At 42.5% G+C, this 132,408-nt stretch overlaps 3 protein-coding genes and 2 long non-coding RNA genes across 6 annotated transcripts; all 5 read right to left on the reverse strand.

The window, feature by feature from the left end:
- Positions 1-23,855: 23,855 nt before the first annotated feature.
- Positions 23,856-56,215, reverse strand: dbpa (D site albumin promoter binding protein a). The gene is made up of 5 exons (XM_030120446.1): positions 55,475-56,215; positions 50,345-50,616; positions 47,736-47,946; positions 30,075-30,328; positions 23,856-27,981 (listed from the first exon to the last, which is right to left on the reverse strand). Exons 1-5 carry the CDS (start codon positions 55,668-55,670, stop codon positions 27,766-27,768), a joined length of 1,149 nt encoding a protein of 382 aa, XP_029976306.1. The 5' UTR covers positions 55,671-56,215; the 3' UTR covers positions 23,856-27,765.
- A 5,935-nt stretch (positions 56,216-62,150) lies between these two features.
- On the reverse strand, positions 62,151-74,856 carry LOC115409460 (uncharacterized). 2 transcript variants are annotated; one of them, XM_030120663.1, is made up of 3 exons: positions 74,414-74,856; positions 73,845-73,946; positions 62,151-67,794 (listed from the first exon to the last, which is right to left on the reverse strand). In XM_030120663.1, the coding sequence occupies exon 3, from the start codon at positions 67,392-67,394 to the stop codon at positions 63,291-63,293; it is 4,104 nt and encodes a 1,367-aa protein (XP_029976523.1). In that variant the 5' UTR covers positions 67,395-67,794; positions 73,845-73,946; positions 74,414-74,856; the 3' UTR covers positions 62,151-63,290. The 2 variants fall into 2 exon arrangements, with proteins under 2 accessions (XP_029976523.1, XP_029976522.1); XM_030120662.1 differs by having other exon boundaries at positions 74,310-74,856.
- Positions 74,857-79,976: 5,120 nt separating this feature from the next.
- On the reverse strand, positions 79,977-80,740 carry LOC115409479 (uncharacterized). Its single transcript, XR_003933952.1, has 2 exons — positions 80,272-80,740; positions 79,977-80,233 (listed from the first exon to the last, which is right to left on the reverse strand). It is a non-coding gene; the product is annotated as an uncharacterized LOC115409479 (long non-coding RNA).
- Positions 80,741-82,817: 2,077 nt separating this feature from the next.
- On the reverse strand, positions 82,818-102,280 carry LOC115409754 (protein shisa-7-like). Its single transcript, XM_030121029.1, is given in 13 exon segments — positions 82,818-83,113; positions 83,115-83,360; positions 84,335-84,624; positions 84,626-84,693; positions 84,696-84,716; positions 90,284-90,371; positions 90,373-90,527; positions 94,225-94,260; positions 96,599-96,750; positions 97,669-97,785; positions 98,167-98,494; positions 100,461-100,773; positions 102,215-102,280. Coding segments are annotated over 13 exon segments (2,085 nt in total). The 3' UTR covers positions 82,818-82,908.
- Positions 102,281-103,346: 1,066 nt separating this feature from the next.
- Positions 103,347-121,516, reverse strand: LOC115409480 (uncharacterized). Its single transcript, XR_003933953.1, has 3 exons — positions 121,501-121,516; positions 121,041-121,125; positions 103,347-103,487 (listed from the first exon to the last, which is right to left on the reverse strand). It is a non-coding gene; the product is annotated as an uncharacterized LOC115409480 (long non-coding RNA).
- Positions 121,517-132,408: the final 10,892 nt, after the last annotated feature.

A 132,408-nucleotide genomic window follows, 5' to 3' on the forward strand; every position in this document is an offset into this window, starting at 1 on the left:
TTTTCTATTGTCTGGATTCTTGAAATTATTATTATTAATTAACTGCATATGTTGACAAAAAGTAGGCGAATGGTTTCTGGGTTAATATACTTACTTTGCGATGTCATTTCACAGTGTAAAGATATTTAATGCAATTAACAGAAAAAGGACAGCACTGCACGCCTCGCTTCTGCACAGCTGACCACCCAAGAGCATGAGGAAAAGTTCACTTATTGTTCTGCAGGTATGTGTGAGCATGCGGGGCATGTTAATCCGCCATGAGCTGAGGTGAAAGTGTCATTCTCTACTCTGTGAAATTAAAGCTGATTTGCATGCCTTGTTAGAAAGACTTTCCAGACACTCCAAAGTGTTGGAAGGCAGCAGGGCAGTCAGGTCCAGATTCAGTTAGCGGCTGCCTGAGGCGACATGGCTCAACGCCTCTGATTTTGTATGCAAAATACTCTGATATGGAAATAAGGTTGACAACAGCAGAATAAATAAACAGCCTTTCCCTGAAGAGTGAAATCTTTGACCCCAGGTGTGTTTGGTTGGTTGGAAAATAAGAACAGAAACACCTGTCACAACTGTCACTTCAGTTCCAGAAGTACAGTGAGCAGGAAAATCAGCTCACACAAGCCACACAATCAGAATTTATAAGATCTACGTAGGATGTTCTCAAGAGTAACTCAAGGAAGAGCTTTTTGTTGTTCTTTTCTGTACTGCTGAGTTGCTTTTTTTTTTTTTAGTTTTTCTGGTCATGTCACTTATATTGAAAAGTGGTTTACCACTAAATGACACAGAACACTGCCGCAATACCACAAAAAACCTCCATTACTGCCGGATGCAACGGATGGTGCAAATAAAATTTTCCCAAACAGAAAAATGCAAACTGAGAAGGCTAAATGTGCAATAAACTGGAGTTGGTCAGTTCCGAGGGACAAATTCACAGATGGTTCTGGAACGACAGCTGATGATTGAGGATTATTTATGAGACAGTTCTGTCTGGAAATTGGAAAATAAATGCATCTTATTCACCAGTGTGTAATATTCTATGTCTTTTTTCTCTTCATGGTATATTTGTTAACAGACACGAGCAGCTCGTAATCTCAAAAGTAAGGACTTTATTGTTGTTTCGTCCTCGTTGCTCAGATTTCCAATTCTTATTGAACAAACAAGCATGTCTTTAAAGTGTGAGCAGAAACAGAAGAACTGAGAGAAAACAAACCCACATTCAGCATGCAGGATTCCCACAAAGCCCAGTATGGAACCAGAGTGCTCACCTCTACACCTCTGTAGCTACAGAAACAATGTGAGGAAGGGTCCAGAAGCTTTCTCTGTTTTCTGTTTCATGACTAAAAGGAGCGTCTGAGTACCTCTCAGCTCTGCTCTAACAGAGGAAACCCTGACAGGTTGAAGGCAGCAGAGTGGTCACTGGATCCCCAAGACGAGCTGGAAAAAGAGATCTGCTCACTTGATCCAACATTTCATAAAGTGCCAGAGTAGCTTTTTTTTTTCTTTTCGCTGAGCTCAGCTAAACACACAAACTAAAGCCCTGTATTGAATGCACAGACATGAGAATGATCATCTTGTCCTAACGTCATGGTTGAAAATAAAGCAAAGTTCCCCAAATGTTCTCATGCAGCATCACGGATGAGAAGAGGCTGACCAAATATGTGCCTGAAAGTAATTTCTAAGGTCATTTGTAAGAGACACGCAGCATGTGAACTCAGCTCGGATGGACTTCTTGTGGTTTGCTTTCCTGAAGATAGAAGAAGAAACTCAGTCTGAAGGATTTGAAGGATCACTTTCTATTTTTAGTACTGTGTTTAATCTCCATGGCACAGTTGCTTGGGCCAAGTGGCCCCTCAGGGGGGCAATAAAGTTAATCTAAATATTTCAGTATTTGGAGGATGGGTTCACTCTTCCACCTGCAGGGTCTTTCTGTGCTTTTCTTCACAATGCAGTCACTTCAACTGCCATTTTACTCCGTAATATTTCCACTTTGTTTTTGTTTGTTTTTCTTTTTTCTCTTTTTGCATCATTAATATTTCAATGTACACTCTGATAACTTTGGAAGGTTCTTTTTTCATGTTTTGCTGGGTTTATTCTGCATAGACGAGTCCTCACTTTAAGGATTAAGGGCTGTTTTTGTTGTGCTTCTCTTAAATTGTTGCTTTTAGCGGGGAGCAGGAGAAGCTCATGCTCTCTTTAATTTTTCACAAGCTATTCTCTCCAGATTTACAATTTATGTTTGTTCATGCTTGTTTTTTGTTTTCCTCAGATCATCACCTCGTTCTCTCACTGGCCTTCTTTTGACAGCGAAGGACGCGCTTTCACACACAGCTCCAGCCGAGAGCGTTTGAGTGTGTGCGTACGGGCATGTGTGCGTGCGTGCATGTGCGTATGTCCGCCCCGTACCTACTGCTACCCACACATCCCCAAATACAAACGTGCACATATAGGCATGCAGAGAAAGTGACTGAGGAAAATTCAACAGCACCGTTTCTGACATGCATGAATATTGATGTGAGAACAAGCTGGGTCTCACACACACACACACACACACACACACACACACACACACACATACACACACACACACACACAGATGTGGCCCAAAAAAAGACTGTGTAACGTGCACATGGGCTCACGCTGGAACAGAATACGAATGTAAAGGGATGACTGTCGAATGTGACACACACACGTGCCTGCACACACCCACACACACTTTCACACAGCTTAGCATCCTGAGGTGTACTGAAGGCCCACTCAGTAGTCAAGCAAGGTGATTGAAAATGAAATCCTCTCTCCATCGTTCTCACTCTAATTATCTTGACTTCACACACAAATACAGACAGATTTGTGGCGCTGTCTTTGTACGGCCTTCCCACTGACGTAATTCATTTTTCTAGCTCCTTGCTGTGATTATAACCGTCATTACTAACCATAACCCTGAGTCTGCAAGCTGACTTTAGTCGAAAACAACACCTTAACTGTCTACTCTGTATAGTCTGATTCTGCTATCTGCTGTTCAAGGGCCCACCAAGGGTGCTGTACTACCTCGCTAGAAACTCCGTTTCTCTCGCTTTCTCTCCCACAAACACACACACACACACACACACACACACACACACACACACACACACACACACACACACACACACACAGCATCAGCTCATCCACCTCTGTGGGATGAGAGCCGTAACCCCCCTCGTAGCCCCCTTGAAGCTACTTCCCACTCACTACCCCTTCAAAACCAACTCTCCAGCAGCCGTTTCCATGGCGACGTGTGGTCCACCAACGGACCTTTCAGAGCAAAGTGAACAACGAACAGAAATGAAGAAATTAAGAAAGGCGAGAAGGGTAGTTAGGAAATGCGAGGAAGAGAAAAAGGAGAGGTGACACAGAAACAGTGAGTGGAAACTGAGAAATGACACGACGTTTTCAAAACAAAAACACAAATCTTGATTTGTGTTTTGGGTGTCCGTTTACACGACCACTTAAAACCCAAATTTCTTGAAAACCGCTTCCAAGGTGAATACAGAGAAACTGTTAGCACGATGAAGAAAAGAAACTTATCCACAGGTGGTGAGCGAGGTTTATTGACAGTGTAAATAAGTCTGTTCAAACATGCATCTTTTACACTACTCTGACTTATTGTGTTGAAATAAGAAAAAGATTACATCTCCTTTTTCAAATTTGCAAACATTCCAGAAGAAAGAAGAAGAAATATTAAAGCTGAGTGTGGTTTGCACGTCCTGAAAAGAGGAGAAAGAAATTATATTGGAACATTTCAGAATAAAGAATGAGAATGGAGATTAGTGAAGGTGAGCTGTGAGAGGGAGGAGGGGGAGCTAATGAAGGGTGAAGCATGTGGCGTTAGCATACCAGAGCTCAGGGGGCCTCTGTGTGTCCCACAGTGTGACATAACACACGAAGTATTTACAGGGGGGCCCCTTTTCCTGGAAAACCCTCTGCTCATCTGAGCTGAAAGAAAAAAGGCTTTTCAGGAAATTTAGTCAACAGTCTCCGGCTCCAACACCGAAGGACGTTTCTCCTTTGATACTGAAGCAGTTTATGCAGCACATCAAAGTGTGATAACAGAGCGATGCATTAAAAAAAGCTATACAGGTTTTTTTTCAAGGTGGTTTAGTGACTCTTATTAAATGTAAAAAAAAAATCTGTCAAATGGTGGCCATTGTTTGTGAATATTCAATTTCAGTCAATAGTTTGATATCGCTAATTATAACAGACATCTCCTGGAAATTTAAGTAAAATATAGGGTGAAGCCTTAAAATTGAAATTAAAAACGCTTTGAGGAAGAAGAAGAAGATGGAGATCCAGACTCTTCAGACAGCGAGACGATCAACGAGACGGGACTAGAAAATACAGACCATGAACTTCCAGATGCTAAAGTTATATCAAGAGAGGACTCGAGGGAAAGAGCACAGAATGAATGGAAAGTGAAGGAAGAGCTCTGCGCTTTCAGACTGTCAGTTGTTGTGGTTGTTGACGCGACTTTTATGATCCGTCTCGCAAAGTTGGGGAGTATTTATGACTTCGATGAAAGGTGCACCTGTAGTCAGCTTGTAAAGATTCCTACATCCATCAACAGGTGTGTGTGCGTCTGTGTGTGGTTCTCAGTCTCTCTGCCCGTCGTGAGTGTTTCATTTTATGAGTTTCCGAACATGAAATAACTGCTTTCTGACACTTTTCTATCAGAACCAGCATCAGCTGTTGCAGACCTGCAGAATATTAGACAGGGGGTCATAATGTTTAATGCTAATCTGCAGATTTTATAGCAGGTTTTGTTTACGTGAACATAAAAGCTAAATTTTAGCTTATTTTTGGGTTTGGACCAGCTAACCCCACTACAATTATGAACACTACCTGAACCCTCTCGTGACTAGATTGAAACATTTTTTTTTGTATTTAATTATACATTTTACAAAAAAGAACAAACAGTGAGTGCTTCTGCTGGTTTTCCTCGATCATTTCAATTTCAAATATCTGCCAGATTGCGACGGTTCTGATAAGCTTATGTTCCAGAGTTTGACCTGCTGGTGAACCTTGAATGTTCATACTGTGGAAGATGTGAATCGGTCACCGTAATGACCTTATTTATGGAGAATAGCTCCGTTTTTCATTTTTTCTAGTAGCTTTTTACATGTTTTGACGTCATAAACAGTCACGTGGTTCTGAGAATAGCTTCTTTCTTTGCCTTTCAAGGTGCACAATTTTGCACAGTTTTGCAAACGGTGCTCCTTGAGCCTCAGGAGAAATCCAGTTTTTCCATGCAGATTTGAAGAGACTCTGACAAATAGAGATAAACCAGCCAGATAAAAAAAAAAATACCTTCATCTATAAGATTAAACAAATGATGCAGAGTAAATTATTCATACAGTACAGAAGTCTCTATTCAGCTGATCCCATTTTAACAGTCATTATATTTATACATTTCCCTTCACATGCAGGTTTTGAACCCTGGTCTCCCACACTCAGAATAAAGATTCATCTCAGCGTGCCATCGGTACTTCAATAAACAACTCATCTACTGTAAATCAGGCATGCAAATAAACACGGCCTAACTGTTATTGAATCACTATTGGAGTTTGTTGCCTTGGTAGTCCCTTGAAGACTTGCGTGCCCCTTTCCAATAAACCCTTTTTAAACCTATTAAAACAAAGAACTCCAGAGAGAGAAACTCTTCGCCTTTATTCTCCATCTGCGGATGCGACTTCCCCTTCCTCTCAAAGGTTTCTTTAACCCTCCCGACAGCAGCGATGTGCAAATTAGATTCAGAGATCTTTTTTAACAACAAAGCCTTGACCTGCATCACTCCTCATTTATATCGCTGTTCCATGACAGCGCTGTAATTAGCCACAGAGCGCACAGTGGTGATGTAGAGGCAAACGACTTTCTCAGAGGCAACACAACATTAATTAGAGTTGGTGGTGGTGGAGGGGAAACTCTAACACAATACACAAAGAGATATGGTTCAGTGGGTAAATGAGAAGGCAAATGGGGCATATCGAACTGGATGAAGAATAATCTGCATGTGTGTGTGTGTGTGTGTGTATATATATATATGTGAGTTTGTGTGTGTGTGTGTGTGTGTATGTATATATATGTGTGTGCGTGTGTGCGTGCGTGTGTGCGTGTCAGGTTTCCTGCATGCATGTATATGAATATTCGTCATGTCATCTGCTCGTATGAGCGAATGTCGAGGTGTTAAACTGCAGACATACTGTGTGTGTGTGTGTGTGTGTGTGTGTGTGTGTGTGTGTGTGTGTGTGTGTGTGTGTGTGTGTGTGTGTGTGTGTGTGTGTGTGTGTGTGTGTGGCAGAAGGCAAGCTGCTCTCTTGTGTGAGAGCCCTCATGTTTGTAGGAGGCGACAGCTTCTTCAAAAAGCTTTTCCCAGAAAGTCATTAACATTCATTCACAGAGGCAGCCTTCCATAAACAGTCATTAGAGGAGGAACACTTACTGTAACCCCAGATCACCGAGCGTCTCCGCAGCGCAGCCTTATTCCTTAATTTGAAAAATCTTTGAAACCCTGCGTGATATAAATACCTCCAGTCAGTGGTGGAGGCCGAGTTTGCAAACTTTTTTTGTCCCAGGATCGAGACACTGTGAGCCGCAATCACAAGGTTTTGTTTCTCTTTGTTTTTCCAGACAGGAAGCATTTCCGTCGGGTTTTTTTCTGTCTCTCACTTCACTATCATTTAAAATGAATCGAGGCTTGAAGACGGAGTTTTGATGATCTCATTGTGTGATATTTGATCTGAACCCTGAAGTCAGCTGTGAATGATGAGTCTTTGTCCTGTCGTTGTTCATATTCAGTCAAAGAGAACAAATTGTGTGAAAAATCCAAGCAGGCAATTAAAGGTTAATTGTGTTTGAGGGGATTTTAGTGCAAAAGTTTCTAAATTTGTGGCTTTTTTTTTCAATCAGAATGTAATCATCTGAGCATGTCTTTATCATCACTTTGCAGACAGTTGCAGTCTGAACACCACGGGTGTAAAACATATGGCCAGCGGGACAGAGTCCACCTGCCAGCGGGTCCAATCATCTCCAGCAAGATTCTTACACTGAAATATGATAAAGAACATTTTGAATCAAATATGACAGGTGAGGGTGGATTTGTGAAAATGTGGATGCATATAGAGAAACGCCTCAACAGAGAGGAAGGATCTCTATAAATTGCGATTTCACATGATGTATTTGTTATTGTGCATTTGATCCATATAATTTTTCTTCATCTCCTTTCTTTTACTCTATCTATACCAAGGGGTGTGAAACGTAAGGCCCGTGGCCTGAACCAGCCTGCGAGGTGCTCCAATGGGCACCAAACAAATTGTAAAGATTTTGAAAATTTTGGGGGGGGATTTTTTAGCAAATGTTAAAAGAGTATAGTAAACACAACACAACAGAAACTTGAGCTGACATGAAGGCTGGACTCCTCACTACAAAATACAAATAGCCTCAAAGCCATGCTGTCAGGGTGAGTTTGTAAAAAAAAGTGCACAATGCAACAGGTGCAGGACAAGTTTTTTTTTTTTTTTTTTTTGACATTTCACTGTGTTTTGTACCAGTGTTTTTCATTAGATTGGCTTTATGTTGAGACTGAAGTAAGTTTGATCGTAATTCTTTGACTTAATTCTTTGAAAATGTAGACATTAAAGGTGTAATATAGGATGTTCCATTTGCTTTGAGTTCCGGGTGGATCATCAAAATAACTGGTGGGTCTGTTTGTCAATCATTCTGACGAGCTGCTTTCGTCAAGCCGTTGTGTGCTTGCTCCGGGGTCTACTTATTGCACATGCGCATTCAGAGTGTTTATTTAGCCGGTGAGCTTCCGTTTCAGCTAGTACTTACTGATGGCGAGTCTCGCATAATGAAACTGTAACTGTTTCGGAAAATAAGCTTTATGAGCGAGAAAATCCTATATTACACCTTTAAATTTAAAGGATGTTTCCAGTCCGACTCACTCAAGGTGAAATTTGGCAGAATGTGGATCCTGAACACCTTTCATGGAAACTGAACCCCCTATAATGATGCTCCCTTTTCCGTACTTCACTGTAAGCATGATGTTCTCATGATTTTTTTCAATCATGTAACTCATGTAGAAAAAAGTGAAATTTCACTTCTGCTGTCACACATTTGCTTTGCACAAACAAACTGCACAAAAACTCTGTCCAAGTCACCAAGTTCAGTTCACTGAGTGTTCCAGCTGCTCATCAAAATTAGAGAACGCATGCCAGGCGCAACCTCAAGGCTCAACAACCGAGGTCTGTTCTCTTTCAGAAACTTCTGATGAGTTTATTGAAGCTTCCAGCCTGCAGCAGCTCTGTATCTATACTATTCCTGCATTATGTGTGAACCTTTTACTTTTAAGTAACAAACTCCCTCTGTGGCTTTGAGTAAAAAAAACACTGAATTATTACTATTTCAGAAGTTCTGCAAGCAAACCATGATGTTGAACACAGTCCTTAAAAAAGTCTGCTTGTTCTCCTCCCTTTGTTTGATTACTTTAACGATTTCTTCAAAAATTATGTTTATTCTAGCAGGAACAATGAAAACATGGTTTAACTCTAAGTGCAGCTGAAGCACTGTAAACGTGTCGTCTAGTCATTAAAAAAGTAAAGTGGCGGCACTGCAGAAGGCCCCCCGGTGACACCGCAGCAAAAGACAGTTCTATTTTTTCCTGTCTCGTTTCTCCTTGTTAGTCTCCATTTAAGATACGCAGCATGACGTCTTGTTGTTGCCTCGACTATTAATTTCAATAATTATTTGTTTTTGAGGAGAGCACACAAACATAAATCAATGCAAAGCGGCTCCGTTTATCTGCCAGAATATACACGCTGGAGTTAATCTGCGGCTCCAAAATAGATGTAATTCATTTCATAAGAGTTTATAACAAGCAGAAAATGCCTTTACACAGTGAATAAACCTCAACTCATATGACTCAATGTGGCTAAAAAGATGTAAGATTTCAACTCAGAGCACTTCTTTTTAACTCCCCCCCCCCCCCCCCCCCAATTTTTTTCAGGTTGACAGTGCAGATTTGCTGATCAGAAAAACAGAAAACAGACTGGAATGCTTTCTTTGTCAGATGAATCGCCAACCACACCTGTCGTCGTCGATTCTTGCTCACACTGAAGCCTCATGAGATCGCTGGATGTGTGAATGGCTTTGTGGCATTAAACGGCTCTCACGCAACGGCTCTGAAACTGAACACCACAGTTTCCAGATCCTGAATCCAGCCTCACACTGGGGCTGAGCGTCAACACTAAAACCAACTGAAAGTCCCTTTTTGGCATCACCAATACACTGGAGTATTAAAAAAAGAGACAAGATGTTTAAAGGGGCCTCGGTTTCTGAGCGAAGTGCCCTCGTCCGCTCCCTGCAGACCAATTAGGACGACCACAGGGAGTATCCTAACTTCTCCCTCAGAGCGCTCCCTCCGGACCCATGTCCTTTCAGCTGTATGTGGCCGCAGGATCATCCACTCACAGCTGTATTGTTTCCCAGAGAACTGGACTCTGAAACTGGTCAGCCTGAACTGAAAACCTACAGATGTGTTAATATTGATGAGGGGATGTTAAACTTCTCGGTAACATTTTACTTTAAGCACCTGGTATAACACATTATAAGTAGTTATAAACACTCATAAATGATCACAATGCTTTATAACTCACTATACAGCACCATACAGCATAGGATTAGGGTTAGGGTTAGGATTAGGGTTAGGGTTATGGTTAGGTCCTGGCATTGTGATCATCTATGAATGTTTATTACTATAGCTACACGTGTTATAAAGGCATTATAATGCTTTATAAATCACTTATAATGTGTTATACAGGGGGGCGTCAAATGAAGTGTTACCAACTTCTCTTTTCTGAAGTTCATCAGCTTGTGGAGGGAGGAGTTTTAACTTTCCTGGGTCGTTTTATTTAAATATGGAAGGCACATAAACAGTCCAGTATTGATTCCGCCTAAGTATATTGATCAAAGAACAAATGTATAAATCTTGGGGTCATCTGAGGGAACCAGCTGATTCTGGGTTAAATAGACGGCAGTACACACCTTACAGACCATATCCTGATTCTACTGGGAATAGAGAACTGGAGCTGATCCATACAATGGAGGAACAGGTTTGCTTTGAGAGGAAAAACTGAGCTGAAGAGGCTAAATATCCAGCAAAGAAAGGTCCAGAATTACTTCTTGGATCCATAATCTAAAAGTTAATTATCCTTGAAGGATGTACAGAGATAGACAGAGAGCTTTAACTCATTTATTAACCTGTTAATTGGATACTTATTGAAGTATGCCCTCAGAGGGAAGAAAAAGTCCAACTCAAGCTAATCTTTATGAAACTAAATAAATTCTGAGTGATCTTGTAAATATGCTCACATTAACAAACAGATGTACCCTTCACACTGCTGTTATTTTTCCAACGATTCAGATCATTTAAGAAATCAATCAGGACTCAATCATAAGTTTTCATATTAACTTTGATCACTCATTCATCCGCGTTGAGGGCCGACTTTCAGAGCAGCCAACGATTTGGGCGCCTAAAAACATGAAACAGGTTTGAGAATTGACTTCATCAAATGCCTTCAAAAGCCCGACATCAATAAAACTAATGGCAGATTTGTTTGAGCACACTTTGACTTTTGAACACATACTGCTGCAATAACACTAAATTAAACATGTCACATTATAAAAAGCAGGACGAGTCATCAATTCAGAATAACAAAGGTTTGCCATCTGTAGTGAGTCCCACCAACTGTTCCTGAGGTGGATTGATTTCGCTCACAGACTCTCTGCTGCATCGCTAATGTCATGGAAGATGGATCGCAGTTACTGGTGGCTCTCGACTTTAAAAACTACCGAGCTCCAGGAGAATATGATCCGGGAGTCGTGACACTCTGGAGGCAAACATTGTTCTTATTGTCCATCGTCTCGTCCATGAGCAGAAGAACTATTGACGACGCCCGCGGTGCGAGTCAGAGCACTCTGAAAAAGTTCCACCTTGGCAATCATTTTCAAAAAGTTGTGCTTTCAGTGGCTCCAAAAAAAACATCATTAAGTATAGAGACACCCAAAACGCAACGGAAGATTTCTATTTTCGCTTGATAAACATCGTGTAATTGGGGCTTTAACCATATTCAGCTTTATTGCTGTGGAATAAGAGGTAGATTTATCATTGGTACTTAAAGCTCACAGTTGCTTTTGTTTTGCATTGGGGTTTCAACACACAGCAGTTTATTTAATTAAAGAGTATATAGCCTGAATTCAACTTAATGTGTTTTATTCAGAGAACACAAACTAATTAAAGAAGTCTCTCTGCTGGTTATTTGTTCACATGCACTTAGCCACGCTCGACTCGCCCGTATTCCGGTGTAGAATAATTCCTGTTGACAAGCAGTATTGGCACTTTTCACTGTATATTTGGAACAAGCTCAGCCGCCACATTTCAGCAATGTGCCTAATGAGGATAAATCAGGCAGAATGTGGCCTCCCACAGACGCAGGGACACACATACGAGCGCTCCATCACATCGTTAGCAGCCTCCGAGTCAAAGCCAGTCAGCGTCGCTATGAGGCTCGGGGGTAAAAGTTAGAGAGCAGCCGAGAGGGAGAGACACTTGATTCATCCTCGGTCACGGGGTGGGATGGTATAGGGGCCGCTGAATGTGGGAGACAGTATCCATGGGTGAGTTAGGCTGACTGTATGTGAGTTCAGACCCAGCTAAAGCCCTAATGAGGAGTTGATTTTTCTGTCCGTTTGTCAGAGTAACCGCCACGGGAAAAAAATCCATCTCCTCCTGAGCCTCCGAGCAGAGACCGATAAGGAGTTTCCAATCGATACCTGAAGCTTGACATGGCCTTTCAGAGGGTAAGACAAGAGAGAAAGAAGGCTACGTTTTCAGCTTAACCTCGTCTCGTTCTGGAGCGGCGGTTGGAAACCTGTGCTGCTGTGAAGCTGACCTGCGTCAGGTTGGAGGACAGACTCCTGCAGGGATCCACGGAGGCCCGGGACTGAACAAGAGTGTGCTGAACTTGGAAAAACACATTGCATGCTGGGTTTTTGTTGCAGTCTTCAAAAGCATCAAACAGAAAGGTTGACACAAACTGTACAGGTCATGTTCCAGACAGTCACTCTAAAAGCAATATTTATGGTAAATGTGCACCAATTTGTCAAATTCTGATTTTTTAAAATTTATAAAATTCATTGAATTCCCAGTTGGACAACTGTGGAGTAATGTTGCATCCAGATGATCTGATTTGATACAAGAAACAATACCTGTTCATATTTGTGTGTTACTCTTGAATAAAGTGTCAACTCTTCACATTTCCAAGCTCAAAAAGTGTGTATTTTTTGCCAGACTGACAGCAGCCAAGAAATTGACTGCTACTGACTGGAAGCCACCTCACTGTCTTACTATAAAACATTGGGATCTTTCTTCTCTTGATGTCATATTACCTTTCAATAGTGAGAATTAATGGTGCTTATGAGAGCAATCTAAATGAAAAGGGTTAGATCTTTATTTATGATTTATTTTTCTATCTCTTGATCTCTCCGTCTTCTGTAGAAACTGAGAATGTGTTCAATACCTAAAATCTTGACATGCACCTTTTTTTTACTTTGTGTTAAATTTTAATAAAAATTTGACCGTTGTAAAACATAATTCATTGAATTCTCTTCTTGAATTCTTCGTATTGATATTTCCTCCATCAACTTAAAATTAAACCTGTCTTGCTTGTAGACCTTTAAAAATAACAGCTTGGCATCACTTACAGCTCTACTCGGGCCCAGTGAAGACATATTGTCATGTGAAAGAAAAGCGAAAATGGGACTTTTATTTCCATTTTTCCCATGTTTACTTCCCTGGGTTTTATTGTGAAAGGATTTTCCTGTGTGTGTGTGTGTGTGTGTGTTTTGCAAGAGGTGTGGCTGAAACAGGAAGTGGGTGCAGGTGTAGAGGAAGTAGCCCTGTAACTTGTATTTGTGCCTCTGAGTAAATATTAAAGTGCTGAAATAAACTGCTGGTTTCCTGTCATTTCTCTTCAGATCGACTGTTCCACTGGGTTCTCTCTTAGAACCTAAAGTTAAATATGGAGTTCCACAGGGTTCTGTCTTAGTGTTGCAACCTTTCTCTGTGTGAATACACACTGATAAATACACACATACACACACTTCAAAATGAAGTAACACACTTCAAAATACACACACACACACACACACACACACACACACACACACACACACACACACACACACACACACACACACACACACACACACACACACACACACACACACACACACACACACACTGGTTTTAAATGGCAGAAATGTGTCACCAAACAGACTGAGCTCAGCAGGCAGAATTTTGAGGAGCAGTGGTGAGGGGCGAGCTGAAGAGGTCAGAGGTCAGGGGGGAAAGCCGAGTTATCCGTCTGTTTAGATCTTTATTTATGCTCCTGAGGGATGAACCTGAACCACAGAGCCCTCACACCCCGTGACTGTTTCCAATTTTGAAAGAGTTTCCAAGTCAGAGAGTTGTGGGTGAATCTGTCTTTCGTAATTACAAAAAAATGATTGATTTAAATCTCTCTTTCATAAATCTATTGTTACAGCCAATTGATTTAAGTTTACATCCATCGATACACAGCTCAGGCAATGCAGGAACCACGTTGGAATATTGTAAGGTGTTTAGAATCAGTAGTATTATACGTTGGCAAATTCAGTTCACATTAAACTTATTGGTGAAAGTTTGAAAATCAATAAAATGTCCTCTTTCATCCAGTAAATCGGTCACAAAGCATAAACCCCTCTCATACCATTTTTCTTCAAATATATATTTTTCATTTATTCCAGAAAGTTGAGCTATGAGGTGACAAACTGTGGGAAAATGTCATTTTCCAGAAAAGCAAAATTTGCTTGTAGAAATTAGACAACTTGATAGGAATCTTGTTCACATCAAAATCACATTTTAAGAGAAATTCAAGCCTTCTGATTCTTTTAAAAAGAGATCTTGGGATATGGTACCACATGGAGTCAGGATGTGGAAATATAGCTTTAACCACTTAATCTTTAACGTTCCAACCAGTGACTCAAAATTTAGAGCTTTTATGCCACCGTTTCTAAAGTCTTTCACCAATTGGGATTTTTAAATTTCTGTGTTATTTTAGTTTGGTATTGCCGGTGGATGAGGGCGCTTGTCTCGGGCGCATGACAAGCCTGGGCCAGGACTGCCTCCTGCCCTCCTGCCCTCCTGCCCAGGAAGGGTGTCTCTGGTCCTTAACATCTGCTCTGGAGGAACCAAACTCTCAGCTCCTTGGACTAAGTTCTTCATTTGTTGGGTCTAAGACTTTATCTTCATTGAAACGCTATTCGAACTTTACTTCCCTGCCTTGCAGTAGCAAAGCAAACAAACTGAAGCTCAGGTTTGAGAGAGACGCAGTGTTTCTTGTTTTTGTTTTTTTTCTTTTCTTTTTCTAATTAAATTTGACTCTGGCAATACAGTGTTTATTGCAAATATCAAAACAGTAAGTATGTCTTTATTGTCTCAGACAGATCCGAGTTTTGAGGCTGCAGAAACATTCCCCAAGTGGAGAACCAAAATCTTAAAAATCACTATAAAAAGTTGACAGACATACAGACACCAAACCAAGATGAGGAATCCGTTCACTTTATTATTTCACTTCCCACACATTTCGGTCTTTGTGGGCCTGCACCTGTACCTTGTACAAACTGAAGGTTTTCAGAGTACTTGTTCTCCCAAGTTACTCCCTCAGTCAAACGGCAGATTTGTTCAGGCCATTGTTAGAGCGCGCGTGTTAGAAGGTACATGACTGCATGCAAAACAGCATATCAGATGCCTCATGTGTGGAATTTTCTAATCTTTTCACCGATTACAAGCACTTACTGTTGGACTGATGGATCCCTCACAATAATACCTGAACCTGATCACTGCGATCAGCTGAAACATCACGTCCTTCTCCTCAGAGACTTGAGCTGCTTTAGATCCAGCCCTGCTCCGCCGCCCTCCCCTCCACCTCCTCCCCTCCGCCGTCCTCCGTCAGCTGTCTTCTGCCATCCATCTTCTCATTAATCACGCTTCACCTTTCTGTTAACTCTCGCTCCTCCTGAGGAACCAGGAAATGTCAGCAGTTCCTGACCGGGACACACCATCGGGGCGGAGAGGAAGAGGAAGCGGGGGTGAGATCTGTTGTTGGAAATGCAGGATCATTTATTAACTTTTAAAAGCTGTGGAGGTAACTTTAAAGTAGCAGTCTGATATGTGCATTCAAAAGTTTAGAGATTAGGTTCACAAACTCAGTTGACTTAGTTGAATGAATATGCAAATTGATGCACTACAGTAGCCTACAGTTTACTTTAATTTCAACAATTTTGTGTTTGTTTGTTTTTTTAAGTAGGGAAATATTAATGTATGGGACGAATGTGAGAGTGTTGAACAAATCAAGGAAAATTCCAGGTGTCATTAATGTTGTGGAGAATCGACATTACAACCTTTCGATTCCGCTCCAAGAGGTTGCAGCGTAAACTGCCATCGTCTCAGTAACTTGCCATGTGGCCTTGAAACAAACTGAGGATAACATGAGTGCCAGCAGTGACCAGAGGTGGGCGGTTTGAATCCTTCCCAAGTGTAAATCTGACTGATCATGTAAAGTGCTCTGAGCCTGCTGAAGCTGTAAAGACAAGACTTATGAGTTAAGTCCATTTGCTAAATCAGTCTCATCGTGGAGGAAACATCCATCAGATGCTCGCTGGTGTGAAAGCCTCTCTCTAAGATCTTTGGTGGTGGAGGTCCAACGATAGATTTCTGTCTGATTGAGCCCCACAGGAGCTGGACGGCAGCAGCCTGGAGACAATTAGATCAGGCGGCCTGATTCCCTCATCAGTATGCTGCCGCTGACATTTCGCCGCCCGTCTCATCATCGCCCAAACACAGCGGAGCTGGCAGGCGCAGCGCCGGGCCAGAGGAGGAGTTTAGACATTAGCTGATCCAGGTTAACTGCAATTTATTGCCTGTGATATTAGGTTGGAATTATAATACGTGAAGATTTATTTTTCAATATTTAGCATATGCATGAGAGATCATGGGACGACTGCGGCTCATTTCACCCTGTCACCTGCGGTTAAAGCCCCTGCTATCTCCTGCGTCACTAAACGAAACAAAGTATTTATGGACATTAAGGTAACTGCATGAATTTAGAGTGGAGCAAAGCCTCTACACTGAAGCAGAGTTTACTTAAACTCAGTTGACATTCTGCAAAGTGCATTGGTCAGTCAGCAGTTTTGAATATGGGCATGTTATGGAGTGAAGAGAGTCTTTGAGGTCACTTTCAGCAGACGTGAGATCGTAACTGATTTAACTGATTACTGTGATGAAATTCGACCCGTTTACACAACATTTTCAACTGGGAACATACAAATTTGGGTCACACTTTACTTGAAGCCCCCCGTATAACACATTATAAGTAGTTATAAACACTCATACATGATCACAATGCTTTATAACGCACTATACAGCACTATAAAGCATATAGGGTTAGGGTTAGGGTAAGGGTTAGGGTTAGGGTTAGATCCTGGCATTGTGATCATCTATGAATGTTTATAACTATAGCTACACATGTTATAACAGCATTATAATACTTTATAAATGTACTTATAATGTGTTATACAGGGGGGGTTCAAGTAAAGTGTTACCCAAATTTCACTATGTTTTGGGTGTCTGTGTACACAACAATGGTGCTCAGAGCCTCTAGAAATGCAACTTTTTGAAAATGCTCCGACTCGGTCTCTGTGGAAAGAGGGTAGAACACAACTTTTCTGAAATATTGCAACTGCTCATGCACACCACGGCCGTATTACACAATACTTCTGCACATGTGCGAATGGATGGACAATAACGATGGACATCCTGATATCACAGTTACAATTTATTGGAAGGAACTAATGATGCAGACGGTCTACGATAGTTTGAAAACAAAAGAAAAAAGCGGAAACCAACTCCATTAATTGCTGCACTGGCAGCTTGTAAAGGTTGCTGGTGCTTGTTGAATCTATTTCAGTTGCGTCCGACAGTCAACAGTCTGTTTGAGAGCTGCTGCAGCGATGAAGAATTTGAGGGGAACTGATTTCTCAAAACAAAACGCTCTCTGTGTAGCAAGTAGAACAAGGGACCATATTGGAAACACATGAGCACTGGAGCCAAATGCAATTTGCTCTCCTAAAATTAAGCAAGAGCCGCTTTAATCTGGATGTTTCAAAGCCCCTCTCATCTGAGACGAGCTCAAACAACAGACGAACGAGAGGCAGACGGCGTTAGGATTCAAGGGAAATGTGGGATAAATGTATCTCTGTCACTGAAACACTTCAAGGGTTCACAAAAACTCAGCCAGACGCTTTTATAACCATTAGCAAGCAGAAATTCAAGCAAATAAGCCTAAAATCAGCAACTTCAAACCTTAACATGAGAATCAGCCTGGAAGCCTTCAGCATCTTGATCTGCCACACCTGTGAGGTGGAGGGATTAAAGGACAAGTTCTCACAAACACAGATTTAGATAGATCGTGATCAATACTGGAGAGAAATCAGCCTTTTGTGTAAAAAGTCTTTACTCTTTGAGTTCAGCTCATACAAATTGAGACAAATGCGTTTAGAGTTCTGTTGAGTAGCCTGGAGTCTTCACAGCTCATCAGTTCTGCATCTTATATCACTTCTATCAAAAATATGTTATCCCACAAATTATAAATCCACAACAGTAGGCATATTTTTGGCTACAGTCAAATGTTAAAGCAGCCTGTTTTTCAGCCGAGTGTGTTTCCTCTTCACTGTGTTTCATTCATTCGCTCCATTTCCTTCAGCTGGAGGAACAATGGTCATCATCCTCACTATTTCCTTTTGTTCTCCTGCACCCGGATTACATCTAAATATGTATGAGTTTCAAATGAATAACACACAAAAAAAAAAAAAATCAGTGAAACCTTTTCAACATCTCATTCTTGTTGTAGTCATTTCCCGCTCCCCGCAGTCTCAGTCAGGATAATGCTGCTGCTGCTGGAGGATTCGGCCCAGATCCTGGATGAACAGTCCCAGACGGTGCACCAAGGTTATACATTTATGTATCATAATCAGAGCAGATGTACTTTCCAAGTTTCGTGGTGTGAAATTCAAATAAGCAGCAGGCTCAAGCTCCCCGAGTGCACATGGTCTGTGAACGTCTTTGTCTCTACTACAGTCTGACAGGGGCTTTCACATTTAACTGCTCAGCACTACATTCTGGACTACGAGCTTTTTTTTTTTTTCAAAACAGTTACAATTTCACTGAACTTCTGTTTACATTCGTCCTCGAATGGTCATTAACGTATTTCTTCCAGTCATATTGAAGAGCATCTTTCTCAAAACTGATACAAATTCAACATGCAGAGTGAAAATAATATTTTCATGATCAGACAGATGTGGACACTACTGACAGCTTACGCTATAATAATACATGTGAATTATTGATATTAAAACAGGTTTAACTGAAGGAGATATTTATAAAGTAATGCTGTAATTATTTTACCAAGTAACTAGTAAAACCTTTCCAACACGTTTCATGAAGTGACGTTAAAAGGGAGGTTTTTCTTTTGGTTTGTTTGTTTGGGGGTGGCTTATACAACACAACTAATTTTCACTCCTGGAGGAAATATCTTAAAAATAGATTCAAGATTTCCTTTTGGTGAAAATTGTACATGTTTGAAAAAACTTGAGACTAAAGTTTGGCATAAACTGTCGAGCAGGTTGTTGTGTTTCCTAATGAAATGTGAAGTATAAAGTCTATTGCTGGGACCAAATATAAAAGCAGGTTTCTCTGTCAAGTGCACAAATTTGAGAAAGCAGCAAACCTTTATTACACAATAACAGCTGCTGGAAGTGAAACTCCACATGGGCAGAAAAAAGAGTTGGCTTAAAAAAAAATCAATGTGCACAAATAAGTTTAAATTTCAATAAAGTTGAGCAAAATAAATATTTTCATCATCTGTCCAGGCTCCTTATTTAATAAGCAGGCCTTGGAGAGTGTTGTTTCAAGTCAAAACAAAACAAATTATTATGAATCCTGCGGATGAACCTGCTCCACACGATATATTTTATTTAGTGAGACGTGAATACGGAGAGAAAAGATGGGAATGTGTGGAGGTCAGTTTGAGATTTCTCAAGCTTCTCTGGTCCCCTTTTATTTCTCACTGCAGCAAAATACTGTTGTTTTTAAGTCACAAACACACCTGGCCGTGTGTGTGGAGCTCTCAGGGCTGAGAGGAGGCGGCTGTGATTGACGGCTGGCTGGGATCAGGTGGAGCCGGCGCTGAAGGTTTTCGAGGGCAAACGGAGCCTCGGAGAGACATTTAGAGTGACGCTCTCGCAGTGAGACGAAGAGCAACGCAGCAACAGATGTGACAGTCAGACCCCGAACTGACCTGACACACACACACACACACACACACACACACGATTACAGTATCTTTCATTTTTTTCTGTGTGACTCGGATTTTTCTTCTCTTCATCTCCCTTTTGATTGTGAAAGCACCACACACACACACACACACACACACACACACACACACACACACACACACACACACACACACACACACACACACACTGCTGAAGGCTGAACACGGCTCAGATGGCAGCCTTGCAACATTTGTGTGAGCTTTGGAGAAAAGAAAAATCATTGGAGGCCTTGGAAGTTTCATTGTAATGAAAAGTGAATGTGCTGTTTGCGCACGTCGCTCGCTTCACCTCAACTCAGTGTCCTCAGAAAGAAAAATGTCTGAATGTGACTCATTACTGCCACCTAAAAACGTGCTGATTCACTCTGTCGGGCTTCACAAACGAAGTCCTTCCTCATCAGCAGAAGTCCTTCACATTCTTTCTCCGTGTCGCAGTCACTAGACAGACATTTATTTTCAAGTGTAAAAATTTTAGTGAAAGAATACAAATTTTGCTTCTTACTTAATACTTCGATTTCTCTACAAAAATTGCAAGTTATGAAAAGGAAGACATGCTATTAAAGGATACAGAGCGTTAAACAGCTTTCACGTTGTTTATAGAATGAAGTACAACAATATACTCACCCCGAATGCTTTTCTGATCTGAACCGTGCTTCGGGAGAAATTAAGATCCAAAATCGAGTGGCGGACATCCGTATACATCTAGCAGACGGGGCATCGGTAATGCCGCTCCTAAAACTGCTTTAATCATCCAAAAACTCATTAGTTTCACCAATATCTCATCATGGTCGGCTCACCCCTCTCCTCCACAACAGATATTCGTCTATTTTGCACTAAACTGGAAGAACAAAGTTGTTGTGTAGCCTCCGGTAGCCCCTGAAACAATGAGCCGTACTGCGCGGCAGCCGTAAACAAAGATTTCATTTCAGGGGTCAGCAAAACCACAACAACATGTATCTTGTAAAATGTTCAAATGAAGTCCAGGGGCGTTAGGCAGCGTGAGGATGTTTATTCCCGAGAGCAGGTATCAGACACATACATTAGTAGCAGCGGCAGTCAAACACACACGACAACAATGCGGCTCCCGTAGCTCCAGCTTACCTAGACATAGATATCTAGACATGGATACCCAGACACGTGCACACTTCTTACTGAACATATATCTGCATATATGACATATCTGGCGACACCTGGCTGTCATGGCGGAGTGGCGTGAGCAGACCATGATGAAATATTTGTGAAACTAATGAGTTTTTGGACGATTAAAGCCGTTTTAGGAGCGGCGTGACTGATGCCCCGTCTGCTAGACGTATACGGATGTGCGCCGCTTGATTTTGGATCTAAATTTCTGTCGAAGCACTGTTCGGATTAGAAAAGCATTTGGGGTGAGTATATTGTTCTATTTCATTCTTTGAACAACGTTTAAACCGTACTTATCCTTTAAAGTCTCGATCAAGTCAACCTGAAGATGCTCAGAGTAGAAACAAACGTTTTGGAATTTATAACTTATTTCCAACTGTCTAAAATTTCCAAATGTCTAAAAATAAAAGTCAAATGATGTCTCTTTCAATGTCTTCACAAAAGGTTCATTCAACCAAAACAATCCACAGTCTGCCTGCAGATTTTTGCTGATTCTGTGGCCGCCACAGGTTCTCAACGAGAGAGAGATTTACTTATTTGCAATCCCCATCTTCACACAGCATTTTATAAAAGGTTATAAAGCACTTTAAAAAAAAAACAAAACAATGAATTTTAAAAGCCATAAATGAGACAATAAAACTGATACAATACATGAAGAGATGCTGTCGAGTTATGGCAGAATTATTGTATCAAACTGTTCTGAGTGTCTGACAACACTTCTAAATGTAACATTCAGTGAGACTGACAACATGCAAATTTCCGGGATGTTCCTCATGAGTAGAATCTGCAGAGACATAAAGGTTAAACCTCAAGCAGCAGAGGAGCCAAAACACAAATAGTGGGACCAGATCAGCATCAAAACGAAGATGCAGCTGAATGTTATGAAATCGGAAGGTCTTCAGGTTTGTTGGGACTCCCCATGTTGGCTGTCAATGCATGCCGCAGCGGGGGGTTGGAGGCCTGGTGCAGTTTGGCGCAGCGTGGCGACAGAGCGCCGACGCGGCACGTCGTGGCTCCGGGTATCGGCACCAGCATGGGGCAGATGGTCTGTGGTGTGATGAGGGGGAGCTGCTGACGCAAACATCGACGAACAGCTGAAGCAGCCCACCATATACAGGTGGTGAGGCCATCCACTCCCACACACACACACACACACACACACACGTATGACATATACACGCACACACACGTGCTCATACACACACACACACACACACGACACATAGCATGCATAAGCACGGACATGTTTGCATCTGCATGCACACAGATATGTATATCACATACTAGCAGAAATACACACACACACACACACACACACACACACACACACACACACACACACACACACGGCTGGTGTGTTACATCACTGAAGTTAAGGGGCTTCGCTGTGTAATCAGCAGGACTCCTTCAGTTCATAGCTGTCGTCATAGAAACACATATTAGGACACATTTCCTCTGCAGACACACGTGTTCAGAGAAGAGCAACACACATTACTGTGCACGCTGCACGCCATCAAGCCAAATTACACACATCTCGCCTCATCTGTGGAGCTGAGGTCTGAACAGAGAAGTTGTCAGAAGGGTCTGAGTGCCTCCCAATGGTCTGCCGATGCACTTTCTTTGTGAAAGGCTCTTTTGCTTTTAGATTTACACACAACAGGCAGATGGAGCCACAGTAATATGACAAAGTAACACGTGGACCTGTGTGTGGGACTTGCAGCTATACTGTTGGCAAGAATCAACCCTGTAAAACTCTTTCGCCTTTGATTGGAATTGGAAAGTGATTTATTGTGGCTGGTAACCACCTCAGACTGGAGGACGAGGGGAATGTAGATTAACAGCCATGTCGCAGTGACGTCGCCTGTTTTTTGATTCCTGGGGGATTTACGGTAGGATTTATCGTACCCAAATACCCACGGCCATTTGGAGCCAAGAGATTTAGATTTGGCAACAAGTGAGAGGCAGGGCTGGAGATTGACTTAAAGGAAGTTACATTCATTCACTTAAAAAGGGTTGACGTTTCCTGTAATTGGTTTCTTCTTTTGACGACAACTTTGGACACATTTGTTTCCATTTTTTTTTTTTTTAATTTTAAGCTGTTGGACCTGTCTGGACTAAATTTCCTACGAGGAAAACAGGAGAAAAGCAAGGATGTCAAGATGCTGGTGGTGCAAAGGTGAAGTGAGCTCAGCCGCCTGCTAGCTGGTGGCCTTTAATCCCGCTGTCCTGCAGTGATCAGCCAATCAGATGTCTCCTGATAGACCCAGCAGCTCTCCTCACCTGCACTGCATCAATCGGCCAATCAACCAATCAAACATGGACACACGCTCAAGCGGAGAGAGGCCACCTGTGGATCATAACACTGATGACCTGAGTCAGAAAGAGTCTTTTTTTTTTTTTTAACTTTATCATAAATAAACAGAAAAACATTTGATAAAATGTGGAGCACAAATTGTCCCACAGACTAAATAAAATATGTTGGATTGCAACTTGGCTGTGTTGGAGCTTCAGCTCATGAACCAACAGAGGAACTTTGCTCCTTTGTCCTGTTTACTTTCACTTTGTGTGGTTTGAATTTAATTGTTGCTACCTTCAGTTAATTTTTTTGCCAACCTGTCTGACACTTTGAGACATGAGGTGAGAATAAAGCATCATTTCGACGAACAAAAACACACTACATTCATCGGAAAAGATTCAAATAAAACATTTACTGTTACACATGTGGAAGAACAAGGTTCGAAAATGTATGTGTGGCTTTTTTTGTTAAATATCAGCTGGATTAAAGATTTGTTTCCTTTTTGATGTTTCTAAAGAGTTTTTCTGGGGGGATAAAAATGAAACTCTGTGGCTCTCAAAAATAATATGCGCAAAGTAGCTGTTGGTAAAATCATTTAGTGGCTTTTTTGAAATTCTCCCTTGGAAAAGAAATAACACAATAAATCAGAATGTTTCTAACATGACATTTTTCTGAATAATTACATTTTCTAATGAATAGATGGAAGGACTGTTATGCAGTAAATGGATGGATGGATGATGGATGGATGTTACTTCTGTCTTTCCATTGAATTCATTAGTTCGTTGTATGTAAAGCACCATTAACAGACATGCAGATGGGACCATTTTAAACATTATCTTCCATCGCGGGTGCGTGGGCTGCTGAAACATTTTCAGATGACAAAGCAAGACGCCAGAAAAGCTCTGTCGGTGAATAAGGATTAGCCTTTATTGGTGTTTGGAGGGAAAAAAGACCACATATGCCATCATCCCCGTGGACAGCACACAATACTGGTGAGGAGTCGGGGTAATGTTGCGCTCATGGGACTTGTTCATAACAGTCAGTCACAACAAGGAGAAGTTAGCTGAGAATCCACAAAGTTGAAGAAGAAATAACAAGGCTGTGTACATTATTGTTATCATCATCATTATTATTATTACTGTTGTCATGACTACCCGCAATGCCGTTTTATCGCACAGCAGCGAAACTGTCACTGCCACCACATGACGAGCGGGCCTCGAATGCTCGCCGGAGAGAAAAGTCGTAACACGCTCAACAACACAGTTACATAGAAAAATAGCACTGTCAAAAAGTTTCTGAAACGTCTGTGAAGAAATCCCCAACGAAATCCCTGGTATCAAAAAGAAAAAACAAAAAAACCCACAGCTTCAGCCTTCTATCAACGGACTGAAGCGTGAGGAGCTCTGAGACTTCTCTTCCAGGGATTTCAATTCAAAAGTGTCTCAACATATTTCCCAAAAAAAGTGGACAGGAAAAAATGCATACATATACATATGTATATACACTGTATATTTTATATATATATGTATATATAAAAATGGATAGATCTAAAATACCCATGATACACCTTGGGGGTTGGTTTAGTCTCTGTGGGCGGTGCAAACAGTGCACGGGCTGATGGGAAATCAAGTGAAAACTGGTCTAGGAACTCAAAAAGAGCTTTATTTCTTCCCCTAAAGAGGACAACTGAAAAAAGCAGAATCATATTAGGTTTGATTGTGACTATCGAACAGGTAACAAGACCGAGGGCTTCACTGCCATCTGTGAACACAACAGTTCTACACAACCGTCCACGAGGCCCCTTCCTCCTTCACCGGGCGTCCAATCACAGCTCAGCAGCTGCAACGACAGAAGACCCATCGAGCTTTGGATTCGTCTTTATCACACTAAAAAAGTCTTTCTAATAACAAAAAGGCAAATTCAAGGTCGTCTTTACAATATTAAAAACCACCAAACTAGATCACTTACAGCTAACGGGGAGTTACCATACAAGTTTATTTTCTAATTTTCTAGAAGTGTTTCTAATATAGAAAATCATTGGTGTGTCATCAACAGTCCATGACTGCAACGTGAGGGATTGATTTGTTAGTTTTTTTTATTAAATCCAAAAGATATTTTTCATGTCTGTGCAAAGCTAGCAGATCTCCTTGACATGTGACATCCTTGTCAATGGTGAATATTTCTTGTAAGTATTCTTTATTTCTTGATATAAGTTGTCCAAAATGCAGACTTTCTGTATTTTTCTCAAACTAAGATTCTGTTTTTTTTTTAATGATTTTTTTTTCAGATTCCGGAGGTTCTGTGATCTAATAAGACACAGCAAGATAAACTGGACTCCTAGCCTGAAGTGAATGTGACATTAGATCGTGAACACCTGCAATTCACCACGACTGTTAGCTAAAAATATACTCAAAAGGTAATAAGGCATGATTTCAATATGTGATACACAGGATGTAAATTTGGTACAATTCCAATGGAATCTCAGAATTTCCACAGTTGCCATGGTGAACTGAATTGGGGAGCCATAGCAACAGTGACCAGAGGAGGCGGGGCTTAGTGGACGGTCAGTAGCTGGTCTTCGTAGGACGTTTTCCCATGCTGGTGAGTTAGTAGCAAACTGGGCAAAAAATAGAGAATAATAACAATAAAAGCTCGACAGGAGAATCTAAATATAAGTCCATCTCCTCCCACAAAGTCAATCAAACCATAAATTCTGTGATCAGATTAAAAATCTTTTTTGTTGTTTTGTTTGTTTGTTTTTTCAATATGCGCATTTATTACTCAGACAGAAAAAAAAAAAAACACCTGAGAAAAAACTGACAAAATGATTCAAATGGGTTCTTCTGTAATGTATTCAATTATGTATATTACAACTATAATCACATAATTCAAGCATATATCATATACACATATATATATTTATATATCTAGTGAGAGAATACTTTAATATTCAATAGTACAGTTGTATGGTACAGTAGCAGTAGGGTGCATTTCTCTTTCTCATTGGGTAAAGTTTGAAGGAGAGGTATAGACAAGTGTTTGTGTGTAAATCTATATACGATTTATCAATACAATACGCAACAAAAGAAAGAATAAAATTAACTAAAAAGAAGGAATAAAAGACAAAGAAAGGGTATAGGCAGTTCAGTACTGTGTTTGAGATGGTGAAAGTGTTTTTTTATGTGTGTTTGCATATGTGTTACTATGATTTTTGTCTGTGTGTGTGTGTGTGTGTGTGTGTGTGTGTCGGATGGAGGATCAGATCAGATCAGCACCATAAAAGTCCATAACAACATCAACAACAACAATAAAGGTTAAAACCTGGGTGAGGACTGTGCGTGTCTGTTGGTTTGTTTGTGTGTTTTTGTGTGTGTGTGTCTGTGTGTGTCTGTGTGTCTGCATGCTGAAGTTTTTCAGTCACTGTTCGATCCCCCAAACCAGTTGGTGTAATGTTTTTGCACTTCTTGGACATGTTCAAGGAATAAGAAGAAAGACTTCAATCAAGTTGTGTGAGAGTTAAGAGTTTGTGTGTAGCAAGACATCTTCATCTCAATTCCACCTGCAGGCGAAAGTCTGCACTCACAAACATCTGCTCACATCCAGCTGTTCTGATGGCTAATTACCTCTTTCTTTTGCTCCTTCACCTTCAAAAATGAAAAGCCCTGTGATTATTTTCAAACTCAGACACGGAATCAAATAGAAGATAACAACTCAAGTGCTCCGACGAGCTCACAAGGTAAACAAACAAACACAAAAAGAATTTCTTAAAACTATACAGTTTTTGTTTTCACCGTTCCGCCTCCTCCCGCCACCTCTCGCGCAACCTTCCACCCCGAAAAAACAATCCTTACTAAGAAACCTCGCCTCGTCTCGCACCGTGTGAAATACCTGATTCAACCGTGATACATTCTCTGTTACACCTCTGCCTTCTGGCTAACCAGCTCTGTGAAGTTGAAAATAGATTATTTGTTGTTTAGCAATACACAGCTGGGAGGAAAAGCGCTTTATGTGGCCCCGTGACCGTCCAGCTAACAGCCCCTCCCCCGCCCCATATAGAAAATATACAAAAGATTATCTCCAAAATCCTCCTTCTCCTCCTGAATACATCTGCTAATAGAAAAATATACATTAATCCTATGTCAAAATCTCTTGGACGAAAACCCTGCGCCTCACGCCCCGCCCTGCCCCGTTTGCCTCCTCTTTGCTGGACTAGTCTTGCCTTCCTGCCCAGTTCAAAAATATACATGTTTTTTTTTTTTTTTTTGTTCTATTCATAGAAAAAAAAATTACACGTCTGACCTCTCCTGGCTTGTGTCCATGCCTTGAGCTTAAAAAGTGAGATTTCACTGGCATATTGTGAATTCAACACCCTGTTTGAACTGGCCAGAGCAGCGGCCGCGGCGCACTACCTGCACAAACGTGGCGCGACACCGGGCGTAAGCACCACAGCACCGAGGGGCGTCGTCAAGCTGCCGGGGTGGAGATACAGTACGTGGTGTGGATTCAGCCGAGCAGCCGGAGAGTCAAACCGGGGGGAACAACAAAAAAAAACAAACAACAACAACAGAAAGAAAGATGGCGTCGCTGTGCTCGCCTGTCGTGACATCCTGAGGCACAGCGCACCCATTAAAAACACTCTGGTGGTGTTTGCGCCCGGTGTCGAACGGCGCTTACTGCAGGTCTACGCCCGCCTTCCCCCCTCGCCACTTCAACTAAAGTGCTGCTGTTGTTGGGTTGCCGTGTACCCTTTCCTCGTCTCCTCGTCCCCTCCCCCCTGCCCCCTCCGCCTCCGTCTCCTTCCGTCGTCTCGGGCCTTCACAAGTCTCCGTGCCGGCTCTCGTACTTGTTGATGATGTTCCTGCAGCGGCCCAGCTCTTTCCTCATGTCGGCCACCTCCTGGCGCAGCGCGGCGTTCTCCCGCTCCAGGAAGGCGGCGCGCACCGAGATCTGGTTCTCCTTCAGGCGCCGGGCGTCCCGCGAGCGCTTGGCCGCCTCGTTGTTCTTGACGCGCCGGTTCCAGTACTTCTCGTCCTGTCGGCGGCGGCGTGTGGTATGTTGGGGTGTGTGGGGAGGAAGGTTGGGGGAGGCGAGAAAAAACACAAGGAGAGGAGAGCGCGGGATGAGAAGGGTCAGTTATGTGGTGAGAGAGAGAGACGATGGCCGACATGGAGAGAGAAGGAGGAAAGGAAGGAAGCCACAGCTGAATACCCACAACTACAGAACACGGAAAGCATTTCCAGGAAGCATTTACACCACGGCCGCGAAAACACTCATGTTAGCAGCCTCGCCTCGCAGCGGGACGACTGGAGATGACTGGAGTCTGCATGTTCTCACTGAGGACTCACTCTGGATGCTTCTTTTTACATCTCGGTGCAGTAAGCATCAATAACCTGAGACTGTGATATTTTTTAAAGGGTTTCTGCTCATGCTTATGTGGAATTTACCAATCTTGATGAGACGTCTTAACCCTCAATCTGAATGTCACTGTTGCTGTATGTGAGTGACAGAAGTTGGAAAATGTGAATGTTTGTTAATCATGACTGCATGTGAAGCTTGTGAACCTGTAAGAAACGGCATCTGATTTAAAGCCTCCAGCGCTTTCTGCAGCCAAACTGAACTGAAGTATCGAAGCAAAGAAAGCAGTTTGTCAAGCGCAGGACTAAATTTGAAAGAGAACATAAGAACAAATGTGTATATTGCAGACAGTAATGAGATTAACTGAAATATTTCGCCAACTTAAAACAATTGCGGTGTTGAAACATTAAGAACGTGACATGAGTGTCTATGGCCTTGGCACAGGAGCAGTATTCCACTGAAATGTCTTCTAATATAAAGGGAAATCACCTCTTGCTTTATTGCTAAATACATATAGGCTAACACAAATATTAACACACACAGACACACACTTGAAGCTCAAATTCAAACACAAATAGACACATTAAGCAGGGAGGACTTATGGCAAAATGAAAATTGCTACTTGTGATATTATACGTATTGCAAAGAGTCACAGTGAGCCATGTGGAAGTATCAATGGTGTGTAAAGAAAGGTTCATCCCTGATGTCGCTACATTAGGAGCTCAGCTGAATGAATAAAAAGAGAGCAAACATGTTCGGCCACCCCACAAAACGCTGCAACCAAAGAAGTTTGCTGGCCTGAAAGTCCCGGGCGGAGATTGGAAATAACTGAGATGTTGTGCTAAACTTTCCGACTCACAGAGCAAAATCTGAGGTCAAATTGAAAGTAAGACCTTGCAGAGATATCCATCTGAAAGATGTATGCTGGGAGAATTTGTGCACACCCAGAATGTTTGCAGAGCTCTTCTTCAGGGTCTGCCTACATCTGGTGGAATCAGCCCACACCCTGAGACGACTTCTGAAACTTATCTGCAGATCAGAGGCAGATTGTCCCGTGGTGGCGTCCAGCCTGTATGTGGCCGCTCCAGAAGGCGGGGGGAACTTCTGAACTGCGTCTCTAACTCTTGCTGGGGATCATTTTTCTCAACCTGGATGCAGACGATTTATAGAATCCAGGAGCGCTGGAGCGCAGCAAGGTGAGCGCCTTCATCTCGCCATAAATTACAATCGCCCGAGGAGCTACAGCTGCTCCACGCTGAACTATGAAAGCACGAGCCATTGATCAGAGCGCCTCGCTCTGTGCGATGAGCGCGGCGCTCAAATATTTTAGGACTCTAGTCGGGAGGCATCGATATCAGTGGGCGTCTCGCTCATTCCAGTTTTTTTCCAGGTGTCAGAGAGCCCCGGCTTTTGTTATGATGAAGCTCAGGGTTTATAAGAGAATAAATTCAACTGGATGTGGAAGAAAAATGTGACCTGTGAGGGGCTGGGAGGAGAGTTCAGACACTCCAGGGTCGTTCAGTCAACTGACTATTTTAGGAAGCTCGAACATTCAATGTCTTCATCTTTCTAAAACCTCCAGCCAGTTTTCAATAATAAGAATAACTGTTAAAGATGTATGTGAGTGGCAGAAGGGGATTGTGGGAAATGTAAGCCCTATATTAATCACACTAGTTGATGAAAATCCAAAAAACTACGACTACTTTTTCACATGATTCCGACTGGAGATGAAGGTGGAGGACAGAAAAGGATTGTGGGAGATGTAGTACCTTCTGCTCGTCGGGAACCAGCATCTTCCGAGCCTTCTTGATCATGGGCTGAGGTTTCAGCTCCTCCTCGCTGAAGCGGTGCCGCCGCGGGTCGAACGCCTCCTGGCCCGGCACGCTGGACAGCGCCAGGTCCGCGGGGTCGGGGTCAAAGTTCACCATGATGTCACTGTTGCCGTTGGCGCCCGCCGCAGGTCCGGGAGGACCCGGGGGGCAGGTGGAGGAGGGTGAGGGGTCCTGAGGCACAGCCTGGCCACCTGGGAGGGCGGAGCAGAGAAAATAAAGCGTGTTTGATGTTGTTGATGATGGCCTGAGTCGCTTTCACTGCTCATAAACCAGCAAACAGACAGAAATAAACATATCGGGTTCATTTGTCCTTGTGTTCCAGTGATGTATAATCTGCCCTGACGGTCCATTCAGATGTAATAAACACAAAATCAGCAGTTTAATTACTCATTTAACCGTCCAGTGGTCATCACTATTATCATCATGTGGTTTTATCTGTAGATTAGAGCCCATCTGCGCTCACTGAGGATGCTCACATGTCACGGCTCAACACAGCACTCTGAACTCACCGAGGAGGACAAGGCATGATGGTAATGCTGTTCACTGCTGTGTTTCTGATGAGATAACATTTTAGCTCTGCAAAGCTTTCACATAAATTCAGATTTCACTTGCTGCCTCACAGATTTTACTCAATAAGTGTCCGTCTGTCAGCGATGCATCTTCAGTCTCCAGCTAAATGCTCCACAGCAAGCAAGTGTTCGTTGGTTTCTGGATGTTTCAACATTGATAATGAATGAATTAAAGAAAGATTAAGTAGGTAACTACTGACTTCACCATAAAGCAATGTTGGATATGTCATTTTAATCAGATTCGATGACCATCTTATTGAATCTCACGTTTTTCTCCTGTTTCAAAACCTTTCATTGCTCTGGTTTTGATCAGCTCAGTCACAATAAAGTTTAAAACCACTATATCATCCTACATGACAACAAAGGCGGTCACATGATCAATTATAATGTACAATCCCATGTACTTGAGGAAACAACAGCTGAAACATTGCGGTCGCTTAAGGACATAGATTTAGGAAAGACCACCATAAATGAAAACTGTAGAGGAGTAAACAGCAAACAACAGACACAAAGCAGATTCTCTCAGCTGGAGTCATGCGGATTCATCATTTAACTCGTCTCCAGGTCACATGTACCATACACTCGGTTTCTGTGGTTTTATCCGCAGAGCGGCGAGCCACGAATGAGGCCCTCTGAGACGAGTTGACCATAAAGAGGATTAACCAACAGGCTGTGGACAATATGTTCACATTTAATTCTAAACTGCAGGGTGGCAGAAGGGAACATGCAAGCTTTTTATTCATTTATTTATTTATTAAATTTACTTTAAATCCACACATCCCTGCTGTATTAACTGTTCTTTTGGCACAATTGAAGTTGAATATTTTCCATTCTGCTCTTAAATGTTTACATCTTCACTCAGGACCTCCTCTTCCTCTCGCATGGCTGCAGTAACAGTGATCTACCACCAGGTGTCAGCAGTGAGCCAGAAACACTCAGCAGGGTTCACAAGGGGAAAAGACTCAGGCTTTTCTTTAACCCATTGTGGTGTGAAATAGCATCCAATCTCTCTGTGCTGCAGGATGCAGCGCTACAATGACTGTATTTCAGCTGAAGTGAGCGTATTTTGAGGAATCAGGTCAGGAATCACATTTCTTGTGCCTTTTTGCATTGATTACAGCAGATATTAACAGAGGTGGATTCTTCTTCTGTGAGTTGTACTGTGATAAAATCAACACTTGTGTTGCCAGAGCACAATCATGGGTGTTAAAATCAAAGCTGGAATGATGCCGGGACTCAAAAGCTTCTTGACACTGAATGTAAAACTCTTGAAGTTTTATACCCACAAGGTTTTCTGCTTTATCTTCCTCTCCAAAGTGTTATAATAACTAGATATATCTATATTTTTTTACAGCTGAATTTCTACAAAAATCAATTATTGTGACATTTCTTTCACTTTTTAATGTTAAAAATGGCACATTTCTGGTCCCCCTTGGAAAAGAGGTATGAAAGTATGAGTTGAGCAATCATCCAGCACCACTCAGGCCTCCATTGTGGCAGCATTTGTAAGACGCTTTCTGCAGCTCCGGGCGCCGAGCCACAGATTATAAATAACTACAAAGCTGGTGACCATTATCAACCAAAACAGTGGAAGAAAGATTTCACTTCTTTGAGAGAATTAAATAAGAGAAACCAGTTTTCCGTAAGCAATTTGATCTGGGAGTTCTTTTACCCGTTTGTGGAAATGCCTTTTATTTAAAGAGCAATTTGTATCAACAAGGTTAATTTAGTTTCGCTGAATCTTGAAAACGTTTTATCCATATCCTTTGTGCATCCTTTGTGCATTCAAAGCACTTTTTTCCAGTCTGGAAACATCAGTCAGAGCAGCAGGACTGACACTGATTTGCTACCCGGCCGCTGCTGCGAGCCGTCAGTCATTTTATTTTATGCACATCAGCCACAACGGCACAAGCGACTCCTCCACAGCGCTGCGGGAAATCAGTCTGACACTGCACGGCAGGCTGGGGGCCAAGAAGGCTGTGGTCAGAGGAGGGGGGTGGGGGCCAACGTGGCCTCCCGAAATCCAGCTGAAAATACTGGAGACACTGAGCGAGGAAGACGTGCAAACCTTGTGAATGGCGGTTTTCAGGTTTAAACTTGCGCTGAACTCTGAGATGAAATCTTCTTAAGTGCATTTGATCGTTTGACCACTTGTTGCTCCTCCGTGATTTTGGCTCTGATTACCAAAAAACCCCTCAAGGCGTGAAGGAAACTGACATTTGCACACACTTTTACACAATCCACTGAACCAAATACGAGTCACGACCAAGCGAAGCCGTCTCCCAGAACCACTACGGTGCAGGTTAATGAACTTTAGTACCTGACTCACGCACGGTGTTATGAGAGACGTTAGCTCCGAGGCACTGTTGGCCCAGTAAACAGGAGTTTAGTGAATAGTAACTGAATGCACAGGGGTTCTGTGTGTTAAAAGTAACATGCTTCCTAGTTTGTGATGGTTTAAAGGTAATGGAGGAGCAGTGGAGGCTTCCTTCGCTTTGCAGATGAGAGTCGGGACTTATGTAACTCTCAGTGTGACTCGGCTGCATCCCACTGCTGGTTTTCCTCAGTCTAAGCTTGAGTGGAAAAGTTGACGTTCTTGTATATTTGGTTATTTCTGTCCTCCCGCTGGCCAGTTGCAATCAAACCACCGCTTGTAAACAGAAGTCACGTGGGCTGACAGATACAGAGGTCTGTTTACAGGACGGTGTTGTGGCGACCTGTCATCTTTCAGAGTTTGACATTTTGGCACACGTGGACCAAACCAGATTAGAAATTCCTCTTTCGCTGAAAGAGGCTTCAGTATCCAGGCGACTCGGTGTTATCATCTGATGCGATCACGGTTTAAACTGTGAAGACTGCAGGCGAAGGTGCTGTTCCTCAACAACTCGCATAAATAAACATGCTGAAGAGATTCTTTACTCGTCAAACAATGATAGTAGAAGTCTGAAAAGTTAAACTTTCCCCAGTAATGTTTATAAAGGTGGACGGGGGAACAAGTCTGCTGACCAGCTGGCTTAAGTTTTACAGCCGTGTGAGTCCACGAGTTGTATGTGCTGCACCGATCATCAACCGCTGTATTTACCAGAATGACTCAAAGCCATGACATTACATGTGATGTAGCTTATTTTCACTGGCTTCAATCCAACAATCCGGACTCTGTAAAAAACTCTGTTAAGGCTGTTGAAAAGTGGAACTACACTATGGCGTTTATGATCACTTTTTGGAATTTTATAAATGACTTTAAAACAATCCATAAATGGTTTCACAGCTGAGAAGAACAAAGTCAGTCATTTTAACCAAATGTCAGTGGTAAATGCTCCATGATTACAGTGCAAAATCAAAATGTTCATAATAAGAGTCATCAGAATTCCAGTATGTCATTGTGGTATAAGTGCTTGGTCATAATTTGACCCTCTAGCAGAGACAATGACTTGCTTGTGGCCTTCAGGATTCAAACCAAGGTCCCCCACACTTATAGGAACAATCATTTGGGACAGAAATGAAATGATGAAAAGTAGCATGAATCGTGTTCCAATGCGCAACATTACCAAGTATCTTTGACCTGTGTGAGGATGCAGGACTACCTGAGACATAGAAAGAACGTGCAAACTTCAAAAGAGAGACTCAAATCAGGAAGCAGGTTAGATGTCACCTAGAGGAGGCAGCACCAACCACGATGTGTGTGTATTTTTGGACCCTGCATCCATCAATCTCATGATTCGGTCACCGTGAGGCTCTTTTCACGTGTCGTGCTCCATACATTCCCCTCTTTATCCCGTCTATACGTCCTCCATCTGTTTGCCCGCCACGCAGCCGCTCCGTCAGATGAGCGGCTGCTGGCCTGATCTGCATCTCTGGCAGCTGGACGCACTGATCCTGGATAAGTCTGTCCAAAGCCTCGTCCTAATAACAACCATTTTGGGCAAAAAGTTGAAACTGATCCAAAAACACGGCTCTCACTGCTGCTGCTGGGTAAACATCCACCAAGCGAGGCTTCGCCTGGCTTCATTTCCTGTCTGAGAGCAGAAGACATTTGGAGGAAGCAGCCACCGGCTCGCACATTCTCCCTCCACGCTTTCATTAATTTCACTCAGATTATGTGTTTCTCTCTCATCCTGTCACTCATTTTCAGCTGAGAGGCTGGAAACACTGAACTGAAGCTCTTACTCAACAAATCTGAGGCAGAAATCTGCAGATTGCAGAGCTGAAGCTGCCACACGAACGTCTGACGAAGTCGATGTGCGTGAAGGTCACACACAGCGAAAATCACGGATCACAATCAGAGCCTTCATTTCTGATTCATGTTCTCCTGGAGTGAAGGCGTCCCGGGCGAAATCCTTCTTTTTAAAATAGCGAAAAGTCTCCAACAGAGGAATCGCCACAGGATGCAGTGTTGATCCTCCGAGGAGACGCGCTGATGCATTCAGATGATTCATTGAAAGTTTGATCACTTTCTACTGACAGACACACTTTGATGCTTTAATCATCAATAAAAATTCATACTCTACTGTTAAAAAGCATTGGGGAGATTTGAATAGTTACATAAAATTAGAACTTGATTACATTTTATGGTTAAAAACAAGTGGAAATGCGTCACTGTGCTGAAAACGTATATTTGACTGCAGTTCTTGTGTTTAATATAGTTAATATACGCACTGAGATACTTTTTGTCTGTTTTCAAGACACTGTTTTCAAATACGAACGGAAACCTTCGTAGCGTTCTGTGAGCAGCTGACACTCAGAGCCACTAGAGTGGCTACCAAGGTGGAACTTTTTGAAACGCGTCCACTTCGCATAACAATTCCACAAGAGTTTCTAGTGTGTTGCTGCAACAAGCAGTGAGGTTATAAAGTGTTGTTTCCGACACTGGAGGGCAGATCTAAAGGAAAATCGTGAGCTATATGTCCAGTTTTGGACGGTGTCCAGCACTTGTTTTGCTCCGGCGCTCACGGCACGCAGGTAGTTTTGGGCTGTCGTGGGCTGAGACGCCCACAGAGGCAGAAAATAGACAGGTTGAGGTTTGAGAGTCAGGTGAGCAACTCTTCCTCTTGACTAATCTCCTGTTTGATCTGACTATACTTCCACTCGGTCCACCTACACAGAGAAACCTGAATGCATCAAACTCGCTGCGGCTCTCACGGGGTCACGGAAGAGGCATTTTGGGAAATGTAGGAAACCGAAAACTCAAGTGCAAGTAGGCGAAACAAAACATTATGGCAGATGGATGTGTGCAGACTGAGCAGCTCCTGAAGCTGAAGTTTGCTCCCTCCAGTCAGCGTAAGCCGGCTCCTGTTTCAGCAGGTTCTTATGTAATAAAAGGGAAACAATACAATTACCAGGAAGATTGTAATTATGCTAATTATGCAAGGATGGAGGTAACAATTAACATCTGCTGAGATGACTGTAATTCAGCAGTTTTGTGGACTTTTTCAGTGGTTTTTCTTTCACGGTGAGTTTCCATTACAGTTAAGCAATTTAGTGAAGTTCAACCGTAATTACTTGCAGTGGTAACTTGGTATACACAGTCTGCCAGCAAATATGTTTTTTTATATGTATTCATATAGAGTTGAGACTTATTGAATAATCTTAAGTCAGAGTTGATGGTTTTGTTCCACTACTTCTCATACTTTGATTTACTTGTAATTGATGACCGTTGTGACATGAATAAAGCTTCTCTCAATCTTTTAAAAATTGGATCAACTTAAGAGACGCTTCATGAAACTATCAACTATAGTCTCTGTCAACACTACTGTATTTTCCAATCGATAAATCACAGTTGATATCTTTTTATATGTTCATGCTTTTAATATAGCAACTTGTTCATCAAAATATAGAGATAGAGAAAAACGCTCCGTTTCTGTCTACAAGGAGACGATGGGAACACTGCGACTGTGCATGTGCACCACAGTCGGAGTGAGAGTTGTTCTCCACATGTGCAAGTAGATGTTCAATAACAACGTCTGCCTCCAGAGAGTCAGGACTCCTGGTCCGTATCCTCCGGGGATTTGGTAGTTTTACAGTTGCTAAAGAGTTTTTTGAGTCACCAATGATAGCAATCTAACTTCACTGACTGTCCTTCTACTCGCCATTGTCAATGTCTGTAGCATTTACTTCTTTGCACGTGTGTGGTTTCATTACAAAAAAAATAACCAGCAGCACCCACTAGTGGCCTTGTATGAAAACTACATAATTCTCAGCATTACTGCTGTTTCATGTAAATGGATTTTGGATTTTGTTTTCAAAACATTTCTTAAGCAAAAATACACTTGAAACACAAGAATGGGGCCTCGGTCTTCCTAAAAACAACTCAGCAGAGCAGCAGCAGTGGAGAACTAAAAATAGTATTAAAGGATTACTTGTCAGACAAGTATCAGAAGCAGTACTTTTATCATTTCTCGTCAACGCCACAGGAGTACAAGTGGCCTGACTGTACTGTAGCTCCACTATATGCACCTATATCAGCTCGAGTAGCAGAAACAGACGCTGCAGTATCGTTAGCTTTAGGAGAAGCCTCAGTAGTGGTCGCTTATATAATAGCAATAGCAGAAGTTTGAACCGTATCTGTAGTAAAAGTGGGTGTAGCAGCAGTGTTTACGGTCCTCACTGCAGCGGCGTGACAAGCAGTGTGTCAGTTATTCTGAATTTCGAAACGGTCAAAGCAGCAGCAGAGTGAGAGCACGTGGAAATCTGGCCAGCCACGGTATCAACCAGTCACAGCGCTGCGTGAGGCGTCGTCACAGCAGTAGTACTGATAGCAGTGATATGAGCTTTACTACTAGCAGCAGCACTCATGCCAGCCGTCACAATGTCAACACGGCTCTGACAGGGATAGTCGTAGTAATAAATAGTTCCAGCGGTGACATTAAGATTGCGATCAGCAGCGAGCAATCAGATAAAGGCTCAGTGACTCATTTCCTGCTCCATGGAGGACGACACGGACTTGAACTGTGCGCCCTGCCAGAAGCTGTTCTTTTAATTCACAAACATGAGCCGGAAACACAATACAGACGTGGAATGCGATATAGGAAGTGTGTTACGTAACGACGGCTCCCCTCCCTGTAACATAAACACCGAGACGGCTCCTCGGACTCCTTCACACCGAGATTAACCGCAGGCTCAGACTCGAATCCATCAAACACGCCGATGACAAGATTTTCATACTCTGGAACTGCACAGTTGGCTTTTTTTTTTTTTATCTGTTGATTTATTTGTTTGATTGCTGAAATTTCAAAATATCCCAATCCTAAAGCAGGACTTTCAGCCATTCGGTTCAAAACAAACAGAAAAGGCAGTACGATAATCACTCAAATGTCATATATCATAAAAATCATTATTTTTCAAAATCATTTTCCTTATTATTTATGATAACCCGACATGTATGCTGCAATTAATTTAAAAATTACTGCAATAATGTTTTGAAAAATCAAATATTTGGTCCTTCTAGTATATTACGTGTAATTTAATCTATTTTATTACAATTTAATGATTCATTAAACTGTTCATTGTGTACATAGTGTGCAGCACACTGGATCTTTATTTCAGTGTATCGAATGCTAAACTGTCTAAACTGCTTCTTTGTTTTCATTTTACTATTTGATTATTTTCCAAGTTTGAAGTATTACATGATCAGACCATTTAACACAGCTAAAATTAGCCCGTTCAGCTAATGATTTTTTTTTTTAAAAAGCTACCCTAAAGTTGCTTTAAACATAATTTCCAGTATTGAATGTGTTGTTTTCGTGGCGCTGTATTTTCAGTCTACTGGTAGAGACGCTGGTGTACACACCCAGGCGGGCTCGGACCTGCTGCTGCACACATAAACAAACAGCCAGACACGTGCACCATCACATGAGAGTGCAAAAAGCTGCAGAACATACACACACGCGCGCACACACACACACACACACACACACACACACACACACACACACACACACACACACACACACACACAGAAACAATTTAGTCCAGGTGACACACCCCAGGAGTGTTGTTCCTAATGTCAACACACTGACTGGGAGTTATGTCACAGCGGTGTGGAGACAGTACTGGACACCCCCCCCCCCCCCCCTCCCCTCCCCACCCCACCCTACCCCACCCTCCTCCTCCTCCTCCTCCTCCTCCTCCTTCCAAATCGCTGCACAGGCTCTGCCAATGGTCAGATCACATTATGACACACTGACTGGGCCCCTGAGCACATGACGGGGGGCTGGACAAGCACAACACCCCCACCCTCTCCCTCCAACACACACACACACACCTCGGGATTTTGCAGATTCCCCCGTACTGATTGAGAACAGCATCTGCACGTCTGTTGCTTCACGTTTTCCACCCGAGAGCTTCCTCTCGTAGCAGATGCCCACCGACAAAGCTCTCTCCGCAAACGTAGCAGCAAACACAATCCCAGAGAGGAGGCATTAAAGGAGACCTGCTGTACTGTCTGACGGTCCTCCAGGCAGAGCCACTTCTCCAGAGCTGTACTTATTCAAATATGGACAGAAACAGGCAAAGTGCCGCTGTGTAATGAAAGAAATAATTCAGCATGTGATAATATAATCAGATATCACTCAGGGTCAGGGGAACAGAAAATGATTGTCGACTGAGCCAGAAGTTCCATATTCCTTCATTATTACGGGACTCATATCACACTTTTGGATGATATTCCTTGTGTTGGGTCTTTGGAAACTGCTGCTTGTGACAGCACAAATCTGATCGTTTACCTTCAAGTGACTCAGATCAGATGTTTATCGGAGAGTGGAAACACAACAAATCAAAGTCTTTCTCAGATACATCTCAGCAGAAGCTGGTCAGACTGTCGGCTGGATGTATTGATGGCTTATTTATAGCAGGTCAGACTGAATTCCAGGTGGTTTCATGATGTTCTTGTCTGTGGTATTTTACATCCAGTCAGTTTAAGAACTGAAATTTTGGAACCTTAGTGCATTTTTGCACCAAGCGTCAACTTGCTACTTTATGAACCATGGTGAGACAGGTTAGTTTTACTCTGCTTATGATGTGTTGTTGCAATCGTAAGTAAATCACTGACCTCTTTGAAAAATTATGGAATTAACAGTGAACATATGAAGTGTCTGGTGTCTCCTGTGTAATATATTTAATTTAATAATGATAATATGAATAAAAAATATTTGCATGTTCCTGTGCAGTGACTTCAGATCAACACCACCATCAGCTGGTTGGAGTAAGATGCTCTGGCGGCTGGATGTTAAACTGATTAATGAGAGAACAAATGAGCTGAGCTCCACCAGCAGCATGCAGACAGCTTGAATGTGAAGGAAATATTAATTATTCATTTTTATAATGCGAATGTTGCTTCCAGTGTGACGTGTTTCATGTTGCTCATGGATTAATGAGGACTTCTTCCTGACGTAATCTGGAGTTTAAGTGGAAAAGTTTGGTTAATACAGCAGCTCTGGATCAGACTGTAACCGTGAACGTTTGCAGGACAGAGAGACAGCAGCTCTGCAGCTTTTTCATGAAATTTCAGTTATTGCGACTGAGTTAAGAATTTTTTTTTAATCGTAATCAACAAGTGGCTACGGTGACATTTTATAACCAGTTCTTCTCAACATTGGCCACAGACGCAAAAATATCAGAGAGCATAATTACAGCCGGGCTACACCAAACCGAACCAGTCCTTCACAGGCGGACCAGACTGACGATGACTGTCGCCTCTGATCTGAGGGTGTGTTGAGGCTGAATTTTCTAGTTGTAAATGCAACACTAATCCTGAATCATCTCGAAGATCATGAGGCAGAGACAAAACAAAGGAGAGGATTTTTCTGAATGTGAGTCTTCCTGGTCTGATGTTTTCCTGGTTCTCACAGAGAGGAGGCGTACAGTTTGTGTCATAGAAAGGTCACGGAAAGGTCATCTGAATTGTTTTTTTTTTCATGCTTTTTGAAGATTCTAACTCATGATGGAGCAGCAGGATGATGGATTGGGTTCGGGCTTGGGTTGGTTTTGGGAAAAACAGCAGCAGATAATTCTTGGAAATTCTCATGCAGGGGGATCTGTTTTGTTCCTCATAATTCCGTTTCAAATTTCAATTAGGAGCCATCTCTTCTAATCACTAAAGTCTCCCTCTGTCACCCTCTCACTTCTTCCTCTGTGTTTATTCGCTCTGTAATCTCCACTGTTTCCTCCTCCCGCCTCTCCCTTCCCCTCTCTCTCGCTCTTCTGTTCTCTCTTGCATGCTGCCTCTCTCGCTCGCTCCAATGCTTTCTGCAGCGGCACGTGACGTGGCGGCCGCACATGGCCCGAGCGTGTGAGAGACAGAAAGAGAGCGAGAGAGGGATTTCAAAACATGCAAAGCGAACACTCTTGACTGGGCTCCTGCTCTGCCCCTCCAGCACTGCTCTCTCCCTCCCTCCCTCCCTCTCTCCCTCTCTCTCTCTCTCTCTCTCTCTCTCTCTCTCTCTCTCTCTCTCTCTAGCTCTGTGCAGTGTTACAGAGTGCAGAGTCAGTGTCTTGTTTAACTCTTCACTCGCCAGGATTAATCACAGCCGTGAATGTTAAATCACCGGCTGTGGCATTATCCTGCGCTCCCCTCTCTTAAAGGGACAGCAGACCGGCTCCCTTCATCCAACACTCGCCTCATATTCAAAACAGAGCTCATCTTTAACAGCCACACGCTACATCTACACTCTTTATCCATCTGAGGCGACTTGCTGATTACTCTGGGAGGACTTATCTCCGATCGGTGTTGTTTTCCGCTCTCTGTTGGAGACAAGTCATATTTGTGGCTCAAGGCAGAATAAATCACAAATTCATGTTTGATATCGATCAGGATGGGACCCGCAAGGTGGAAGGAATTGAACAGATAAATGATATTTAGAGTGCTAAAAGATGGGAACATTAACAAGGGCTGCAGAATAATTCACAGGCAGGAATTATATTTATTGTAGGAGACACACCCAGCTGGAGGGAATTTACACCAAATCTAGGCTAATACAGAAAAATATCGACAAATATCTTTGTCTTTTTGCCTCAAAACTAAAATGAGAATGCTGGGAAAAGGCATCCCTCAGATCTCTGGATTTTTCCTGCAGCTGTGCTCCTCATATAGCTCAGCGCCAACATGGCTACACACGTTAGAGTACACATGTTACCCAACATTTTAACACCTTTATACCAGGATCAGCATCGACCTCTGCAGCAGTTTGAGTTACAGCCGCCGTGCGTAGATTCAGCTGCCTCCGCCTTTGGCTCTTCTCTTCCTCTAAACCACTGCACACCACAGCGTCACCCCTGAAACTACGCGCTCGTCTCTTTCTACTTGTAAAACATCAAATTTGAGGTTAAAAGAAACATCTAGATTACTGCCGAATAGATGACACCCACTTAAGAGGAGCCATCACAAACAGGAAACCAAGAGTTGGTGTGAAACAGAAGAGAAAGTAATCCAGTCAACATTCCCGCTGAAAATCCAATTTTAGAATATTTAAATATTACATCCTGCCAATAAAGAAGAAAAACCAGATTAAACCTTGGTTGAATAGATTTACTAAAACTCAAGGTTTGGTTTCAATAAAGCCATGTTGTTGCATTACGGTTTGGTTGGTTCTCTCTACTTTGATTTCACCAGCAGTCTGTCCGTCTGTCAGAGGGGTGAAAGACACAAAGACAGATTCTGTTGAAGTCGGTCGGACAGATCAGCCTCGGGGAAGAAGAGATGATAACATGTGGGACCTTATTCAGATTTCGACGTTCAGATTTCTTTCCAGGTGCCTTATTTCATCTTTTCCACATGTCAAACTGTCTCATTAGAGAGTCCAATTCCATGTTTCTTTTTATCCAAACTCTCAAACGTGGTGTAATCTCCACTGCGGTCTGACAGTCCACCGTCATTACAGAACAACTTCATAAAAGCAGGGGGGAAAAAAATAGTGCAGCAGATGCTTTCGCATTGCAGTTCATTGAGTTCATGCATCCTCCAGCAGGCGCGGGCTCGTGGGAATCCGAGATTAAAAGTCTGTTTTTTATTAGGAAGGTTTGGACATGAGTGGAATGACCTGGAAGTGTTGTCTGGAGCCGCAGCCTGATCTGAACTACGAGCTGAGGTGAGTCAGGATTGTTTTCTTGGAAACAAAGCGACACCGCACCTCCACACAGTCTGCTGTCCACGTTTTAAAGACCATGTTGGTGTTTCTCTGACTTGTCACCTACTTTTCCATCCTCACAGCATTTATCTTGGATACAAAACTATTTTATATTTAAATGAAGACAGATGCATTTTAAAACCGACAACGCTACTTTCTACTGTCACACTGAATGATTGCTATCAAGAAATCAGTAACTCAGTTACAGTTACTGAAGTTCCGTTAGGCTTGTTTCCTGATGCTTTTCTTCTTACAACAGAGCTGCTGTGTTTCTCAGTTCTGTTCTGAAGCTTTATATCCAGTCTACACGACAACGTTTCAAGTGAAAACACCTGATCTAGTTTTCATGTGGTGCCACTAGTGGATGTTGCTGTTTGTTTTTGTAATAAAACAGCACAAACATGAACACAGAGAACAGTAAACAATGGGAGAGCACGGACGTTCATTGAACAGATGAGGAAGTTGGATTGCTATTACCAGAGACTCTCAGCTCTAAAACTACCAAGTCCCAGGAGAATATGGACTGGCAGTCATGACACTCTGGAGGAACATATTGTTATCATTGTCCATCTAATTTCACAGATGAAGAGGTATTAACTACGGCATGCAGAGTGGCAGCATGTTGGAAAAGTTGTAATTTCCTCCGTTTCCACAATGTGTTTTTAATGGCTCCAAAGTAATGTTGTCATGTAAACTAACATCCAAAACACAACAAAAGTTTTCCGTTTACACTTGAAAACATTGCTGTTGTATGATTGGGCATTAGCACCAAAAACCATTTACAGTACGTTACAGTACGGTAGTATCTACAGCCACCTTACAGCCATCAATTAACCTCAGAAGTGTCTTAAGATTCTATCATAAATTATACTCATGTTGCCACTTTTTTGACACTAACCTGCTTCTCAGTAGAGCTCAACACTGGGCAAAAACAAGGAATTCCTTTGAGTTATTAAGTGAATAAATTCAACAATAATCTAGGTGAAAGTCTTTGCTGAAATTCACTCTGCAGCACACACACACACACACACACACACACACACACACACACACACACACACACACACACATTAAAGACACGAGAGGCACCATCAAAGGCTTCTTGGTGTATTTTTTTTTTTTTTAGCAGCCGAAGTATTCGTGGCTGCCCCAAGAGGTTTACATTAGCTGTAAAATGTGGTGAAACTGTGGTGACCGGGGTTTGTTGTAGTCGTAAAAATTGAGAGGGTGTCAGTTAAAAGCAAAAAGTGAGGGTTGTAATCACATGGGGGGAGTCTGGAGGGATATAAAAGCTTCAATGAAGGTTTTTCGGAGTGAGACCTTGCAGCAAAAACGGAGACTCAATCTGTTTTTTTATTGGGAAAGGTGAATCTTTGTGTACGCCTCCTGCTGTTTTACACATGAAGTTTTTATCTGCTTTAACTGCTGCAACTCGGAAGCTTAATTTCCGTCTTCACAAATGTGAATATTCATGATTTGCACCATTTTAAAGAACAGTTGGAAATAAATAGAACCACAGCTGCCTCCCTATTTTTTATTTTATTTTCCCTCCCTCTGAGCTGTTCTCTCTTTTTTTTTTTTATCCAGAATGAATTAAAATCAAAGTAAAACATGTGCATGTGGATGAGATTATTATTTCCAGTCTATTTTCCATCTATTTCTCTGCCTCTCTCTCTCTGCAGCTCTGTAGTAACACTTCAGCTCCACAACGACCTGAGGGATTTCTGGCTGGATGCATCATGCTCAACCCAGTCACGTGTTTATAATTCAGAATAAAGAGCGCACACACACACACACACACACACACACACACACACACACACACACACACACACACACACACACACACACACACACACACACACACGCACGCACGCACGCACACAGAGTCAGATGAAAGCATGTTCACATTAAAGCCTACATACTTGCATGCAAATGCCGAAACAAAGAGGACACTCTCATATGCACGTTGGAAGTTCAGCACACTGCACGCGCACATATAAAGGCGCACATGCATGCATGCATGCACACACAGACACACACACACACACCCTGATGAGGTGTATTCATAGGCACTCGTGGAAGCACTCAGGGCAGATCTGAAGAGTCACAGCAGAGGTATTCTCTCCTCTGTTCGCAGCAGCAGCAGCAGCAGCTTTATCCCTCTATCCTGGCTCAACCTCTGCTGCTTTCCTCTCTCTGTGTCTCATTTTTCCGATAGCTCTTCTCCACACTCCTCTGCAGCTCATTTTCGCTGCAAAGCATCTCCTCTCTTATTGCTTGTGACTCAGAACGAGAAAACAAACACAATGTCCCGGGAACATCTCTCAGGATGGGATCCTGCTGGGCTCTCCATCTCTCCCCATATCAAAACCCTCATACAGAACATTCAATTATCCAACAAGCCTGGGAAGCAGGCTCCTCTCAAAGTGACCAGCAAGAAAACGCGACAACAGGAAAAGGAGCAGATGATGTGAGAAATTAAAAAAAAAAAAAAAAAAAAACACCTCACAGTTCTGAGTCAGTCTTTACCAGTTTTGTATGAATCCCTGAGGAATATTATTTTAAAATCTCACGGGACTGAATGTGCCAGGCTTCCAATAGAAAACACAAAACATATACAGTACATATATGCGGTGTTGTTATAGTGCCATTGACAGCAATTACTTTTTATAAAAAAAATATGGCATGTACCTACCACATGCACATGTTTATACAGCTAACGTGGACAATCAAATCATAACAACACTGTGTCTAATCTTTCTGAATTACATAACGTTCTGTCATATCATATCAGTATTATTACATTATGCTGAACTGAACAGTATTGGATGATATCAAATTGCATCATGTCAAAGTGTACGGCAGCCAGAAGTTGCAGTGTATTTGAACTTTGTTATGAGTCAGTAGAGTAGATTGTTGCAGGTATCTGTATTACATGCACTCCCTACATCCCACAAAGACACCTAAGATACTTTCTAATCCTTAAGATATTCAAACCTGTTAGGTCCTGTCAGAGTCACAGTGAAATGACCAAAACAGATCAAAGTTTTCCTCACTGAAGCTTCATAAGATTTTCGAGATCAAACTGCACAACATTCCTGCCAGGTTGTTTACTATTTTTCAAAATGTAATTCTCTCTCAAATTTCCAATAGCTTTGCACATGCATTATGAAATGAAGGCAAGGTGTACTAAATCACATTTCTGGATCAGCAAATGATTTACTGACTTGTTGAATGTTAAAAAGGTGAACAAAGACGACTCCACTGCATTGACTCAGCTGCCTTCAGCTCTAAAAACTCTTTGTGTGTTGACAATAACAAGTTTTGGGTAAAAAGATGGAGGATGAAAAAAAAAAAACAACTTATAGACAAACTAACAGCTTGCTTGTCTGCCTCCAAATGGTTTGAACTTCAGCCATTGCTGGTTCTGCTGCATTATGAACCAAACTGAAGAGAACAGACTTGTTTCATATGCAGAAACACTGAATTTAAGCCAAAGCTCTCCAGTCAACATTTAACAGCACAGATGCATCCAGGCTAGCAGCAACGTCTGCGGATATATTTAGACACACGGAGTGGTATACACTGCAAACACCCAGACTGGCTTTTATTTAAATATGATTACACACGCATCTATCTTCCATATCTGCTATTTCTCACTTAGGTTTGCAAGAAGCTGGAGCGGCTCCCAGCTCACAAAGGGCGGTTGGCAGGATACACCGTAGAGGGTTCAAAAGTCCATCACATGGCAAATAATCACAAACACATACACACACACTCACACTCTCACCTGCTGGCAATTTAAAGTCACCAATTGAGGAGCTAAAGTAACTGGGGAAACCACTCAAACAGAAAGAGCCCAGTCCCAGAATCAAAGCACAGTTCGAAAGGTTTGCTCTCTTCCTCATCTATTCTACACACTTCCTTTAAATGTCAGTATAATGGCTGAACATCCGCGGAGACATGTGGCCGTCTGTCGTCAATAAATCAACACAAAATTAGCTGCAATGATTCACCAGATCGCTCCAAGGACAAAAAAAAAAAAACATGGCCGTCAGCAATATAAAGAACGGCTTTGTGGTTTCAATTAGTCCGATTTTGAAGTTGTCAGGCTTGTAAAATCTCCAAAGGACAATAAATAAATAAATGAATGAAAGAAAAGACAGACAGAAAGGCTCGTCTGATGTCCTGGCACTTCTGGTTCACATCAAAACGCTGCTCAGAGGAAACAATAAATTATGAATATACAACGGGAGAAAACAGGCTCTTGGAGCGAGCTGAGGAGGGCCGGGAAACAGGCGGTGTCAGCCAGTTATCGCAGCGAGACGTAATTAGAAAAACTTCTAGTCTGGTTATTGTTGGAGGCACAGAATGGTTGAACCGTGTTAGTTAATGAAATGGACTGTGGGTCTCAGTCCTCATTAGTGCCACATTGCATCAGAGCCTTTGTACGCGCAGCTTCGTATAGAAGTTTCAGGCGGTGCAGAAATGTCGCCGCTCTCATGTGAGGACGTCTGTTTGAATCTGGCTGGAGACTTTTCACGAGCTGAAGTACAAAACTCTTTCTGCAGCTTTGTTTCCAGCATGTCCAATACATTACAATTATGAAAAAATATCCTCCAACAGTAGAATCCTGCTGGCCCAGGAACTTTTTTTTTTCTTAATATTTTTTTAACTTCTCAATTATTTTGCCAGTAAAATATTTTAAAACTAAACTTGTATTTTCCTGGAGCTACATTGGCATCATTTGCTACACTTTAATTGTTTGACAGTTTAAAACCCTAAGCTATTGAGTGTAAATTGAAAACAAGACAGAAAACAGAAAATCATCACTTCCAGGAAGTTGGAACCAGCCATATAAATGTGTTCACTGAGATTTAAAGTTATCTGCTGGTGTGGTCACTCACCATGTAGACACTCTGGTCCTCCCATCATGCCTTGCTGCTGCTGCTGCTGCTGCTGAGGGGGCAGCGGCGGCGGCTGCGGCTGCACAGTCTCCAGTCCCAGCAGTGAGGATGAGGAGGATGAAGACGACATGGAGGAGGAAGAGGAGGAGCAGGGTGGAGGAGAGGTCGGAGGGCACTGGGAGCTCTGGTTGGGCACGGCAGACTGGGAGCTCTGAGGAAGACGACAGAAACATCAAGACTCATTTCAACCAAATAAACAAACCAAATGTGTTCGTCTCATTTTATTTAATGAATCTTTAAAATGGGACATTTGCTATGTTTAACTTCAGCACACTGGAGAAGGTCATAATGGCATCGGAAGGGGATTTTTTTCCAAAGAGCAGAGTAGGATATCATTACAAACAGAAGAGTGTGTGTGAGACAGTAACTCAGGCGTCATGTCATCACTGTTGTGTTTATTTTTAGACAGTCGTGAACTTTCTGCTCCCGCCGATTACATTTAGGCTTGAAAAACTCACGTTGCAATGTTTCACTAAAGAAGATTATGTCATTTGACGCTGAGTAAAATACACAAGAAACAAGAATTTATTTTGGAGGTCTTTCCACTGGTTTCCATTGATTCTGACTGATGTGTGTATGGGGTCTTTGCTGCATTTTGCCTGTTTGCCACACTGGTTCCCTGTGGTCCCTCAATGGGTATTTTGGTCCCCATTGGCTCCTATCCTTTTCTCTCCTTCTATCCCCTAACCCCAACACTAGTTTTTTTAATGTCCAGAGTAGTTGGGTTTTTCTCTGTGCATGTACCTTGAGATGACCGATTGGTATTTGTTGCTACATATATAAAATGGAGTTAAATTAAATGAGTGCATTGGTTTCCTTTGAACACCCTGGTTACCCTTTCATCCCCATTGGCCCCTCATCAAAGATAATCGCCTTCTTTATCCCACTGGTCATATTAGTTCAGATTAAATTAATACAGAGGCTTTGCTTGGCGCTACATTCTTTATGAGGGAATTAGTTCATATTGGTTTCAAACTGTGGGTTTGCCCTCCTGATCCTGTTGGCTCCAAAAGACCCTGGAAAGAAGATGATCTTAAATATGATTGTGTTCCCACAAAACCGAGAAGAGTGGTTTCTATTCACTACTATAGGAAAATATTGATTTCAATGAGAATCAAGAGTTCTCATCGGTCCACTGGCCTCAGAGAGTCTAGCTGGTTACCACTGGTGACTATTTGCTCCCTCTGTGTGCTAGAAAAAACTGAAATTTGGCCTAAATGTGGATTTTATATGTTTTTATGTGCTTTGATAATTTTCTATGCCACACATTAAAAATCTAAACCTTTTTCTCATTGCATTTCTCTAAACTCTACTGGAGTCCTCGGTCCATCTTTAATGCATCGCCAGTTTTTGGAAATACTGTGCAGACGCTACGAAAAGAAGGGCTGATGCGATGTAATCCGTGATGTATTTATGGTTCAGTCCTCCCGTTAAAACAGGCAGAGTCGGGGCCGCATGCAGCCGCTGGCACCGAGCAGCTGCAGCTACAGCTGCTCCTTCTGGATGTGCCGGCTGAAGCTGTGGCTGTGATATGGCTGCATTAGCCAAGGAAGCGCTGTCATGCCACGTGGGATTTGAACTTGCAACACTTTAGAGATAGCAGATGTGCTACCAAAACATCGCATGAACTGGATTCGGCCAACACAATATCGAGATTTTTTTAACACAAATTGCTGTGGTTTTAAGAAAAAATCTGCAAAAGTAGTGGTTTTGAGTGAAACCTGGACGTGGGTTTGTGAAGGCAGTGGTGCAAATCTTTCTGTCATGTGCCACAAAAGAGGATTTAACAAGGAAATGTGTCAGTTATGTTTGTTCAGTGGTACACTGATTTGTTTCTTTAATCTACAGCAATACTTCACCTATTTAGCAGTGGCTGCAGCCACCGTTTCTTGCATTTTGATTTATATTTCATTCAAAACACTACTTTTGGATCTTATTAAAATATTTTGTCAATTTCTAAAAAAAATATTATCTTGAATATTCAGTTTATACACTGACAGCATTACTTTTAAGCAAAAAGAAGAAGCACAAAACCTTGCTTAAAAAACACTATACTTTTTACATCCATTAAAAATATACACAACACATAATAAATGATTATAAGGAAACAACAAATTAGCAAGCAATAAAATAAAAGTCAAAAAGCAACCCTCCAGAAACCACACAATCTAAAACATTGATCCCAGTATTTTATATGACTTCATAAAAATTGTTAGATGAAAAAAAAAAGAGTAAAACTCCAGCTTGTGTGTTTATATTGATGCTCTGGTCGATGGTTTCTTTATAAATTAGCCTTTTCAGAATCTTGACATATTTAAAGATATTGTTGCAAACAGACACTTAGATCTACGGTATATTAAATAAATAGCATTAAGTGATCAATTTCACTTTTTTTAACTTAAAGATTCGTGAATAGTAAATACACTGTAATGAAGTTTTGGTACTCTGCACACAGGAGTCCTGAACCTTGAAATGACTGTAAAGTGTGTATCTCGTTCTGATGTGGCGTTCCGGTTCCTGAGCGGGCGTGTCTCTGCTCTGGGTCTGACCTGCGAGGGGATCTGGGCGCTGGCGGAGCTGGGCCCATTGCTGTGCATCCCCATCCCGTTCTCGGTCAGGAACTCCTCCAGGTCCATGTACTGCAGCTGGAACAGGCCTCCGTCACACGGCAGGGTCCTCTCCCACAGCAGCGGGCCCAGGAAGGCCGACTGGGAGTTGGGCCGCAGCGCGCCAGAGCCGGGGGTGCCTCCTCCCACGCCGCCGGGACCCCCACCGCCGACGCCCAACGAGTCCTCATCAGAGTCCAGCGGCTTGTCTTTGTCTGGTGAGGAAAACAAGCAGAGACCCGTTTATCTCCCTTTCTCAGTATGAACAGATCCAACTTCCACTTTGTGTGCATTTTTCAGATGGTCAGCTATGAGTAATACAATCACACATCATCCAAAGCAAAGCCAAAAGAGACCCAGGAAGTGGTGCAATACAGAAACATAAAATCAGCAAACAAAAGTCGTGGGGAGCCAACTGGAAAAATGTCTCTCGCTACAATAAAACTGCAGTACCTCTGCTGAAGGGCCGAGCTGATTTACACCCACTTTTTCAACATGTTCAAAGTGTTAACTCTTCCCGCTACACGAGGAATCTGAAACACATGCTGGATATTCCACGTTAATGAAGGCAAAGACACTGAACCCCGTGTGTGTCTGTCAGAAATGAGTGTCCTGTTAGGAAATCAATTCCCAACATCAGGTTTGCACGCGTTTTTATACGAGCAAACTTTTATTTAATGAGACTCTGAGAGTGAAACTCTAAACTCACACTCCTGCCACACTTGGTTTGTCTCACACTTCCTAATAAAATACGCGACCGACAGCTGACCTGAGAGTGATAAGTGGCATTTGTCGACGGTTGCTGGCGCGAAGCTTTTTCTTAACAGCCGTGGTAAGTCTATATGCAGCCTGTTACTGTCACATCATGTGATAATTATTGTCTGGCATCAATGCACATCGGGGTAAGTCTAGATCTTGAGACCCTTGATCTTGCAGCTGACAGATATTATGTTCATTTGTCTTTATTAAATTTAAAACAAAAATTAAAAGTGTTTATTTTTATAAAATAAATACCTTTGTTCACTGCCTATTGCTTTTTTAAGTCCTAACATACGAAAAATAAAGGAAGGCTCCTTTCATGAGTTATCCCACCAAAAACACTTCAATAATAGGCTGAATTTCCCCCTGAAAGCCCTTCAGCAAGGCATCAAATGCACACTTGGCTTCCTTGGCTCTTCCCCTTTATTCTTACATTATCTTAAGCTTCTAATTTGTCTGTTTCCGACAAGTCCCCCAGAAGGAAACTTATTCGTGGAAATATCTGATGGAAGTGAAGCCCCACAATTGTTTCCAGGTGTGATCTGCTGATCTGAGAGGCGCACAAACCATCGGACCGATAACAGTTTAGTTTTACAACCGTTTCATTCAGAACATACAACCCAGAAAGGAGCGAATGTTCTCCCTTTTGGATGCATCCTGAGTCTGCTGCATAAAGCACTTAATGACAATCATTGAAAGGCATCTATAAATAAAGTTAAGTTGAATGACCCCGCGCTCCGTGTTCACAGGGAGGGAGGAGGGGGGGCGGGGAGTCCGATGGAAAGATAGATGTGGACCTCAGGCATCAATAAACCATCACGAGGAAAAACAAAAAATAAAAAAAGAAATTGTGCAAATTAAACAGGGACCTCATTTAAGTGAAGCCGGAACAAGAGTGAATGTTTTGTACTCAGATCCTCAGGAAATATTATTCTAAGAAATTACTCTGCCAAAAGTGCATATTAAATAAGTGGCACACTGAATAATAAAACCCAATGAAATAGTAATAAAAGAGCATATTAAAGTGAGCTGGGAAGACAGGGGAGTGATGAGGATTGGTGGCTAAGCTACGGGAACGGAGGGAGGGCTGGAAACTCAATTTTAAAGAGATTTTGAAAAATGTAAAGGCAGAGAGATTACAGCAGGAAACCACACAGCGGATGTAATCTCTGTGCTATCATCATCTGCTGCGTCGTCCTCGCCGGTCTGATGCTTTTCTTTGAATTTCTGAGAATGCGCTGAAACAATCTGACCTCCAAAATACTTTAACTAGGAGAAAACACGTGAGGGACGTTAACAGATTATCAAAGAACAAAAGAAATGCTCTTTTGTTCCGAGCTAACATCCAGGTTGGAGTGATGAGTGAAATCTCCAGAGAGAACATTTTTTTTCTTTGCATTTTCAACTGCAGATATAGATGAGATTAAATAAAATGAAGTTAAATGGTTGAACCAAACACACAAGATTTCTGAGATAATCAGAACTTTAAAATAATGTCAAACTATTAGTTGTACATTCTAATTATTCTTAATAATCTGAGTTATTCCAACTCCTTATCTTTTGCTTTACCAGATTGTAAGTTTGACAGAACTGCAAAGAACCAAATTAGTCGTGCAAACTTGTAATTTCATCAGGGATCAATCATCTCTCACATTGTCATCTTCTTCCACAGGTTACTTTCTGGTTGTAAGTTTAGACAGAAAGAGAGACAGCAGCTCTGCAACACTTTTAATGTTTCACATCAGTCACAGTATAACTGCAACTCTGTTTAAATCCTAAGACCAAAGCTGGGAAACACTGAGTCTAAAATCTGATTTGTGTTTTTATAAATGTGCTTTTAAGTTTTTATTATCTAGATTTCTTCTTTATCTGGTAAAAGTTTGTTTTTCTTGTTGCATTTATTGCATTTTCTTCATCGTCAGTTTTGAATTTGCATTTTTTTCATCTTTACTTGCAACATTTTACCTTTTTTTTAATTTATTATCAACAAATTTTCCAAATTCAGTCTATCAACTTCAATCTTGGCATTGTTAATTAGTGTTTCTTCCATTTTATCTTCATTCTAAAAATAGGAAATAAATGAATCGTCTTCTAATTTTTCATGAATCATGCATTAACTTCATGGGCATAGTGGCAGAGATTCAAGAGCGCAAATTCAAAAGGAAACGGGAAAAAATGGGGGGAAAAAAAGGCAACCTGGAAACAGCAGAAGGCAAAGCTATCATGAGGGATGAGGAAATCCCAGGAGCAGAAAGAGGAGAACATGCAGGATGGATGGGAGGAATGAGTGGAAGTGACACAGTTTAATCAAAGTGATGATGACAATTTGTGGACAAGCCATTAAAGTGTGACAGAGAAAAGGCGCACAGCAGCAAAGACACAGAGAGGGAAGGGGAAGCTGCTGTGGGAAAGCAGGAGAAGGACAGATGATCCATGCAAATTCTGAGAGAGATGCACAAGAGGCGAGAGAGATGAATGCAAATAAACGGCTTTGGGAAAGGAGCCCGAGAGATGAGAGTGTTACTGTAAAAGATGAGACAGAGAGGAGGAAGACGAGGCCTGAGAAAATGTAAATCAGCAGAGGGACCGAGGTGGCAGAGGGTGGAAGACGGAGTGATTTGACGGGAGGAGAGCAAGACAGGGAAGTGTGAGAGGAGAAACTCAAAGACGTGTGAGAGATAAAGGCAGAGAGAGAGAGAGAGAGAGACGTGCGAGAGAGGAGTGGGTGTTTTTGAAGGCGTCAAACAAAGCTAGCCAGGAGAGAGAGAGAGAGGGGGGTTTTTTTGCCTTCTTTTTGCATAGAAAGGAGAGCTGCTGTTTCCCTTGTGCAGCGAGAGCCAGGGGGCGAAATCCAGAAAACATCCCATGCACAATTGTCGCCTTCACGCCCCTGAACGCATCACCTATCATTAGGAGAATACTGCATGTGCTGTACGGACGCTGACAGCGAGGCTAGTCCAGGCCTGTGAGCTGATTTCTCACTCTGTGGAGAGCCTGTCAGCTGGGCTCACCATCATCATCTCCTCTTCCTCCTCCTCCTCATGCACATAAAAACCCTCCAGAGTAAAAAAAAAAAAAAAAAAAAAAAAAAAAAAGAGGCTGCAGTTCCACCAGCATGCCACCAGGGGCCGCCAACCTGCAGGGAGGAGCTGGACACTGCTTGTTCTTTGTTTTTCTCCCACTGTGATTAGCTGGACTTGTGAGGACCGACTTGTGGCCACCTATTCTTGTGGGGACATTTTGGGGGCCTCACATCAAACAACACAAAGATTTTAGCAGTCTGCTTCAGATAAAACTGGAATAATGAGCGCGTGAGGTGAAAGCTACCTTAAAGGGCGTCCGTGCAGCGTGTGTGTGTGCGTGTGCGTGTGTGTGTGTGAGTGTGTGTGTGGCGTTTATGACATCCTCTCAGCCAGTGAGGAAGGAGAGGCAGCCTGGTTAATATTTGCCATGGCAGCTGGTGCATGGGAAACAATTGAAGCCCACTCAGAAACCTTCATTTCAGCAGAGCTCGTCACAAACTGCTGCTGCTGCTGCTTGCATGGGTTTTAAGGAGAAACCACTCCATGCAGTGTTTTATTTTATTTTATTATTCTTAAAATTATTTTAGATATTTCGTCTTCCATCACTTAATTTCACCACCAGATTTAAAAGTAACATGCAGACATCCAGAAGCAGGAGGGCTGGAGTGAAAACACTGTGCATGTGAGTGCGTTGGATAAGCAGGGTCTATGTCTTTTACAATCACACCTACCCACTCAGTCACATGCACACACACACACACACACACACACACACACACACACACACACACACACACACACAAACACACACGAATAATAGTAATATTGCCGCAATTTCTGCAAATATCACCTGAACAATTATTTTTTTCATTGCTAGAAAACTGAAGCTCCATAAAAAAACAACATAAAGGCTTCAAGATAACAAATATGAACCATTTACAACTTTAGGGACAAGCTATGTCAAGGATATTTAAAAGTAATAGCCTCTGTTGTGTCATAATTCATGAAAAAGGAAGTGTTAATTCACCATATTTATACTGACTGTTATGATCCTGTTAATCATATCGGATTACACATAAAAACAACGTAAATGAAGACGTGTTACTGCACACGAGACTACAGAGGGTTCAGAGGTGTGTTTGGATGAATTTGATCTTTGAGGAATTTCCCTTTAAGAAGTTGCAGACCTATTGGACCCCCCCACCCCCCCCCCCTACTCCTCTCTCTCCACCTCTTCCTCGCTGTCACAACACACGCGCACACTTGCACATGCACACGTGCACACACTCACCTTTCATCTCGCAGCAGTCCTTGGGGCCCCTCTGGTCGGCCTTGATTGGCAGCTGGAGGAGGGACTTCAGGTTGGTCATGGAGGTCAGGTGTCCTCCTTGGGGGGCGCTTCCGGCCGGGTTGGTGGCCCCGAACTGGGGGCTGGTGGCCCCGGCAGGCAGTTCCGGCGGCAGGAGCTGAGTGAGGGGCCTTGACATAACTTCCAGGGGGCTGGCGGGGGGGAGCGGGATGAGGGGGCGGGAGGTGAGGAGAGGAGGAACCTGCAGACTCGAAATTCAAGATCAAAATAATCCACTTAGCCGCGCTAATTGACAGGCGCGCCGTCAAAAGGTGCGCGGACAGGTGACGGCGGGGTGCGCGTGCTGTGCGCGCTCACGACCTCCACCTGATGTGCCGCTTGTCCGCGCGTCCCATGAAAAAAAGAAAGAAAAAAAATAGAAAGGAAATTAAAAAAAAGAGGGGGGGGGGGGGTTTATCTCCAAAATGGCACCATGTCTGATGGAGTGCAGTTCATCTTCTGAGCTTCAGGAGTTCCTCTTTAAACAAACTCACACCGTTTCACTCCTGATCACTCCTCTCTGGGATGAAGCCCCCGGTCCGGTCCGGTGCGGGCTGGGCTGAGGGTCGGTTCGGTCGTCTGATTGATCGACAGCGGGGATTATAATCCGAAGGCAGGCAGAAATAATATCAAAAGCAGAAATAAAAGCGGCCGTGTGTTCGTCCCATGCAGTGAGTGGAGAGAGAGAGAGAGAGGATTAGAAATAGATTGTTAACGCGGCGATGTGGGAAGTCTCCAAGACAAGACGGGGAAGGGAAAAAAATCAAGTGAAAAGAAAAACTTGAGGTTGAATATGAGAAGATGAAGGAAATAAAGAGATCCCCCTGGAAAAAATAATAATATCCAATAGTATGAGAGTCAGATAGATGGGACTGATGGCGCCCTCCCTCCCTCCTTTTCTCAGCCTCTCTCTCGCTCGCGCTCTCTCTCTTTCGCTCGCTCTCTCGCTCTCTCTCAGTCAGCTGGAACCAACACGGGCCGCACGTGTGACGTCACCGCTCACGGGGGAAAGGCGCTTGGGGGCGTGGGTCATTTGCATATTGGCGCCCCGCCCACGACACGCGTCCCTCCCTTTTCTGAGTGCCGCTGATTTTGCCTTCACGGCACAAGAGAAAACGTCGGAGATGAGAGCTTCCAAAAGTTTCACACGCTCACACGCACCTACCGTGTGTAATTAAAAAAAAAATCACACTATTAAACGATGAGCTTCGGGACACTGACGTGGCACATATTTTCTGCCTTTATTGTATTTAAGTTAATAACAAATTTGTTCTTAGTTTTCTCGAGTTGTTATTGATCCTTTCTTCTTGCAACTTTTACACTTCAGTACATGTGTTGATTTTTTTTATGTTTGAATTCATATCATTCGGTGAATATGTATGGTTGAATGGAGCTTTTATTCTCTATTTTAGTAAAAAATGTTTTATGTATTTGATTTAAGGTTTGAGAGCAGATGAGATGTGAATTTCATCCCAGACTGAAAAAGTATTTTTCTACTGGTTCTGAATCAAGATTGTTAAACACAGGGCATCCCAAATTCCATATTAATAGAGTTATTACAGGAATTACCTGAACATATTAAGTTGATCAGATGCACCGAAAATGATTTTTATATCCTAAATATGTGCTTTGTCTAAGGTATCTTAAACTGGAGACTCTCCCAAATAAGAATAGATCACACTCAGAAAATACTATGAAAATAAATTATTGCAAATAAATGCAATAAAAAGAGGTATCTGAAAATGTAGCTGTGGTTTTGCTGAATATGGCATGTTTTATTACTTCTGCTACTACTATTACTACTACTACTTCTACTAATACTACTACTACTGCTACTACTACTACTACTACTACTACTACTACTACTATAATAATAATAATAATAATTATTATTATTATTATTATTATTATTATTATTATTATTATTATTATTATTGTATTTTTCTAACTATCCTGAAGGTGGTGTGGTTAAAAACTAAAAAATGTTATAAAAACGTGCAAACAAAAATGCTGCAAACCCAGTTGGAGAACATATCTAAAATTAATGGTGAAATCTTTCAAACGAAGCATCCAATTCCAATACCTATTTCTATTTACAAATACAACTGTCCATGAATGCACCATATATTTACATGAAACACTCCGCCTCCTTACAATCTGTAGCCAATGTGGAGAGCAGCTGTCACTATTTGTTCCTGGATGGACGCGAACGCACCACGCCCCCTCCTCTTCTCACGCTGTCATCTGAAAAGAGACAAACATCAGAGTGGATTTATAATGAGATACACAACCCCTCTGCTGCCTGCTCTCTTCTAATGTATGTGGGAAATGTTTAATATTTTACCCACGAAGCAAAGTGGACATCATGTGGTCTTCACAGTCACGCGCACAGATAAAATATAAGAACACGGTTTTCATCTTGCCAGGACAATAAAACAGAATTTTATCAACGTTTCTGTCTGTATTTGCGTGGTTTTTGACCGGAGTGTCTAAATGAAGCTATTTAAAGGCGCTAAATGATGTTTAATCCTGCTCAAAGCGCAGCTTCATGTGTGTTTGTCCCTGTCTGCCTCTCGCGCGTTCAAACGCCACAGAAGCACATGGACCCGGCACGCGCCGACTGCTGCCTACCGGCAAGTCTGCCGCGCGCTGATTGGCTGAATCTAGGTCACTCTACGCTGTTCTCGGTTCTCCATTGGTGGAAAATAGGTCACAGTCTCCGCCCACAGGTTTCCCCATGCTAGGGCCACGTGACGCGGTGAAGAGAAGGAGGTTCACTTCAGACGAATCAAACTCAACTATTCATAGTAAAAACACAGATTCATAGTGGAAGATTCAGCCGTGATGGAGCAAAGTAAAACATTTCAGCTGAAACTACAAAACATTCTGTTGTAATGCATGTCATTAAGAGTGAAATCTAACTTTAATAAAAAAAAATAAAAACATTTTTAAATTTCCCTTTGAACGTCACATTCAATTTATCTTGTGTTCGTTTTTTTTATTCCTTAATTTGAACTTTTCAGCAGGTCTTTTTTTTTTCTTTTAATGTTACTATGCTTTAGTCCTCAGGATGACTTATGAAAGATCAAGCTTGTTGACAAATGAGGGTTTGCTGTTCCTTGATTGTATATTTCTTCTGCAGGTATTACTTTATTTACATTTTGCGCTCTCTTCTCTTTTAATAAAAAGTAGTGTTGTTGATACACAACACTAAACAGAAGCTTCACGTTTCAAGGTTTATCTGGCAGTTTGCTCAAGAGAACAGAATGAACTGATAAAGCCATTTAATTGAGGTCCAAAATGTTTTCCAAGAAATAAAGTGCAGTGACCTGACTTAGTTGTTTTTTGAGATGCCTCTTGCCTGGATAAAGGGGAAAATCAAGAATTATCAGATCTAATAATGAAATAGAGGCTGAATAAGCAACTTTTCATGGAAGTACCATTGTTATTTTTGCTGAGAAAACTTACATTTAATAAAATGAATTCATCTATTTCCTCTACTTTGGGCAGATTTACAACTCGCATTAACATGCATTAGGGGTGATCAGATTACATGTGGCAAAGTATGGAAAGGACGACTGACATTCATGCCTGCGGTCTGCAGAGACACAGTGCCTTCTAGCAGCACAGGATGAAGACATCGTCCAGTGCAACCGTCCTGCAGCGTTACAGATTCACATCATAACAGTCCATTTAGCAGAAGTGATGTAGAGGTAGTAATACAATGAGAACTCCAGTGGTTAGCCAGAAACACATGATACTGACAAGTGTAAACAGTCAGCTTGAGGGCTCGCCACATGTGATGTGATCACCTGAAATGCACGTTAATGTCAGGGAGAAACAGGCCTTCTGATGTTCATGCACATCATTAACATCATTATATTTCAGAGTATTTCTATTTGTTGCATTATTACAGTTTCATTTCCTTTAGAAGAGTTCACTGTGTTTGATTTCTGTGGGTCAGCTGACCTGATGCACTGTGTGGCTCTTCAGCTGTACAGTGGAACAAAAGGAAGGACCACAACTTCGAGATGTTCACACTGGAAGACTATAAAAGAGCTATTGTAAAGGATCCTATCAGCTGTTCTGCCCACTGCCTCCACAAGGAGATTCAGATTATTAAAAATAGATTTTTACTCCCCATCAGCAATATTGTATACTCAAAACCTGAGGTGCAAAGAGGACTACAATGGTATAAATAAATACACTAAAAAAATTAGAAAAGGTAAAAAAAATTGGGAGTAAAGTAAATCACTCATTTGCGCAAACTGTGTTCGGAATTCTAACCAAAGATGTCTGTTTCTACATTTGGTTGCCTGCTCCTTTTCTCCTCTCACGCAGTTAAATCACCTCTCCAGGGGAAAGTTGAAAACAAATCTTACTCCAGAACTAATATTAATCCTATGAATGAGCCACCTCACATAAAAATAACACACTGCGGGTTTCCTGCTGCTCCTCAGTTGCAGAGTGAGAGCAGCTTTTCCTAGAAAGACTTCCAGTTCCATTCTGGTAGTATGGTGCTGTCAGATATACATGACAGGAATGTGTGAGTAGTAAAGAGGCCAAAATATTCAGCCTCACATAACTATGTGTGTGTGTGTACACCGGACAACTGGACATTTCCAAAAGTTTATGAATTTTTTAATTGAAGAGCTTGTTTTAATCACATTTTCACTTAATATCATCTTCCCTCCTTAATTGCTGTACCATCCTTCAAACTGACCTTTACTATTTGCCATAAATCCAGGTTTCACATAAAATACTAAGTTAATAAACACATATAAGGTGAAAAATATCAAACACTTGCATGTTGAGATAATACATTGTTTTCTTTTGTATTTTAATATACTAGTGACCGCAGGTTGAATAAATGTTGCTCCCAATTTGACGTTGATGGTTCAAAGTGTTTAAATGACTCCACCTTGTGGTCATTTATGGGTAATGCAGCGTGATCTGTTTCAACAACTACAAAATGGGATGGATGGATGGATGGAAACTTGCTGTTGACACAACTTTTCCTGCTCTCATGTGTCAGTGCACATGGAGGCAGCTGTGTGAGGGCCATTAACAGCTCACCTGACCACGTGCACGCTTCAGGTGCCCGACACCTGCTCCTCGTGCACTGACGCGTCTCGGAACGCCGCTCTGAGAGCTCACTGTGTGGGAAGAGGCCACTTCACGGGCCCTGTGGGGAGAAAGTGTGGACAAAAATACCCTCAGTGGATTGACTGAAATGGGCTTTGAGGGGATGGAAGCCAGAGACGAGATGCAGGTTTTGCATCACTCAGAGAAAAAAAATCACTTGATGGAGGGTGAGATGTTGATAGTTCAGAGAGCTGAATCCAAACAGGGTCGATGCTTCATGGAGAAAAGCCGGGCAGCTGAATACAAATGATTTGGCTGGACTAATAAAAACAAAACACTGTTTTACTCTTTTAACCCTCCATCTTCTTCAAACGTTTTTCCATTTTTACACTTGCAAAACTTTAAGTTAACATTAATGAATCCCTGGGTTTGCATTAAAAAGTGCTGATACTTGAAGAAATGAGTAAAATTCACCTTGAAGTCAAAACAGAGTACTGAATAGTTTTTCATGAGGAAATAAAATGCTGCAGGCAGCACAGTGGTGCAGTGGTTGGTAGTTAAGAGTCTGAGCCGAGTGTGTCCCTGGGTGTACCTGATCGTCTGAGGTCAAAATGACTCTCAAGTGTAGTAAATGTGTGAGTGCGGTCGTCTGTGAAATACTGCTTTCCTCCTCTCTCAAGTACAGTCGGCCATAGAAGTATTATCACCAACAACATTCATCTTGTTTTTCATTGGTTATTTGTGATATTTCCATCTCTCTTGATTTACATACATTAAAAAAAATACCTTTTCAGCATTTAATCTCCATAAAGCATGACAGATTTCAATTTGTTTATATGAGTATTTACATATAAATGAAGATATTGAAGAAACTCCAAAAGTCTGTAGATGCGCCCAAACCAATCTCCAGCATGTGTAAAATGTGTTAGTTTTCAGCACCCTGGATTAGTTTATTTGCTGCCCGTCCACATCAAAATTAACTTGATTACAATAATTTTCAGAATTTAATTGAAGAAAAATCTTTGAAGAAAGTTGCTGCTGCAGGAGAAACTTTAGAAAAAAGTGTCAAATCTGAGCAAATTAAAACAAAAGCAGCTCTAAATGGTAGATTTTTGGTCAAAAAGAACTGACTGCATTTAGCAATAACTTTACTTAATGAAAAAATCCTTTTCAAAATGCCTTCTCTAGTTTCACTCTATTATGGCTTTTTAATCAATCCTTTAGATGCTTCATTTATATTCATCACGCATTGTGAAAGGCAAGCCAACCTCTCAGTGATAATCTGGGTAAAAACCAACCTGGGTTTATTATGCGGCCTTTCATTCAGATGACAGCATTTCGATTCATCATTAAGAAAAGCTGCTATGTGGTAGTTCACTTTAATGTGAAAAAATATGCTTCATAGAAAAGACAAGATAACATACAACAGAATTTGAACACATGCAACTCCCAAGAACAGTTTCCTTTTCTTTGACAAGTGATGAGCTAAAGCTTTCTCACTCATGACCTTGAATGAAACTTTAGGCAGTGTGTCCGTAACATTTCAGATTTTTCTTTATTTGATTTGAGGGTTTTCAACAACTCACTTTTAGGCAAAGAAAAGGATAGTAATTTAGTAGTAATATTACATGTTTTAGTTTTACAAAAAAATAAAAGAAAAAACACGTCTGGACAGGACCTAAGTAATGAACTATGTGTACACGCTTCTGTTACAAAAACAGGGGCATAAGAGTGGTGATGAGGGAAAATAAAATCACATCGATACATATACTCATCCCGCCGTTTTACAAAGATACTCCCCTACTTGTTCCCTCCCACCCATACGATACCATCAATGATAAAAGAAATGATACTTGGAGTAAAAAACAGCAAATAATCAATATATAATAAAATATAATACGAATTGTACAGTACACTCGGTTATTTCTGTCGTCCTTTTCAACTCCTGAACACATTAACAGTTAGAGTCGTGTTTTCCCCTCCCGTCACGCCTCTTTTTTTTTTTTTTTTAAATGACAACAAGTAGTGTACATTAAAGACATCCCCTGCGCGCTCTCCTTGTTCAGTCAGGACTATATAGCTTCCTTTAATGTGTGCTAAAAGTCACTTTCACGAGCTTCTCAGAGCATCTGATCTGGTCTTCTGATTTAATTTCAGTGGAGGGATCATTCATCTGAGTGTACGTTTCTTCAACGGCAACGGATAAACACACAGAGCAAGAGACGAAGACTGAAGTGTTCAACTGTAACGTGAAAAACAAAGTGACAAACTGGTACGAGAGGGCCTGGCCTCTGCTGTCCCATCATGTTAGTGGGAAGACGATGCAAAAGAAGAAGATGAATTTATCTCAACTAAAACACTTCCTAACGTTTCTTCATCTCTGGGGAAAGAGGAGACAGAAGGTGAATGATGGTTGTGATTTGGGCCTTTTGAAGTCCGCATTAATCTAATTAAGCAACCACCTTTGCTGTCGTCAGGACAAGATACAGTTATCAGGGAGGAGGGCGGGGATATGACTGTAGTTATACTAAACCCTCCTCGTTCTCACGCCCCTTTTTTTTGTTTTGTTAAAAACTTGCTAGCTCTTGCTCGCTTCTTGGATTATTTAAAAAAAATAAACATCAAAAAACAATCTAGTCTAAAAAAAAAAAAAAAAAAAAAAACAGCTTCCATTTTACTGGCTGTACTCAGTGAGGACTGTTGATCTCTCAGGTTGGCCCAGAACTGGGACCGGAGAGTGGTCACTGTCCGACAGCTCGTGAGACACGGGAGATTTCGTCTTCATCAGTTCCCAGTTGACGGCGCTGTTGACGGCTGACCCCCGACAGGAAAACTTGTGGCGGGCCAGAAGCGAGGCATTCCAGAAACGGTGTCGGCATTTGTGGCACTGAAACGCAGCTTGTTTGAGATGCCGGCCGCGGTGCTTCAAGGCTTTGTGTAAGGAGCTGCAGCGCCGCCCGCACACCTGGCAGCGGAGGCGGGCCAGGCGGCCCGAGTTCCTGGGGGGGTGCCTGATGGCGTGGTGGATCAGCAGGGAGCCCTGCTTGGCGTACGTGGTGGTGGGACAGATGGGGCAGGGGAAGCGCTTGAGGGGAATGTCCATGGAAGTGAGCCCCGTGACCTTAACGACGCCCCCGCTCCACGACTTGACCCTCATCAGGCCGCCTTTCACCCTCAGTTGGGCCAGGAGCTTTTTCTTATTGATGGCGGCCTGCAGTCGGCCCCTCCTCTTCCTCAGGATCAGCAGCTTCCTGCGAGTATCTTTGCTCAGCGGCACTCCCACCAGCTTCCCGTCTCTCATGATGCTGTGAATCACCACGCGCCTTTTTTTTTTGCGGTGCTTTCTCATCTGTCCGTGTCGCTTTTGGAAGTTTTTTGAGCGGTACTGAAAAGGGTGCTGCAGCTGCGCATGTTGCGGTTGCTGTGGCTGCTGTGGCTGCTGCGGCGGCGGCGGTGGTGGCGGCTGCTGCTGCCCGGGGGCGCCCTGCTGCATGTGGGCCGCCCCTGCGTAGGTGGGCCCTGTAGCATCGAAGAAGAGCGGCGAAAACCCAGAAGGCTGCGACTGGTTGACACGCTGGCCCGTGCGGTCAATACCGTGCTGGGACAACTTGTGTCGCACTAAACTGTTGGAGTAGGCGAAGGCTTTGCCGCACACTTCACACCGAAAGGACTTCTCCAGCCCCACGCCACCGCCATGGACAGTTTGTTGATGTGCCGTCAGGTGGAAGTAGTGGCGGAAGGACTTCCAGCACACTGTGCAGGTATACAGCCTCTGCGACGGCGTGCCGGATGTTGGAGACTTTTCTCCTTGAGAGCAGGATGAGAAGTAATCGGCGTTTGCTGAGTTGGCGACTTGGCTGATGGCAGCAGCAGCACCTTTTATCCTGCGCCCCTGGTTGTCGATCTCCCCCTTCCTGTGCAGCTTCCCGTGCCGAACCAGACTCTGTGCATAGGCGAACATCTTCCCGCACAGGTTGCACTTGTAGTTCTTTTGCCCAGAGTGCACGGTCAGATGCTTGGTGAGGTGGAACGGTTCCCGGAACATCTTGCCGCACACCTCACAGGCGTGAGGCTTCTCTCCGGTGTGAACTCGGTTGTGGCGCCGGAGGGTCTCTGCTCTCCTGAATCGTTTCCCACAAATGTGACATCCGTACGGCCTCTCCGAGCCATCTCCGGGAGGTGCCGGGCTTCTCCTCCTCCTCACGATAGTGTTTGGGTCCCTTTTATCTCGGGGTTTCCTGGGCCTCCTGGGCTTTGCGTGGGGTTGGCTGGGGTGCGTTAGAGGCATCGTGGACCCATTGAGGCTGGACGTGGATGATGGTCCCCCCAAGTTACCAAACCCCAACCCCCCGAGCAGGCCTCCGATGATATCTCTCCTCTCCCCCTCCCGGCCCTCAGTGTTTATGTCGCAGGAGGCCGCGGCTGCAGCGGCTATGGCCGACATTGCACTGCTGGTGACCTCGTCCTCTGAATCATCCAACAGGGAGGAGAGGGGGAGGTGGGGGTGCTGAGGCTGCGGCTGCTGTGGCTGATGGTGATGGTGCTGACTTTGAGGGTGAGGATGGAGAGTTGGGGCTAAAGGGGCCTTACGGAGAGTCTGGCTGGTCATTTCGCTGGCTAACGCACTGTCTGAAGAGTACAGAGACGAGGACTGGGATCGTCTGTAGTCCTCCACGCTGCTGTTGTATGACGACTGGTTCTGGTAACGACTTCTGGAATAATCCGTTGCATACTTGTTGTTTGCCATTCCTGCTGAATTATTTGACATGGCCACTCTGTCTCCGCTGTTGGTCATTTTACTGCTGCTCTGATTGGAGGAGGCGCCGCCCCCGCTGCTGGCTCGGTTTTTTGAGCTGCGAGGAGGTTTGCCGCAGGCACCTGAGGCAGCATGGTTCAGGAGGGAGGTGCTCTCCCGGAAACATCGGCCACACGCCGGGCAGCGGAATGGCTTCTCGTCGTGGATTTTCTCGTGTCTCGTCAACGACTCTCTGCGGTTGAAGGACTTTTGGCAGATGCTGCAGACAAAAGGCCGGTTTTGTGAGTGGGTGACGCTGTGCTGGATGAGGTGGCCTCTCTTTTTAAACCTCTTCCCGCACTCGCCACAGCAGAATATCCTCTCCGGGCTGGGAGAGTTGCAGTCCGACTTCCTGCCTGCGCTCTCTGGTGTCAAGCCGTGGCTGCGAAGATGTCTCCGTAGACTGGAGAGGTGAGTAAAGGTTTTACCGCATTCACCACAGTGGTAAAGGGGCTCGGGTTCAGGCTGTCCTGACGAGCTATTATTGTGACTTTCTTGGGATTTTGGTAATTGTTGGTTACCATTGGCTACAAGCACAGACGTAGAGTTTGACGAGGAGGGGGCCGATGAAGAGGAGGAGACCGTGGAGGACGACTGCTGTTGCTGTGAAGATGATGACAGGAGAGAGGAATGCTGCGGCTCGCTTCCTATGCCACTCAGCCCAACACCCCCAGATCCTCCTCCCACGAGGCCTGAAGAGGAGCTCTGACTGTGCCCACTCGAGCTGCTGCTGTGGCTGCTGTGACTGCTACTGTCCGTTTTTCTCTGTGGCAGGTAGCCGGCCATCGCCTTCTTTCTCCTGCTCCCTCCACCAGACGCTGATGTGCTGGAGCTGTCTCCCGACTTGGACGTGTCGTCTTTAGACAGGGACAGGTGCAGGGGGAGGGGGAGGGGAAGGCCTGCCTCCTGCTGCATTAGTGATGCTATCTGGTTGGAGGAGAGGACTGGAATGCCCTGGAAATCAAAACTGGCCAATGGAGCGGGCTGGGGAGCTGGGTGGAGGGGGTGTGGGTGGTGTGTGTGGCTGTGTGGGTGAGATAAGGCATGGGGGGTGAGCTGCTGCTGTTGGTGCTGAGGTTGTGTTGCTGTGTGGCTGTGGCTGTGGGAGGAATGGAGGGCGGGAGGAGGGGCCAGGGCCGAGTTTGACTCTGTTGAACCTTGGCTAAGGCCCAGGCCCAAGTGGTTGTGAGTGCCTTGCTGGACCAGGAACTGCTCCAGGCTGCTGTTGGTGGGGACGCCAGACAAAAAGTACTGGTTCGCAGCAAGCATGCAGCTGAACTGCTGGTGGAGGCTGCGGGGGTCCGACTGGCCGACTAAGGGGACCGCAGTGCTGCCGGAGGGGTTGTTGGAGGAGGAGGCAGACGTGGAGGGAGAGGGCGACGATGTGGAGGGACCGGAGGTGGGCTGGGGGACAGACAGACCCGGATGCAGCGGTGGAGGAGGGGGCGCGGGTGTGACGACGCCCCCGATCACCCCAGCACTTCCTCCACTGCTGCTTCCGCCAAAGTCAAAGCGTCCCATCCCAGAATGGAGCTGCTCCTGAGCCAGTGCAGCCTCGGCCGGGTGAAAGGGCCGCAGGAACTGAGGGCACCCCGACGAAGTGGTCCCGCTCCCGCTGCTGCTACTGCTGCTGCTGCTGCTGCTCATCTTACTGGACTTCCTGGAACTGTGGGACGAGGAGGACGACTGACTCTGGTGGGAGATGGAAGGAGGAGGGGCGCTCATTTTGGCAAAGAGAGACGAGGAGTCTGCAAAGGCATTGCTCCGGGTGCTCTGGAGGGAGCCGAGGCCGAGGCCGGAAAGAAGGCTTCCGGAGGAGTCCGCAGACGGCTGGTGCTGCTGCTGGAGCTGCTGTTGATGCTGTAGCTGGACTTGCTGTTGGTGACTGAGCTGTCGTTCTAAACCAAGGCCTTTGAACTGGTGGGCTTGGTGTCCACTTAGCATCTCTAAAATGTCCATGGGGTACTTGCTGAACTGAAACATCTCCCAATGCAGCTGTGACAAAGTGTCCAGGGGTAGAAATTACCCTGTGCACTTAGTCCGCAGTTACTGGAACGGCCTGTGAGCCCTTAATCAAACTACTTTGAGTTTGAGGTTTGTAACTATAATCCACCACGAGCCGATGCTCAGTTTCTTCACATGTGTTTGTCACCGGCACTTTTAGCTTCCATTGACAAAAAAAAAGCCTCCAGGAGCTTCTCTGTGATTGTTAAACAGTTCATAAATAGGCAATATACTAAACCGTAATAAAAAACTGAGTCTGTAGTGTTCCTTTAAAGGTTTCCATGAGCAGCGGCTGATGTTTCCCAGGAAGTGGAGTGTGTTTGCAGTGTCAGTGGTGGATGAACCACTGCTTCAACGCCCTCCTGTCTGGTCATGGAGCCTGTGGAGACACAGAAAAGACACATAAGGATTAACAGTGCACTGCTTTCCTTGGCTTCAGTGTTTCAGCACACAAACATTACATGAAACGCCGCCGCCAAATAAACCCTTTGATAGTGCATGTTTGATTCAGCTGAATTAGACTCAGCCAGGACAAACAAATATTTGCAGTTGTGAATATTTTGCTGTGGTTCTGATTATTTACCCTGCTGTCAGATTTTCGGTTGCTCAGTTAAGGAGGAGATCACTTCTAATCCTCTCTTCCTGTTGAGAATCGGCCTGTGTTTGCAGGAGTCTTCATGGTGTACGAGACTCCAAGACCCTCCACTGTGCCTCAGCATTAGGAATTTTATCTTATGCGAAGTAGTAACACCATCACAGTAAATATGTGAGATGTTCTCTACCACAGTGAGACTAATTTCTGTTAAACAGAATAAGTATGACAGAGAAATAAAGTTTTCCTGATCTTTATATGTGTAAAAATGTCTTTAAATACAGCGACAACTGTTTATCACAGATTGCTTAAAGTCCTCATGAAATTAAAAATACTACCACTCATTCTTATATCTGCCTGTGGGGCAACTTCTTTCATTAACTTTAGATTTGTGCCAAATTGTCAGAAAAAAAGCATTACTGGAGTATTTTCACTGATGAAATGTTATCAAGTGTTTGATAACTAATTCTGTACTTCCTTGTGCTTCAAGTCCTACACTTGAAAATTTAATCCACAGACATCATTTCGTATTAAGAAGATCATTAATGTATATAAATGAGCCAGAAGGTTTTCATCTGATGTCCCTGCTCAGTTCCTAAAATAGTCGCCTGAAAAATATTTATTGTGCAAAACGACCAGGCAACAAAAAAATAACACACATACAAAACAACAAAAATAACAAAAATATAATCTACCACAACAATACAATAATCCACCACATCACAGTAAAAATGCCTGATTTGATGATGCACTTCAACTATCAGAACTCAAAATAGTTAAGTTTTGGAAAATTTAAACAAATATATGGGGGGGAGTTTACATCAAAAAAGATAAATCAAATAAAAATAGCAAAAAATAAAATGTGACAAAACTATAATCAGAATTTTTAGTGGCTGACTCCTTTCTTTGGTCACACCACTTTTACTCTAAATCCCCAGAGAAGAATAGTGTAAAGTGTAAACACAGCTCCCACATCTAATTTAACAGTTTTCTTGGCTAAAAATATCAGTGTGTTGACAAAGTCCAACTCGGTGAGTGAAAGTGGGTCACTGCCTTCCTGCCGGAGCCACTCAGAGCAGCTGTTGTGGAATTATTTCTTCACGACTCCAGAAATCTTGGAAAGCGCATCAGATCGTTTGTTCAAACAGGTAAACTCCAGCCGGCCTTCTGCTATCAGGCTGGTGAACCCGCTGAACCCGGTGAACCTGAGGCCTCCGCTGCTTCCCTCAGCATTTCCTCGAGAGCTCAGCTGATTTTATTACCACCTCTGGCTGAATTTGAGGAAGCAGGTTTGATCACATCAGTTACCTATTGCACTACATTGCTCAAGTGAAACTGAACAAAGCCATGAATTAGTTTCTTACTCAACAGTGAACTCAGGAGTCAAACGGGAGTCAGCTGAAACTACTAGTTGTGAAACTTTTTTTTTAAATTAATACTTTTTGTGTGATGAACTGCTTCTATGTACCGTACATTCATTCATTCAAAGTCAGAGTGACTGAATTTCAAATACGAAAGAAAAGCGTGATTAATTCACAGATATTGAGTGAATACTTAAAAGCTTTTTAACTAACCGACAGCCTAGATCTCGGTAATTTATATTTTACTGTCGACAGACAGCAACAACCTTTGTATGTTTGTAAGTCTGCAGGAGGAGGAAACTAAACAATACTTATTTCTTGCATTCCTACTGTTAACAGAATTTGTATTTTCGTACTAGCCATAAGTTACCTCAAAATAAAACATTTCACTTTTATACTTTGAAGTGGACAATTGAATGGAATGGTGAAATGTTTGTGCACATAGTTAAGAGACTGAACAACAAAAAGGTCTTACCTTGAACCAAATGTATAAAAGCACTACTTGAAAAGTTTTTATGACGTCGTCATTTATGTTTAAGAAATAGTAATAAAGAATAAATAGTGATATTGGTAAATTTAACATCACATTTCATTCCGTCTTTACTTGTAGATTACACTGTCCAATTTTTGCTGTCAAGCTGCTTTTCAAATTCGTGATCTTGTTCCATTTTTGTTTCATAACGTTTCATGAGTTTATTATTTTATTACACCTGAATTCATAACTAGAAGCCACAGGCCGCAGGTCAGAAGCACATAACTCAAGGAGAGAGAAAAAAAGGCATACTGCTTCACATCTGAGATGTTGTGAGAGAAAATGTGACACTAAAGACTGTTATTTGTTTGTATTTATCACAATACTCTATTATTTCTCTCTGTGGAGCCATCACAGTGTAAAGTGATGGGAAAGCTTTGCTGTGCTTCCTGGTTTTACCTCTTTAAATCTTTATTATGATAAACTGCAGCTGGGTTGACAAACTGTTGAACGAAGGAAAAAAAACTTCATTCTTTAACCATTTTCTTTCCTTTTAGAAGGAAATCACTCTGTAATCCATGAAAATTATTCACCTTATCTGTTCAAACTACAGACCTCTAGAAAATACTAGAACTTAAGACAAAGACACTTTTCTCTCTTTCACTGGAGGTAACATTCTGCAGCATCTTCATTCTCACTTAACAAAACAAAAGAAATTTTTCATTCTTCCTGTCATTTCAGAAACTCCTCTCAGAACCGGATCTGAGTCTTCTGGCTTTGTGGAGACACGACCCCTCAGAGACAGAAACCGGAGAAGCCGAACATCCTCGAGTGTGCCGTAACATCTGTGTCCAGTCTGAAGCTCGGCAGAGGGACGAGAGAGGCGGACCACCACTCCAACCTCAGATATCAAACAGCCACTTACAAGTTCTAGTTCCTATCATTTATGGAGGGGCTTACATTTGTACAGCATCAATGTTTTTAGCTGCTTGCTTCGAAGTCTTTAAAGAGCAGATACAAATCCTGACACTATCATTTATAAAAAAAAATGCACAAATCCAACTAAAATTATGCTATGGGGAAAATAATACAGTTTACCTTTAAGCATCAATTTCCTGCTTCACACACACGAGGACACGGTGGCAATACGAAGCCCAAGCATCACTGCTGCTTGATGGTCAAACAGGACGGTCCTTGTCAGATGTGCCAACAGACCCCACGATAACTGAGCTCCACCTGGGACGGGTTCTCCCTCTGGAACCACAGACCGATCTGTACACCAAACACTTTACACTCCCAGAAAGAGCTGAAACCTCTACGAATCTGAGTTTGGGCTCCAACTCGCAGCAGTGACCCAAATCAACAAAACATGAATATGAGCACTAACTGTCTCCAGTTTGTTTCGTTCATGCTTGGGGGCATTATCAATCAATCAATCAATCAATTTATTTTTGTATAGCCCAGTATCACAACAACAGTTGCCTCAGAGGGCTTCAAGATGTTACATTGGTCGGTAAAAGTAAAAACAGTGAATAAGAATAATGGTAATATGTCAATATTTACAGTAACGAGACAAAACGAAGCAACCACCGCCTTAGACCCTCACATCCGGCAAGAAAAAACTCTAAAAACCCAGTGGGAAAAGAAGAAATCTTGGGGAGAACCACAGTATGGAGGGATCCCTCTCCCAGGGACGGACAGCTTTGGCAACAGCTAGCATGAGACAATAAGAAGTAAAGCCTAGGACTTATGAGGCTTTGAGAACCTGAAAGTTTCAGTCTATGGGTTTTCTGTCCAATTGATCAGCACGAAGCTCATCTCACTGAACACTGATCTTTCAACTGGAGAAAAGTGACAAATAATGCATTGAGTGAATGACGTTTCTAAAACCTGCCAGCACTCAGCAGCACATCCCCGCCTCGGCATGTTACGTACAGGGGAATTTCCTCCAACAACCCGACCCAGGACATGATCGCAGTAAACATTTTGCAGTAGTTTTGTTGGTGAGTGACACATTTCCTCCCTGAGGTGCTCAGCTTTCAGCAGATGTCTCTGAGCTCTGTCTGCTGCCTTTTCACTGGCAACAAACAAACAAATATCCAAGATGAAAACATACGTGTACAACACAAACTACTTGATACACTTGTACTACTCTGAGGACTACAGTAGGGTCAAATAGCGTGGGGTCAATCATGCTCTGGTAAAGTATAAGAAAGAACTGACAAATCCACTTTAAAATGTCAAAAAGGACAAAACATCATCACTAAAATGTCTTGTTCTCTGGTTAATCATCCACAGCCCCACAAAATAAGCAAGTCACACGGTTGTTAAAAAAAAAAAAAAAGCATTAGATTGAATATATTTCCAACAGAAAGATACATTTTTGGAGTTTGAAAGAACAATATTATTGCCTTTAAATTGAGCGTTTTTCATAGATTCGAACCTTGTCCACACTATTACTTCCACATGTATTCATATTCCATTTTATATTGGAAGATGTGACTAAAGTGAGCAATCATACATTTTGAACAAACTTGTAAATTTTAATCCAGTGTGTGACAGCTAATACTTCAGAGCCAGCTACAGATCATAAGGGTGAGGGAGAAGCTGAAGCCGAAGGTGTCACTGTTAGATTGAGGCCTGATGACTTTAATCCCAAACTCAGTTCAGCTTCTCTGGCAGCTCCTGATGGCTTTGTCATCAATCTGTCTCCAAGAGGGATTAATTAGAAACACACACACACTGATTAAACCTGCAAGACTACCGCCACACAGCAAAGAACACTTCCTTTAGCCAGCATATAAAAAAATGCATCACTTGTCAACTGGTAGCAGCACTGTGCAAACTGGAGCTTCCCCGCCTTTCTTAACCTCTGATACTGTCTTGAGGTCCACAAAATCTCCAGACAAAAGCAATTTCAGACACACTTTGTTCCAGTGCTTTCGATTTAGAAGTGTCTAAAAACTAAAAAGTATGAATGAATACAGGAATTTAAGCCAACTTCACTACATCTGATCTATTTTAAAATACCTGAAATACTGACAACGTGACAAACTGTATAATTAATTCCTCTTGGCACTGTTAGCTGTGGAACAACATGACAACATGAATCTATTCTAATAAAATACCACTGTACATATTTTCCATTACTTATTTTGTGATATCGTTGTTGCTTTAGCTGTTAGTTTATGGGCCAATTAACATTTTAAAGTTGAATATCAGTTTTAGTCCTGTTTTTTGATGTAGGATAGTAAGTTAGCCGTCATTTTACATAATCAGAAACTGAAATAAGGACATAAGATGCAATCTGTCAGGGTTTTTTTCACCTGAGCATGCAGCTTTGACACTTTAAAAATAAGATTTTGCAGCTTGATGCTGTAATACAAGTTGTACTACTGTCATTAAAGCTTATCAGACTCTATAAATTAGTTTTAATGAACTATAGTCATGAATGGCACCACTGAAACATGACTGTGCATCAGTTATTAATAGAAACCCTCTCAAACCTATTAAAGTATACTTTCAAGGATTAAATATGTGAAGTAATCTGTCAGAAAACGAGATGCTGAAATTGAACAGATTTAGGAACATTTAATTTCGCTGAGCAGCTTTAAGCGGTAAGAAGAACAAATTGAGTGAATATAAATACGGATGCCTTATTTGCGTGTTAATATATATCATGAAAATGGGACTTTTCCTTCTTGTGAAAACTGAGGGCAAAAGTTGAAAAAAAACCCTTGTGTATATTCGTTTATGACACTTGACAATACACGTGAGGAATTTCCTGCAGCATTTACAAAACTTTTGCAAGTGATGATGCTAATTCACTAGTTATGCAGCAGCAGAGGCGTGTTGTGCTGCAATCCTACACTGTCAGTCTGAAACCTGCAGATTCAGTTTTGACACACAGCACGCTCAGTTCAGATAAAACGTATCTTATTTCATCATTAATCAGACTGAGAAGAAACCCAAACAGACTCTGGAGCAATGTGGATGTATCTTACCAGCTCATCCACAGGTCTGGAGTTCCCTGCTGGACCGCAGCCTCTGAGGGGAGTGAACAGCCCGCTTTCGCCACCGACTAATTCCGACTTCAGGTTGACAATCTGGAAATAAAAGGACACACTGATGATGGAGCAGCTCGGACACCACGAACACTTTCTAGTTTCTGCTAGCTCCCGTCAATCAGCCTGCTAGCTAGCGACAACCAACTGTCAAGGTGCTCCTCTAGCGACTCAAAAACCTTACAAAAACGCGTAATTTGAACTTAACACAGTTATACACATAAGGAATGTGAGCAAAAATTATGCACAAAAGCTATAAAGTAGTAGTAACAAGAAACAACGGTAAACGAGACATGGCTAGCTGATAGCTAACAGTGCTAGCAGCTTAGCCCTAACGAGTTAGCCTGGCAGCTAACTCGTTAGCCTCCACTCTCCCGCTGGAAGCGGCTTTGTTTTGATTTTTACCTCGCAGCTTCTGACGTCCGTCCGCAGGAAAAAAACTCAGAAACGCGGCAGTAAAAGTACGAAAACATGGAGGTGGCGGTGCGCCGTGAGAGCGGGGTCCCTACCGCCCAACGGCGGGGCCTCTTTCTTCATCCATGGAGAAACAGTGAGAGAGGCCTGGCTGTCCATCGGCCCGGGAGGGCTGCTGCTTTCCGAACAAAAACTCTCCCCGCTGGCCTGCTCACACACGCCCGCTGTCTGCCTCCGGAACGGCGCGGCTCCCCCGGATCACTCCTCGTCCTCTCCCACACGGCGCCTTTGTTTTGTTTCCGTCGTGTTTTTCCCCTTTTTCTCCCCTGGCGGCCGCTTTCCGCCCCGTGTTGGGTCTCGGTGTCCCCCTCCGCAGACGGATCCTCGGATGCTGCTGGCGTTAAAATGGTAGTTTCCTGTCTGCATAATGGTTCCGGGTAGAGCCGAGCTCCGGTTCAGTCCGTCCGGCCGCCGCCGTGCTCGCTGCACCTCTGCCCCCTCAGAACCCGCCGCGTCCCATCCAGCGTGACGCTCATGAATAAATGAGCCCTGTGTGTGTGTGTACGGGTGCGCGCGTGCGCGTACGTGTACCTCCGTTTGTACTCCATTAAGGGCAGACAGAAGCGCTCGTGACACTGCGCGTCATTGAAGCTCCCGGCGTGCCTCCGCGTGCGCGTGTGAATGTGTGCGTTTTCACACCGTGTGTGTGAAATGTTAATTAGTCAATTAAAGATATCATTACAGCGCGTGCTGCATAACATCACAGGCCGGTCATGTGTGTGTTTGTGTGTGTGTGTGTAATTTGCATTCAATTAAAGTTGCTATAATAGTACAGTATCCCTGCTTACTGTTGGGTGTGATTAACTGTGAGTGTGTGTGCATGTGTGTGTGTGTGTGTGTGTGTGTGTGTGTGTGTGTGTGTGTGTGTGTGTGTGCATGTGCATGTGTGTTACACACCCATCTTGTGGGGACATAAATAGTGTTTTCCCGCCTTTCAGTGTCCTTGATGCAAATTATAAACTACTCAATGAACACTGGGACACAGTGGTGCAGTGGTCTGCAGTTTTTACCTCACCTGAAGTGGAAATGCCTCTGTAGTGTTTGCATGTTCTCCCTATGGAGACCCCCCCCCCCCCCCAACACCCTGGGTGACCCCATACCTGAACCCACCCTGGAGACACACCAGGGCTGTGCAGAGGCCTTTGGAGCAATCTATATTCATAAAGAATGTAATGTGTGGAATCACGAAATACCATATAGTTGTCTACTCCTCTAATCTTTGGGGGGGGGGGGGGTCAGTCTGTGTTTGACCTGATGGGTACATTGAACAGCTTCTGTTGGGGGAGCTGGTGAGGAGTTGGGCTCTATTGATCAGAGTGGAGACACGAAAAAAGCATGGCTGAGATAGTGGCTGATTGAGTGTTATGTGATTATGATAAGATGCAAAGATAGCTAACATTGAAAACGTGTGACTGTGAGCTTCCAGACTGCTGATTGTTTGAGACTCGTTGCTGAGAGGCTGCAGCCGATTCGAACTGTTTGGTAAACTGTAAGAGGAACATTAATGGAGGACAAGAATAAAGGAGAGGTGGAGGCTTGGCCTTTATCCACAAAGACATAATTCAAGCTGTTCATTTAGAACTTAGGAAGACACTTTTTTTTGGACAGTGGGGGTTGTTTTGTTTTGTTTTTTTATATACTTAAAAAACTAATAATCAAAATGATGAAAAAGCATATGTTGGGCAGGTCCTCCAGCATTTGAGTGGGAGTACTGAGTTCCTGTTTCTCAGAGTTTTAGCAATTTTGATGTCCTCTGTTAACAAATGCATCAGTTCTTTACTTGAATGAAGAAACAGGAAACATTACTCACTGCACCATCTTGTTGCACAAAGTGGTATTACAAGAACAACCATGTTAGCAGCAGATTTCAATACAGTTCACTTTTTTTAGGTAGGTTTTTTTTTTTAACAAAAATTATTAGTTTCTGCACTTATAATGTTAATTACATATTTGTTGACTGCGGTTAGAAAAAAAAATAAGATGATCTCATGTGGACAGTTCTGCAAATTCAACAAGCTCACACAGAAAATCTTTTCAACCAAAACAAGGTAGATCTGAGAGGTTATTCAACACTTTTATCATGAGGGGAGCAGACACTAAGTGTTTTCCCCTTACAGTAAATCATATCTTCAAGAGAAGACAATGCTCAAGTTAAGTCTGCTGTGAATTCAGTCCAGTGCACATAACATCTGCCTCTCTTCGCCCTCTCTGCGTGTGGTCACAGGAAAAAACAGTAAAAAGGGGGATATTGATGCCAACTAACCAGAGTACTATCTATTCACCCGGAGAGTTTGGAAATGTCCCGTCACACTGCTGCCATAAAAGTATGGATTATTCTGCAGTAGATCTGGTGTTGGGTGTCCCTCTGGCTCAGGACGGCTTTAATTGGTGTTTTTCACTCCAGTACTCCATTTATCACGTCAGGCCATTCAATAACCTAAAATAATCAGTTGACACCAGACTAGAGGTCAACCGGACAACAGATGGAAGTCATTGTGTTGGTGGTTTGAACGCTCTAATGGAGGTAATGAGGGTGATTATTGGAGATAAATTGAGAGGAGTGGTGGGATCATGGAGGCATGTTGTTCCCTTGACTCATGTTTATTCCCTCTGTTGTAGAAATATGGGAGGTGAACACTATTCTGATGAATACACTCAATTTTATGCAATTCATTCATGAGATTCATAGAAAAACTACAGCAACAATGGCTGTGCGGTAATGGGAGCACATCACAATACCGGAACAAAAGAGCAGAGCAATTACCATGACAGGATACCGAAGCTGTTTGAATTTAGCTGCTTGTGGTTTTCCTCTCAGAGACGTAATTAGCCGGGATCAGATAACTGATTTAATTGCAAATATTTTCCTCCCATTCATTTCACAGAGAAAAGGCTCAAACCTTTCCTCTCCATGAAGTCAAAAACTTAGAATATCATTATCCATTGTTATTGTCATTATCATTATCCAACAATGTTCTACCCTCAATAATCACTACAGAGGCGATAGAGGTATTTCAGAGGACCTAGTTGATATTGTTAAGAACATATAAGATATAAGCTTTATATGTTCAGTCTGTTTTCAACTCTAGGTGGCACTGATGCAGCAAATTCTGAGCCATGATCTCAGACAGCTTCCCTCCAGAACATAACCGCTTACTCTGTTACTTTGAAGTCAGCATTAATACCGCTGATAGTGGAGGATGTACGTGTTAAAACTAAAGCTTTAAGAAGCAGGAAATAGTGTGGTAGGTGAATAATCTCCTCCTGTGCTGTCCTTACCTGTCAGTACAGAGCAGTCTGGGATTAGCACAGACTAAAACAAGCTGTATACATAAGAAGGTGGCAGTAAATGTAGATTATAACAGAAAATCCCATCAAAAATTATCTATGTATGACATTGTATACTCTTGATATTTTCTCCATGTTGACCTGAAAGTAAAGCTATTATGTAACAAGAATTGTTGATGTAGTACACAGAAAAGTAACAGATATCCTCTGGAAGTAAACAAGGGTCTGCTTAAAAAAAATGGATTTTTAAAATAGTATATTTTGTAAGCTGAGGAAAAGGAATTTATATTAAGCCCAACATGTTACTGGATCAGGGTGATTTATAATAGCTTATCTATCTCAGCAAAAATGATTAAACAATCAGTTTTTAAAGCACATAGAGAAAAGGGTTATTTAATAAGTCTCCCACACAAATTTGTAAGACTAAACTTATGTATTTCTGTAGTAGTTCACAAAATTGAAAAAAAAAAATAGTGCACGTGCAGAAAGTCAACTTGGAAATCGAGCTTTTAAGTCTTCGACTGACCAAATAGCTCCTATAATGAATCCCTACTCGAAGTGACAATAGAACAATTGCCCCCTGGTGGCTCAGTACAGTACTAATTCTGGTATTGCACTCAATGATGAACAAATTTGGGTTTTTAGTATAAGCACTGACCCCTGGTGGCAAAACAAGGTAATGTTCATAAGTTCTTTTTCGAGATGGGTCACGAGGCTAGCTAACAAAAAACAGAAACTCAAATAAATCTGTTTTTGCAGATTCTAAACAATTGTTTAAGTGTGTCTTTTAGATAAGTTTGCTTTCAAAGAGTGACTGATGACTGCTATTCACAAAGTGAGTCCAGGACATCCATGAGGAAATTTTATATGGTCACAGGAAAAAAAAACAACAAAAAACGATTATTTCCAAAAAAATAAGTCATTTAAGGAAAAGATAGAGGTTGAACAATCAGATCATCTGCAAAAAGGCAAACTCCCATAGAAAACATGAAACAAACTGGTTTAATAATGCATGTCGTGTCATGGAAAAAAATACCAACAATAAAAGAAATGAAATAAAACAACCCGTGAGCAAGACGTAGTGGGATTTTTTTATTGTTGTTATTAATTAAACAGTATGATTTCTACAAACGCAAGAATTGATCACCAATAACAAAAGGGTTGCACATCTTGTGAGACCTTCGTTTGGATATTCTTGGAAATAGACATATAAGGGGGATGTAATAAATAAATGTATCATACATTTTGAGGTATGCAGAGTAGCTTTGAGAATACAAATATGCCCATGCCTCCCTCCCCTCCCCTACCCTTAGTGGTTAACACACACATACACACTCATTCACACCAACACACACACACAACCGCGCACATACAAGTACACAGTTTCACCAGGGGAGCAATTAACTAAACATGGATCACAACATCTGTATAAGACCTTTGAAGGTATGAGGAGAAATGAGCGAGACATTAAAAATACAAGTGAAACTCACATGTTCTTTTACATGACCCCCCACCCCACCCCCCATCCCCGCCCCTTTTTTGCCTTGTTCTCTTTAAAAGTTAATGAGATGTTTTCATTGTAAAAATCACAAAGCTTTTCCAGTCCTGTCAGCCAAAGGCAAGTAAGTCGCTGTACATTCTCCTCCACTTCAGCAGCAGCTCCGTAAAAACACCGCAATGTAACACGCCCGCTTTCTTCTCACGCCTCTTAAACTCGAGTACCCTTAAAAACTGTTTTAAAACGAGCACGCACGAGAGTTTCCTCGAAAACAGAAAAGGAAAAATAGTCATTAAAATCAGCGACACAAATGCGCGGTAAATCGTCGCACTCGGCTGTTTCACTTTTATTTAAATACCAAGCACAATATAAGCTCTCGTTAATTTACATTTTCAAACGTTTGAAAAGTTCTCACTTTGGTGAACGCAGCTCGACGAGTAAAAGCTCAATGTCCCTTTTTGTCCTCGAAAGGCCTTAAATTTTATTTCGGGTTGATATGAACGTGTAATGATTGGGTCGTAAAATCGTCTGGCCGAAGACGCAACCTGTGATTGGTCGAAATGAGAAAAAAAAAAAAAGAAAAGAAAAAAGAAGGTTCAGCATTCCTAAGAAGAAGAAGAAGACACAGAGTTACGCACACGGGCACACAAATAAAACGGACACGTGTTTGTTTACAAACATACACGCCGTGACATCATCGGTCAGCACTATGACATCACCGACACGGGCGTCTGACATCGTCATGCGGTTCGTCTTTTCTCATCGATTGCATCGGCTCTTTTTGTTCTTCAGAATACAAAGGTGTTTCTCTCTTTTTTTTTTAAATTCCACTAGAAAGTTTTAATATTGAAAAATCCAGGATTATACATTAAATTTCACAGAGATTTAAAAAAATAAATACATGTTTAGGTAAGAGACGGAAATGATAATATGAGTGTTCAGTCTCAGGGTGTAGGGGACTCTTTTTTTGTTGTTGTTGTTTTTATTACATAAATCATTAACACGTGAGCACATGTATTAAAAGACTAAAAATGGCTGGCAGGAAGCTTCACGCAGTCATCAATCATGTCTGTCTTCATAATACCGCTCATATGGGAAGATGATAACCTCAAACAAGGCCTCACGAGTCCCTAAGCCCCGTAAAGGGGGTCGATTCGGCCAGCGTGGCCAGAAGGTCCATCTCACAGCCAGAAAACAAAAAAAAAAAAAAGTTTTTTTTACAAAATATGACATCGTTATGGTCGCCTCTCCTCACGACTTTTATGTTTTTGCTTTGCTTTACAGAGTTTCCTTGCATGGTTGTGTTTTCACAGGAAGCAAATGAAAGAATCCACACCAGCATGCCTCCCGACACACATGGAAGAAAAGAAAATGAGAAGCAGACACTGTACAGAGCTCAGACACACAAAGATAATTCGGTTTTAGCCCTTGGTGTGAAGTGTCCATTGTCCCCCGCCTCAAACCCGTGTGCCCCTCCTCCCCTCCGTGCGAGGTGAGCAGCTGAACCAGCCGGCGACGTGCAGGAAAACAAACCCTCAACTCTGACTGAGACTGCGGTGCAAAGTTGCTCAGGGATGCTCGATCAGTCGACAATAAAAATGTTTGTGCACCCACGATGCTCTGATTTTTTCATGGGGGGGGGGGGGTGGAATTAAAAAATGTTCTCGCTAATTCTGATGCAAAGTGTCGGAGCACAGCGATTCAAACACGGTATGCTGGAGCTGACTGTACACAGGCTTCTGAAAACACGAGCTTGAGGCCCAGTCACACCAGAAACTGCAAAACGCATCAACACAGCTCAGAGAGAAAGATTCAAAAGAACTCCATTTACTCCAGGAGCAGTAGTTCCTTCACTGCCTGAGATAAAGTTTCTCAAAACATGTTAGGGAACATGTGCACTTTTGGGTATTTAATTTTCAATCTTTGTTGTTATGTTTGACATGAATTTTTAACCTCTGTATGTAGGAACTGAATTTGTCACATTTCTATACTTTATTTTTATAATCCTGAATGTCGATTTAGTTCAGAAATTTGATGTTTCTAAACAGTTAGAACACCTTAAAGACAAGATTTCACTTTCTTCAGGCATAAACCACAATGAACGGTTTGTTCATTTGAGCTGTGTCAAACTGGGAGTCACTCACACTCTGTAGCTGTTGAGGTCAAATTCATTATTTTTTGGACAATCTGACCACATCCAGAGGCAGAGGATCGAAACATATTGACTTTTTTTTTAAACTAACAAGTAGTTCATTTGACCCCAACGCCTCCACTAAATCAGGAGACTTCGAGCTAAATTTTCCAGCTTTGACGTTGTAAAAACAATATAACCAAGGGGAAAACAGCAATTTTAAAACATTTTACTGGTGAATTTGCTTAAGCAGTTCATGGAAACTCATCTGGTAGCCATGTTTCTCCCCAAAAATACAAACCTTTTAGGATGAACAGGTGGGTAACATCTACAGTGTGTGTGTGTGCATGTGTGTGTTTAATTAACCTCATGCTTCCAAAGGCATTGCTGCAGACGTAGCTACAGATGTTGTCGTTGTCAGTGGAGGCGGCATCAGGCGGATCCTCCTGGGTGGGATTTGAGTCGGGCTACATCCGTTTTAGTTCTGATCAGAGATTTTTTCTAAAAGGTGGGAGGGTTAAAGCATGCTCAGGGTGTCACCGGATGAGCATTAGCCGGGGAAGAAGCCCTGCGGGATGAAGTGAAGATGGACACTAGCTACATCAGGTTTGCTCCATGTTGGAGCGTGAAGACATGGAAAGTGGCCAAGGGAATTTCCTGCGATTTCATTCCTAATAAACGGTGAAACAACTGGTGTGACCGGGCCTCTGTGTTGAGCGTTTGAGTCTTGTTTTCAACCCCAAATGGCTCATTTTTTAATTCTTTATCGAGGATCACGTCTTGAAGGAAGATGACGGTTCCTTGCTGGATCATACCAGCGGCTTTTCTTTGAGTCTGATCACAGCTGGAGGAACGAGATGAGGGGCTGATCACACGTTCAGCCTTGAAGTTACAACCCGGCTGCCTAAAGGATTAATATGCTTTCAACTAAGTATACACAAACTCCTACAGGGCTCAGTAATATTCATATTATTATTATTATTATTATAGTCATCATTATCATGATAATCAGGTTAATTGCATACAAAAGCATCTGGTTTGGCTTTAAATACTTTTACAAATACAAACACAAGCAGACCAGTCTGCCTCGGCCTCGGCGCTCCCGTCATCCACAGCGGATTCAAAGACAGATGAATCTCTGTCAGAGCACACGAGGACCTGGAGGACAGCGCAATAAAACTCAAGGACAACTCAACAAATTTGACTCAGCGGATATCCTTCAATAAAAGTCACAGCGAATACCCGGCAGCCTTTAAACTGACTGACTTTTTTTTTACTGTCTTTTTTTTTGCTTTTATACGGGGGTTTGTCTTCCCTTTTCAAAGAATGGCTGAATATTCTCTTTTTTCAATACACAGAGTGACAGGGAGAGAATCAATTGGCTATACTCACTATGAGATTATGTGCTCACCCACCTCTTTGTGTTTTATGACAGGGTGTGGGTGGTGGGGGGGGCGCTGTCTGCTGCTCGCTGTCAGCCCCTGCCAGGGAGCCAGCTGGGATCAAACCTCTTTCTTCCGCTCCATCGTCCCGCAAACACCTCGCCGCCTCCCTCTCAAGCCGTCGGCTTCTGTACAACTTCACCTCTTCCTCTTCCTCTTGCTCTTCCTCGCTCACACGGTCACCTCGTTCTTGCTCCCAGTCCGCAGTCCCTGCCCTCCTCCGGGGAGGAAGTGCAGCTGTTCGATGGTGTTCTGCCTCTTGCTGGCGAACGCCATGCGCCGGGCGTTGGGGTGTCCTCCGCCCGTCCCCCCTCCTCCGCCGCCGCCGTGGGGGTCCCAGCCGCCGTGCATGCTCATCCCGGGCATGGGGGCCGCGGTCGTGCTCGTGGCCGGACGTGGGGTGGGAGTTCATCTTGATCATGTGGTGGCGGTCCATGGACGGCGTGACGCAGATGTTCTGCTGCGACTGGGCCTTCTGGTGGTGGCTGAGGCGGCCCATGGTGGGAACCATGCCGCTGCCTCCTCTGTCCACTCCTCTGTCTCCTCCTCCTCCGATCACCAGGCCCATGGCCAGCAGCCGGTCCTCCAGGCGGTCCGGGGAGACCAGGAGCCGCTCGTGTGACCTGAAACCACAGATCGGATTATCTTCACAGCTGCAAGGCGAAAATGAGCGGAGAGCGTTCTTTATTCAACATGTCGGGTTGGATGAGCTTTTCATTTTATCAAGAAAAGACCTAATCATTGTTTTCAGAATCTATCTAATTATGTTGAAAACATTCAAGATGGAAGGAGTAACTAGGCATCAGTATAAAATCAACATGTAATAATATGTTAATACCACTATAATACTTTAGAAAAGTAGCCTTGTTGTCCTGACGCCAAGTTTCTCTCATCAAACTGTTGATCACTGCAATGCACTATAAATTGTAGATAAAAATAAACATTAAAAAGCTGAAGGAAAAGATGGATTAATTCATTGTCAAATAAAGATCCCAACCCCAGAAAATGAATAACCAACTCCCAAGTGTGCGACACTGCCACCAGCTTGTGCATGAATCAACTTCAAACCACCTGATGAACTGAGAAAAGCATCATTTGTAGGAAGGTAATGGAATAAAAGTGAAAGTCTGAGCCAGAAAATCAGCTTTCGATGTGAAATTGCCCTAAGAAAAGAAAGTAAACATTGTCCAGTGTTGCTGCGTCACTTTGACCCGTTTCAGAAATCAGCTTTTCGGGTCAGTTTCAGGGTAAAAATAGGAGAAGAACACCCAGAAAAAAAATTGCCTCCCCCCCTTTCTGTACTTAAACTTACTTCTCTGCTTTCAATATTTAATGCAGAGGACCTTCACCTTGTCAGACTTTTAAAACTTTGATGAAACTGTCCCACACTTGGTATTTCTAACCTTTTTTTCATGGAGTTTGTCTCATCTCACCTCCATTCGTGTCAAGTCGTCTCATATCATCACAATCTCTGCGTTTCTCTCATCTTCGCCTCCTCTGATCTCACTTTTCTCTCTCTTTTAGTATTTCAGGCGCTACGGCTGCCTGCCTCATCGGATCACGGCCCGTCTCTCATCTCCCTCGTCTCCCGCCTCACCTGCGGAGCGTCTGCGACGTGGAGCTCCTGCTGGTGCTCATCATGGCTTTGTAGTACTGGTGTTGCTGGTTCTTGGACAGGCGGGACAGCGTGTTGCCCTCGCCCAGCGCCAGCAGCTGGTCCTGGGAGCGGACGCGGCGCGGCGGCCGGTCGAAGCTGGAGTTGGTGTACTGCGACTAGGCGGGCAGCGGGTACGGGTTGGGAGTGGAGGCCGGGATGTGGAGGTGGGGGCGGGAGCCGTGGAGGGGCCGCGTGCCCCTGGACCCCAGCGTGTAGTCCCCTCCCCATGGGCAGGTGGTGCTGCGACGAGTGGAAGGAGGGCGGGGCGTTGTTGGAGCGCGAGTTTGGAGGAGTGGTAGTTTGTACTCGTCAAGCTCTTTCTCTGATTCAACAAATGAAGAGGAAGAAATGCACAACATGTCAGCACCTAATCCATAGCATTCAGGTGTGAGGCAGGAATGGAAGCCACCTACAGATACAGAAACTCTGACATTAAAACAACGTAAAGACAATTCTAATAAAACCTTCTGATGCAAATACAGGTGAAATATCCAAAATCATCAACAATAACTGCTGCATTATGGGTGTTTTTATAAACTGACCCTGACAGCATGGCTCTGAGGCTAATGTCAGTTGACAGCAATGAGGCATCATTAGCAGCAGCATCACTGACATCTTAGCTTCAGTCTCGGTGTTGTGCTGTGTCTGCTACTACGTTGCTTCTACTCTGCTAAAACATTGTTTTCTTTGGAACTGTTAAATTTGCTGGGTGATTTGGCCGGAATGGAGCCTCTTACAGGCCAGTTTGGCCCATGGGCCCTATTTTTGACAAACCTGTTGCAGAGGAAACTATTCAACTGTAGCTTGGTTTATTTCCTGCCCGTGGATCAGCAGAAGTGTGTCAGCAGATCTCGAGTAAGATCTGTCTCTAAGGTGTGATTTACTTCTGTTCTTCTGGACGGGGTTTGACTTTTTTTTATTTTAGGTGTTCGTCAGAGTTTAATGGAAAAACTCTTTGATAATGGAAAAAGCAAGAGGTTATATTTGAGGCTAAAATTAATTACATCGCATATGCTCTAGCAGTGAATGTGATAAAACGATCGGACACCATCAGGGGCAACCTGGAGTTCAGTGTTCTGCCTCAGAACTCTTCAACACAGATGGACAATACGAACAAATGAAACAGAGATGGGAGAGAGAGAGATGGACTTCGAAATAACACGGGACATGTGGCTGAGTGCCTGGAAAACACAAAAATCCTCCAGAAAAACTCAAAGACTTGGAGGGACTTCTGCTGAAAGAAACCTAATCTAATATTTTATCACCATTAAACAGAAATCAAAAGAAATTGGATCCCAACACAATGTCTGAAGGGAATGTGGAGAAGTCATGGCTGATCACAGAGTTTTTTTTTTAATATTCTCATTTGGTGTTTTTAATGTTGTGTGTGATGGGAATGTGATTTCCTGCTCATTGTGATGTAAATGCTTCTTTGAAAAAGCTATTGAAAAGTTTTTGGAAAAAAAAAAGGAACTCTTCAACACATGGTTAATTCCAGAATCACAAGATTATTCATTGTGATCAAATGACCTCAAACTGGCCTTTTTTGATATTTACCTCAATTGGACTCAAGAAGAAGAAACACTGATCCTCAAAAGCAAAATGTGGAATGGAGAAAAGAAAAAGGGCTGCAAAAACGCAAAAGAAATGAAGCATAAAGGAAAAGGAATGAAACCAGCAGCTGGAAAGAATGAGTGAAAAGAGGAGGACAATGTGAAGGAGAGCAAATAAACATAATAATAATAGAGGCAGAACGAGAGGCTCTGAAATGACGGGAGAAAATAAGCCATGGAGGGGAAGAGCGACAGAAACAGTTAGCCAGTTTCATTATTAGTGCTTTTGGTGCTTTCTGCTCAGAAGCCCGAGAGCGCTTTAATCTTCAAAGCATTTCCATGGAAGCAGCTCCCCAAGAGCCAATTTAAACCTGACCTTTAACCAGCCACCTCTCTCGCGCTCTTCTCCCCTCTCGCCCTTTCTCTGCGCTCCCTCTCAGCTCTCTTTGCCTCCTGTTTGCTCCTTTGTCTCCACCCTTCTTCTCCTCCTCGTCCTCCCTGCTACCTTCTGCCGCTCTTGAGGCGTTTCACGTGTTCTTCTTGCCGTTTGTCTCATGTCCTCACCCTCTCTCTCCCTCTCGCTCTGTGTTTACTCCCCTCCGGTAAGGCCAAATTATCTGGAGGTTTCTCTCTGGCTGCTGACTGCAGACAAAGAAGCCTTTATCAGTGTCCTTTTCTGCAGCGCTGTGTGGGGAACTACATCAAAAGGACCAGGTTTCTACAGAGGCAGGCGAGAGGCCGAATTCCCTCTTTATATGCTACAATGACGACATTTTAGTCTCTTATGCAGGGTGTTCCACCAAAAACATTATGCAAAGGCTTTTATTATTTATACAGAAGAACGGCTATAATTCAACACCGATTCAGTCTGTATCGGCTTATCGGGGGATTTTTACAGGCTATTAGCACAAAGTAGGTGATCTCTTATTATATATTTGGCTTTTTTGAAGGAAAAAAAGTGAAAGTGAAAATATGGACAAATGACCACCTGCCTAAGTGTGGAAATTACTCACTGTCTACAGACATGTTGAGCCAGAAGGAAAAAAAAGTGCTATAGAGAAACTCTTGACCTCAGTCATGAGCACAGATCTTTACACTCGCACTTCAGCCGACACATAAACAACAATATGACTCAATTCATGCATTTATGTTTCCACCGGCCATTTGTTTCGTTGACTCAAAGCTTAATTTGAACCAACCTCCACATCCTGCTGAGGTGGGCGTGTTTGAATAACCTGTCAACAAACCCAACATGATGCAAACAAGAAAAGCGACTACTGCTTTATTTTCATTACCAAGAGACCTGCAAACAGGATGCAGCTTTTGTCAAGTTCAGATATTACTTTGCACTGTATGAATTCTTATGTTCATGAAACAGAAGACTTTGACCACCATCAGATGCTGTATAATGGTATATATTGCATTTTGCAAATAGTAAAACCGTGCAGTAAAATGTATTATCTTATTTAGACAAGTTATCTGTCAACCTGCATTTTCATTACCAAATTTTAACATTGAGTGGTAGTGAAATGCCAGAGCAACTATTAAAATGCTCAAAGATTCACACATGTAACAAGAGAAAATCATCAAGAACATTGTGAAAATTAACTGTGGGAGGTCCATTGGGAGTACCTGAACATTTCTGATGACCTGAAAGTCATTTAGGTTCAAAGAACAAATAAATTGCAGAAGTCCCAAAGAACAATAGGCACAAAAATATATACATATTTTTTTTTTGCCATTATATTGGAAGGCTTGTGAGTTTGGTCTTTATATAATTTTGATACCACTATTATATAGAGACGGTGATGCAAAGTGTTGTTTCATACCATTCAATTCAAGATACAAATATTATCAGTAAACCATAGAACCGTTTTTGTTTTTTCTGTCCAAGAAAAGCTACAACCTCACGTTGGTGTTTTTCTTTGCAGTGTGGTGGATTTGTAGGGTTTTTTGCAGTAAAACTTCAGTTTCTGCATACTGCATCTGATTGTGTTGTGCATGTAGTAACTCTATGTAAAAAAAACAAAACCAAATATTACTCCAAAATCTTGAGTAGTTAACTAAAGCAGAGAAAGAAAACGGGGCCTTTCCCAGGAAACACAGGACAAAACGGTGCAGTCGCTGACTCACAGGTGTGGGAAAACTCAATATGAGATATAAATATAACTATCGTTTCTTTATCTAAAGTCTGTTTTTATCTTATATTTTATTTTTATTCTGTGTTCACATGTAATTACAATTATTTCACTACATTGTGCAGCTTATGTTAAATCCAAATTCCTGCTTTCCTATTTTTTTTTTTTTTTTGTCTTGCAGTTGATTTTGCCAAAAACATTTTGTTAATGTTACTTTTTCAAATATTGATGGAAACGCAGGTTTCATCTGGAACCCACAAACACATCCTGGCACTTCGTCCAGGGTATACAAGAGAATTTTTATCACAAAGGGAAAGGTAGTGTGCATTCAGGCTGCCTGTAAATTCATATCTCAGTCATTTGAAAAAGTGCAATTATGAGCAGGAGAGACAAAGGAGAGAAATCACGGTGACGACTGCAGAGAAAAAATAAATAAATAAAATGACAGCAAAAACAAAGAGGTGAATTATGGGAATGGAGTATTTTCTTACAGCTCAATTTGCCGCTCAAAAACGTAAAAGTCATCTGATCCCGCACCACACAAGAAGGCTGCGGTTAATCTGAGCGCGATGCTGTTCGAGTGAGAGAATGAAAAGGAAGAAGGGGTGAAGGTCTCCGAGTGTCTGGTGTGTGACGACAGAAAACCTCCAAAACGCCGCACAGCGCCGTCTGCTCAAGTGTTTTCTCCCTTGATAAAAATCGAAATAATAAAGAGACTCATCTGGACTCTGCTTTCATCTCATTATTGCTTCCGCATCCACTACGTGCAGCCCGCCACACACACACACACACACACGCACACACACACACGTAGTAACCATCATCACTCAGCCTGCGGAGGCGACTCCCTCCCCCCTCCTGCAGTCTTCACAGAGGTAAAGACAGGCGGGGAGAGAGAGTCTGCCAGCCGCCGCTTCTCAAATGTCTTTTCTCCCCCCGTCGAAGGCAGCCAGGCCCCTGCGGACCAGGCGGCCAACGCCCCACCCCCTCCTCCCTCCTCCCATTCCCAGATCTCTCCTCCTTTCCGTCCCCCCCCCTCTTTTCTCTCCCTCCTTCCTTCACTCTTTTCGCTTATCTGCCTATCTCTATCTTCCCCAACATCTCTTTTCTCCCTCTACAGGCTGTATCTGCTCACTCAGCTCTTTCTCGGCCTCGTCTTCCTCCTCATTCATACAAATGGCTTGCGTCTTTTTCCTCCTCTTTGCTCACATCTCCTTCAACTTTCCCTCTGTCCTTTTCAGTTCTTTTTTCCTCTTCGTTTGTTTGCGTGCATCCATCTAGCGATCATCCAAAAAGTTATGACCCCCTGCACAATACCAGCCCCCTCTTTCTGATGCCAAAACAACCCTGATCCAGCAGGGTGTTACTTTGTCGCAGCACCATATCGTCCTGCGAATGAGCCAAAAATGATGCGCATGGCGCATGGTCCTGCAACAATCTTACAAAGGATATTGCAACGTAAAAGCCAATGTCAAGACCCGAGGCTTCCAGCAGCAGAAGACCGCCCAAAGCATCGCACTGCCTTATTCTCACACTGCATCAAGGTGATTGTGATTTTTCCAGGTAAGCCAATCAGGCTATCCCAGTCATGTTTAGATCACCCGTTTAGACACCTGTTGTCCAGTTCTGGTACTCGCATTTCCATTCTTAAAGCTCTGGGTGTTGAGCGAAGGGATGCGAAACCGAAGAGTTTGGATACCTCCATATAGCAAACAATGAAATGCTATTAACAAATTAAAATGACATAAAAAAAATATCCAAAAAAAACACAGCTTGAACCAGCACCTGTCTCAAGTTGAAGACTTTCAGATCAACTGTGTCTTTTAGTGTGATAAACCAGAAAGTCACACCATCAACCCAACGTCAGTTTGAAGAAATTGTGCTTGAGTTTAGATTTAATGTTTTACTCTCCACATATGAGAGATGTCAGCACTACTTTACATTTTGAAATAGATATGGAATGAGTTTTTTGACCTGAAGATGTAACATCATTGATTATTAAGGGTGATTACAGTTTAGCCCTCTCTTTGCATTACAAGATGATTCCATTTAAATTTTAGACCAGGCAGTACATCTTGTACCCACAGTCCTCCGCACGCTCCTCAGGCTGGAGGGTCACCTCAGCTGAATTTAGTCCCATCTCCTCCCCGTCATCTCTGCCTCCACTTGCTTCACTTCCGCCATGTTTCTGGACTCACCCAGCCTCTTCAGGGAGCTGTAGCGGCTGATCTCGGGCTTCATGGCGGCCTCGTAGGACGGCGGCAGCTGGGCCAGGTTGTGGAAGGAGGTGCGAGAACGACGGTTGGCTGCTGTTGTGTCTCATGCCCCCTCCCATGATGCCGCCGCCTCCACGCCGACCCCTCCAGGACCTTTGCTGCTGCTGGAAATCAGTTTGGGACCGGAGGAGAGCTGCGGGGTGTTGTTCATGCGGGGTCCCACGCTCTGGAGAGAAGGATATGAAGACAGATGAACAGGAGATAGTGAAGAAGGAAGGCAGAAGGGCATGGAAATAAAATACAAAGGAAGGAGTTCCAACAGAAAAAATAAAGAGATGAAGGAAAACATAAGAGGTGATGAGGATGGAAAAATTATTGGTTTGTCATGTATTTCAAGAGTAAATATGTAAATAAAGATAAATGAATAATTAAAGAGAATAAGCAGGAGGAAAAGACCGGAGAACAACAGAAGAATATGCGAGTTGGTTAATTATCTGTAAAGACAGTTAATGTCTCTGAGCTCCATGGCTACCGGCTATAAATACCACTGTGTGCTGTTTGGTCGAGGCTCTCACACAAACACATCAGCCACATGTAAATACATAGAAACACACTGATAGCTTCCTCCATACACACATTCACGTTTATGCTAAGTGCAAAAAAGCAGCACATCGATCGATACACATAAAAATGATTTGCCTTATGTAAGATTAGCGGTGGGGGGAGGGGCAGGGGCGTCTGTTTTGCAACAAGTATACTCCTAACAGTTGCATATCACAAGGTACATCATATTGGCCGAACATCACACAGACGGCACTCTGAACGATCCGGGCATGTAGGTGCACACGGAGCGGTCACCTGACATGTGCCGGTTCGGAACATGGGAACAGGCACAAGAACGTGGAGTCAACAAACACATGCTGCCATTGCTGGATCACTGTTGTCGCCCCGAGAAGGAGAGGGGTGGATGTCAGCAGAGGGATGCAAGAAAATGTTAAAATAAATAAATAGATAACCTAAAGCTGCCATACAGTTTGCATAACTGTGGCCGTTTGCGGTTGCTTCCTTTATCTGAGTGACACGGTCAGTGGCTGCGTCCGCTCTGGGTGGTCATGGTTATGGGCTGGGATCTTGTTAAGATAACTGCTGGACATATACTGGTCACTGACCGCTGACATTAATGGGGCAATAATGGCCAATGACGTCCCTGTTTAAGTGCCACCCAGGGAACACACATCACATTGACTTCTGTACCGTGAAAAAGCAATGCTAGCTCTGAGATCATACGCTTTTCAGAGCAGGAAGTGAGCACGATTAAGGCTTGGGGGAGGGGGGTTGAAATACACTCAAAAAAAATGCACAGGTCTTTTGTCTTTTTGTTTGCCAGCATGCAGATTTAGCCTGGTGATTTCCATGAGTGAGAGGTCATTGATTTTTTTTTGTTTTTTTTCTTTAGGAACACCTACGGTGGCTGACAGAGAGGTTTGGTAATGGTGTCCTGGAAAAAAGTGAACTTTGCTCAGTGCGTGCTGAGTGTGTGACTCAGAGAGATGGAGTGTTCTGTTCTTGTATCCTCGCAGGAAGCGGTTGACTTTATCTAATGCAGAAAGAGTCAGGACGGGGGAAAAAAAAAAAAAAAAAAAAAACCTCCGCACACAAGGGCACGATAAAAGGCTAAAATCTTACCATCATAACCTAAAATGTCAAGAATGACTCTCTCTCCCTTGCTCTCTCTGTGTAAGTGTATTTATGACTGTTGTGGGGACTTGAACCTGTTTACACACTCACATCATGGACATTTGGCGTTGTGAGCTCAACAGTCGGGAGTCCCCCATCAGGAAAATCGTTACATTTTTGAGTGAAAACATGTTACAAGGTCAGACTGAGCTGAGTTTAGAGAACATCTGCAGGTAACGAATACAAGGCAATGCTGTTTCCCCACAAGGGCACAAAAACAAAGCATGTGCGTGTGTATGGCCACTTCTATTCATACAGATGTGTAACTGTGTATTAACATGCACAAGGACATCCATTTCTGCTTTCATTAGTCTTTTTTCCGTATAAATGAACATAATTGCAAATAAAGCACCTGATGATAAATGATAGTACAAAAACAACTTAATTTAATAAAGAAGTTATTTGAGAGAAGCAAATTAGCTATTTAATACTGTATTACAAGAGAAGCAGTCTGGAGAACAAATGAGCTAATACAGCCGTTTGGCCTGGTTGTATATCTTTAAGGTTTGTGGGTGAAAAATTGATCAAAAAAAGTTCTTCATCACTTCAGATTAGGAATGTGAAAACTTTCGTCAGTGAGCTTTAGATGTGATCATGTGGTTAACATTCCTCTCTCCATAATATATTAACCTTCACTGTAAATTAACCTGATAACACTGTATGAGCTGTATTTACTCTTTACAACAAAATGAAGCAAATACACAGTTGAGCTTGAAAATCTGTATAATTTTGCTTCTAAAGATGACAGTATTTTGCCTACACATAACTTGTGCTTTATCGTGACCTGGATTTATCTGTACAGCTGCCTTCTTGTGTAATTCATTCCAGCGAGGGACACGTGTAGGTGTAATGGCTCGGAATAACAGGCACTGAAACAGCCTAAAATGTTCAATGGAATCATGCTCATCTCTTATCATCATCACCATCCTCATCATCATCATCATCATCATCATCTCTTCATGGCAACTGATCCAGAATCCTGTTTCAGGCATGTTAGATGCACCTCAACAAGAATGTACAGACTGAGAATTCCTGGACCTGCAGCATTGATGGGCTTGTTCTCAGTGAAATAATCACTCGTGCTAGCATTGCTTTTTGTTTCCTTGGTGTGAAGCCCGGGAAAACAGACTCAGGGAGGAGCAGTGATCTCGACCTGCTTTGTGTGTTGAGTGTCAGCTGGAAGCACACTTACACATCACTGGCTTACATATAGAGAGAAGAAGGACGACGAGCACAACTGGCAGCAGGCTTGTGGTGGGAGAAGGAGAGGAGGGGCAGACTAGCATTAGGCAAAGGGCAGGCCAGACAACTGGAAGCTCTTTATGAAAGATGTGTATTGGGGCTAATATGGCAGCGGACGGACTCGTGCATATGGAGAGTTGTGTGTCACAATTTGTGTGTGTACACTCTGAAAATGCATGCCTACAAAGACCTATAAATGTCTTCGATCAATGAGTTTTTCGACGGTGCATTGCGGGCTGAGCTACATCTGATTTTTTTTTTTTTTAAGTTTGAAAAGTTGTAATTAGAAGGCTGCATAGCAAAGAGACACAATGCAGACTGAACGACGTGCAGAGTGAGCCTGCCAGCCCAGACTGTGTGTAGTTACACACAGATCTCCACTGGGACTTCAGAAAACTAGGCCTGTGAGTCTCGAATCATGAGAATTACCACTCCAGTTAAGCACCAGTCTCCGAGTCGCAGAAGGAGGTGAAGACAGAGACATTTACAGGTCCTATAGGCACGCACAAATCTAATCACACACACACACACCATTATTCCGCACACATAAAAATCTGTGCTTGCAGAGATGTTTAATTGACACACAAATATCATTACAGACACACACAGAAATAGAAATACACAAATATATATAAATATACAACTCTGCACACACACAAGTCCTTCTGCTGCTATGTTATCCTCATAGATTGTGTCGAGTTCAAACACGACCACGTGACAAGGAGAGTGTGTCTGATAAAGGTGTGACGTGCACTCAAAGCACAAACGAAGTGTGCGCCACAAGGAAGTGTTGACATTCAGCACAGCTTGGTGAAGAGCACAAGAGGCCGTCATACTGACATCAAGACAGACAGACAGTGCGGTGTTCGAGCCGGGAGACCGGCCGGCGCCCGCCGTCACCACCGCCGCCGCCGCGCCACCGTGCTGCTGACCATGAGGCTTACCGATGGTAGCAGAGTGTTTGGGGCTGGAGCAGACCCCTGCTGGTTAAAATGGTGGTGCAAGTTCCCAGCCTGGAAGAGAGCAGAGCCGACAAACTGATGGACAACCACTCGAGAGACACAGGAGGCGTGTGCCGAGTCAGCATTTGTGTCAATAAAGAGAAGGGAGAGGGAGGAGAGACAGTGGAAGAGACAGGACAGTCGAGAGAAAAGACAGTCCCTCCAGGAATTAGATCTAGGAATTTCTCTAATACTTCATCTAATGTCAACTTTTAATCAAATCAAACAGATAATGACAACAAATACTTGTTCACCTGCTTGAAAAGAGTCAATGCTCTAAAGAGGATGGACATTACAAGCTAACTGGTTTCATTTTTGGAATATTGAGGCATGTTAAACCCCGTTCATCACGTAAAGAATTTCATAAACAGGTAAAAACTTCAATCAACATCAAATTTAGTTTTCATTTCATGATGGTAATTAAATGGAAAACCAACATGAGGCTCAGACAGTGTGGAGTAACGCCGCTACAGTTTAAAATAATGAGAATGACTATTAGATTAGCGTTACTGTAAGTAGGAATGTCTCTGTTGTTATTTTACTAAACTCCTATTAACTAGAGGAAAAGGAAACCTCATTAATCCGATACATTCTCAACTCGCTCAGTCTTCCTGGCAGCATCCTGAAGATGTTTGACTGCGAGTTGCCGTATCATTAGTCAGATTTTAGACTCGCTGTGATCAGCATCAGCAGCCCAAACAAACACTGGCTTCCCCTGTTATCAGACCTGTGTGTATGAATACATAAAAGATTTTTATTCATATACATGTGCATGAAATGAAAGCCGCAGATCTCACTCTTGGCACACTATAAAGAGATAACCCATCTAAAGAAATACAGATGCAGGTTTTGTTCCTGAACTCTGACAGAAAATAAAAAGGACAATATGACTCCTTTTGCATTTAAAGTGGCATTACTCCTAATGCAATGCATGAGTCATAAAAAGCACTAAAGTACAAAGAAGAATCATAAAAAGCTCAATTAAATTTGAGAAAAATGTCCACGCGGTGAAATCCTGGAGAGACTGAGGGAAAACAGCTTGTTAGAGACAGAGCGACAGGGAGACGAAGCACAGGGCAAAGAGAGAAATGCAGTATTTATGTGTTTTCACTGCAAACATGTGAACGGGAATCAGAACAAGAAAAGCAAAAACATTCACCTCCTCTCTGATCTCCACTGAGACGACGAAACGTGAGTGATGCTTCATTTTCATTGTAATTTAATGTTGTCAGAGAAAGATGTGCTAAGTTTTTCATGAGCACATCCCACTTCTTCAGCTCTGCTGCTCAACCTACAAACGCATGTTCCTCACAAATATGGCACCATTTAAAAAAGAAAATGAACCATTTTCCCAATCATATATGAATGTTACAAAGAAATAATCCATCAAACACAAATGTTCTTGCTTTCTGTGCTCAGTTGATTTACTTATTAGCTTTTACAACTCAAGTTATGTTTTATTGAGGTGATGAGACATTTAAGTATCCCAGTATTCATGTCTGGTTCTTGTTAAATAAATAAACACGAGAACTCTTTTAACTACAGCTTCCTGCCAACTCAATTCATGACATTGTATCATCAAACAAAATCCACAGCTTCAAAACTTGAAACAAATTTTCTATTTACTTCAATACTTATTTTTCTCATTTTAAAATATGTAAACAGTAAAAGTTTGTCAATGGGATAAATTCGGGATGCAAAATTGAAACCAGTGGATGTTTCCACCAGGGGATGATAGCTGTTTTCCCAGCATGCTCTCATTTCTATAAGAGCATCACGGTAAAAAATGAATAAGAGGAGTTTAGAAACGGAATGTAACGTAAACGTTACGAAGAAGATTTCATTGTGAAATTCTGGATTTGGGAGATTTTCTGATTGGAAATTCATGTCTGCTCATGTATGTGGTATGTAATGTATACCACTCTTCAATCCTTGGCAGCAAATCGCACCCTGAATAAACTGCAGAAGTAAATCATTTGTCTTAAGCTGCAGTGCTGCTAAACCCAGAACAGCTGAATTAAAAACATTGTTAGACGCAGGCTCCTGTGAATGACTGAACGCACATTGTATCATTTTAAAACAAAAGCCCGCAGAGATTATGATGTGCTTTCTGTAAAGCTTCTGCCAACAGTTCAGTCACAACAAATATTCTACCTGAAGTGTGAAGTGCATTACTGATACTGAGATTAGAGTGTGATTTGAATAAAAGCACAGACAATTACCACTGTGTCACCGGGGAAGCCGCGAGCCGGCCTGATCCAAATGCTCTTTTCACCTGAATGCAGCACGCAGAGAGGTAGAGCTGTGAGTCTGGCTCACTTACTGCGGTTGTCTTTGCTCTGCAGGATGGGGGTGTAGAGGTTTTTAGATGTGCGTCCGTCCGAGGTGGTGGTGGTCAGCACCGTGGTGTTGTTCCTCTCGCCCTGCTGCACAGGGCTCGACTGGTGGCGCAAGATATCCACCAGAGACCTGACCCAGCGGAGGGCGGGTGGAGGCCATTCAGGGAGAAGAGGTAATAAATAGAAGGATGAAACAGGAACATTTGAGAATGGTGGCAATAAATACTTCTGTCATAGGCCATCTTGGGTTTCAATTTCATAACTAATTTAACTTTTGAAAAAAGATAAGTCAGCATGTAATTGTGACCTCATATTGTCAGTATACATACCGAGCACGCAAATCGAATTTTTGATTTTACATGTTCAGCTACAGACTGTTCTTAAGCTGCTGCAACATGTGTTTTCTAAGTTAAACAGCATGAACCTCTTTCTGATGGCAGATTCAGACTTTGCTTTTACCAATATATGATACACAGAAAGCCACTGAAAAGCAGAAAATTTGAAATTTGCTTCCAACAGAGAGGCTGGCATTTCTGCAGTTGAAAATAAATGTTGAAAATAAATACATTAAAAATGCATAGAATGACAGTTTTGATAGCATCAAAACTTTCACTGATATTGACAAGACAAGTCTTGTATTTCTTATAACACACCCATGTTTTTATCCTGACTGCTTTCAAGGTGCAGAACTGAATCTTTTAATTAAAAGACGTGTTTAAGGTCCGTTAGTTTGATAGCAATAGTCTATTTAAATGAGGGTTAGTTGTATCTCAGTAATACCTCACAAACCACTCTTAACACATCCTGATGAATAAAAGGTAAAGAGTGTGAGCCACAAGCTGTAGAATGACTAAACAGTCACACATTTAGTGTTGTTTTTCGGAAATACTCCAACTATACCACAGTTAACAGCAATGAACTGATGCCTCACACTCAAAAGTTGGAGAAATTCATAGTTAATCTGCAAAGGTTGCTGCCAATCATCTCCCTGCGTGAATTTCACATCCCAGCCTCTGCAGACAGCCAAACGGCCCTGCCGCGGTCTCACCTGGGCATGTTGATGTCTCTGTTGCGGGGTCGACGCGCCACCTTGCTGAAGGCGATCCTGACGCCCACCGCCACCACCAGCGTGAAGGAGATCACCCCTCCGATCACGTAAGCCGTGCTGCTTTCACAAGAGTACCACATCAGCTCCTCAACACAACGGTAAAGAAAAACAAGCGGCGACGCGTCCGGGCCCGTTTACATTCTGTTAAATTGTGCCCTTCAGTCACTTCTGTGTACAAGACAGACATTTAGTTTCAAAGCATTTTCTCTGCATCTATTATAGCAAAAGATAAACACATGTAGAGTTAAATCAGATCTGAATATGTGCAGTGTAACCATTAAATGATACTGAAGCTATATGATTCATTCGAAAAGCTCTTTAGAAACAAATTCTATTTCACTTCAGGATAAGCAGCATTATTGCAGAACACAGCGTACATCCAAGTATGACCTTAAAGGTAGAGAGCAATGGCAGGATTTCGCTCAGTCACTCTCTCACCTGTTGTTCTGCTGCTCCAGTGTCTCGAAATCGGGGACGTGCTTCTTGCCGGCGGGCACGGTCACGGGCACCTGGGGGTCGGCCCACACGGGGGAGTTGTAGTTGTTGCAGGCGTCCTGGTCCAGTCGGTTCCTCTGGTGCTCGCAGCAGAACCGGTAGTGGCAGGTGCCGCAGCAGTAGATGTAGCTGCCCTGGGAGCAGTTGAACGTGCTGTCGAAGTGACCCATCACGTCAAAGTAACCCCTGAGGAGCAAAGGTGGGGAGGTTTGAAGTCTGGGCACGACAACCCAAGCCTGGGTTCCACAGGAACCAATTTCATTTTCTAGATCTTGATGCAAAGAACCAATATAACACCCTTCTTAATCAAAAGCATCACTTCAAGAAACAATTAAACATAACAGAAAACACAAAACAACATGAATCACTGGCACATTGGGACAAAATGAATAGAAGAAATAGCTTTCAAAAAGAAAATGGAAAAACAGTGGCTAAAGAAAAGAAAACTGTAAAAAGATCAAAAACATCAAGAAGACTTTTGGTCACTGTAGTATTATCTCTGCAGGCTGCAGGGTTCGGCCTGATCCACCTAATAATGCACAGCCAAGCTGAGGAAAATGTGATGTTTGTACACAGAAATAGATCAGTCAAAAAGAGGCAAGTTTCAGGGAACACTCGTTAGAAATGTTCAAGTTTCTGTGCCGTTGGTCACAGTTAATGCTATTTTCCACTGCTAAGAGTTGTGGTGCGTGTGTGTGTGCGTGCGTAGTTCGCCAACACACAACTGATTTAGAGCTGATTGTATGTTGCCTAGCAACAGCAAGACGCCTCTCAGTGCAAAACACGAGCCTCAGTGAGCTGGAGATCAGAGCTGCAGGGAGAATCATGATGTGCCTCATTTTTATGGCATCCAGTGTGATTAAGACGTTACATGGACACACATAAATCGGTGATATGAAACAGCCACAGCTCCTGATCCAGGAATCTGGCATCTATGTCCACCTATTATATATACATATATATAGCAGAAGGATAGTTTTTTCTTTAAACTTGCAGCTTTACCTGAAAGCTGCTCCAGTATCGGCAGGCTTTGTGATTTTTACCTTTCGTTGAAGGCTAAATGGAACATTCCAATTTCAAAGATTACATCCCTGTTGAAACCGTTTCTGTCTTGTACGCTGAAAATATAAATAAAAATGTTTCCTTATTCCATTTCTCTTCTTCTAAAGGTTGTATCACTGACAACCATCAATCTTTCTGTCTCTTCTTGATGCAAAGTGATCAATCTTCTTGATGAATCTCCTAATATCCTGTCCAAACCTGTTATTGACGGTTAGTTCGCTGAGCAGTGTAATAGCAGGAGTCATATGGCTTCTTTACACTTTAAAGAACGTATTCAAGCCTCATTTATTAATTTAAAACACATCCTCCTGCGCCTGGTGCAGCGATGCATGAGGTAGGTGTGTGTGGAGGCGAGCAGTCCTACAGCTTCATGCTGCGTCTTCATACTGTGTGCTAGAATCACTCAGCTTCTCCCACTTTCTCACAATCCAATTAAATTCCATAAACATCATTTAAATGCCTCACATAAACAAACCTGCCCACGTATTCCATATTAAACTCAGGAGCATGTCGCATTACTTTGATTGACTTCAAGACTCAAAATAATCAGTGGGGAATTCAAAAGAGGAGAAAACATGGGGCATAATCATGTGCAGAATGTAAATTATGTGTCTGCAGTGTCATTTTGTGGACTGCTGCTGCTTTTCTCAGGCTTTACTCTTGACTGGCAGGTTAACTCTCTGGGTTGTGGTCAGCAGTTTGAAACGTGACGTTGAAAGAGTGTGAACGAAAATCGAGAATGATCAAAATGCAGGTCGTGCAATGTTTATCTTTAAATCACGGGGCACTACTGCAGTGTTGCTATGAGGCCAGCACAGTAAGACAATGCAGAGAGAGAGAGAGAGAGAGAGAGAGAGAGAGAGAGAGAGAGAGAGAGAGAGAGAGAGAGAGAGAGAGAGAGAGATGCTTCAGGTGGGGTGAAGACGGAGACGTTCAAGGTCTTTAAAGGCACAGGAGTCTTAGTGCGTACAAGCAAACATGTTCGACGTTCACAAATTAGATCTTGCACACATTTGTTTCACATAATCCAAATTAAATGTGCACAAACAGATCATTTTTCACGCATCTAAGTACACACACATTTATATTGGCACTAAGACACAGAAATGTCACACACATGCACAAATGATGTTTCTATGAAAGCCTCTTCAAAGTAGTAAATGTTCTGCTGGTACCTGCACGTCCACGTCCACCAGCTGGGGGGGGCGGAGCCACCTGGGCGGCGCCGAGCGGGGGCTTCAGGGCGTCGGCCGTCATGTTTCTTGGCAACATGGTCTGGGGAAGGGGCTTCGGGGGCAGTTCGGCCATTTCCGGGTGATCGTCTCCATCTTCTACCTCGGCTGCTTTCGGTGCCACTTTGGGCCCAGCAGGCACCGGCGCCGACTTGTAGCCAGTCAGGAGGAGCAGAGTGGCGCTGGCTTTACCGGCTGCAGCAGAGCCTCTGCCACTGCTCAGAGTCCCTGACGTCGCCGTCCACGGCACGCCGCTCTGTGGTGATGGTTACAGTGGAAACCGCCAGGCAGGAGAAAAGCAAGAGAACCAGGGACAAAGAAAGCATCCCCACTGAAATCCAACGTGCCATAGTGTTATCACAGAGTTCTCAAGATGTATATATAAAAAAGGAGTTCCCAAAGCAGCTGTAAATGTTCAGCTTCCTTCTGTTTGGAATTATAAAAACCTTCGGTAGGAAAAGTTTGATGAGTTCTTCCCTTTTTGTTCCGTAGATGTTGCACAGGCGCAGAGGGGTCGTCTTCCAGTTCAGTTCAGGCGATGTATCAACGCGTTTGGCATTTCACTCCTTCATCTGAATGTAAACATGTCTTTCTCTCTGTGCACAAATCTTTCCCATAAGCAGCTTTTGTAAACATTGAGGTCTTTCGAGTTTTTAGGCCCTATACAAACTGCCTGCACAATGGCTGTAGGTCTGGAATAATCGATTCAAAATGAAAACAGCAACCAGTAATGATAGCAGAGCAATATGGACTTGCTTTATGGCAGCAGGTATTGGATATTGATTTTGGTCAGGCTAAATTTTACAGTCCACTGGCCAAAATGTGTTGAAAGAGGCAGTATTTAAAAAGTTCATGTAAACAAAATGCATGAGGAAACTGTAAACTCCTAATTCCAAAAAGAGTGGTCTAAGAGCTGTGTATGGCACAAGAGTCAGGTAAGAAACTGCAATGAAACTGGAGTCTGTAAACACTGAGCGCTGTATGTAAACTTCGTATTTCACGGTTGATGAGCTTCAAACAGATGCTGGATGAAATCTCCAAATCTGGCACTTCTGTTGTGAGCCCATGTGGAGGAAATCGTACAGGGAAACTAAATGTTTCTTTAAGTCAAAAATACGGAGCAGCGTGGATCTAGTGTGTGTAAACAACAGTGTTGGCAGCTTCAGAGGTCTCAGCTTTGTTTGGTGAGCAAACTGAGAGGAAGTCGGTTTAAATTTTGGCACAAGCTGTGACTATTACAACGTCATGCTCACAATTTGCCCAATAAACAAATTCTAGAGAATTTTAGGGAATCAGTAAAGGTCAATATGCGTGAAATTTTGGTGTAAACAATAGTTTAGCAGAGAATCTGAAAATCACAGGCTGTGAGTAAAGTTGCTGCTGAATGACAAACTAAAGCAGCATCAGAAATCAACGAGGATGTCAAGGCATTCATAAAAGAGTGATCAACGGCAATGGGCAGTCGGCAAATTTACAGGAAGAGACTATTATTTTAGAAAAAGGATCTAAGTGCGTCCGGTACCCTTTTGTGAGTGTCTTTGCTCTGAATTTAGCTTAGCCCAGCAGAAGAGAACGAAGGAGGGCTTGGGCCCGGTGCGAGCAGGGCAGCGAGGTTCTGCCCACAGAACAGACATGAAAATGTCCGGATTCATCCGTCAACACAGTGTAGGACGGGGCGACGACGGCCAACTCCTCACAGTCAAGGCCACGCTGGCACCGCGGCCGGCCGGACATAAATCTGACAGAAAAAGCCGGTCGGTCATCCGAATGTGTGAAATCTAGGAGGAGGGGTTTGTCACGAGTGGTTAACTCCCTGAATGCGAGTGAAGATCACTTTGTTGGAGGAATCTGTGAGGAGCGAGGAGTGTCTGTATGGCTGGTGTTCAGTATGGCTTCAGGCGATGTTCAGAGAGCTCCTTCCACAAAGAATGTACCAATAGCGAAAAGTTTTAACTTGCATGTTTTCAGTAGATTAAAAGGAAGAGGTCACTGGGGGGAAATAAAGGAGGGGTGGGGGAGGGGGGGACTGTCGGGATGATGGGAGCGGGAGAATCCAGTGCCACGTACGGAAGAAAACAGAGGACGACACAGAGTGAGAGGCCTCTCTCACATGAGCGACTGGAAGAAGGAGATAGGCAAAGTGTCAACAGTGTTTCACAGCGCAGACTGAGACGACGGAATATCTCCGAGCCTTACAGATAGCGCAGCGGCAGCAGCAGCGGTGGTGTGTGGTGGGGGGGGGGGACGTAGGGAGGATATTTATCAGGTTAGACGTGGCTTGTGTTGCCTGTCAGTCAAACGGCGTCCTGCTGAAGCCTCAAAAACGTTGGAAGCGCGAAGGAGTTATCGCTTCTCGCCACACGCCTCCTCTGTTACTCACAAGCGAGCCACGAGCTGCAAGATGTGGTTATAAAGCACTTTGAACCAATAATGCACTGATAATCGTCTCCAGGATGAAAAATTATGCAGTTTTAGTGCAGACAGCAGCATACACTGAGAAGTAATAGAACATTGTTTTGATGAGCTTAAATGTGGCTTTGATGGGATGTTTTGATGTATTTGAGGGTTTCAGAGGCGAAAAAAAAAATAACCTTGACGATAAATCAGATATTAAAAGCAAGTTAATGACATGAAGGTTAGAAGATGTGTGGTTTCATTGTTGGGTTGCTTTTTTGCTTCTTCTCTTGACACAGTCGGTTTGGCACCAGGTTCTGGTCTTGCTTGGAACTGATCAGCAGACGAGATAGAAAGAGGTTCGAAACCTCGATCGCACCCTCGTCAAAGAGGACAAAAAAAAAGAAGAAGAAGAAAAAAAGAAAAGAGGAGCAGGAGGAGTTCGCGAGAAGCCTCAGCTGGTAAATATTTCCCAGGAAACCTCCACTTGGCAGAGGGACAGTCTGGATCAGACTCCACTCTCTGGTTCTTCAGGTCCTTCACAGGTTGGCATCCACTTGTTCATCAGTTTTCACACTGCCAGAGAAAAACACACATGCAGAGTGTGAGAGCAGATTCAGATACTTTAGGCTGTATATTTATTATGACTGGGTTTTAGATTTGAGCTGAATTCACGGCATTGTTGTCCAAAAAGACAATGTAGACAAAATGCGTATAAAAAATAAGGAAATGTGGGACTGGTATGTTTTCTTGGTTGAAACAATGTTTCTAGCCAATGAATGCTATACCAATGGAAAGCTGCTGCCACACCTCTAAAGAATGTGCACTGATGAGCAGCAAAGCTGCTTGACTTGACTTCCATCTTCAGACAAATTGGCAATTTAACAGTTCATTGATGAACAAACAGGAGTTTCAGTGGTATGCTGAATAAAAGCCGCCTGCTCACAATTCTACTCTTCAAACAGTGTTTGTCAAAAGACAGTCAAGGTGGCTGAATGTGCTGCAGCACCAGAAGCTCAAAATGAGAGTGAAGAAAACTGCTGGACGTCGACAGAGAAGATTTGGAGATGCAGCTCCCACAAATGTTCGACCATTAGATGTGCGGTACAGTTCAAATGAGAATACTCCAGCTTTGGTATTAGAGTTAAAGCACGTGATGAGACCTCCACATGGGCAAAAAACACTTCTAGCTTCTTAATAACAAAAATAAAATTAAATTAAAAAAACATTGTTGTTACCTAAATCAGCAGCATTTGTCCAAATTGTATTTAAAAAGGAATCTGTAGCAGTTGCATTATGTGAGAAAACGTGCTTACAAATTAAATAAACTACAAACTGGAGTCATGTTTTCCTTTCTGATTCACAGTAACACACTGCATTAATCGCTTCTATCAAAATATTAATGATCACAATACTCAGGTTGTGTCTGACAATTAGAGCATCGTTTATCAGTGAAAGGAAACCTTTGCATTAATTCTTAAATTTCATCAGTCAATTATTCAAGGTACACATGTATTTGTGTTGTTAAAGGTTCACATTTTTGTCTTGCTGTATTTTCTGAGGCAGTTTTTTTCTGTCAGATGATAAAACAAGAGCAAAAACACGTCACAGCCCGAGACAGATGTCAACAACTTATATTTGACGTGACACACAGGCTCGTAGCAAACTGACTGCACTAATACTTCATCAAATACCAAAGCATGTGTGCAAAGAGGCACATTTGTAGCTCGGAATGGCAACGACAAGCAAGTGTTTGCAAAGACAAGTGAAAAAAAAAAGACATAAATCTTCTCATTTGATCGGCTCATTCGTGTTTGTGGCTGTAGCTATTCTGCAGCATTTTGAATGATTTGACGCTGGCACCCTGTGCTATTTACTCTGAGACAGTTAAGCTTTTACTCATAAGGTTGGCTTTGTTGCCTCCTGTGAGAAGAAATGCACAAACAGCACCAGAAGTTAATCTGAGCCGAGGGGAAATTTCTCCAGGAAGTCTCCCGTTAGGGTTATGGGGACAAGCAGGGACAGTTGGGGTCATTTTATTAAACACTTTGGCCTCGAGCAGCTTCTGAAAACACTAGTTGTACTGAACAGAGGGCACTACTGCCATTATATATCAACATTATACAGAAAAATAGATGCAGCACTTCCTACAACCACAGTTAAATATAAACATCAGCTGACAGAGGAGATGGGAGCAGCCGTGATCCGACTTTGATAAATGAGAGCAGGCGACGTGACAGATGCCATATGGAGTCATCCGACAGAAGGACAGAGGAAAGAGAGACCACAGATGTGTGTGAGTGTGTTCTGCTTACAGAATGAAGCCTGCAGCATCACAGAGTAGGAAAACACTGCTGTCAGGAAAAATCAAACAAAGTCTTTTTTTTGTTGTTGTTGTTGAATGTTTAATTGCTCCTTACAGCCTACATCCTCATGAAGTGGACGTAGTGATCAAGTCTGACAACATTCAGTCTTCTGTTCAAGTGCTGCTGATGTTAGTGCAAGCTCGAGCGTTATTTAGTTTGATTCATCTGACAAAAACTCTGATAAAACAGGACCGAGGGCAAAAACAGACTTTAACCCGGCCGCCAAACCACCAAAACCCAAATTGTTAAAACTTGAAGAAAACATTGATTTTTCTTTAGCAAATTTCCTGAGAGTATAACACTGAGACCTGGGCTGAGATATTGGGAATGTCGAAATGAAATGCAAGTCAGCATTAGCCTTTAACTCATGCTGTCAGGGCGAGTTTGTAAAAACATGCATATTTCAACAGTTATTGGAGAAGCTTTTTGGACATTTCATTGTATTTCATTAAACTTATTAGTATTTATCTTTGGAAGTAATTGTCTGAATTTGCAAAAAAGCATTACAATATTATTCCGTATTGTGAGCCACAACAAATTAAAACTTAAAAGATTAAACTGAAAGGTTATTATGCCATTATCTCACAGCTCTGGCCCATTCAAGATAAAACGTCTGTGGCCCTGAACTCTAGATATAGGAAAATGCTCTTGTTTCTTACAGTAGAAACATGTTGATATGAGGACTGAGTTAGTTCTGGATTAAATAAACAAGAGCTCAGTGAAACATGACATTGACAATGCTCACATGCAGTTCAGTTAACAGGACAAAGAGAGACAGCAGCTCTATGAATGTTTCCATATAAGACAAGAGTAAGTATACAATGGAAATCACATGAAGTGCAGAAATGAGAAAATGCAGTTTTAGATTTTAGAAGCTCAGTCCGATTTCTGCTATTTTTGGAGAGCAACAAAAGAGATATGACCAGCAGGACAAGATTCACAGCCCGGGAGCAGCAGCGCAGCCTCAGAAGTCAGGGCTGCAGCCACAAAAGCAAAGACATGGAGGAAGACAGCAGAAAACAAAAACAAGTACAAGGTCAGGAATTAATTATGAAATAGAAAAAAAATACAGTAGGTTGAGGGGGAAAATATGTGAGGACAGGATGTTCCTGGGTTCGAGTTAGAGCTGCCGGGGACTGTTTCCTGAATCACAGTAACCTAAATAGCCGCGGTCGTCTCTGCTGGAGCGTTGAGGGCACTCTGCTGCCCTGACAGCCTGGCTTCACATCAGTGTGTCTCCACCCTCCGGGGGCTTTTCCAACCCGCTTCCTCAGATGTCGTAATTAAGAAGCCCCTGCTGACAAATAGCTCCACTTCCAGTGGCTTTCGAGGCAACATGTGCATTCAATTCAATAATAACTGTGAGCGTGTGCGTGCAGATACAAAGTTTAAGGTTTACCAAGGTGAGGTTATCACTGCACTGTCTGCAGGAAGTGGAAGTGACAGGATTTTCCTTTCAACGTGTCTGTGGTTATTACAAGATGTTCTGCTTGTTACTCTGCATTAATCTACGAGTCTGAGCATGTGGGTCAAACTAAGCGGAAGACGGTGCAGTCATGTGGTCACAAATACAACACAATAAAACATCCATCCATCCATCCATTCTGGTCTGCTTCATGCAGCTGAAGGTCACGGGGGGCTGCAGCCAATCCCAGCTGAATACAGGCGGCGGACAGGTCACCACCAGTCCATCACGGGACACACACTAATCACCGTTGGCCTCTTTGTATCACAGTATTTCAGGATTTTTTTTAAGAAATAAGAGCATTTTAGTGAATAATATTTACTGAAATTAAGACTCTGTTGAAGATTCCAGCCCATACTGAGAACTGCTGGTATGTCATGATGTCCACAAACTGGCAACTTGACATGGTTATTTTATTGATAAGAGTATGATTCAAATATTTATGTTCAGTCTAATCCTTTTACAGAAATTCTTATTTGCTGAACCAACATGGTAAATGTCAAAAATATTTCCAAACTATTTTTTTACCACTGGCTTCACATTTTCACAGAAGCTTTCTAAAACTCAGGGCTAAAATCATTTCAATCATACTAAGAAATGCTCATTTGTCGGTGTGTGACACTGACATTCCTCGGCTGAATGTTTGGTATCAAATTATAAGATCCAATTTCAAAGTAAAGCACAGAATTTCATTCATTCATTCACTGAGGGAGTCATGGTTTATAGTAATAAGTGTAGGTAGAATGAACTGACGACACTAAGAAAACGTTAGTCCTGCCAGGCCTCCTCTCTCTAAATGAACCGTTCCTTATGTGACGTTTGCTGCTAGTTTGCGTGCTCTTACCAAATTGTGAGATTACGATTGAAAGAGGGCTCTGTAAATCCCAGCGGGGGAACCGAGATGTGAAAGCAGCCAAGCCCACATGCCAAGAAAGAGTTAAGACCTTTATTATGTCTTCCAGCAGGCACTGCAGCCTTCCCATGTTTCCGTAGATGCCTGAATAGTTTCTGCTTTGCATGCCCGTGTGCCTGCGTCTTCAGCCCGTCTGTCTGCATGAGAGCACCCTGCTGCTCTCGCTCCGTCTCCCTGCCTTTTTCCTGTCTTCCTGCTGATCTCGGCCATTCGTCTTGCTGCGCGCCTCCGCAAATGTATGGATTGGTCCTGCTGCCTATAGCCTGCTGCGCCGCCTCCCTGCCAAGAGTGTGTGCCAGAGCCGTGGCACATGCAGCAACAAGATGGTGTACTGAAGCCATGTCCTATTTACTGTACACTCCAATAACAATCGGCGTTTAATAAAAGTGCACTCACAACATAGGTTTAATCTGTTAAGTCAGTTTTCTGTACAAAACTGCAGATAAATGAGTAGTTTGATTTGTAATCATAAACTTTCATGCATTATTCCTATAACTCTGACAGACATTAAACAATGATGATTCTAAGTCCAATACTCAGAATTTCAGGAGTTGATTCAGCCATTAGGATACAATAAAGATAATCATCCCTACATAGTTGCAGCACTTTAAAGATCCTAAAAACACAAAACATATGGACTGAAAAATCTAAGTAAATCAGGGCTGCCAACTTCAAATTCTTACTCTTCACACCATTTGTCTCAAGCTGAGCAATGAATTAAAGAGACTTGTCTTAAAAAAGCTCGGAAACAGTCAACATTCGGCTTCATGTTTCCACTAAACATATTCAATTCTACTAAGGAGGCGGAAAGGATCTCTTCAGGTCCCGGTGTGACATGCGCGGAAGGTGTTTTAATATTAAAAATATCAGTTTCGAACTTGGTCTATTCTGCTTCTCACCATATGACTGTACTTCTCAAAAATCGCACCCTGGATAACAATTCCATCTCGGTCCAATCCACAGTAAATAATTGAAATTGCAGTAACGTCATGATAATCGACTTCAATTCGCAGTTATTTTTAACACTGTGTTACAAAACCTAAATGCGTGAGTAATGCTTGGCTGATGAGTCAAACATTCAGAAATGTGGTGTCAGTCTGTCAGCCCGCTGCCATACTGTGTTGTTCACGAGGAACCGGACAACCTATAGTTCAGGAACAACATACGTTCACCTCCTGAACTTAACCGTATAGAGTAGAACAACAAACATTTCTATCTGTAGTCAGAATCACTTTATCCGTCAGTGAAAATGAGGCTGAAGAAGGTGAAACGTTGAGGAAAGACATTTTATTTCATGATACAAGGATTAGCACATCTCTCAGGTAATTAACTGAGGTTGACAGCCAGGCTGACTGATCGTTCTGAACTTTGCTTGGTTATAATTATATAACGTCATCTGCAAAAGACGGATCCTAATTTTCTTTGTACACATGTACAATGAACTGAATCCAAAACAGGAATATGAAGGAAACATTTCTTTTAAAACCTACAACAGATTTACGCCTCAGTTCCCAAACTCCCTGTGAGAAAAGAGGTGATGCAACCCAGTGGCAAACAGCAGCTGTCACAACCTCTCTGGAAAGATCATTTAGCTTTTTCTATTGTAAAGAGAGAAAAAGAAAAACAAAAAGCGTGAAGACTTAACATCTGATATGTTGTCGTTGTGCTACCAGCTAAACGTATGCTTCACCATTTTATTATTTATGATTTTTTTTACTTCTATTGAAAAAAAAACAACCTAAACTGTTTCAATTACAGCTAATATCAGGTCAGTGGCTTTCAAAGTGTAAAGCTCACTGACTCTGGAGGACCTTAAAGAGCTTCTTCTTTTAAGTGGAAGTGGGGTTTTTTCCATGTAAGTGCAATAGAGACAATTTATTACAATTTTATCTTGAGAGTAAAAGCAGAAACATAACAGTTATAGCTGCTGCAGACTCTCTGTGAAAACCATATATTTCAAAATAAACAATCTAACGAGCAAAACAACAGTTGTGCATTACAACATGTTGATTTTTCACCTGGAGTAAATCATACTCGGCTACTTTGTCAAAATAACCACAATATTGCAGCACTGTAATACTTGATTTATTATTGTAAATCCAAGATAATTTTTTTTTAATTTAGGGAAATTTTTAAAGGAGAAATGCTGAAATTCATGTGATGTTGGTCTGACACTTCAAAACATTGTGTTATACTTAAGTTGAAAACGGAAAGAAGGTATGATTCAACAACATGTTGAATCCCAACATCCCAACAAGTGGGAGGATTAAATCGCTGTGAAACGCCAAAAGCTCCTACAGTTGACAGAGCTTGATACTTTCCTCCTTATATGAGCTTTGAACAGCGAGAAGAAACCTGAGTACCCAGAAAAAAAAACCACCGCGAACCACTACACCACCAACGATCAGGCTTAAAGCAGCCTTTATAAAGATCCATTACCAGAACTGCCACAGGAATCGCTCCTTCTCGTGGAAAGATACGTAATTTCTTGTTAAGGGCAAGTACATTTTCACACAATATTTAGATACCATATCGACCAAACAGTTCATCTATTATTAATATGTGACAGGTCAATAAATAATGGAAAGGCTGTTAGTTGCAGCCCTGGAGGGTGTCTGCTGGAAGGCTTCACACCACAGTGAACATCTCCTTTCTCCCCTTACAGGGGTGTGTTTATGTGTGTCATTCCACATTATCCAGGCACACTGGGGAGATTGTTGTTGTTTTCTGGCGTTGCTGCAGATTGTGCATGCCTCTACGTGCACGTACTGTATATGTGCGTCGCTGCTGCTGCTGCTGCCTGAGTTCTCCTGGCAGGAATGAATGAGCTTTAAAGACGCAGAAGCTCCCTGACAGGCGGTGAGTTAGTGCAGCGGACCCCTCCCCGCTGCGACCCCCCCAATAACACGTCCACACCACCCCTCCATCCCTCCACTCATCCATTCACTCCCTCCATTCCTTCCTTCTTCACTGCCGGTGCGTGGGCTCAAGCGTCTCTCTGAGAATAGCACTGCAGCATTGAAAAGACAGAAAGCAAGAAAAAAAAGATGTTTGTTCCTCTTGTTATTATCTGGATTTTGTTTTTTTTTTGTTTTTTTTTCCTATAATGCGTCTCTTTCTGTAACAACACAAACAGTGTCAGTCAATCCCGCTGGCTGGCATCCATATTTGCACTGTCGGTAGTCTGTCATCTCACAGCGGTTTGTTTCTGTATGAATTTACTCCTTTTTCTCATTCACAACCTTCCTCCTCCTCCTCCTCCTCCTCCTCCTTCCTCCTCCTCCTCCTCCTTCTCTCTCTGCATTGTCATTTTATTCACCGCACTCGTCTTTTTCCCTTTCCTCCTCTTATTCACCCCATCCTCACCTCATCCCTCCTTCACCTCGCCGCCTTCTCCTCCTCTGTGAAGCATGCTGGGAAAAGTGCCAGTGGACGGGGGCATGCACCAGCAGCGGCGGCAGCCAGTACAGTGTGGCGCCGTATTCTAATGTGGACCGAGGCGAAGCTGGCAGAGCCGTCGCTGCGGTGAACTCTGTCCATAAAGGTCAGTGCACTGCCCTTGGTCCTGAAACTCCATAAAAACTGCGTTAAAAATAAAAATCTATTAATGCAGCCTAGTTTTTGGATCATAATGCAGAGTGAGGAATATTACAGGAGGCCCCAGCTTCCATTAACTCTCGTGAATCCGACACTACATCATGTCGTAATGATTTATCTCAGACGGAAGTTGAGTAATCTGGTCCGTGCTGGAGTCAACTATCACTACACTCGTTAACACGTATAAAATGCTGACAAGCAAAAAAATTGTACAGGGCTGCTTTTAGTGACATGTTTATGTTTTCAGTCTTTACAACATATTCCTCTCAATGTGTAAGAAAATGTGTAAAGGATTTTAAAAAAAAAATACATGGGATGGCTGATAATTCACACGATGATATCAGAAAAAAAACATTTCACAGATGATGACAATTTGTGCCAGTAAGTAGAGCCCATTATAACAAAACAGCGTTGCTTTCAGACGACTTTGCTATTTAGTGAATATTCTTATTAGTTGTCTTATTTTTTGTCGTGAATCAGCCACAGTCAGAGGCAAAACTCCAAGTTTAAATTCCTTTCCCTCTACATCGTGGCCTGTCTTACCCTCAGGTGTGTACTGTACATCAACTATTGAGAAAATATCAGTTTGTAACAGTCCTGAGAAGCAGGAAGTTGCAGGTTCCAAAAATCAGTTCTTGTGGATCCTGAGGAAAACATTAGTACAATACTTTAAAAATGGATATTTTAAGATTAAAAGAAAAACATATCAATGAGTCTCAGTAGTAACATCCTTCATCTCTTTATTTCTACTGCGAAAAGATCCGTTTACTGTATAGTCATTACAAAGAAGGACAGATCTCACATCTCAAACTTTTCTTCTGTTGCATTTTCGATTCGAGAGTGAAAATAACAGCCTATTTCCACAATGATTTTCTCTACAGTGACTACGACTCATCGACGACTCACTGCAGCTCTTCTAATGATTGTAGGATACTCGCTTCGGAGCTGAGGCAACGATTGCATGTTTCTCTCACTGAGAAAACAACAAACACCCCGAGTGTGTATTCCTCTCCGTCTCCTGATGATTTCACCTTCTCCCACATGCACTTGTGCAGATCACGATGCATTCCATTGGACAAAAGATGACATCATTTAAGACACACTCAGGATGCATCCAGCTCTCGAGGGAGAAGCGCACGCATGTCGCTCCGCATCTTTAATGCCTTAATCTCCACAAAGAGATGCCGGCGAGTGAAAGCCAAATCCAAACACAATGGGATTTGGGTGCTAGAGGAGTTCCAGTAATCCAAGTAGTATTGAACAATAACATTTCCATTCAGTTCTGCTTTCCCTCCATTCAAACGTGCACTTTAAGGGTTCTTTTATTGATCACCACTGACAACAAATCCAAAAGAAACAAGCTGGGGAATAATGTTTGGGCTGATTCGTGACTCTAAAAGGAGAAGTTGGATGAAAAAAAAAACAGGAGGTGATCGGTAAAACCTCAGAGTTCATCAAGCTTTCTGAGACTTCCTAGGAATTTCAAGAGCTGTTCCTTACAAATGCCCTGAAGATTTAGGCAGTTTCAAATGATGTTGTTTGTACTGACCACTATTTCGAGCCACTCATGGACGCTATGGGCTCGCAGCTGCGTGCGGGCGTCGGTTACCTCTGGTTCAGATCATATTCCAAGTGCCTTCTCATTCGAACAGAAGAAAATAGTCCTCATAGAAAGGAGAAATGACACAGCATAATAAAATAAAGTATCAAAACCACAGGCTGATGGCTATTAAGGATTTTAGCTTAGAAAATCTGGCTTTAATGAGTGTTTTAATATGATTTTTAAATATTAATTAGCCAAGAAAAGAGCCTAAAATCAGCTTACTGGATCATAAACAATGACTGCCTTTAGGCAACCGCAATAAATTCACTGCCAGTTTTGCACATTTGAAGCTAAAATCACAATTTCTCTGCTTTCCATTGCTGTCCAGTTTGTGTTTGAGAATGAAGTGGCAGAGCGCTAGCACTGAAGTAAACAAAAGGACACTGAATGGGCCTCTATATTTAATTTGGTTGTTTTCATATTAACAATAAACCAATATACTGTTTCACTCCTAACTGCCTGCGACGTCTCAGCTGAGATTTTTGTTATCCAGATATCCACTGTTGCCTGAGATTGCACGGTCTCCATACAACTTGTCTGTGACAGGACCATCTCACGCTAAGATAAAAACAACACGCCACAAACAAGTGGTTGATAAAACCACCGCGAAAGTTTAAACTTCCAGCATCCCCGCACAGCAGTAAAGAGTCAGCAGTTAACAAACGTCTGTGAACTTTGAACATCCCCAGCTGTCCTTTTCAGCAGCGGCTGAACTTCATTCATGTCCAACGTTCCTCTCAAGAACAAAGTTACTTTTGGAATTTGGGTCTCGGGTCCATCTGGCCTACTTTCGCCGAGTCTCTCCCTGAGTTACATCCTGCCCCAATTCCTGCGGACAGACAGCGCTAAAAGGCCATTTCCCAGCATCAAGGGACCATCCGCAGCATTTAGAGTTGTGTGAGATGCAGGAAACACAAACTTCTCTCGGAAAGTAAGTGATGACACACTAAACTTTTTCACTGCAACCCTTGTGTATTTACAAAAACCTTCTGACTTCTTGTACCAAACATTTCCAAATCAGCAGTAAGAATTTAGTTTGCAAAGTCACTGAGTTAGTGTGTTACAGGCAGACAGAATAGTGAGTGAGTTGGAAAGTACATGACCCAGTCTTCTAAATTATCTCAATATTTTTTCAACATTTTTTAAATAATCGTAACAGTAAAACAGGTGCTGTAAATACAACATGATGGAAAATGATGGTTGTTGTGCTGTTGATCATTTTTCAGCCTGGCTTCATCTTGCAGAGCCTGACCACAAAGCCCCTGTCATCATGCAACAAAAGGCTAATTCTCATCCTTTCAGTCTTTCCTCAGGTAGACAGCGTGTCAGCGGCGGAGGCCAACAATCTGACCTCAGCCTGACAGGACACACCAGCCGCCGTCATTCCGGCTCTCACAACAGTCAACAGACTCGAGGCTTAAAAATGCACTGCAGCCGGAAGATATGATATCTTTATGCAGTCAGTGGCCCCTTTAAGGGCCAAAAAAGGTCAAAATTAATGCAAAAGAGGGTGGAATACACAGACTTTTTGTTTAATCCGTGAAATGTCAGTTCACCAGTTAATGCTACTTCATCCTAATGGGCTATTTATACCAATGCCCAGCAGCGGCATAAATAAGCATTAGGTCATTTCGAGCTGGGTTGAAACGGGGGAAAAAGACTTCTGAAAATACCACTCCTAATTGTATGATTTGAAAGTTAAATCACTTCCTGGGTTAAAGCATGCTATAAAGCTGCATTTGGCATTTAGGAGAATCAAAGCTGGTCCTCATAGGTAAAGTCTTTAAAGGGTAAAGACGCATTTAAACAAACACAATGAAAAGCTGTGAAATGACGCGAAGAATATCAACTGATTATTCCTTTACCTGAGGTTTAATCAATACTGAGAGGCTGAATTGCTGTCAAGTGTCATTATGTGATATGTAAATGTAATTATTGATTTGGTGGCAGTGTCTCTGTTGATGACACCATATGCTCTCGTCGTTAACTGTGAAGAAGATAGTGACAGCCACTGCAAATGAGGACAATCGCAAGACATCACACAGATTTATTTGCTCCGTTAGTCCCAACGCTGCCGGCCTGCAAAAAAAAAAAAAAAAAAAAAAAAAAAAACACTTTGGGTATTTCTTTCAAAAGATTATCAACTGTATAATTAGTCAATGTGATCCGGGTGATAATTATTCCCCTTGCATGGAAACGGAGGTGATTTTTTTTTTTTTTTTTTTTTTTTTTTAATGCGACAGCTTCAGAAGGCGTAAATTCAACATAATGTTTAGCTGTCACCATGTATGTGCAGCAGTGGGATGTTTGCCCGCAGTCCCATCTGTTGAAGGTGGTGGATATGACTGGGGATTTGAAAAAAAAAAAAGAAATAAAAAAAAAGAAAGAGAAAAAGCTAGCTGCTACCCTCGCAGCCAACTGGAAGGTGTCGGTCCAGCGAGGGGCATTTTCAGCTCGCGCCAGGCCTGAGTGCTATGACTAACCTCTTGGTAAATAATTTCAGCTTCAGCAGTGGCACTTGGTGGCTGTTCAGCTCTGCTCAGACGGTGTGACACTGGCAAGCCGCATCGACAAAGCAAGTCAACAAACACTCTAACAACAATCGCTGCCTGCCAAGTGTCTTCCCATGAAAAGAAGTTGTAGGAAGACACCAGATAAAGCCTCTGCTCAACATTTCCGATGCTTTAACTCGTGTTGGGATGATAAAAGACAAATATTCTAATTAATTAGGGGCTCCGTAATTAACTGAATTTTCCCAGAACTGATAAAAGAAATAATATGCAACATGACGGCTCTTATTTGGGGATTTTTCTTCAAAGCAGTTGTGTCAAACACATTTCAGTTCAGGCTGCACATACTGCACAATTTCATCTTGTGTGAGTCGATCCAGCAAAATAGTGCCACAATTACCCACAATTACCTTTAAATTTAAATTTTGAAGTTTTACTTTGTTTAGGCACAGCATACACATAATGAAAATGTCAAGATTTTTACAAAAATCAAAGAATTACTGAAGAAAATAACTCCATAGTAACATAAATCAAACTTTAATGATATCTTCTGGTGCAAAATACAGTGTAATATCAAAAAACTTCCCCTACAACTCTAGCATTATGCGCGTTTTCACACCTCATCCTGACAGCACGGCTTTGAGGCTAAAACCAGTTTATCCTTAATATCAGCATCACCAATATCTGAGCTCACTAAACAGTGAATCAATAAAATGCAATTAAATGCAGGCATTTTTCTATCTGTAATTAATTCACTTCATGTTTTGAAGTCCAAGCCCTCGTTCTGTGACAAGTAAATCTCATACAATATGGTTTACAGTTTCTCGTCCATCCATCCATCGCCAGGTTGGAGGCAGTGTTAGCTCACACTGCATTCGAGATGGACGTAATCAGTCAGCAAAAACAAACTGATGTTCAGCCCTCATTAATGGACACCAGAAATAGTCAGTTAAACCCGATATTTTATTATGTACAAGTGCTTTCTTCTTGACTGAAACCACCAAGGAATCGTGAAGGCGTTTTGGACATAAACCTGTACGGAACAACAGCTCAACGCGACTCAACCAGTCTTAATTCTATTTCCAGGTAGTTATAAGAAAAATTGAGTCGTGAGAACATCCTCACTCTGAACAAACCGATCATAGGAGGACCACACTGACAGACACACGATCACACTTACGAGCTACAGTATTTGAAGATATCAATAAGTGTATGAATTTTAAGCCGTCGGGAGGAAACAGGACTGCTGTTTCACACACAAACACACACACACACACACACACATGCAGGACCCTCACCTGGGTTCAAACCAGGGATATTTTCACTGTGAGGCCAGAGTGTGAACTACTACAGCACTGTGCTGCTCTCTCTCTCTCATTAATCTAGAGGTCCTAATAAGAAACACGTATTGCCCCAAGATGCTTTCACATGAAATGACGGAGGGGATTAGAAACCTCATTAAATCCAGCAACAAAGACACTGTGTTGACAACAACTGAACAAAGTCATACACTCCCACACAAAAACAGCCAACAGTCAGTCATCATGTAATCGCTGGAGAGATCGGATGAGCCAATTACTGTCAGATACACAAAGGAACAGCATGGCCTAAAATCAAAAGCACCTTAAATAAAAATGTACATTACCTTAGTTCATCCATTAGGCTGTTATTATTGCCTCAAATCTGCACATGACTGATTGTCTGTCCTGATTAGTTTTACTGTGACCATGACGCACATGTGGAGCTGTGGGCAGCCTGGTTGGTTGAGTAAGACAATAATAGTTGCTTCTGCTATTTCCAGCTTGGACAATTTATTCATTTGTACGCTTTTCTTACTGACCTAAATTTTTATACTTTAAAAGAAAAGAAAGAAAAGAAAAGGATGCTGGACAGTTTCATGGCAGAGTGCTGCAGGGATGACGTGATGACGCAGGGATGACGAGGGCTCTGGTTCATCGACAAGGTTTTCAAAGTGTGGGAGGAAGAAGCCCCCCAGTTAGAGAACAACATGTTTGCCACCGAGATGCACCATTGGATGGTATCATCAGGAAGCTGGTAGAAAACATCCTCAAAAACAAGGAAAAGAAACTGAAGTAGGAGAAGCTATTCCAGTGTTTTGGAGTTTTCCTGCCTGCTTAATGCTTTTTTGAAGCTGACAATCACAGATTTTTATTTGACCTTCAGCTTCCACCTATACTTTATTAACAAGCACATTTCACAAATGACACAGTGTAGCAACCAGCCTGTGAAAATACTCATTTGGAGTACTCATAATCTTCTTTTAAAATGTCTGAGATAAACAAGAAGGATCTCTTCAGTGTGTATCGACTCCACATATTTCGAGAATCCAACCCAAAACAACTGACTTTAAGACAAAAAAACTAAAGTGCTTTGATCTGCTGAGGGTTTTTTTTCTTTCAAAACATCGCATAAGTGAACCAATAGCTGTTGTTTGTATTGGTTTCAGCTAACACTTAGGTTAGGCGTTATACTGCGACAAATTCAGATTTGTAAACACTCTCACCAAAATAAGACTTAAAGATCTGTGGGCCCCTCTCTGAGCTCCGTTTGCCAAAATATTACAGTGAAGCCAAACGCTGGCAGACAAACGAACAAACAGGAGCCTGTCCCAGATCATCTCTACATTCTTTTTCTGATTTTCCTCAATATGTGTTAATCTAATTAGGACTACCTCAGTACTAGAAAATCCTTAAACCCTCCACCCCCCAGCCCCACCAGGTTGGGAGCCACTGCCACGGAGGACAGTAAAGACCAGACGGCATCGGGTCCTGCTGCGGCTTCAGTCTTGCTATCTCCATTCCCAGCTGACAGGATAACAACCCCCTGCTGCGGCCCAGCAGGTCAGCTTCATGTCAACTTACTATTAAAGACAGTAAATGTGTTCAACTAAAATAAAAAGCTGCAAAAACACACCGTTTACACAACATATTCAAGCGAAAACGCAAAACTATTTCTATTTCCCTGTAAATGGACATCATTTTCAAAAATGTTGACACGTAAACATGAAATTTTTCTGAAACAACACAAAAAAATCTGTTTTCACTTGAATCGCTGTCACAGAAATGGGGTCAGGCTTTTACAAACTAATTAGGGATGCGTGCTCAGTTTAATCGTTTCTGAGGAAAACCGTGGAAAACCGTGGATAACAGAATTCCGGCTTTAGCATGAGTGCGTTGAGCCTTTTGGAGATTAATATTTCTAAAAAAATAAAATAAAAAATACACCTACAGATGTGTTGGATCAAGTGGAGGAGTCACTGTACAAAAGAGTACAGTGTTTGTTCCTGGAGGTTGTTGTGAGCCGAGAATACCATCAGCCAGTTGTACCCACGTCTCCGGTGATGACGTGAACGCCCGAAAACTCTCCACACGCCGCCGGTAAAATCCCCCAACATCCGGGGGTGCGGTGAAGGCTGTTTGTCTTACGTATGAAGCCCGTTTAAAGCTCCTCTGGGGGACACTGAGAGCCCTGACCACCACCAATCAGATTAATCACTGCTGACTCATAAAACAACTGTGATGGATGGTGAGGCTGCAGACGATCCACCTCCTCCACCGCGCTGGGAATGAGCTGCAGGGACCAACATCCATAACCCGGCTAAAGCCGGCCATCAAGCAGCAAACAAGAGAGTGATTTAAAATCCATAATTACACCTTCCTCCCCTGCGCTTTGGTGATATATATCACCCAAAATACACTAGAGTTTAAGGAACACCCTCCCTCTGATACTGGGTTATATCATCCCTCTGTAATGTGCAGAGTGTCATCGGGCCGCTTTCTCACCTGCTTCCACTTCAATCAGCCGTTCCCTGCATTTCCCACAATGCCGTTCAACAGCCCCCAGAGAGTGGGAGGGAACTTGTTGATTTCACTCAAAGGTAGGCGTACATAGGCATACAAACAGCTTGGAAGTGCGATCACTCAGCTCTGGGGTTATCCGTGCGTCCCGTGGCTCCACAGCAGTCTGGTGCACAGAGGCTGCTGCGGGAGCGCACAGCGCTCCGCTGGGTTTCCTCCATCGTATCAATGTCAAGCGCTGCTGTGAAAGAGCTGCTCGCAGAACAACTATTCTGTCTGCCGGTGAGGAACTGACACTAAATCGCCCAATTATAACGGCAATTTACATAGCAAAACAACAACCGTATTCCTGAAATGAATTCAGCCTGAAAATCAATCTCGAACACACCGACTAGCCAAACGAACCATTCATCAAACCAAAAGTGTCAAGTAATAATTGGTTTTAGCTTCTCAGCAATGAAGATTTGCAGCTTTTCTATAATTAATGTGATTGTAAATCGAGTTGTGCTTTGACAAAGCGAGCGATTTCATGACATCTGCTCAAGGAAATTTAAATATACACGCACAACAATATCAACGAAACAATTGAACACTGCGGCTTCGCTCTCATTTTCAACAAATAACAACTGAATGTTTCTGAGTTGTAAAATGATTTACAAATACTTTCAGAGACCGTGGTTATATGAAAAAGGCACATTTTTGGATTTATTCAGGAAAAAGGTTTAATTTATTTGCAGTCCAATTATGAGGATAAAAAGCACTGATCCAAGCCATCTGTTATCATGTCTATAGTGTTTTGATGAAAAACTGAAAAATGAGTGACTCAGTCCCAGATATTGGTGTAGGATGAATCATTTATGTCATTTATCGAAAATAAGATCAGCTAGTTCCTGCTTCTATTGTGTTTCATAACGCAGTATATCTAAAATACATATAAACTCCAATTTCCACTCCATTATCCTCCACTTCCTGGTAACTAGCAATGCAATCAACAACCAGAGCTGAGGAACACATTGCAAAATGTATTCTGTGCTTGTTTTTGAGTGGTTGTTTTTTTTTTTTTTTATTATCATGACAAATCATTTAGACATGTGAAATATCACATATATGTGGCTAAATAGGCCAAATCTAAGTGTGTGAATAATGCATGAAGGGAAGCTCTTCTCAAATGGACCCACTTTAGTAACCCAGTGAGGCAGGTGTAGGTGTGCAGCTCTAAAAATCCTGGCTAAAATCCTCATCCTCAACCACACACTTTCCTGCTACTGTAATGCAAGCTGCTCATCCAGAAACATGCACCTACACACACACATACACACACCTGCATACCAAAAGCACACATGCACATCCAGAAATCCACAGGCACAGCATAAATGAAAGCTGTCCAGCACCTGTGAGCCTCTGAGGCAACAGTGCAGTCAGTTTGCAGTGTTTCTGCATTAGCATGATGCATTAGCATTCATGAGGCAATTATGCTCATGTTGGAGCCAGTCATGGCTCTCCTGTGCGTGTGTGCAAGTGTGTGATCATCAGTTGCTGTTTTTTTTCTCCTCATGGCTCTAATGTTGCATACACAGACAGAAACACATAATCACCCCGCTTTTTTCTTTCAGAGGCTGCGAGGTGACTCCATGTATGGGTGATGCTGTTGCTGCATTCAGGGCATCACAGTGAGACACAAAATGGGAGGGTTTTGTTGCATTATGCCGAGGCGTTACAGTGTTGTGTGCATGTATGGTAGTAGCAGATGAGAGAGCAGCCTCATGATTGAAAAAAAAAAAAATAAAATAAACAGTTCGCCTGTCTACCAACACTGCAGCAGCAGAACACGGACAAAAACGAAAATCAGCAAAATACCTGTTTTTATTTTGTCTCTTTTTACGCAAAGGCTCCACAGAGAGGATGCTGATCCTATAGATGCGGCACCCGGCACCATTTTCCCCTTTGAGGAAACAAAGAAGAAAGAAAGAAAAAAAAACACAATACCTTTCATGAATTAAGAGGAGAAAGCAGTTTCTCCCTTTCATTAATAAACACAGGCTTACCCAAAAGCGCAAACATTGCAGTGCCACACATGCGCCCTAGCAGGGAAATGTGGCATCACTGACGCCTTTAAGTTCATTTGTGCATCAGTAATTTTTTTTTTATAGGAGAGTAAGGTGCAAACTACGACACTCAGTGACCCATTTCCATCTTTACCAAATTTGTCTGGCTTTGAAGTTATTCAGGGTTAAAAACACGACTTGCTTCACAATTATTCCACGTTTATGAACCAAACGGCCACTCCGCAGGAAGAAAAACGCGTTATTTCATTTACCTCTTCTTTCCCGTGTCGTCTTCTCTTCCTATTGTGATTCCTGGAGTGTGACATGAAAAGTGTCACCTACATTTTTCATTGTAATCCGCAGGTCTGGAGGAAGGAATTGATTAGCCGCAGTGAAGCCTGGCGCGCGACTCTCCTCCGATACAAAAACAACAACAACACACCGACACACCGGAAGCGTATAAAGCCTAAAAAAATGATTTCTCCGTTTGTGCTGTCAGCGTGTTGTCAGTGTCGGCTGCGCTCCGGCACCGTGATGCTCCAGAGCTCCTCGGCGCTGCTCTGCCTCCGTCTCCCTCACCGCCTGCTCTCTCTCAGGTCCGCTGCGCTGCGCTGCCCGCGCGCGCATTGGTCGACACGTTGGAAAATGAGCAACCAATCAGGTGGCGGGACGGTGTCGGTGCTGGCATTCTGATTGGCTGAGACGCCTTTTGTAAATTCCCGGCACGCGAGGCTGTGAAAGTTTACGGTTCCTGTAATATTAATCCACTGACCGTTAATCCAGCACCAGAGGTCATGAGTCACGTCCGATAGACACATTGAGCGACAAGAAGTAGCATAACATCAAAAATGTATGGATTTTACTGGCAGTATGCGTGATAAAGAGCAACTGTTCCCTCTGACATGTAGCCATGAGGACACTGCCTTGAGGGGCTGCAGAGGGCTGAGGACACCAGGGCTGTCAAACACACAGCCTTCAGGCCAAAACCAGGGTTGAATTCTTCTAATTTTGTATTTTTTTTTCTTCTTCCAGGAAATAGTTTACGCACATGCCCTTGCAGTGAGCACTTCCAGTTTGCATCAGTGCGTTCTGATGATTTCATATTTTACCACTGTGCATATCTTTCCAGCACACATTTGTCGTGCAGTTTCTCAGACATGATGTGCAGATGATGGCGCGAGCTCAGCTGACACGGGCTTGATGACGCAAAAGTAACTTTATTTTAAATAATGATAAGAAGAAAACCAGCATCATGGTTTGCCTGGAAGATCGACTGTGGGTGCCGTTTTGTTTTTGCAATCACACGCTCACAGAGATAATACAGTGTAACCATTAACAATGGCGAGTACACAGGGATGACCAGGTTGGATTGCTATTATGGAGATTCTCAACTATAAAACCACACAGTCCCAGGAGAATATGGACTGGGAGTCCTGACACTATGGCAAACATTGATACTGTCCATTTAATCGCACATGTGCAGAATAACTGTTTGCTATGGTCGTGGTGAACATGCCCAGTAGCATCAGTTCTGAAAAGTTGCATTTTCACCCATTTACATGGAAACCAAGTCAGAGCGCTCTTGAAAAGTTTCACATTAGGAGATGTTTTCAGTGGCTTCAGACACCATTGTCATGTGAGCAGATCTCCAAAATGCAACAGAATTTTGCGACATACTCATCCAAACACAGGGTTTACATCAGACACGAGGCCCCTGGCCTGCAGACAGAGGGATTGCTGCCTTCATCCCTTGTTCAGAAGCTTTTAAAATAACCACAGAGACAAGTTTCAACTGTGCTTCAAAGTTCCATCATCAGATGTTTTCATGGTTGAAGTGTTCAGAAAAACATCCTTACATTTGCAGTGTATTTTCCATCTATCACGTGCTTTGTGTTGAGGCTCTGTTGACCAGGTTGGTAAGAAAGATCTTGGGATTGAAAAAGTATTTGATACTTACTGTGGCAATCGAAAGATGACAGAAAAGACAATAACTGCTTTTTAAAATATATGAGGACTAACTTTGATTTTTGCTCTTTTGTTCTCAACTGTGGCACCTTTCAAATAGGAAATAAAAACGGCTTCCCAATAGTTTGTGCATTGACGCATCAAAAAATAATCTACCAAACACTGATGTCCTTACCTTTTGTGTGTAGTCCATATAACTGTGAGAAAGAACATAAGTATGCATAGTGATTTTTAAAGAGATACAATATGAAGACACATAACAAAGCATTAGACAGTAATTCGTGGTTTACCTACTCCCTGCACTGTAATGCATAATCATCCATTCTAGTAATTGAGTTTGCAAGATTAATGCCAGGCTAGCGAAGGTGTGTGAACTTGTTTGGTGAATAAATAGGAGCTTAATGTGAGTTTAGGAGGGGTTACCCTCCTTTTTTTTTTTTCCTCCCTGCTAGGAGCTCTTCAATGGCCGCTTGATGAATGGGAGGAAAGAGGGAAGAAGGAGGATGCAGAGGCGCCAAGCGATAATGCGGTGTCATCAGTTACCTTGACAACTGCAGCCTCTACATCCAACGTGTTAATTATGAATTTTTGCCAGGAAATTAGCAGAGGCTTGTTCCCTGTTTCTTGGCCCAGCATCTTTAGCCCAGGCCTTCTTTTCGCCTCCATCACTCATTGCTGACTCCAACAACAGGAGTGGAAATATAATATGCAAATCTCTATGGCGCTCTGCCTGCAAGCCCTGGCTTTATTCCTCAGCGAGGAATAGGTAGCCCAGATGCAACGGACTGGAGGCAGCACGCTCATAAACCTGCAAAAGCAATGTTATCTGCCGCTGACTTTGATTTACGGGACATATTTTGGTTGAAATGAGCTCCAGAAATAGCGCGAGTTGTTATTAAATCCTGGACAAAAAAATCCATAGAGTTGAAATTTGATCTATCGTGTGGCAGGTCAGTTTTATAACATGCACAAAGGCATGAGAGCAGAAAATAACTGAATAAGTGACAAAGAAAGCAAGTAAAGCAAGCATTTTGGTTTCTTCTACTTTACGATGATATCAGTGACAAGTGAAGCCGAAACATCAAAGTTCAGTAGGATGATCGTTACATCGCAGGTTGTTATCATTATTTAATATTTAAAATGATCCGTTTATGTGGCTATCACTGGTGTGTTGGTGTTTGAAAATAAAACAAATCAAACCATGAAACACATTTGAAACACTTTGATTTTGATTATTTTGTCATCCACTTGACTGAACTATTGCTAAAAAAGAAAACACTGTTATTGCGTACGCTTTGGAAATGACAGAGGTTCCTTGCTGGCTCACACTAAATGGACTCACTTGGAACATTTTATTTATTCATGCTAATGCAAATGATTTTTATTCAAAGGCATAATGCGTCCCGCAGTTTCTCCTATGCTTGAATAGGTGCAATCATGTAAGAAGCCAGGAGCATTTCAGTGAATGTGGATTTTTTTTTTTTAGGGGGGTGGGGGGAAGTGCAAGAAAGATCAGCTTTCAAGGTCCACTAAGACACTATGACATTTTGACCACTTATAGATGGAATGAAAACAATTAATTTATTATTATGATAGAAGGACAGCTTACAGTGGAAAAGCCATGTCAATGTCAGGGGCTGAAAAATTGAACCATTTCTGGGGCAATGGTTATTAGACGGCCCAACACATTATACTGTATATTTGGAAGGACAGTGATTCCTTTTCAAGATAGTGAAGAGTGTCTAAACCCCCCCATGCCGTCCTCAGTGTTGACGTGACAGAGGTGGGAAAAACAGGCAAGTGTGAGGATTTGAGTGAGTCTGACAAAGGTCAAACTGTGAAAGCTCCAACTAGGTCAGAGCATTTGTAAACAAAAAAAAATTGCAGATCTTTTAGGGCGTTCCTGGTTTGCAGTGACCAGTGTAAATCAAAAGTAAGAAGGATGAAGAAAAACTGAGCTGAAAACAAGGTCTTTGGTAAAAACAAAAAAAAACAAAAAACAAAAAAAAAAGCTCCATGATGCAAAGGCTGGTCTGCGCGGTTCATTACAAACAACTGCAGTTCAAAATACTACAGAAGTTCCTGCTGGTTCAGAGAGAAAGCTGTTAGAATACGCAGATCATCACAGTTTCTTACTTTCAGGGTTACAAAGTCATGGACCCGCTGAAAGCACCGCATCAACAGAGCGATGGGGGAACGCCGTCTGTCTGTCTCCACATCACATCAGAGAAGGTACGTCAGCTGAGGTGATGCTTTGAGCAGTGTTCTGCTGGAGAACCTTCGTTCCTCACATCCATGTGGATAGTTTGACACACAACTCAATGCAGCAGACCATGAACACCCTCCATTAGAAGCAGTATTCGGTGACAGTACAGGCCTGCTTAAGAGGAATGCACTCAGCCACAAAGCAACCAATGGTTTGAGGAATACAACAACAGGTTTGAGGTGTTGACTTGAATTTCACATTCATCCAATCTATGGAGGCTTGGCCTTGGATCGTAAAGAGGCCAGATCCCACAGCACACATTCAGAGGTTAAGAGGAGTCAGCAACTCAATCGCTCATTTTAGCCACAGAAGTGTGCTTTATATGCAGTATTGGTCATTGCATTGGTTATTGGTCAACGACAAACAAACTAATAGAAACCCAACAACCAGCTTTAAAAAACAGATGCAAATTCTAAATTCAGCACCTTTCTGAAGTTAGTATGAAGTAGAGGTCGACTCTGGTTCCCAGTTTCCATCCGTCCATCCATCTTTTTACCTTCCTGTCCAAGTTCAGATTGAGCTGATCCCAGCAGGAAGCATCCTACACAGTGGAGGAAAACAGACAACAGCTCGATAAAACCGACGCTCAATTTAGAGAGATCAATTCAACTAATGTCTTTCGACTTTTGGATAAAACCCTGCAAGAACAGGCTGAACATGCAAACTCTACGCAGACAGCCCCCCCAAACCTGGAATCAAATGAATATTATCATTGTGAAGCAACAGTGCCGACCATTTACTTTAAAAGAAAAGAATTATTCTTACCCGAAAACAACCAAGTGGAGTTTTTTTTAGTTTTTCCTTTCTTTTTTTTCCAACATTGTAAGTGACTTGAACTGTCGGAAAAGTGCCTGGAAAGTGGGTGACCTCAGTCTGAAATGCAGGTCTTCAATCTGCTGCCTTTCTCTCACTCTCTGTTCAACTCCTGCCAGCTGCCTTCTAGTTATCATCCATTTTATGCAGATGAATATTTTATTTCCAAGTCTGTGGAGAGAGAGAGAGAGAGAGAGAGAGAGAGAGAGAGAGAGAGAGAGAGAGAGAGACTGACCCGAGTTCAGCAGAAACTCTGTAGAGGAACCGCAGATGGAGAAGTTACGTGTTGCACTTTGCAGAAATAGCCAGAGGAGTTGGAACACATCAGCCCGAGTGTTTGCCAGCTGTTCCCTCACCAAATACAACTCTGGTAATCTTCTATCTAACACATATACATTTCACAGTAACACACACACATCACAGCTTAGAAGACACAGAACAGTGGATGCATTATTGTTAACAAAGCCTCTGGATGTGCGGAATCAGGATGATTTCAGGTTTAGCTTCGCATTTTCATAACATGAGGCTGAAGTATCAATGCATCAATACTTTGACTAAACTTGCAATCAATGCTGCGGGAGATCAAGCCTGTGCAGCCAGCTCTGTGCAGCACTGAATTAAACATGTGGGTGGTTGTCTTTGTGCAAGCTTTCTGCATCAGCTCAGACCCAGCTATTAAGCCCTCATGAGGAGGTTTGATTTCAAACACTCATTTTCCCGACAATTGTCGTCATTAATCATTCAGTGGATTTATGAATAATTAAAAGGAGCGATATTATATGTTTGTATATGAAGATCTATTTTTCATCGAGAAAATCAAGAGAAACATGATTCTTTAAAGACTTCAGATAGCGTGTGCTTTAGTTCAGGTTTAAAGGTAGAATCTATCTGAGAGATGATGCTTCTGTGAGCTCTGGATGGGAAATAACACAACAGAAAGCTGGAAAAAAAAAAAAAAACCTCAACACAGAGCAAAATTAGAGCATGTGGAGGCGGACGATGTGGCCGATCAGATATGATTCAGAGGGGGCAGCTTGATGTGAGGTGCTTCTTGAAGAAATGAACCTTTTAATGATCCCCTTGGGAATCGGGCTGGACCGACAGCAGAGGATGAGGACGGTTCTCCGCCGCTCTGATTAGACCAGGGGGGGGTCAAACTCCGGGGTCACGTGCAGTCGACAACATTTCTGAGCACCTGATTTGTTTTCCCTGGCCTTTCACAGCCTCCCACCACCTCCACCCCCCCCCTCTCTCTCTCTCTCGCTCTCTCCTCTGGACGGGAAATCAGTAACATCCCCCAGAGGGCTTCTCCACTCGATACGGCTGCCGGTGAGAGTGGGAGAAAGAAGTGTCATCTGTGAGACGAGCTTAAACACACGAGGGTGTAATGTAGACCGCTGCATCGCACATTAATCACCGTCTCCGACACTGAAACCTGCCATGAATTTAAATGCTTTAGGCACTTTGTTTATCAAGTTTGTAATGTCAAGCAATTAAAGGGGAACGCACTCATTTACTTCCCAGCTGAGAGTGAGTTAAGAGGATCGATATCACTCGAATAATTGAACGTTAATTAAAAACCTGAAGCGAGAGGTGTTCAACATAAAAAGCCTGGAAATAATTGGCAATAAACAGCACGAAACGTTGCAAATGAACATGTTCCAAGATGTTTTTCATCTGCAGGTGAAACATTAGCAGTGATTAGTGAAGAAAACTTGGAATCAAAAGACAAACAGGAGGGTTCATAAAACTTAACAAGTAATTTCAGCGACTGTCTTTCACATCAGATCATTTATTCATAATATGTCTTACTGTTGAATCAGGAACCCATTTATTAAATCATTTATGCTCCTTTCTTTTTTAATATTGCTGTTTGCTCTTCACTCTTCACTTACCGTCACCACGAAGGGTTAAAATCTTTCCAACACTGATTAAAGCTTCAGCAAACTGAACCCAAACACATCATATAAACATCTTCTGATATCTACATGCAGCTGAGCTGTCAACTGACAGACTCACTGTTGCCCCACATCATATTTTAGTTCAGTTTCTGATGGAGGTTTCTTTAACCGACACTTCAACACATTTGTTTTATTCTTTCTGCATTTCACCATAACAGGAATCAGTATTTTCTCTCACTAATCAATTAACCCATATACAAAACATCATGGTGTTTTGAAAGAAAAACAACAACTTTTTTGGACAAGATCAAAAAAAAAAAAAAAAAACTGAGAAAGACTCAGGAATCCTCCTGTGGTCAAACTGTGAGTGTCTGTAATGGCAGCTGGTTTTTAATGAAGACAGATGATGTTTTGGATCTGAACCGTCAGCATTATGTAACATTAAAACAAGTGTAGGATCGTCAGTTTGATACTTTAGGCATTTTTACTGCAGGTATTTTGATTCACCGAGGGAGATGGAAGAGTTCATGTGTCATTATCACCACAACAGTGGCTCCATTAGTGTTTGAGTAACCAGTGAGTCAGCAGTACCAGGACCACAAACCGAAGCAAACAAGATGAATTCAGACATTTTTTTCCCTTCATTATGTTCACCTTCTTCTTCTGAAATGACTTCAAAAGGTCTACTAGACAAAGCAAATTTCATTTAAAACACAGAGCTGGCCAGCCTGGGCCTGCTGCATCCATCTGGAGCGTGGGAGTCTGCTGGCTACTAGTTAACCAAGGTTTGCGTTGTTTTCAATTTAAACCTTGACATGTGGAAACTGAAGATGATCCTTTTTAGAACTTTGTTGTGCTTGTGGGCTGCCTGGGACCTGGGACTGGTTGATAGTTCCAGGGTGAATTCCTCTGCCACGGTTGTGAGCATGTGGGATGTATGCCATGGGGGCACAAGCTCTATTACTGCCGGGAATCCTGAGCAATTACTGACTCATTTGAACTGGGCCTTACATTTGTGGTCAGAGCTTCCATGGTGTTTACCTAAACTTCAGAGTTTTCTTGCTATATGATCTTACTCTGTCACTTGATAAAAGGCATCACATGGCTTCATTATGAAAGACTGCCTCTAAAGCTAACATAAAACGCAGTCTGATGATTGTTCTACTTTTACTTTTATCTGGGAATGTACAACCAAACCCTGGACCTGAGCTGCGTTGTGTTCAGACCCCTGCTGAGTTTGAATCAATGTCTGGTTTGAAATTTATTCATCTTAATGTGCGCAGCTTATTGTCCAAAATGGACATGGTAAGAATTTGGGTTAATTCAACAAATGCAGATGTGGTGATAATTTCTGAAACTTGGTTGACTAATCTATCACTGATGATGACATTAACATACCTGGCTATAATGTTTATCGTTCCGACAGGCCCAAGAAAGGTGGTGGCACAGCCATTTATGTTAAAGCAAGATTTTATACTTCCATTGTTTTGTCAGAGTCTATTTGTAAGCAACTGGAATTTTTAGCTCTTAATGTGGAAATAGCCAAGTCTCTCCTTAACTGTCGTTGGGTGTTATAGGCCTCCATCTGCAACAAAGAAGCATTAATATCTTTAAAGCAGCTTCTCTCAAATTAAATTATAATGAACTTCTAATCGCTGGAGATATGAATTGGGACTGGTTAACTTCTGTGTCTGATGAATTTAAATCCTTTTGTGACTCTGCTAATCTTACCCAGCTGGTCAACATGCCTACAAGGCCAAATCTTAAAAATCCTGACAAGTCTACTTTGATCGATTTAATTTTAACAAATGTTCCTCACAAATTCTCATCATTGGGTGTCTTCTGCAATGATTTGAGTGATCACTGTGTTGTTGCTGCTTGCAGGAATACTAAAATCCCTAAATGTAATCCACGCATTGTTTGTAAGAGAATCCTAAAAGATTTAATGTACAAGCTTTTCATCATGATTTATCTCTGGTGAACTGGGGTCATATAGGTCTGTTGCCAGATGTGGAATTAGCCTGGTCTTTCTTCAAGGAAAATTTGGTGAAAATCATAAAACAAACATGCTCCTATTAAGAAAATCAGAGTGAAGGGAAGAGAAAATCCTTGGTTCTCTCCAGAGTTGTCAGACATTATCCATCCGAAACATGGCATGGGCCAAAGCCAGAAGAAGTGATTTTGCCACCGATTGGTCCGTTTTCCGGCAGCTAAGAAATAAATGCACTTCCCTCATCAAAAAAGCTAAATCAGAGTACTACTTGTCTGTTACAACTGAGAATCTTAATAATCCACAGAAATTTTGGAAAGTGATTAAGTCTCTATCTCTAAACAAAAGTTCTCAGGCTTTTCCACAATTTGTTCTAAAGGATTCAGTCCCAGTTTATGATAGAGCTGAGGTTTAAACTGCTTTAATAAGCATTTTGTATCCTCTGGTTCCTTGTTTGATTCTTCAGGAGTTGCCTCTTTGTCTCCCAGCACAGACCATCCAGTGTTTTCTGGAGACCTTTTTAGTTTTGCACCTTTTACTGTGCAGCAAGTGCATAAAGCCCTCAAAGAACTAGATCACAAGAAACCCCTGGACCAGACCTGATAGAGCCCTATTTTTTGAAATTGGCAGCTGATTTTGTAGCAACCACTTGCAATGCTTTATAATCTTTCAATTGAAAACAAAGAAATTCCATCAGTTTGGAAGTCAGCTTTTGTTATTCCCTTGTTGAAAGGGGTGACCCTGCAGTTTTAACCAATTATAGGCCAATATCTAACTTGTGTACCCTGTCGAAAGTTCTTGAATCTCTTGTGTGTGATCAACTCAAAGATTTTTTAGATTCTAATGAACTTATCTCAAGTTGCAGTCAGGCTTTAGGAAAAGGCACAGTACTATCACTGCTGCCACCAAAGTGATTAATGATATAATCGTTGCTCTTGACAACAAGCAGTGCTGCGCTTCACTTTTTATTGATTTGTCAAAAGCTTTTGACACGGTGGATCATACTGTTTTAAAGCAAAGGCTTCATCATTTTGGTTTGTCTGATCATGCAGTGTCCTGGTTTGCAAATTATCTGAGTGACAGGACTCAGTGCATTAAATATGAAGGGTTTTGTTCTGACTTTATGAGTGTCCACAAAGGGGTGCCACAGGGCTCAATACTGGGACCCCTCTTGTTATAATGTACATTAATGATTTGGGTCTCAATGTGTCGGATGCTAATATGCACTTTATGCCGATGACACAATTATTTACTGTTATGGACCAACCCCGACTAAAGCTGTTGAATCCTTGCAGAAAGCTTTTAATGTGGTCCAACGCACTTCTGCAGCTAAAGTTAGTCCTCAACACTGACAAGACTAAACTGATGTTGTTCTCAAACAATAAGAAGGTGCTTCAAACTGTCCCAGTGCTTACGCTTGAGGGACATGTCATAGAAGTGGTTCATGTGTACAAGTATCTTGGTGTCTTGCTTGATGAGGGCCTCTCCTTCAAGCCACACATTGAAAATCTTGTGAAGAAACTGAAACTCAAATTGGGCTTTTTCTTCAGAAATAAATTTTGTTTTTCTTTCAATGTGAAAAAGCGGCTTGTCACTGCAACATTTTTATCAGTTTTAGATTATGGAGACCTGCTGTACATGAATGCCTCAGCTCAATGTCTTCGGAAGATTGACACTGTTTATCATGCATCATTGAGGTTTATTACCAACTGTAGAGCTCTGACTCATCATTGTGATTTGTATTGTCGTGTGGGATGGCCGCCTTGTCCACCAGGAGGTTGGGACATTGGTACATTTTTATCTACAAGGCCATGCTTGGTCTACTGCCCTCCTACATATGTAACTTAATCACACAAAGAAGTGTTGATTCTTACGCTTGCGTTCAATGATCATTTGTTGCTCTGTGTTCCTTTTGCAAGAACAGAACTGGGGAAAAGAGCTTTCCATCTGCTCCCACTACATGGAATACGTTACAGAAAAACTGGAGATTAACTGAGCTTATCCCATTGAACAAATTCAAAGCCAGACTGAAAGCCTTGAAATGGACTCTTAAATTGTAATTGTTTTATGTATTTGTATGGATTTTTTTTGATGTTTATTGCAACAGTTGTAACTTTGCTGCCTCTTGGCCAGGACTCCCTTGAAAAAGAGGTTTTTAATCTCAATGGGATCTCCTGGTTAAATAAAGGTTAAATAAATAATAGAGCACCTCCCACCTTCTGAAAATTAATGCTTTTTTTTTCTT

Source organism: Salarias fasciatus, chromosome 22, assembly GCF_902148845.1.
Source record: "Salarias fasciatus chromosome 22, fSalaFa1.1, whole genome shotgun sequence".
Lineage (NCBI taxonomy): Eukaryota > Metazoa > Chordata > Actinopteri > Blenniiformes > Blenniidae > Salarias > Salarias fasciatus.

Bases quoted from the DNA above. Each gene is read 5' to 3' on its own strand.
- dbpa (XM_030120446.1), bottom strand. From the start codon at position 55,670: ATGTCAAGGCCCCTCACTCAGCTCCTGCCGCCGGAACTGCCTGCCGGG. The intron at 30,329-47,735 runs GTGAGTGACCAC...CCGCCCTCCCAG, and splicing joins AGGACCAGAGTGTCTACATG to GTGGCCAGGCTGTGCCTCAG. The intron at 27,982-30,074 runs GTACTACATCTC...CGCCGCCGACAG, and splicing joins TGGTTCCCGACGAGCAGAAG to GACGAGAAGTACTGGAACCG.
- LOC115409460 (XM_030120663.1), bottom strand. From the start codon at position 67,394: ATGTTTCAGTTCAGCAAGTACCCCATGGACATTTTAGAGATGCTAAGT.